This window comes from Canis aureus, chromosome 15 (genome assembly GCF_053574225.1).
Source record: "Canis aureus isolate CA01 chromosome 15, VMU_Caureus_v.1.0, whole genome shotgun sequence".
NCBI lineage: Eukaryota > Metazoa > Chordata > Mammalia > Carnivora > Canidae > Canis > Canis aureus.
Genome location: NC_135625.1, coordinates 18,093,215 through 18,237,393, shown reverse-complemented (window position 1 = coordinate 18,237,393; position 144,179 = coordinate 18,093,215). Strand labels below are relative to the sequence as shown.

At 36.6% G+C, this 144,179-nt stretch overlaps 1 long non-coding RNA gene across 2 annotated transcripts; it reads left to right on the top strand.

Annotated features, from left to right (window-relative positions):
* Nucleotides 1–38,801: 38,801 nt before the first annotated feature.
* LOC144284282 (uncharacterized) lies at nucleotides 38,802–115,173 on the top strand. Of its 2 annotated transcripts, none has more exons than XR_013352640.1 (7): nucleotides 38,802–39,021; nucleotides 43,753–43,930; nucleotides 99,716–99,805; nucleotides 102,847–102,998; nucleotides 105,917–106,157; nucleotides 108,110–108,172; nucleotides 114,788–115,173. It is a non-coding gene; the product is annotated as an uncharacterized LOC144284282 (long non-coding RNA). The 2 variants fall into 2 exon arrangements; XR_013352639.1 differs by having other exon boundaries at nucleotides 43,753–43,935.
* The last annotated feature ends 29,006 nt before the right edge of the window (nucleotides 115,174–144,179 follow it).

The following is a 144,179-nucleotide window of genomic DNA, read 5'->3' as shown; positions in this document are numbered from 1 at the left end:
GAGAACAAGGGTGGAAATGTAATCTCTATCTGGGAAAGCCTCAGACTCTATCAGCTCATTATCAGTGAGCTGATGTTGGGGCCCTAAAGCTCAAAGCATGCCCTATGGACTTCTGTGGAACTTCAAAGTTCAGCCTGATGACAGAAAACTCATCTTTGACTCCTGCAGTTGAATAACATGCACTTTCATAGAGATTAATGGATACTCATTGGTATTTGCTGAGTTGCTAGAAGGTACTACTCATAAACTAATATTAGCATGTCACCAGAATTAATTGAGAACTCTAAATTAGTATTTCACAAAACTTTTCACTGCAACTCAATGCCTGGGAGTCTTGCAATGCTCCTGCTATTTATGCTCATATGAAAAGTCTTAGAATCTTTCCCTGAAATCTGGAAAGGGACATGTGGTTAATACTACTGTTTTGAACTGGTCTTGATTGCAGACAAATATATATGAGTTAACATATTTGTAATATTACTATCTAACCTTATATTTGTTCCTCATTTGCTTTGTTGTGTAATTGCTATGTTGGTAATATGTAACCTGTTAACCTGTTATTTAGTCCCTCCCCACTACTGTTGCTGCCACTGCTGCTGCTGCTGCTAATGATGATGGGGTCTTTTTTCTCTGAAAAGTAGAAATAGATTGGGATATATAAATCCTTAAGTGAACCACAGTCAAAAGGTTTGAGCACCACTGCCATAAAAGGATGGAAGTCCAGACAGAAAAAGTTTCACAAGCAGGGACTTAAAATGTAACAATTCTTGTTTGTGACCAGGTACTTGTAGATGCCTGGATCCAGGAGAAAAACTCAGGGGGACCAAGTACCCGAGGAATGATGTCAAAGGCAGGCAGTCATTTGGTGTCTTGCCCAGAGTCAGCCTTGTTTGTACATCACAGAGATCCAAAATTTGTTTCAATTTTGCCTTCTTCTCTAGGTATCATGAGAACCATTAGCATTTTGCCCATAATTTGTTTTGTCGAATGTTACTAAAAATTCATTTTCTACTCAGAATGTAAATTATGTTTCCTATTTGTCCTCAAACCAATGTAGCATTTCTTTATGCTTTTTATGCATAATATTTACTGTGTCTTTGACATTTTTATTTTGTAGTCAGTATTAATAAATCTTCATGAAAGTAACAGTCATTGTGATTGTGTTAAAATGCATTGCTTACAGTTCTTTGAAGAAGTATGAATGTTCAGCTAAAAAGACAAACAAAAGAAGAAACACTGTCATAGAAGGAATTAAATTCATCTTTAATATTTTTAGATCAACTCTTAATTTTTTCCTGACCCCCATTCTTTTCAGTTTCTAAAAGCTTTAACCAGGGTTAAAGCAGTATCTAAAAAAAGTCATGTAGGCAGCAATGTATCTAAGTCAGCCTACAAATACAGTTATATAGTTTTCTATAAAAATATCAAAAACTTACCAAAATTTTACATAACGCATTTCTAAAATACATTATTCACGTGAACATTTTTCCTGATGCCTGAGCTAAATTTCTTTTTTTTTTTTCGTACCTGTACTTATCCCTACTGATAATTTGGATGGGAACTGAGATAGTCTTCTTATGAAACATACCACTCTACAAACAAATTAAATTCATTTGAGTTCCTTCTTATGTTTATTATATTTTATTCCTTTGGAAACAGAGGTCTATTGCTCCAAACTGGAAATGGTAGTTCATTCATAAAAATAGTCAAGTAACAGTAATAAAAGAAATATAATGCAGTTGTGTATATAATATAATGAAGCAAAAATTTAAAAATATTTAATTTTATTGAAAAAAAAACACATAAAAAGCTATCTGCTCTAGTGCCTGATCCATCATAAGACCCCCTAAAATGTTTCAATTCTGTGCATCATCAGCAAAAATGAAATGACTCACTGGAAATTTAAATGTTTTACTGCACTTCATAAGAAATATGGTAGTCTATAGAAAACTAACATTAGCTTAGATCCTAAGCTGTTTTACATGCAGTTCTTCACAGTCTCATATTTATAGAGGAGTGTGTGTGTGTGTGTGTGTGTGTGTAAGGGAATATGTGTAATTAAGGACATTGCCCTGATCCTATTAACAGTTATTAAATATCTGTTTTCTCTCTAGGAATCTTTTTGAGGGACTTTGCTTTTAAATACCTTATCAAATAATATCACTTTCTATGAAAGAGCCTTAAGCATTAGCATAAAATGTAATAGTTTTCACCCAAAACAAAGATAAATCAATATTGGAGAGGTGAGCATGGATCAGAAGACTGGGTCATGGATTCAATTTCTGGGGACATTTTTCATCGAGGCTCAGAGCAAAGTGTAAATACAACACTGGCCAACTGCACATTAGTCTCCTTACTGTCCATGAAATTCCACTCTATTAATAAGACGTTAACTGAGGAACTCATAGAAAAGATAATTTCATTGCTTTCTTTAACTGACAGGGACAGGTAAATAAAAAGAAAAAGAAGAGAAACGGAAGCAAAAGAAACAGAAGTGATTCATGGTACAAAATACAGTCTTCCATCAAACAAACCATGGTTAAGCTAACCGAATAAAACTGCGATGTTAAGTACTGTCAATAAATGTAGTTATGTAGCTATCTTATAAGGACTTTTCGACAAGTTATAGATTAACAAATTAATAGGAGCTTGGAAGAAAGAAAAAAGAAAGAAATACCTGAATAAATAAGTAGTGACTGAAACACTTAGCAAGTTCCAGCTCTGCTCGGAATAGTGTCCACATAATGAATATTTCAGGTGCATCTGGAGATCCTTATATTTTTCAAAGACAAGGAGACAGGATGCATTTTACATTTGTTAAAGACTTCTGATTGGCATATATGTTGAAAGTCTGCCTCAAGATTGAAAGGCGGAATGTTCCTCAAAAGCCAGAGCTATGAAATATTTATTCCCCCTTCTTTCACAGAAAAGAATGAGTTGACTCTGTGACATAAATCTCTACTAATACCAACAAAATTACACATCTTCTGTTAAATGATTATTCTTGGAAGGTGAACCAGGTCCTGTTTCTTGGAGATGATCATACTAGAATAATTTAAGTATTGTTTACAGTGTTCTTGTGAAAGAAGAGAAAGAGTGCTTGTATTTTCAAGCATTCTAGCACATACGATCTAACAACGTAAGGTCTGCCAAAGATTGCTCAAGAAAGACGATGCTGGACAAATTTTTTTCTGGGATTGTTTAGTTTCTTTTTAATTTTAAAATTACATTTTTGTCAATATCAACCTCTGCTTGTGAGAACCTTTTGTATATAAGAATGCTGTAGCTATCCCTTTGAGTATACTTTTTATTAAGCAAGGCAAAGACTCGTGTGTCTCCAAATATTGCTCAAATCTCCAAAGCCAGCTGAATAAATAAACATTATGTGATCTGTAGCCCCAAAGTCTGCAAATGACTCTATATGATGTTTAAAAAAAAAAAAGAAAAGAAAAGCTACGATTCCTTCTAAGTATTTCTTGGAGCCAATGATCAGCAGTTTTGTTTAAGTTCTGGGACCCCTGAGCCTCCATAAAAATAACTTTGAAATATTATATTATGTGTGAAAATTTTACACACATGCACATTTATAATCAGCAGGCAGGCCCTCTGCCCTCCTTCAACCTGATAATCAACCATAGAACCTACTCAAACATGGAAAAAATAAAAGATTCAAAACTCTAAAGCACATAATCTTAGTGCCATTTAGAGCCATGTGTATTTCTGAAATCCTCTATTACTGCAAATCTCTTGGTTGTATTTCTAAGGAATTGTCTGTTTCTCATTATCAAAGTCTAAAGAAATTTGATACAGTCATGTAACACTTGGCGAAGGAGTGTTAGCAAAATGCATTCCAAAGTGTTCAGCTTTATCTTTTCTTTCCAAAGCAGTAACTACTGTCTGACTTTCCTCCCCTGGAGAAGCCAATTGGGAGGGTGAAGAAAAAAAATCAAACCGAAGTAAATTAAGCAATGGCCCTGTGCCTGAATCAATCACAGACATCAGCTTTTAAACAATGAATTGTAGTTAACAGGAGCGAGTGCAACATTCACAGGGAGAATTCTTATTCTGTAAAGTCACCTTTTGCTTGTAGAATGTGTACCGTGCTGTTCTTTGAAGCAAGTTTGCCAGAATCCGTTGGTATGGGCAAAGTCTAAGGTGGGGAATGCCTGTAACTGTGAGTCGGAAGGCTACTGGCCTCAGTAAATCAGATTATGAACTCCCAGAGATGGTCTATGGTTCATTATAGTCTTCAATATGGCCAGAACTCTGGGACCACATGTTGTCCTTCTGCAAGAGTCAAGATATTGGAGAAAAGAAAGTCTGGGAGGAAATATGTAAATACAAGCTTCAAAGGAAGTATGTCTTATTCCAACAGGTGTTTGTTTGTTTCTGCTCCTATAAGCCAGTTAAGTTATTGAGATATTACACAAACAATGTTCAGGCAACTCTAGATTCTAGATGCATATCTGATCAATTAAGATAGAATTCTGTTTTTGCAATTTAAGAATTTAAAAAGCATTGTAGTTAAGATACATGGCAAAGACATGCTGGGATAATTGGTTGTCAAAGTATATTGGTACCACTGAGTAGTCTTAAAATAGCAGGAAACACAACTGAATACTGGAAAGGAAATCGCTATTTCACTTTCTCAAATAAAACATATTGCACCTCTGAGTTCACAATGGGATATTTGTTGAGAGCCTGTAATTAACTCATAATGATGAGAACCACAGTAATAAACATTTCCTTAGCAAAACATTCACTTGTTTTCATAATTTCCTACCCTTTTACTATTTCCTTGTCAGTTCTTAGTTGGCTTGTCACTATTAATCAAGAAAAGAATGGAGAAAAGGGTGAATAATTTTTCTGGAAAGGGGATATTCATTTTAATTATATAGAAAGAACACTTTTTTGATAAAAAGCAGCACAACAGCAGAGAATTCACACAATCTAAGCACAGATGAGGATTTTTGACACCTTCGTAGAATGATTCTACTCTGAAAACTTAAAACCAACAAAATCAAAACACCGCTCACTCTCCAGATCACCTACAGCAGCTCCCTCCCGATCTGCTCCCCTCCTGGCTTCCTGCAGATGGCTATCCACCTAATTTTTCCAAATGCCTTTTCGGCATGTCACTCCTCTGCTCAAAATCCTTCAATAGCTGTTCAATACCAACAGCACAAAGTCCACATTCCTTGGCCAAGCATTAAGCCCCCTCTACAATCTGGTTCCAATTTTCTTTTCTGGCCTCATTTCCCACTCTTCCCTTATAATGCGGTGGGCCACGTGAATTCTCTGCTCCAGACGACTCAATTGCCTTTGAAAAGACTCTTCGCTTCCTTCTTTTCCTGTTATTTTCTCAAGCTGTACAGGGCCCAAGGTGTTCCTCTTGTCCATTTCTCAGCTCTACCCATGTACGTCCTCTAGCGCTGCTTTGGATGATGGCACACACTGTCTTCTCTGGTCACCCATTCAACTCACGTGTACAGGTTCTCTGGGAGATTGCAGGCTCCATGGGAGCAAGGCACCGATTTTGAACTTCTATGTAGAGCCTATGCATCTGCCACAGTCTAGGCACTGGATGAGTAGCCACGGTTACACAAAGTGCTTTACAGCATCTCATCTGTCTCACCAGTGTCATCTGGTGATGACACCAAAAATATAGGATCCCCACCCCTCAAATTTTTCTTCCACCTCTCCAAAGTAAGAGTAAGGCAGACAAGAAAGCGCGTAAATCTTCCAAAGTATTTGGGCTTTGTGAGGAAGCGAAATCTAATTTATTGTGTATTAAAGTATATGCCCCCATTAAACACTTCTAATGGGTCATAATGATAAAAAAAATACTTCAGGTCTTCCAAGTAGTTGAATACATCTTGCAGTCAGGATTCCTAGTTTCTGTTTGGGCTCTTGGTATGAGAGCCTGCCTTGACGAGAGGACTCTTCTCTTGTTACAACTGCCTAACTGGATCCATTGTTTCTATTAATCCTTCTTACAGCACACAGAGCTATATTTCTTTAATGAAAATCACATCATGTCATGCCTCCTCTTCAAACCCCCATCATGCCTGAATTCAGTCCCTTTCCATGACTTACAAGGTCTGTTGATGAGATCTCACCCTCCACTCTCCCTCCTGTCGTCTACCACCCTCCAGCCACAATGGCCTCTGCTCTTCTCCCCCGTCTTTGCATTTACAGCTCCTCTGAACCACACACTGTGCCCCTTGATCTTTTCCTGGCAGATCCCTTTGGCCATGCTCAAACATTTCTCCTCTATAGGGCCTTTCTTACCACCAAATCTAAGCTTAGTGTTTCCCAATTCCTCACCACATTTTCCATCCCATCATTCTCTCAATTTTTTTTAAATAGTCCCTACTTCTGAAATAATCTTCTTTTGTTGTTTACTTGCCTGTATCTATTGCCTTCCACTTGAAGTGAATACCACCAAGTCAGGAGCCACGCCTGTTTGATCTCCGTTGTATTTCCAGAAAACAACCTGGCACAGAGTGTGTGGTCAGTTATTATTTATCAAGTGAATAAACTTCTCTAAAGTTATACAGCTAGTAAGTTATGAGACTAGATGAGACCCAAGTCTGTCCTACCTCTGACCAATATGGTGCCTCCCGCACTCTGTCTAATGCTGACACATCTGTCTAGTGCACAAATATCTACTTCGCCGTCCTTGTTCCTGAGAGATAACTTGTTCTGGCAAATACAGAACAGAGGCTTTAGATTTAAGATAAATACACCAGAGAAAATCAGTGTGTCTGCCTGTCAGGAAGAGCAGCCTGGCCCGGACATTCCGACAGAACTGTGACCCAGACCTCATCACACACTAGGAAGTCGTCACAGAGGTATCAGCTGGAGGGGCTATCATATGCTATCAATGGAGACACTTTTAAATTTGTTAGAGAAAAGTTAGCGTCTACCCCAATGTGTAAGGCATGGAGAATGGACAGAATGGTAAAAGGGGAAATGTCTATGTAAAGTACACTAACGAAGTTAAGTCAGCAACATATATTATTCATCAGATATCAGATGGAATAGTCAAAAACAACAATAAAGTCACAAAACAGGTTGATTAAGAAGATGATGATGTCATTGATCGAGCTCATAGGACACCTAGAAAGGAGAGGGGGTTCAGATGATGAAGCCAGGGAATATCCTCGCCTTGATTTAGACTTACAGGTTTTGGCAAATTGTTGGTGCTCATAAAAGATTTGTCCAGTGCCCTCATTTCCCCTGGGAAATGCATATTCTTAAGGAGGAAGGAGAAAATTAAGGCCTGAGATCATGTCTGTCTGCTCCTTCCATTTGTTCTTTCTTTCTTTCTTTCTTTCTTTCTTTCTTTCTTTCTTTCTTTCTTTCTTCCTTCCTTCCTTCCTTCCTTCCTTCCTTCCATCTTCCTCCCTTTTTCTTTCTTTTTCCACAGCAATTCTTATGTAACTATTTATATGGGAAACTATTCATAAATGCCAGACACATAAAGATTCCAAAACCAAAATTTAACTAGACTCTGTATCTTTACGACTACCCATATGCCAAGGAGATTTGCAAAGCTGAGGAACGGTGACCTTGAAGTCAAACTGTCCTGCCTCCTACACTTCCTGTAACCTCAGGCATTTGTGATTCACTTTCCTCCTTTGAAAAATGAGGCTAAACCTACCTCTGCAGGGTTTCTTGTGAGAGTTACAGAAAAATAATATACTTGGGACATTTGGCAGGATGCTTGAATCATAACTGATGCTTAATAAGTGATAAATCTTTAATAGTATTCATTTTCAATTCTACCTGTTTTGGCTTTTTGACAATCGCTCTACAGGTTTAGAGAAGTATATATCACTCTTAAACTTGAACTAGTAATCTTAGGTTTCTGGGAAACCATCTCTTACGTGTCTAATTGCATGTTTTGAAAGTAAAACTATAAAGTTGAGGAGTAATATTACTACTATGAAACATTTTCTAAAATGCAAAGAAAGCATGAAGTGCATAGTAACATGACGAATGAAACACGGCATTTTACCCCAGTCTTACTTGCATCGGCCAATTTATACAGATAATACTATTTTTCTCTCTCCAAAATCATTGTTAGCAGTTTTACCTCACAAGGGACAACTGAACTCAGTGCTTCTGGGTTTATTTTCTGTTGTATTTCTCCAGGTCAGCCTGTCTATCCAAAGCAAAGTATATACTCAGTGAATGATTTTGTTTGTCTAGTAAAGAGGCAGAAGTAGAAAAGGCAGGTCTTCAAAACCAAACCAAACCAAGCAAAACAAAACACAGTCTTGTCTATATTCAACCCAAATCTCCATTCCAGCTAAAGTATTAATCTACCATCTATAATGTTAATTCTGAGAAGGTTACCTTCTGGGGACAAAGTTTTCCTTGTATCGGTTCATCACTAGCTAGCATTGACAATGACTACTATTTTGTGATACTTAATAAATGATGTCTAACTTAAAAATCAGGTAAATGTCACATAAAAGTACCACACGGAGGATTGAGTCATTGGGCCCTTCAGACCTAAACTGACTTGAAGTGTTAAGTGTGTTAGAAGAAGAGTAATGAAACACTACTTCTCAAAGACATGCAAATGATGCTTCCTGTTACAGAGATGGTTTTAAAGATGTAAGTATCTATTATGTCATGATTCTGCAACAATTTATTTGCAATTTAACAACATAGTAAAGTCAAACATTACCATTTATTGCCAATTGGAAAGGGGGAAAAATGGGAAACTCTGTGTCTAGGGAGGGATTCTGTAGTTTGGCACATTTGCTGGTTCTTAAATTAACTGCTTTTCTGAACGAGCTTGTCTATGAGTGTGTGGTAGCCCAATGTTCTTCTGACTAATTTGGATTGCTGGAGGCCATGGAATCATTGAGTGGTTCCATTCATGAACAGCAGATGATGCATGACAAAGCTGTAATGCTCTTAGGAGGAAGTCAGCTAGGAAGAGCCGTTCTATACCAGAGGGGGTTTTGATAAAACTTCCATCCAGGCTACAAATTGTAGACATTGATTTGAAATAAATTGTGACTGATGATCAGTCGATGACGATTTCCATAATCATTATGCCGTCAGTAATTTATCAAGGTAATGATATTTGTGTCCCTCATGCCACATTCATCCTGTACTGAGGGCCTGAAGAACATGCTGTGATTTTTAAAAGCCCTTATTAAGAACTGACTGGTTGTGTTATACTTCCAACTGTAAAGTAATCAGTGGGATGGCTAAAAGTGAATAAAACATTTAAAAAATCCTGCTAGGTTTGTAATAAAATTCTTTTGACAAAACCTTCTATAGTAAGAAGACAGAGATCTTATGCTTACAGCATTTTAATTAAATCTCCTTTATCAAGATTGTTCAGTGTAGTTTGCCAATATGCTTTGGAAAGAGATATTACAGCATGCTGGGCAAAGCAATCTGCCAAAGAACCTCCTCTTAACCCTCCTGGACCATTTTTCCCCAGCATACTTCCGTTCCTTTCAGATTACAGCTAATTCTTCCTAACCATGATTTTTAGCCTGTACACAGTCAACATGTACGTCTGTATCCTGCCTTTATTCCTGTGAGATACAAAATTAATGAATAGTGTTCCCATCCTCAGTCAGGAAAACACACACACACACAACAAAAAACAACAAAGCAACCCAACAACTAATGACATTAAACACTAAATGTCCTAAGTATCTCTTCATTAAAAGTTAAACTGAGCTGAGAAAGTCAGCGACAGTGATGTAATTAACAAAATTAACAAACGTGTTTTGAGATTGCCATTATGAAATGAATTATCATTAGATTGCAAATGCTATGGGATCATTTATTTATTTTTATTTTTTTTTTGTAGAACATGGTTTAAATACACATAACCCAACACAGCTTCAAGAATTTTATGAACAGTTCTAGTTTGGCATCTTAAAAGTGTAAGTTAGTATAAAACAAAGTACTTTGATTGGAATCAGAAAATAGAGTATTTTAGATATTTGTTTTAAAAACTCTACTCGGTTCAGGGAGACATGTTCCTGTTCCTCAGAGGAGACCAGGCATATAACACATGGGCAGGAGGTCTGTATTTAAAGATCAGATAAACAATAAAGTTACTTGACGTTGATTACATAAACTTGAGTTTTTCTGAAAGCTAAAAAGTATGTAGATACAACTACAGTTGCTATCTACAAACTTCCATTTGTTTTTGAAATATCCTGTCTTCACTAGTCTAAAATAATTACTTTGGCTCTATGATCTCAACTCTTGATGCATTTGTATACTGCCTGGCTTGGCTTCCTGGCTTCACATGTTCTTCTAACAGCTAACCAGGCCATATGAGATAAAACTGCTTCACTTGCAGTGGCAATGTAACTTGGAAACTAAATAATTTTGGATGTGTAGAATGGAGTGAAGGAGGGGATTGAAAATAAGGCAGTATACTTAAAAGCCATCTCAAAAGAAAGGTAATTTGAGCTGTGTCTTAAAAAAAAAAAAAGACTTTAAAAAAAATCAAGGATGCCCTTTTAGAGTAATAGGGAAATTTTAAGAAAAATATGTTGCCAATTATATTTTGAATCTTTTGACATTAAAACAAAAGACATAGAACATATAGAACATATCACAAAAGTAGTAACTCACTTATGTAAAAAACACTTAAGGAGAATATCTGTATTCATGAAAATCATGGTTGTTATAGTAGCATGGTTTGTAGATTTGTAAGCATTATAACTGAAATTGTTAAAACTCTCAATATAACAAGTATTACTATACTGCAGAAATACGGATTTTTGTTACACTTTGAAAACAAGTTTTGAGAAAGAAAGCTTCCTGTGCAGCTTTTTCAAACAAATGCCATTTAAAAATACTTTAAATGTCATCTGAAAAAAGTAAATACCAAAATTTATTTCTAGACACACTTGATACAAAAATGTATCAAGTTTCTATTAAAAGCATATAAGATGATTTATTCTGTGCTATTAAAATTTTATCTTGTTCATCAAGCCATATTGACTAACAAAGTACAGTTAAAGCTGTTAGAATTATATTTGTAATCCTTACTTAAACAAGGAAAGGGTTACACTGAGAAGCAAAAACAAATGAGAATTAGAGCTAAGTAGTAAGTGAAAACAAAGAAAAAGAGAAATCTTGCTGTTCCCAACACCATGGATGGACTTAGAAGGTATCATGTTATGTGACATAAGTCAGAGAAAGGCAAACTGTATGATTTTACTTTCACGTGGAATCTGAAACACAGAAAAAGAAACAAACCAAACAGAAACTGATTTTGTAAATACAGAGAACAAAGTGGTTGTTGTCAGAGGGGAGAAGAGTGGGGAGATGGACCAACGGGTGAAGGGAAGAAAGAGGTACAGATCTCCAGTTATAAAAGAAATAAGCCATGAGGATGCACAGCACAGAGTAAACAGTCAACAAAAATCCTGTAATAACCATACGGTGACAGATAGTCACTCTGCTTACGTGGGGGTCATTTCATGATGCATACAAATATCAAATAACTAGGATCCACACCTAAAACTAATAGGATAGTGTGTGTCAATCCTACTTCAATAAAAAATTGAAATTAAATAAAGAGACCATTAAGGAAAAAAATATCAAACTGACAAACAGGGTAAGAAAGGGAAGGAGGAAGAAGAGGGGGAGGGTGGGAGATGAGGAAGAGAAGACAAAAAAAAGCTGAGAAAGGGGAATGAAATTTGAGAAGACACACTTCATTAATGAAATGATAAGGGAGGTGGGGGGAGGTACTTTGAATCCCAATATGCAGACAATCCCAAAATAGCAGCTCTGCCTTGCCAACACCCCTTCCTCTGAAGAAGGAACAACATTTATTTCAGCAAATTTCCTGCAAGTCATGGCAAAACTACAGAGATTACCTTTGTGTCTATCAACAGATCATAATGGGTATTTCAGAATGTTCAAAGATAATTCAGGAGAATTCCAACAATGTCTGTGTAATGTCATACAAAAGGACCTGGGAAAACTCAACATACATCAACTTGAAGGATGACACCATATTCCATTAGCTTGCTTTTGCTTTGACTTTTTAAGTGGCTTTTAAAAACATTTTTGAATTTTTAAACACATTAAAGAAACACTATAATGCTTTTTAGTGTGTGCGTATGTAAAGTACATTTTTTTTTTCCTGAAGCATAATTGAAATCTAATTAATCATTTTCTCTGGAGATTTTTTTTTTTTAAAGACAACTATTGTGACAACAATAGAAAAATGACTTTGCTCATCATCACTGAAAATGCTTCAGTTGGGGCAACAGTATAATTTTGTGAAAGCTTGTACACATTTTTATTAGTTATGTTCACACAATTTACATAAGAAATTAACCATCCAACTGAGATGCCTGGGACTCTCTTACATCTTTCTCAGGACAGGCATTATTCCCTTATCTTTTAAAATAAGAATCTGATTTATCAGCTCTTTTAACTATATTGATTTCTTTTCCATTCATGAATTAGGGGAATGATGTTTCCCCCTTAGTTATAGACTCAAATATTAAGTTTTTTTTCTCATGACGATTTCAGTGCGGATTTAATTATGTGGAAGACCCCCCTTACTGTAGCTGAAATGGGAATGTTTGTTCATACTGCTTATGAGTGAACTGTAAACTTTAGTGCCAAATGGTTATTTTCTGCTTATCCATCTGGAGCTCACAAAACAAATGGATGTGTGGGTGTTTTATATGGGCAAGCCAGTTGACTCATAAAGGAATCTGGTCCTCCTCTTGAATTGTGTCATCTACTCAAACAGCCCCTGACAGCAGCTTCTACCCTCTACCAACATTCCTGTATCCGGGACGTTCAGGGCTCCCTAGTTATTCTAGGTCCTTGATATTGTATTTTGCATTTGAAAATTAACCTTGGAGATTCAGGGCTGACACTAATTCATCAGGTCACTGTTTTCCATTGCAAACCTCTTCTTAAGTCCCTCCACTGTTTTCCTCCTTCAACAGATTTATTCTTTTGAACTTGGGCATTTCTGATATTTATTATATTATTATTTTTATTATCACCAAGAATCCTGGTATAAATACCCTGGTGTTCATTTTGCTAGGAATGTTGGGGATGATTTGATGATTGACATATGTCAGGGTAAAGCAGTCAGCCTTTCATTGCTGTGCAGTGTGAGTACCGGCAGGTAGAAAACTGTTTTTGGATTAATAATAACTAAATTTGAAATTAAGTACCCCCTTCCCTCCAGATTGTACTGTGATAAGGTTATTCATAAAAAATATTAGGATGTAAACTTTTCTATAAAATCACATTTATGCTGTGTCTCATTGATAGGGTTTAAAAATTGATTCTACTTCTGGCTTCATTACCAACAATCTGAGATCAAGTTTCCTCATGTCGCTGGTCCTTCATTTGTGAAGTTACAGTCATTAGGTGACCTGTGAATCTTCCAGCTTAAATGTTCAGCCTACATGGGCCCTGTATGCTGGAATGTACATTTAGGGCTTCACAGGACACTACAGACACTTGCAGAGTATACTCTTTGTTAATTCACTTCAATTTTAAGATGAGATTCTATCTTATACTGGGCTCTCGTTTATTTTTTATTCTTCACCTTTAATTTTATTTTTAAATTTTATTTTATTAAGATAAGAATACATAGCATAAGATATATCATTTTTTAAGATTTTATTTATTTATTCATGAGAGACACTGAAATTATTTATTTATTCATGAGAGACAGAGACAGAGAGAGAGAGAGGGAGGCCGAGACACAGGCAGAGGGAGAAGCAGGCTCCCTGCAGGGAGCCCGATGTGGGACTCTATCCCAGGTCTCCAGGATCACTCCCTGGGCCGAAGTTGGTGCCAAACTGCAGAGCTACCTGGGCTGCCCAAGATCTATCATTTTAACAAAATTTTAAGTGTGCAATACAGTATTGTAAATTAAGGTACAATGTTCAGCAGATCTTCATAAATTATTCATCTTCCTAAACTGAAGCTATGCCCTTTGATCAGAAATTTCTCCTTTCCAAAGCAGTCAACCATCCCACTTTTGGTTTCTGCTCAGGTCGTGATCTCAGGGTTGTGAGATCAAGTCCCCAGTAGGGCTCTGTGCTGGGCACAGAGTCTGCTTGAGATTTTTTCCCTCTCCTTCTGCCCCTCCTGCTTGAGTTCTTGCTCTCTCTCTCTCTCTCAAATAAATAAATCTTTAAATAAAGAGAAGTTCTTCCCCCCGCCCCAGACATTCCAATCTTTGATTTCATGATTTTGACCATGTGAAATACCTTATATAGGTAAAATCACGTAGTATTTACCTTTACTTGCCTATATGTAGTATTTGCCTATACGACTGACTTAATTAGCATTACTTTACATAATTCCTCAAGGTTTGTCCATATTGTCACATACTGCAGAATTTCTGGGCTCTAATATTTAAGCCTAGAAAGCTAATAGTCCTCGTTAATATTATATATGTATTTGTATACACACACAAGAATACATACAGTGTATTAATATATCTACCAAAAATGTCTATCTTGTTTATATTCTATACATTCAGTATATCTATAAATATACATATATCTTATTTATATACACATCTTCTATTTCTATCTAATATACAGTATATTAAAATATGTGTCATAAGCAACACAGTTAATTCACCCAGTAAAGGGGGGCGGGGAGAAAAAAGGTAAATGCAAGATTTTGGTTATTAAGTGAATTTAGCTTTTCTGGAAAAAAAAATATGGGTCATATAAAACCCATGAGTAGGGTAGTTTTGGGGACAGACTGGAGAGAGATCAGTGCAAATGATACCTAGTCAAATTAAATTTATCCCTTAAGCTTTCATTTGATTATGGCACAATATCTATTTTTGCCGAGAAGATATTGTACCTCAATAGCAAGACAGGTTTCCTTTTTATTTTTTAATTTAATCAGTTAAAATTACCTTACTGCTAAAGATTTAGGTATGTAAAGCTGTGAAATTACTAATTCGCTGTATTCCCTGTTCTAATGCCTTCCATCTGGATAGGATTTTCATATCTAAAATATATCCATATGGAAATTCTGGAGCTATGAATTTTCTCCTGATGTGGCAACGAGGCTTCCAGCTGCTGGTGTTCTGAAAGCCGCATTGTCTCACCACAGGAGAGCAAGGACACCACAAACCACACTGTTGCTGTACCTTTCCATGTAGGACCTCGAGAAGGGGGAGGAGAGGACCCTTCCTATTTTTGCTGCAGTGAACAAAACTTATCATTTGGTTTTAGCTGTCATTTTGGTCGAAACACTGTGACTGTTCTTAAAAAAAAAATTACATAGCCTGCAATTTACCTATTCGATATTCCAATGCATTTGTGCACTATAATATGGTTTGTTAAGGCAGGGCCCGTGTTCCACAAGCATCAGAATCACTGGTGGTGGCGAGTGGAATACAGATTCCTGGGCTCCAAGCCCAGGATCACAGCAGAGATGATGTGTGGGGCTTCTCCTCATGTGTCCCCAGTGTCTAGCCCTGAGCCTAACACGTAGGAAGTCAATAAATATGGGTTTAGGGAATGAATTAATGAACTTTAAAGAATAAGAACCATTACTCTATTTTCTCTAAAGAGAAAAACCCAAGTGAGCAAATGCAAACCCAAGCAAAATTGTCATCTTACTATTAATAATCTTCTAAAAATTTGGGCCAAAACGATTCAAAGGAAATTCCTACTAAATTTTAAGTTGAGTCAATGGGAAAATTAGACTTATTCTATAATAATCCACCCTGGAGACAATCTTACAAAGTATTCTTTTAAACAATCTAATTCTTTCTAGAAGTTCTCTCTGTACCAGTCCTGCAGTAAAGTTCACATCCTTAGCAATATTCCACACTTTTCCAAAGTTAGAGTTAAAAAATGTAATATAGCATTAAAGAATTTCCTAATATTTGTATATATGTTTTCATAAATTATATACGGACAAGCTTCCAGTGACTCAGGAGTTTTGGACAATAAACAGTTCTAGCATTTTAAAATTATTCACAGAAAATCATATAGTCAGGAAAGCAGTAAGAATAGCGGGAGAAAGAGATTGGAATATAGTTTTTAAAAAGTAGGAAAATAATTTTAAATGCCAAAAACTGAACAATACAGTGGAAAAAGAGAGTATACAAATGAGAAAGAGAGTTTGTAAGTATTTTTCAGAAATGATGAAAAACCTTAGTATAAATAGGAATGATGAGAGTTGTAAAGTCAGGAAGCAAGGAAATGAAGGAAGGTGAAATATGCCAACAGGATAGAAAGAGAAGAGTGAGCCACTGATTTATCTTTCCCTGAGTGAAGCACATGTGCCCTCTTCCTGCTTGACTAGGGATCAGGAACACAGGATGGAATCAGCAATGATCAATGTTTTGCAGTAGACTCAGGGAATGGTTTATCTTCAGTGTGGGACTAGCTAAATTTCTTGCTGCCACAAGTCTTGTTTTTAGGACTAGAGCATTTATAAACATATGAATGAAGGGAAGTCTTACCAATACTAGGTCCTAAGATCAGAGAAGGTGCAAATTCTGTACCTGGATCTATGAACCCACCCATGCACTTGATAGAGAAAAATAGTAAAGTAAGTATGCTAGACAGGGGGGTTTCTCAAACACTTAATTTTACATCATATGTATTTTTGTATATGTATATGGGTATATAAATATATATATATGAGGTATATTTCCTTCTCCATCCACTAACATTTTAGTCTAAAAAAGTATAAAGATATATCTAGCAGATTGTACATTCCAACATTTAAAACAAGTACAATAATAATGAGTAAATATTTTTTTTTAAAAGTGTAAGCATTCTATGAATTTACTGGCAAAACTGGACCGAATTATCTCACTTATCAATAGCATTTCATAATTGGAATGTGAAATATAATTTATTACTATATAGATTCAATACAGCCTTCAAGTACTTGTTAAAATATTTAAAAACACTGCTTACCAAAAAAATAGTCCCAAGTTTTGAAAAGAAAAGGACAGCATATATGTCTAAAAAAATAACTCCCCAAATTCAATGCAGTATATATTTAATTGATTTACTCTTTAAGTGTGCAAATTTCTAAACAAAGAAGACTTATTGATCCCCAATACCTAAATATCACATTGCATGAATAACAAATGATATAAAATATGCAAAATAATAGTACATTAGTCTAAATAACACTAATAAATTGCAAAGCTTAGCATGAAATTGAAAATCACTAATGGAACATTGTGCAGTTTGTTCATGCAACAAGCAAAGACTCATACATAATGTAAGAGTACAACTGTTAGCAGCAGGCTCAGGGAGGGCAATTTAAACGTGTTTTTATGGATAGGCTAGATTGATCTGGAAAGTGGTTCCCGAGGAGATTCCACTTACCCCGAAGAGCATCTTGGGAGGTTGTCATGATTTTCCATCTGTATCTGAAACTCACATTGGTTAGATAACTTGTATTCTTTATAACAAGTTTTATGAGTTGAAAAAAGTAGAACTAATTTGAAAGAGTTATAAAATCACTAGTAATAATAGTCATTTGATCTGGAATTTTCTTCCATGGCACACTTCTTTTTGGTATTTAAGTTCCGTGCACTTTAATTTAAAAAAAAAAAAATCTCCTTCATTTTGTAGATAGCACCTAATGTGATGAAAGCTAAAAACATGCCTAAAAGATAAGACTCAATGTCTTAATGTATTGGGTTCTCCTCCTGACAAGAGTCAATATTATACGGAAGTTAGTATATGACAGGGGCTACCATGGACCCCATCCAAGGGAAGTAAGTTATTGAACAAATCAGAAGGAACTTGTTCGGACTACATTTTAACCATAAGTTGGTCCCTAGGCATGGAGATTGATGATAACATTATTAAGTAAAGCTCTAGTGTTTTCTACATTTCATTTTTTACCTTAATATCACCTCTAAATTTAATTGGTATTTCAAAAGAGAATATAGTTTGAATTTGAACATTTTGTATCTAAAGGTGAGTGTAAGGATGAGAGTTTGAAGGTGATATGAAGTTGTCAAAAGTCATAAAGCTGCTACTAATTTCAAGATAAAAATAAATTGCGTTACTGAAGGAAAAGCTTAGCTAATACAACAGGGAATATAATAACGAGTTCACCTAATATAGTCCCTAAAAGTGAAGAGATTTTAGTCAAAGGAACTTAGAGAAGATAGAATCTGTTTGTAACAGAACACTCTGGGGATGTAGAGTAAGTAAAAATAGAGTTTTGTCCTTCACTCCATTCTATCCTCAATGGTTCATTTATGAGCTTCCTTCTGAATTACGATCCTGTGGGCTCATTTAAGAATTAGGAAAGATGTAAGTAGTATTCCTTGCCCATCTGTCAGACTGCCTATGATACTTTAGTGATCAATAACACCAACACAAACAATTTCAATGTTAACATTTCCTTGAAAAAGAGATTTTGAAGCATACTTCATTCCATACTATGCAACTCACCTTAGAGATATCTGGATTTGGTCTATCATAAAACAATTGTGATTATGCTCCGGTGACCTCTTAACATCTTAAGCTAATTGACCCAGCTATGGAATGCTCAGTCAGAGAACACCTGCTTCATGCATGATTTGCTACTCCCGAACATTAAATAGTAAATGGATTAGCCAAAAGGGAGTGCAGAGAAATATTTATTATGTGGTACAAATATTAAGTTTTAAAAGATTTTTATAAAACTCATATATGGGGAATTGGTTAGTTATGCACTTAAGTCATGCTAATTAAAAAGCCTGTTATAAGAATAAAACAAGAAAATAAATTAAGCAGCCTGATTTAGAATTAGATGCTTAAAATAGAATAGAGGCTTAAAATAAAAGAATATTTAAAAAGTGAAACTATAATATGGCTTAATATGGCCACTTATATTTTATTTTATTTTATTTTATTTTATTTTATTTTATTTTATTTTATTTTATTTATTGGAGAGAGAGAGTGAGCAGAAGGGTGGGGAGAGAGAGAAGCAGACTCCCCACTGAGCAGGTAAACCAACACAGGGCTTGATCCCAAGACCCCAAGATTATGATCTGAGCTGAAGGCAAATATTTAACCAACTGAGTCACCCAGGCATCCTGTGCATAATATGGCCACATGTAAAGAGTAAAAGTAACCTTCTTTTCCCCTTGATTTTCATGGGTAATAAAAAGAAAAATAATATTTCAAGCTTCCAGTCTTTCTATTCCAGAAATCACAGATGATCTTACAAAGCTTCTTAGCTATTATTTGATTATTTTTGTTATTTAAAAATTATTACATTTAACTATAATTTTTATGTATTTAGTGATGAATTTAAAAATATTATCAGCAAAAGATATTCTTATAATGTTGCATATAATCAACATTCCAAATTGGAAAAAAAAACTTCATAAATAGAAACTAGTAAACATATGTAGATATGAAAGATGAAGAAAAAAAATCACATGTATCACTAAATATGTACTTAATACATTGAAAGTGAAGATTGCTTTATCTGTAACAATGCTCTTTGAGTTGATTCTGATCCTCAGGGTTCAACAGCTAATAAACTCAGTCTGCTGCTAACATTCAAGGGGACTTATTTTTATAGATATCAATTTTTGGCTTCTTTCCATGTTGAGTAGCACATAAACTAACTGATACATTGATGGAATTTTTTGGTTTTCTCAAGAAGTCCACAAATCTATGAAGCTCTATACTTCCTTTTCTTTGTATATCAAAAATAAATGGGCAAAGGAAATATCTGGAATATATTATTACTGCTTTAAAAGGCATTTAAACACTCTATTTCAAGTGAAGTGGTATTAAAGGATATTTTTTTAAAAAATCCAAAATCTAAAAGAATTGAAACACTAAAAAACGCTATAAAGAATGGAAAGCATGTTTGTGCTATAAAAATACATTTATAAAACCGAATCTGTATTTCTAAAACAAATGTTAGCATGTGATTCTCAAACTTTATGATGTATGGAAACCAAGTACACTATTATTTAAAAATGGAGACTATAGGGGAGCCTGGGTGGTTAAGTTGGTTAAGTGACAAACTCTTGATTTTGGCTCAGGTCATCATCTCAGTGTCTTGGGATCCAGCTGCCTCAGGCTCCAAGCTCAGCAGGGAGTCTGCTTTGGGATACCTCTCTCCCCCTCTGCCCTTCTCCCCACTCATGCCCTCTCTCACTCTCAAAATAAATAAGTAAATAAGTAAATAAGTAAATAAATAAATAAATATCTTTAAAAGAAATGGGAGATTATAGGCATCACTATCTGGTTCAGCAGGTTTGAGGTGGGACCTAGAAATGTGGATTTTTAAATAACCTCTTCAAGATTTTCAGATGCAGCTGACCTTCGGATATGTTTCTGAAATGCAATTTTAAAATGTGAATATTTATACAGCCAAACAAGAGACTTTACAAATTGCTGTCCCCTAAATTGTAACTTGTTTTTAAGGTATACAGTATTTTTGATCATTAATAAGAAAAAGAAAATTCTATGCATCATTAGACGTAAAGTGTCAAATAGTAGAAGGTAATTATAGAGATAAAAATTCTCAAATGAAAATACATAGATTTCAGCCCTTTGATAAGTATATCTACATACCATAAGAAGAATCTATTCTAATTATAGTCTTGTTGAGAGGCTTTCTAAATTTATAGTAGAAACTGACTGAATTAAAGTGCTCATTAAACTATAAGCCATTGACAGTATCTAAGACAACATAGATTCTCAGGAAAAAAAAAACAATAATAGCAAACAAATAAATCCTTTTCTCATTTATAGTCATTTCAGAAAATATTCAAGCTAGTAATTGAGTGAAGGTGAAAATCAGAAAAGTAAGCAAAACATTAAAGCATTCTTTTGCCTCTGGGAGCTTATGTCAAAATTTTGATCTTGAGATTTGTCATCTAATTTCCAGAAGCAAAGTAGTTCTAAGCCTAAGGCTCACCTAGAGTATAGAATCTAATAGGAAATCTTCCTCCATCCATGAACCTGGACATCTTCAGCAGAAGGGGAAATAATAAAATAACCCCTGGCTCAGAAGATTGCAAGCAAAATTGTGTATATCTTAACTAGGAATTAAGCAGGAATAATATGGGAAACTTACTCTGGCAGTTAATGAATAGAAGACAGACCTCTCCAATGTTTGCAGCCTGAATATTTGAGGTTTACTCAAATACCTCAAAATGGAATTTAGTTTAGAACAGATCCAGACCCGTACCATTCTAATAGCATTTACAATCATTTTGGAGAAATCTAGTGCTTTGCCTTTTTATTTTTTATTTTTTTTGAAATCTATTTTAATATTCAAAAAATAGCTATAATAAAAAATAGTTCATAGCCCAAAAGATAAAAACAAACAGATAAAACATGAAGTACATACAGAAAATAAGACATCATAAGCAGGAGCCAGCAGAAGTAACAGACAGCAGATTCAGACTATAAAATGTTGAGATATTGGGATTATGAGCCTCAGAACACAAAATACATATACCTAAAATGTCTTAAGAAATCAAAAAGAAAACCATTAAGGAAAGAACTCTTAACACTAACTGTGTAATTATCAAAATTAAAAAAAAAAATCAGTTGATTAACAATAGTTTAGACACAGCCAAAGAGAGAATAGGTGACTTAGAAATAGAACTGAAGAATATATACTGTATACATTGTGTATATATATAAATATATTCCATATATAAATACATATATATATATATATATATGGAATTCTTATTGAGACACAAGACAGTGAAAATATGAGAGGTTAAGAGATATTGAGAATACAGTTAGAAGATCTAACATACTTCTTCTTAACATTTCATAAGAAGAGAAAAAGAAAGGTGGTAGACACAGTATCTGAGGAAATCATGACTGACAAGTTTTCAAACCTATTGGAAAACTATCAATTTTCTGATTCCAGAATTCCAGTGAGAAATCAGCAGTGTTAATAAGAAGAAATCTGTATCTAGACACACTATTGTGAAATTTCAAGATACCAGAGACAAAAAGAATATCTTAAATGTAGCCAGAGAGAAAAGACAGACTAACTCCATAGAAGCAAAACAAGAGTTAAAAAAAAAATCTGTGAATTTTCATCAGAAACAACACACTAAAGAAGACAGTGATATAAAATCTTTACTGTGTACAAAAGAAAACAAAATAAAAGCTTTTCAATTCTGAATTCTAGTTTTTTAGGGGCATCTGGGAGGCTCAGTTGGTTAAGTGTCTAACTATTATTTTTGGCTCAGCTCATGATTGCAAGGTTGTCAGACTAATCCCAGTGTTGGACTCTGCACTCAGCAGGGAGTCTGCTTGAGACTCTCCCTCTCCCTCTGCTCCTCCTCCTCTCTCTCTCTTAAATAAATAAATAAAATAAAATAAATAAAATAAAATAAAATAAAATAAAATAAAATAAAATAAATAAAATAAAATAAAATAAAATAAAATAAATAAAATTCTAGTGTTTTAAAAAACTGAGGTGAATGAAAGATTTCCAAGCAAAAAGTGAGTTTATTTACTATCTGCATACCTCAACAAAAGTAATTCTACAAGTGTGTGTGTATACATATACACATTATTTATGTAATATATATATTTATATATATCTGTATGTAAAGGTATATATATGTGTGCATATGTTTATATACATATGCATGGCTATATAGTCTTACAGAAACATGAATATTTGTATATATTCTCATATATCTCGGCATACACACACACACACACAGAAAGAGAAATGCTAACAACTAGTAAATCTGGGAAAGATGCATGAGAAATCTTTGTAGTCTTCAATGTTTATATTAGAAAAGAAGAAAGACTAAGAGCTAATGAATCAAACATACATTTTTAAGAAATTATAAAAAGACCAACGAGATAAGAGAAACATAAAAAACCCAATAAAGAATGAAATTAAGAAAAATCAGAAGAGAGAAACCCCATTTTTTTTCTTTAAAAGACTAATAATAAAAAAAAATAATAAATAAAAAAAAGACTAATAATAAAATGCTGAACTTCAGAGGATTTTTCAGCATAAAAAAATGAAAGAAAATAAACAACAAAATAAAGAAATAAGAAAGATATGAATATTCAATACACATGAGTAAATTGTGCCAATGAATCTGATAATTAATGAAATAAAAATTCCTAAAATATAACTTACCATGATAATCAGAGAATGAAGAGAAAATCTTAGTAATGTCTTTTTTTTTTTTAAAGTAATGTTGTCTTGTAAGATATTTCATCTGCAGTTAAAAATCTTCTCACTGTTAAAACTCTAGGCCTAGTCTTTTATACATATTTGTTCTACCACACATTGAAATAACAGTACTTATTCTCTTCAATTTACTCTACAATGTAGAGGGAAAATTCTCAAACCCATTTTATGAAGTTCACATAACCTTGATTCCAAGACCTGCCCCCAAAGGTATAATATCAGATTAGTTCCAAAAGGCATCCAGTAAAGTACAGAAATGTACCTCTTACAACAAAATAGAGTTGCCATAGAAATGCAAATGTAGCAGAGGCTTCTAAAATTCACCAATACCAAGTTCCCTACTTTTTTTTTGGCATACAGAAGAATTCATTTCCCTACACTCACATAAGTAATTTAGGAAAAGGATTGGAGGGCAGAAGTGACATGAACTGTTTCTGGGCTAGAGCAGTGAATTGCCAAAGAAAGATCTTTTGAGAGCAGCCCAGGTTGCTCAGCAGTTTAGTCCCACCTTCAGCCCAGGTCCTGATCCTGGAGACCCAGGATCGAGTCCCACGTCAGGCTCCCTGCATGGAGCCTGCTTCTCCCTTTGCATGTGTCTCTATCTCTTTCTTTCTGTCTCTCATGAATAAGTTAATAAAATCTTTTAAAAAAACCCCTATAATTCTTAAGAAAAAATATAACAAAATATATGCAAAATTGTTATAGAAAAATGTTATTGAAATATGTGAAAATGTCCTTAAAGAATGTAGAGATAAACTAGGTTCAGAGATTAGTAAAATCAGTGTCTTAAAGATGTCAATTTTCCTTCTAATTAAACTACGGATTTACTTTACAGTCCCCTCTCCCAAAGAATAACATTTTTTAATTTTATAACTTGAAACCAATTCTAAAATGTACATGGAAGTGAAAAGTTCCAGCAATAGCTTAAAAAAAAACCCCACAACAAAACAAAACAAAACAAAACTTTCAAGAAAACAGGGTTGGGGCAGATCATGAAGCTAGAATATTAAGGTATTGTAATATTGGCACCAGCTGAACTGTGGAATACAGTAATATCTAAGAAACTGAGCCACATATAGATAAACAACTGACAAATGTCAAGATGGTATTGGAAATCAATGGGGAAAGGATGGACTTTCAATACATGGTATTACGATAAGTTATTCATATGAAAAAGAAATTGGACCCATCCCTCATACACAGCATGCGTAATTCAATTCCAGATTGATGAGAGATCTAAATGTATTTAAAAAAATTTAAATGCTAGTGGTACATTTTACCTGGCGCTGAAGTGAAGTTGGGAGTCAGGAGTGGTATATACATGTGAAATATAAATGGCTATTATTTCATCTTAAATATAGACAAGTATGTCAACTTATCCAACAAGAAGATAAGTATTGTGACTAGAATTAGTATTACTTAGGGAATTTCTATAGGGAAAGTGAGGTCTATGTGTATGGAAATGGAGTGTAACAAACGTGATTGTTACGGTATTGGAAAAGATTCTGGGAAGAAAATGCATGGGAATCAGATTTGTCCTCAAATTGTTCACAGTCCCTCAGATACTACTCATGAAACTTAATTGGCTATTTTTGTCACCACTGCCATCCTCCGTCCTCCATGCTGTCATAGGCAACGTAGAAAGGAGAGACAGTCCAAAGTAGTTACAAAAGTCAAGAAGTCCAAGGATTTGGAATCACTTAGAATAGATCCCTGAAGATATAACCTCACACAGAACCCTTTTTGAAGAAGAAAAAAATGAATCCATTGTTTTGAATTCTTAATCAGACAATTAACCCAGTGTAATTACTGGCTACTGAATAAGATAACTTGTAGTATTTATATCAATTACACGCACATCCTTTTAATTCTTTTAATTATGTACCTTAATGGTCTTAGTATTGATAACTAGAAAACAACAAGGTTTAGTAAACATGCAAGGCTCTTCATTAAATAAGTCTAGTATTAGATCATTAGATCTGTCAAGTTTTAACTGAAATATACAGTATACTTTCCTGAATCACAGAAAAACCTCTTTGAACACATACTAAACAAACTGAAACTCATTACACTGGTCACCAACAGTGGTTGACTTTGCTCATCACTTACAGGAAGTCATCTTTCTTTGATCACTTGAGCCTCATTATTCATATAATTACTGTAATCATTATGACACTAATGACTGTTGAAGTCTAAATGTGTGAAATTAATTCACTAACAAGTGTAAATATGTGTCCATGAAAGGACAGTATACAAAATGGGAAATGAAACTTTGGTATTCTGTTAAAAATAGGGAATTAGTACCAAGAGGACAATAATCAGTTGGGTATATGCATGACCAGTGAATATAACCATAGTGTGACCATGGTTAAATTTATTTATACAATGAATCCATGTGGGGGTGAATACACGGTACGTGTATAACTCTTCTCTAATGGACTAAATTGGAAAATCCAGCTCAGTTTCTTGAATCCAAAATAAATTAATTCACAAAGGTGACCTAATATGCTGACACATTTTAAAATTTGAGGGTGACCTGGCTGTGACAAGCCACCCTACTGATTCCCAATGTTTTTTCAACCAATCTTACTGGCTTGCTGGGTGTCCCCTTTCCCCTCCACACTTTGTCCTTCTTGAAGCAGAATGCTTGGTCAAAAAAGACACTTAAAAAATATTATAGAACTTTCTGTGTTGATTTCTATGTTGATTTCTGTTTAGGGAAATATCAAAACTCTGGTTTATCAGAATTTATAACTGGCACTTGGAAATGAATAATAGGAACAAGAAATCATTTTCTTTAAAGTTCCTAAAAAAAAACCAAACACATCTCTTTCTGGACCACCCCCCAAATCTGTCCCCATCAGGCTAGCTGAGAGACGGTATGCAGCCCTCATTCTCTGATTTAAAGATAACCACCTGCCTGACTCTTAAATCTATCTCATAAAAAACAGCCTGTGCATGAGCACCTGACAGGATCATATACAGGTTGGCTTAGAGGCCAACTCTTCCCCCCACCCCCGACCTCATGACAAGGCTGAGGGCAGGAACTGGAGTTTGTCCTGGGGAGGTGGGATCCCAGATGCAGGTGTGTGTCAGCTGGACGCTGCTCATGTGCCAGTTGGTGCCCACGCGTCCAGCTACACACTTGCTGTGATTCTGAGCCTTCTTGCATCCCACCTCCCTTATGTGGTAAGCCCCCTGGAATACTGGTGATTAGGCCCAGATTTAAAATGCTTTGTGACTGACAGGACAGGGAAACAATGCATTTAAAATAACAGCACAACTCTTCTTTACAGATTTAGTCGAATAAGTTGAGCATCTCTCTTTAGTCTAAAACAAACAAACATGACATGGGAATATGTTATTGAAAATGCCATATGTCTGAGCTGGAGAATAAAAAGTTTGATTCAGTAGGAAGTTGTAGAGCAACCACCATGAGTGAGGCAGTAGGGGTGAACGCAACAGGCAATACAAATCCCCTTCCATCTTCTCCTCATTTGTTTTGGCATATTTACTTTTTTTTCTTGAAAGTTTAGTCTTCTTTCCACTGCATACATGAATCTAAAATGCACATCAGGGGGCAATACAGTTGGTATTTTACTTAAACCATCTAAAGCAGACTTAAAAAAAATGCCTGTATTTTAACATCCTCCAAGTTAGAGTTGCCATAATGAATTAGACAGATTTTTAAACCAAGGTTTAATAAGTTCTCACTCAGGTGCCTGGTGCTGTGTGAGGAGCCAGGTGGATAAAGAGAGGAGGACACCCCTTGCCCTTGAGAAGCCAAGAGCCTACAGAGGAAAAAGACAGGTAACCGAGGAATTCCAATCTAATTAAATACACGGGTCAGTGCAAGTTGTTAAGAACGTCACCAATTGTGTCAGAGAGAGCTAGAGAAAGTTCCAAAAGGAGTAGACACGCATAGAAGATCAGCGGGGAGAGTGAAATGGAATGCAGGGAGGTGTAAAAACAGAGATTTCCCCCTCCTGTTAGGAGTGTGACTGTGTCATGCTTGAGTGTAAAAGAGAGGAGAGCTAGGAAAGCTGGACACATGCACAAAGGGCTTGGCAAACTTGTGAATGAGTTTGATTTTTATCATGGGAGTGACATGGTCAGGTCTTTATTTCTCTCTCTCTCTCTCTCTCTCTCTCTCTCCCTCTTTCTCTTTTAATGAGATAATTCAGCATTTTTCTGGCTAATGTGAACAGAAAGGAGGTGGAGTCCAGTCAGGAAGCCACTATAACAGCCCAGGTAAACACCAATAAGTAGAAGCTTGAGTAAAGCCAGTGAGCTGAGGGAGAAAGAGAACAAGGGAAAGAAGAGGAAAAGAGATTTATCTTCTGGAACAGACAGATCTGGTCATCATTGCTTTGAGGCCTGAGAAGCAAGGCTGGGCGATGCCAGCCCTAAGAATCCCTGATCGACTCTCTGGGAGTTGTCACCTCTATGGTTGGGAAGTTTCTTTCTATACCAAACTGCATGCTCCTGATGTCACTGAAGTCCTTGTTGAGTTCTCCGGGGAAACAGAAAACAATTACTCAGCATGCTCATCAAGACCGATTGAATAATTGAAGACATTTGTTGCGTCTGTTTTTAACTTTCTCTTATCTAGATCACGCAATCTCATTTCTTTTGAACCTAGGGCAGTGTCCTGAATTTGTTTTGTTCTTTGCCTGGATGTTTTTTGCATATTCACATCCGTTTTTTCAAATGTCCGGGTGACAATTGGAATGATTGTCTCTCACACTAATTTGAAGACATTCTTCATTTCTTGCATCATCGTGCCTTGGGAATATGTTAGAGGGAACCGTATTCATCGCCCACAGAGTGTCTATGCCACTCTTCGGGCACCGGCCCAGCCTCACCACAATCCATGTGCCTCGGATGAGGCTACCTGTTTCTTCCACCTCTCACCTATCCCAGGGGGGCTGTGCCATTAATCTAAAAATAATTCCATCTCAATAGCCAGTGGTTGGTCAGGGTCCAAGAGCATGAAACAAGGTTTTCTAGGCGCAGCTGGGAAGGTTCTTCCTGGCTTCTCTGAGAGAAATAGGAAGTCTCTTAGTGTTCTTACGGATGATACTTCATGGCCATGGATGAAGATATGTCATAGATGTTAAGGCTAGAAATAGCCAGCTCACTCCTGTCCTGAAGAAGAAGCTGGTTTATGTAGGCAGGGAGAGCTAAGAGGATTATAGAAAGCTGCACCCAGACCTATGAGGATAAAAGAACCCAGAAACTCCACCCTTACTTCTGGGCTGCTACTTGGTGAGCAAATCCGTTTTCTTGTGCTGTAAGATAGAGTTAGGTTCTCTAGCAGGAAGCTAAAAGAAACCATACTTTAACATATTATATTCTCATAGACACATGATGATGCCAGATGTCCTTTCCTTTCCTTTCCTTTCCTTTCCTTTCCTTTCCTTTCCTTTCCTTTCCTTTCCTTTCCTTTCCTTTCCTTTCCTTTCCTTTCCTTTCCTTTTTTTCTTTTCTTTTCTTTCTTTTCTTTCTTTTCTTTCTTTTTTTCCTTCTTTCTTTCTTTTTTTTTCTTTTCTTTTCTTAACGAAGATGCCAGTAGAGGCCTCCTATTTCATTGCTTCAGCACGTTTACAGATATATTTTAATCCACCATGTACTCAAACTCTGGCACCCACTATGGGGAACACAAATGAAGGTAAAAAGCCACAAATGGAGGTAAAAAGCCATAATGTAAAGGTAAAGTTCATAATGTAGTTTGGAAGATGAGAAACACAGCCATCATACATCATATACTTTGCAAATAGCATGGGCCGGTTCAAGGCTGCTCAGAGATGGAAGAGATCGTTGTGGAAGGACTGGCCCTAGAATTTGGTTGGGTAGGATACTGGATGGTATTTTGGTGAAGAGAGGAAGAGAAACCAAAGTATGTTATATTTTTAAGGCATTTGGGAGGCAGACTTATCTGGAACAGCATCTACCTCCTGGGGGGCCGCCAGAAATAAGGTTGAAGGTCTTGAAAAGTAGGCAGGGAAGTTGAGGCATCACATAATCAGAAAGCATAAAAAAGTATACCAAGTCTCTCTCCCATTTCATTGCCAATTATTTCCTGTTGTCTCTTTAAATTCCTCTATCCCATGAATGGCCTGAGAGCAGGAGCCAGGTCTTAATCCCCCTTGTATATATGTCTACGTCTGTATACCTAGCCCACGCTCTCTGCAGTGCCAGCACAGAGTATGTTGGCTTAAGTGGGATCCTTTTAGACTCTTGGCTTATCATAAAGCTTATCAAGTTATCGTAAATAACTTGTCTCTGTCTGTAACATCATCTTGGTAGCTTCTATTTTATTTTTGTGTAACTGATTAAATATTGGCTGGTTTCCGGACCAGCAATACTACTTGGTAAGTTCAACCAGCTTAGCTGAATCTGTTCTCTGCAAAGCTTTGTTCTCCTTACCTAATGCCCTGTGATTGATATGCTTGAAAGCAGATTTTTATGATATTTCCCCATATTTTTCAAAATATGGAAATTAAGACCAGTGATCTTTGAAAAATACTGGGATATCTTATTTTAATTTTTTTACAGTAAAAATAACATTCCTTTATGTCTAGCCTTTTATAACTCTCAAAAATCAGTTTTACTGGCACATTAGGCACATGTTAATTAAAATGGTGGGTTAATGCTTCAAAGGTCGAAGAACTGATGGCAACAATAAAATAATAAACCATTTGGATTTTCTAACTTCTACAGCAGAAAACCAAACTGGAGAAATAAAAATTCTATGACTATCAAAGATGGACCCATTAGCATTAACACCTGCACATGACAAAATCGCCTCTAAAATTTTGCAATCTTTAAACTGCAGTTGGGAACAAGTAGAGAATTTAATCATAGATTCTTAAAATGTGTGGTGGGCAAAGGATAAGAATGAAAGAATGATCTCTTAAGTCACAATAGACCTATTTTTAAATAATACACGAGAGTAAAAACTAAGGTTATTTCCTGATTACTTTGTGTCATTTATATTGAATCAGAAAAAGATTTTTATAGATTGTGAAAAAGCATTTTGAGGAAGGGGAAGGTTTTTAAGAATAGTTTTTATTCCCATTAGTCTAATGTCTAATTGAGACTGCATGTGAATGAGAAGTTATAGGAGAAAAAATCCCTCAGAATTTAGGCACAAAGTTAGGTAAATATCCTGAAACTGAAAATAGTAAAAAAATTTTAAAAAATCTAATCAGTGTGGATAAGCTTAACATCTGCAGGAATAGCCTTCCCTGGGAAAACCTGGATGATGAGATCACCCAAGGAGTCTTTTTAGGACTATCAAGAATTGAGGTATTTTAGTCCATTTGGGAAAGGCAATGTTATTAAATTACTGCTACGTGTTTCCTGTGTGGCAGGCACCATGTAAGGCAATTTATATAACATGATCTCATTCAATCCTTATCTCTTTACTCTGAGGCAATATTATTTTTCCTAATTTATAGATGAGAAAACGGAGATTTGTGAGAGTGAAAGAACAAGATATACTCTAGATACCACGGTTCTTGTAGAATAAAACCTAGCACTCAAATGCAGCCCTCTCAGAAAGTTTGTGCAGACTGCTTTCTTTTAGGACCAAGATGTTCATCAACATTTTCCCATAGCACCCTTTGCTCACACTTGTATGAGAATTTGTCCCTGGGGTCTGACTTACCAGCATAACATTCTCTCTTCCACTAGAACACGGAAGGAAGGGGCTGAGTCTTGGTCCTCATGGGCCCTAGAAGCACACCTCAAGGCAATGATTCCATGTAAATCCTTTACTTGGAAGGCGAAAAAGCTACTGGAAGGTAAGGAAGGGAATGTAACCAGTAGCAGGTGCATTATCTAACTAGCTAGCACTGTGGGTGACTGGAGCTTACTCACACTGGGGAACCTCTGGAAGCCAACGTCCAACACGCAAGTCTGTTACCCACCCCACTCCACTCCACCCCCATTTCCACTGGGAACTCATGGAGCATTGTTCTTGTGTGGCAAGGGATATAGCTGCTGGCATTTGGAAGTGGGAGGACAGTAAGACCAGTGTCTGAAGTGGTAGGGGTGAGGGGACAGGGTGGGCCCAGCAGCATCTGGCACAAAATCCTCCACGCTGACACTTAGCATGGGACCACCTGTATGGTAGGTATGCAACGAACATTCACTGAATGATATTATCATTCTGATTTATCAGTTACTATTTTGTGCATGTGGCAGGAGTGAATCAGTCCTCCTAACCTGATCAAGTCTAGGCCAACTGACAACATTTAGTTTCTAGATATTTCAAGTGTAGGACTAAACCCTAAACAATTGTGATTTTGACCCACAAACTATCTGAAACCAGTGGATGAAACCCCCCTTTAATAGATATTTAGCCCCATGAATTATATCTCCTTTGTTGCTATGCAAGTATCAGTATCTATCAAACACAAAAATCTTAGATAAAAACACTGCTTTGCATCCTGCCATACTATAAGAACAGGTTCAGGTCAGAAGCTCTATAAGCTGAGAAAGATCTGTTGTGGCTGTTGTGACGGTGTGAGTTTCAGATGCAAACACAGAAAGAATTCACCCTATGATCATCTAATTATAGAGGACAATCCAAGGTTAATCACGTATTTATGATAGGAATTCAAAACCCTATTTAAGATCAAGTGGTTGCTTTGTGTTTGTGCGTGTACATGCATACATATGTGTGTACATGTGTGTTTGTGCATGTGTGTGTGTGCATGTGTGTTATTTAAGGTGTTATTTCACCTAAAAATTTATGAGATGAATAAGGAAGGAGAAATGGATCTAAGTTTTCTTGGCTGGGGAGAGATACTGTACTCACTGTGTGTGCAGAGACTAGGTAGTATCATCACAGGGTGGCCCCTGGAGGGACGGGGTGGAATTAAAGGAGGCCCATGGGATTTGAAATTTGAAATCCCAAGTTCAAACCTTGTTTTGTCACTTATTAAGTGTGTAATCCTGGACAAGACACATGAACTCTTGAAGCCTTACCTTTTGCATCAAGCAAATAGGATAATAATAGCCACTTCATTGGGATATGTTGAGGACTCATGAAGATAATGGGCTTTGTAAACTCTAAAGCGCAATATAATATCATTAGTATGAGAAGAAAAAGAGAAGAAATGATATTCAGTATGTTCCAAATACCAAAGAAAAACAAAAGAGCTTTCTTGGTATAGGAGCCTTTGGCCTGGACCATCCAGAGGGTCCATTCATCAGAAGAAGTGGACAGGACTGCGTCCTTGGCAGTTACAGAAGCTCATCAATGACCGTATCTTGGCAGAAGTGGCTTTACTCTAGCTGGTTCTCTTGACACCAAACCATTAACCAGGAGACTGCAAATAAGTTTGGTTTAGTCAGAGAAAATGGCTCTGCCCTTTTTCCTCCAAAAAGAGGTTCAGGGCCCAGATCTGAACTCCCAGAAACCAGTTTCCAAGCAAGCAGCATTCTCTTTCCTTCTGGAAGCCTGATTGGGGTATCAACACTAAAGCTGATATTCCTCACAGAAAAGTAAAAGGAAGAGAGCTCTTTGTTCTTTTAATTAACCGGTTATTACGACCGTTCCAAAAGTAAACACTCCTGTCTTGCCTTGTTTTCATGCACAAAAATAAACAATGTGCAGAGTGGTCTGATCTGCAACAGCTCTCACATTTGCTCTCTCCAAAGACTCCATTGCCTTATTAGGCCTTGTCCCGTTCTCTAATTATTTTATTTGGGATGTTTCACTGCCTGGTTAAGATGTTCTCATCCTTGGGGCGAGGCACTCTGCCACGGGGCTTCCTCTATCAGCCACAGAGGCATGGGTCGCTCGACTTGTCCTTGCTGAAGAGCTGACACTGTTTGCAGAGAGTCAGTGTCACAGAGGCAGGAGCTGCGGAAAGAATTGCTCAAACTGGACTATTCTTCCTAGAAGAGGGCACATCAACAAAGGGTTGGTGGTGCTAAGTGAGCGTTTTACGGGGAAAAAGTGCTGTTCTGGGGCAGGTAAAGTTCCTGTGTGAGCTCCTTTGAGACCCCTCTGCTGGTACAGGGGGCAGTGCCTGCTTCTGGTGCTGCACACTGCTCCCAGCTGTTTGCAAGGAGAACGGAGCCAAACTTGAACCCTATACAGTTCATTTCTCCTTTGCAAATATGTGTGCCCTGAATTAATAGGGAGAGGGCAAAACGATATGATAAAATGCTGTATTTGAAGAACCAGCAGTGCTGATTTTAAAAAGTGATCCTGGTCTCACAGGGTCCTATTACACCTGTCAATTAGTGCTGCTGACGATTAAAGTGCTGCTCTGTTTGCAGATAGGGACTTGCTAGTCACTGATTAAGCAGAGTCTGCCTGGGACTCTAATCACACCTTTGCCATTTCTGCAGGCTCTCCCATACATGACCTTGTTTGTCTTGATTCTACCCCAAATCTTGGAAAGTGAGGGAGAGAGGCATGGCTGTGATTCCTGTTTTACAGGACTCGTCTGTCCAGTGTTAACTGGGAAATGACAGAAATGGGATCAGAGCCAGGCCTCCAGCTTCCAACATCATGCTATCCCGGGAAAGAGAAGAGTGTCTACGAGGGGCTCAAAATTTCCTTTTTCAGTGAAGATGAAAAATGGGATCTGTGGATCTTATCTTCCTGTAGAGCAGTGGTTCTCAACCTTGCTTGCACAGAAAATCATCTGGGAGCTTTTAAATAATACCTTTGCTGGGACTCCACCCCAAGCCAATTCAGTTCTCATCCCTCGGGGCAGGCCTAGACATCAGTATTTTTCAAAAGCTCCCCCGGTGTCTCTAATGTGTAGTGTGAGAGCTAAGATTCGCTGCTTGGGAGTCATAATCAAGAAAACACTGATTGCATTTTTTTTCCAATTTCAAGCCACTCTGGGAATGTAGTAATGAAAAATCCTAGTAGCAACTTTACCGGCAGCCTCAGAAGATAGGCCCTGGCCTTGGTTCTTAGTAGGGATTCAAATTTATCCAGAGATTGACTGACAGATAGGATGGCAAAGAAACACTTTTATAACCTGGATCTATAACAGCAGAGCTGTCAATCCAGAAACTTTGTGGGATAAATAAATTACATTCTGATCCCTTCACACCTTTTAATTACATTACCTTAATAGTTTTACGACCGAAGACCAGAAAATTAACATGTATCATTGATAATGATATCAACACGTAACCGTTGTTTCTCTTCATTAAATAACTAGGGGTTGATTTTCCCCTGCCTTTTTTTTTTTTTCAAATAATAATAATCTATTATTTGGATGCTCATGCCATCCAAATAATCTATTTTTCAAATAGATATCTTTATTCATTTCAAGGTTAATTTAGTAATCAGCTTTTGCATACATCTATTCTTTAAGAGTTGAGGCTTCATAAGGATATGTATATGTAACTAGAATGCTTTTATATTTTTATAATTAACCTATTACCACCAAATCTGTGCTGGGGATTTTTTTTTTTTTATGATAGTCACACAGAGAGAGAGAGAGAGAGGCAGAGACACAGGCAGAGGGAGAAGCAGGCTCCATGCACCGGGAGCCCGATGTGGGATTCGATCCCGGGTCTCCAGGATCGCACCCTGGGCCAAAGGCAGGTGCCAAACTGCTGCACCACCCAGGGATCCCCTGTGCTGGGGATTTACATGAAAAATTTTCTTTCATTACTTTATTGTTCCTCTTGTTATGAAATTGTTTAAAATATTCACTAATTGGCAAGTTTGCTTCTGTGTCAACCCCTGTCCTAGGCTTGAGGATCACACATAGGCATATGTCATAGATGTCTCTTTACAACAGGGAAATGCCATGATGCAGATGTCGGAAAGCAGGAGTGAAGAAGGGGTGCCTGGGTGGCTCAGGTGGTTAATCCTCTGCTTCTTGATTTTGGCTCAGGTCATGATCTTAGGATCATGAGATTGATCCCTGAACGGAGCCCTGCACTCAGTGTAGAGTCTGCTTGAGATTCTCTCTCTCTCCCTCTCTTTCTGCCCCTCCCTCCATGCACTCTCTCTCTCTCTCTCTCTCAAATAAATACATAGAGTGAAGAACACAAAAACATTAAAGAGGACTTGATTTTTCATGGAGTCTACGCAAGCCATTTCTTAACAAAAAACATACCTTTGGTCTTGAATCTCCAAATCAAGACATTCACTGAGTTGTTAGATGTATGTTTTCCATATTTTATGTCACAAAAAGGAAGTTTATGAATCTTTTTGTTCTTTTGAAAACACTATGTTAACTGTATGGTACTACTGTCAATAAAATACGACATTATATTTGCTGAATTAGATTTTGTTTCTGAAGCTTACCAAATATCTAAACTTCAGGTTAACAATACCTTTTCCAATCTGCTTCACTTGATACTGCAGCCTGGAATTCCTTTCCAAATCTTGGTATATCAATTTCTATACCAATAAAATGGTGGAGAAATACCTGATATCATTTTCTCATAATTTTTTGAGAAATTGAATCTGAATTTTTTATTTTACTCAATTTTTTAAATTAAAAAAAAATAAAAATAATCTCTACACCCAAAGTAGGGCCTGAATTCATGACCCCGAGATCAAGAGTTTCATGCTCTATCGACTGAGCCAGCCAGGCATCCCTAAATTTTTTAAAATAATAGTTTCAGAGTGTTAGTCAGACACTACAGATTCTTAGGTTAATGACATGTAAGAAAACATACTATTAAGGCCACTGAAATCATTTCTGAGAATTAAATTAAAGATGTGTCAGGTAGCCCATAACTCTACGTAACTGTCAATTAAATGGACTCTATATACCCAGTGACTAAGGCTGTCCTCAAATGTCAGTGAGTGCCCAGTGGTCTTAATACATTGCAATCTACTGGCCTGAAATAATTAATGTCTGTCCCTAAGCAATCTATTTCCTGTCAGAGCACGGCCAGGGCACTGACAATAGAGTCCAGTGAAGTAGAGGATCGTTTTTCATTAATTTTGATTTTTCCCCATTGTTACAGGTGCTTTGAATATTAAGTCTTGGCCTGATCAGCAACTCATGCTATTACGATTTAGCCATTTTTCACATTTCCCCCTCATGACATATAAAAATGGAAAGAAATGGCATTTGAGTGTACGTACTTTTCTGGTTGTAGAATCTAGACAGTTGGGATTATTGTTTCACATTGTGCTATATCATATTCAAAAAAAATGTTTGCTGAGGGACTGCTCTTAGCAATGTGTAGATTGGGCTAATACACTCACAGCACTATTAATGGATTATGTTATTAGGAAAATATGAAAAAGCCATAGACAGAAGATCTTTGTAAAGTGAAGCAGGAAAGTCAGCAGAAATTGTCTTTAAATGTCTTCATATATCTGTATCTTTTCAAAATGCAACAATCTTTAAAATGATGTTGTTTCACCCTATACACAAAAGCTATCGTTTCAAAAACCTTTGATTAATTTGAGTACAATCAAGGGCATATGAGATAGCTGCCATTTAGTGAGCCAAAGCAATCCAATGCCAACTGCAATAAACCCATCAAGCTGTCATCGAGTCAAGCTGTGAGAAAGAGGACGATTACAAGCAATAGTTTCCTTCAGTGGTTTCATAATTTCAATTTTTTTGTTACATTTCCAGATTTCCAATAGTTATAGTAAGAATGCTTTAGTAGAGAAATATTTTCCCCAGGAGTTACTATCAACAACTTCGTGTATTGGTTTTTTTCCCCATCATTGATTCAAGTATAGAAGCTCATCAGGCAAGAAATATTGTGATTACAAGTCGTATATAAATTATTTAAAGGGGTCCAGCCAATCAAAACAGAGATCTAAGTGACTATTTTCCTCTTGATGCCTTGTGACTCCTACTCAAAAAAGCAAATTTCTGATTGATAGAATAGTTTTGAAGTTACTTCAAAAAGGCCATTCTTTTGGAAGGGAGGAGGGTCTTGATAGGAATGGTTCAAATCCTTCAACAATAACTCTTTTATGACAACTTTACAGAGGAGAGAAAGAAAAAGACACCAAAATAACACCAAGGGCGGGGGTAGGGGGGAGGAAGTGGTGGGGCGGGGGTGGGTGGGGTGGGGAAACAGGGATGGAAGGGAAAGCTTGTAATTAAGGTCCATCCCTGAAAAAAGAAGACTCAAGCATTTGGTGCTTCTTCACTTATTCCAGCTCTGGCTAAAGAAAGTAATCACTGTCGACCAACTTGTTACCCAAACACTCTCACTCTATAGCCAGTTCTTGCTCATGCCATCCAAATATTTAGCACCACTTAGCACTACATAGTCACCATCTTGTGTGATTTCATACTTTGTCACCTCGAAGAGGCAAAATGCTCGTTGCTTCTCACCTACCTCCATTCAATCCTTCTACTGCCTCCTGAGATTTTTCTTTTTCTTTTTTACCTTTTCTTAGATGGCATATCTTTTGCCTCAATATTTACATACTTATATGTCAAATCCCTCACTAAAGCTAATACTGATAGAATAATTCAGTTTGTATAGAGTTAGGGGAAATATTTTCTGGAGTCACCTAGGAGATCTGGTGCTCCCTCTTTTATTTCCCAAATTTAAACACAGAAAACCTGGAAATTCTCAAGGACTTAAGTTGTCTTCCAAAACTGCCAGGAGTAGACGCCTTACAAGTAAAAGTGCATTAAAGGAAATCATTACTTTCTCCTCAAAGGACATCCTGCAAGTGTCATACATTTCTCTTATGTTAGGCAGTATAAGCAAGATAGGAAGCTGCACCTCCTAAGTCAGGTGCATCAGTGGAAAAGTGAAAAACCATGTAAAACCAGCATTCTGAACAACACAGAGAATAAATAGACTAGTTTGATACAGCCTTTATTTTTATCTTAATTTTTGTAAGGGCTCAATTCAACAAATACACTGAATTTTGAAATTACAAAAATGTAGGGATAACGAATATTAAGGACACCATGTCTTCCTTTAAATAAATCTCTCCTTTAACAGAGTATAACCCCCCCCATTTTTTTGTGACTCTAACTTCAAATACTTCACCAGACACACCCCAACTAGTTATGCAGTCTCCATTGCAAAGTTTAAGGATTTTAAAGTATCAAAATGAAACAAGAGGTAATAAACTCACTATTAAGGCAGTTAGCTTGGCAAGTGATTTATCTCTTTTCCTTTATCTGCTTAGGGCTTTTATTTCACTGTGTGAGCAAATTTCCACTGACAAGTAATTTTTGGAGAACAGCTGGAAGTGGGTGATGGGAGAAGGGGAAAGGTTTCCTAAGATACCAAAGACCCGAGGAAGAAAAAAAAACCCACACAAATCTGATAGAGTAACATTTATGGTCTCAAAATAATACACCTTCTCTAGTTTCCTATTCATTTACCAAAGAAAAGCTCTCTTGGTTTTCAGCTCTCATTATGTAATAGGATGTGTAGAATAATTCGGACCAAGATAATTTTCTGGAGTAGATGTATAAAAATCATTCTGAGAAAAAAAAAATTCCCTGAAATAGTAGAAACGTGATCTCTCTTCCCCCTGTGCTTTCAAAGATTCTCTTGATGACACTACTTTGTAACTGAGTATGAATTCAACCAACAAAGGCTTGTATGTCATAGTAGCTTACGTGGAAACTGAAGTACTTAAGATATGTGAGATGCTATCATTATCCATTGGTGTTTGGCCAAGTCTTCTGAGTAATTTAGACATAGTAGGCCTTCAAGAGATGAATTTCATTCACTCAGTTTATCACTGCAGTCTCTGTAAGTTATTTTTGTTTCAACACACACATATGCTACTCCATTTAAGCTCTTTGTAAAACAGCTGTCTAAATATCTCACATGGAAACCACTTCTTGGCAAATAGAACAAGGCTGCTACAAACAGGTAAATTGTGCCGCAAATTCATTTATTCATTCAATTTATAAATATTTACCCAGCGTTCAGTAGTACTAAGCACTCTGCTAGGTGCTGTGGCATTTTAAATAATAATTAAGACAGAGTTGTGTCTTCAAGGAATCTAATTACAGACAAACGATTATAATGTGGGATATAAGATGAGAACAGTGACAAGATGCCAAAGGGAATTCAAGGGAGAAGAGACGATTTCCTTCTAGCAGATTCCTGGAGGGCTCTAAGGAGCGAGTGGCATTTCAGCCAGGCATGGAGGGATGAGAAGGGAAAGAGATACTGTCTAGTTAGGATGTAAAGCCACTGAGCGGAGAAAGTATAGAATTTGTTTAAAGAATGAAAGAGTGTCCAGTTTGGCAAGCGTGGGAGGAGAGAAGGGAAGTTATGGGAGGCAAGCCGCAACCAGCACTGTAACCTCTGCCATCTTACCATGGCTGGAGTGGATCAATCTGAATTTCCTCAGGGAATAGTTCATATGACTAATAGGACCGCCCGACCTGGGAACCTGATACAAAGATGACAAATCTATGGCTATTTATATTGAAATTTTTTTTCTTTAACAGGTTAAAATATGCACTTATATCTGACTATTTTTGGATTTTTGGGTTGTATTGAATAGGGCATAACGTTCCACAGGAGTAGAAGAATCAAAAAAAGGCCATGATATAAAATACAGAGCGCAAAAACATGATCCACTTAACCGCATATGCTGACACTGGCATTCGAGAAGATAATAAACCAATAAAAATTAAAAAAAATAAAAAGAAAAGACACAAACACCCTGTTCTCCTGCTCTGGCACATAAGAAAGGGATATTGTTTCATAGAACAACATCTCAAGGTTCCCATTAGAACATGAAAATATTTACAGCACTGGTGTTTTTGCCATGGGATTGCAAGTTTTCCTTGCAGATTGCAGATTTTAAGTTCTTAGACTTTTGTGAGCAATGGCACATGGTGTGAAGAAAATGGTATAATCAAAGCTGGTGCTGAGGAGTAAATGTACCTTGTCCCAAATGCCTGTTTTTAGAACACTTGTAGTTAACTGTGCCTATTACCACTAATCATGGCAAGGAAATATGAAATATTCTTATACTTATTGTAGAACTGTCTGCTGAAATAAAAAATAGCCCAAATAATTGATGTTTTTTTTTACTTCTTAAATTAAGAAGTAAAATCAAACTGTTCTGGGAAATAAATCACTTGACCAGCAGAGGATACTCTTCCCTATATGGAAAGCACAGCCAATGGTAGTGATCTCAGAGTTAGGAGTTTGAAGCTGCTCCAGCCTTCTTCTCTGGATGCCCCATACTCCTGTGGGACAACTTACAAGCTCCACAAATCTGGATAGCCACACACCCACTGGGCACAAACCTAGGTAAAACCCATTTTAATAAATATGTTTTATAGAAAAATTAACTTGCTCAAGAATTACGTTCATCAATGAATATTTTTCAGTTTTGTTATTAGTAGAGACTGGAAAATTTAAAACATACACACATACACACACACACAACATTACTACAAATTCTGATTTTGTTGATAAAAATCCAGAGGTGTACATGATTCTCCAGGGAAAATTACAAATAATCTCAATAGAGTGTCAATGAAATTGTAGCATATCTTTTCTCAATGGCTGGGGAAGTACATTGGCAAAAAACTGCCTCCCCTTTATATGCGTTCCTTTTACTTTTTGACAGCTGAAATATATTGCATAAGAAATGGGAACTTCATTGAGCTTCTTTTTTAAAAATTTTATTTATTTATTCATGGGACAGAAAGAGAGAGAGAAAGAGAGAGGCAGAGACACAGCAGAGGGAGAAGCAGGCTCCATGCAGGGAGCCCAACGTGGGACTCAATCTCGGGTCTCCAGGCTCAGGCCCTGAGCTGAAGGCGGCGCTAAACCGCTGAGCCACCTGGGCTGCCCTTTCATTGAGCTTCTAAACAACTTGTTTAATTTGCACATGTGACATTAGTAGTTGCATATAATTTTGGATGGGAATAGACAGATTTGAAATGGAAATAACTTGATAATGGACAGAGCCACCAGTTAGAGTTGGTTGTTTGGCTAGATTTGGAAGTTGGTTTCAGAAGGCAATACCATTAGGTGTGCAACTGACATCAGAAGGAATCTCACAGCAGGTGACAACAGGTACAGCCATGTAGGCAGGTGGTCCTTCAATGGCTACTGCCTGGGCAAGTGGAATTCCAGAGCCTGATGATTGTCATTAAAGGTAAATTCTAGTAACAAGTAGGGAAGACCTAACCATGGATGTGGAAGTTGAAGAAGACTCACCTATGAGGGCTCAATGAGAGAAATGGAACGAGCAGGAGACATAAATTAAGAGATTTAACACCAGGAGCTGTCTGAATGTGACTGCAGGGGTCGGCTAAGCAATTCCATACTCTGTAGTCCTATCACAGGAGGGGAACAGCCAGGCACAAACTGACACTGCAGTCCCCCAGCAAAACTTCTGAGGAGTCTCAATTCTATCCTTAAGCCTTTCAAATGATTGGATAAGGACCGTTCCGATTATCTACCATAATGTTCCATACTTTTAAAAGTAGATGATTATAGACTTTAATCACATCTACCAAATACCTTCACAGTGATGCCTAGGTTAGTGTATGAAGGAATAACCAGGGAGTATATAATCCAGCCCAAACTGATAGTCCCAATTCATGTCTGCAGAACTGAGAAAGGCAAGGTGGGAGATCCCAATCCTGGAGAAATAGTACACCTAAGATAAAATAATGTATGACTTTTACCAAGTCTGCTGAATTAAGGACAGAGTTCTTGGAGATAGAAAACGAGGGCAGAGGGTCAAAAACCCAAAATCAAGACAAAAGAAACCAGTAACAAACCACAACAAAATCGTGAAACTTCATAAAACCCCAGCCTATGGGGGCAAGGAGATCTTTAGGAGTGGGACAGTAGATCTGGACCAGGGACAATTTTGTGTCACCCCCTCCCCACTGGGGGCATTTGGCAACATCTGGAGATAAAACACTGGTAGTGACAAATCCAGGGAGATGTGTGCTACTGGCATTTAGTAACTAGAAACCAGGGATGCTGATGAAAATTCCTATAATGCATAGTATTCACTCCCACAATAAAGAATCATTCAGCCTCAGATGTCAATAAGCCAAGGTTGCAAACTCAAGAATACAATGAATATAGGCAGAATGTACTTGATATTCAGTCTAAATTAATTCCTGACTCTTATGTGACTATTGACTAGCTACAGGACTCATGCAGAAGAAGGAAGATGAGGAAGCAGGGGGCAGGATCAGCTCTCTGTCTTCTCTGGAGGCATTATGTCATAGTGTGGAAGAAGCAGGAGTTCAGATGAAAGAGTCTTAAATTCAAAGCCAACTCTAACATCTACCTCCCATATAAATCTCCGGCAAGATGCTTCACCTCTTGGAGCCGGAATAAACTCATCTATAAAATGAGGAAAATACCATTCTCAGCTTGTCATTGAAAGAATTCTTGATATTACCAAATAAATATTACTCTTACCCCAAGAAAAACATTTGGGCAGCTCTGGCAATAACACAGCCAAGAGACGATAAGAGCATAAATTAAGTAATGACACTACTATTGTGCGGAAGGGATTTGACTTTAGAAAGATTTCTTGGAACCTACCAGACTTGTTGAATGAAGAGGTGGATGGGAAGAGAGAAGAGGAGCCAAAGATGACTATAGTGGATGGATGCTCTTACCATGAACTGAGATACGAAACCCACAAAGAGCACCCAGTTTGTGGGGGAAGATGATGACATCAGGTTCAGACACATAAGGTCTTGAGTGCCTTCAGGACAGCTGGAGGGAGATCCAGTGGAACACTGATGTTTTTCAAGCCACTTCCACACGTATTGTTCCACCGAAACTTTGATCCTCACCACAATCTGATGAAACAAACTGGCTTTATTTCCCGTATTCCTTCGATGACAAAGTTGAGGCTCAGAGAGGCTAAGTGAATCATTCAAGACCATGCAGACTAGCCATTCTTCTTGGTTCGAACCCTGAATAATAGATTTTAGAAAGGAAAGTGCTGAGTGTGAGAGTGGCAAACAAACGAGGGATAAGCTTTTGCTTTAGTGGGTTTCGTCTTTGAGGGGTTTCACCTGCTTCTCAAAGGTTGTGGAGGGTTAGGAAGAGTGGAACATTCAGGAGGGCTCTGGGGATGCGTCTAGCTGAGATACCTGGAGAAGTCGGTATGGACTGGTGAGGACACTGTAAGTGGAAATGCTTTACAGATCGTTAAGTACATGAACAAAGGGGATGGGAGAAACTTGAATAAAAAATATTAGCATGCATTGCCAATTCAAAAAAAATTTGCAATGAAGATAAGTCATCTGTGAAATGATAATGTAAATCAATGGAAAGATATGAATGAACAAATTTTGATTTACCCGTAACTTTTTAGGAATGCATTTACTGAGACACATTTTAATCTCAGAACATTGATGTTATTTCAATTCCAATAGCAATGTAAACCATGCTGTTCTGAGGAAGAGCTCTGAAAAGGCTGGGTGTTCACAGGTTTGTTTTTCACAGTTGAAATGTTTCTGAAGACTTATTTTTGGACGTGAGACACATATTCAAAAGTGCACTAAAGAGACAGGTTTGATTTTTAATTTAGATTTTTCTGGATCTGAATTTCTGAAATTTTAATTCGGGCACCCCCCACCCTCTGTCTAGTTCCTGGGAGAACGATACATTTTGGTCGCCTGGGCAGGGGTGTGGTCAGAGGACCTCTTGCTCTTGGAGAGGAGAACACCTTCAAGATTCAAGATTCAAGGAGGAGGCGGACTATGTTTCTAATAATCTTCCATATTCTCCTAACATCGCCACTGTTCAAGTTCCCTGCATTTTAGGGGTAAAGTATGTAATTTTTATATTGCTGATATATCATGCATGTCCGCTATGCTTTTTCATGGTACTGCCAGAGTTGAACATGGTATTTCTTTACCATTTTACCCCATCCCTTCTGTATCTCTGGTTATGCTTCTTTCTTAGCCATAATTAGGCATGTTTTCCTCTTTCTCTTAAGTTGTCTAATCAGGTGTCTCTCTTCTTGTATAGGTCTTTAATTATACTTTCTACTTTTGGTAAATTTCATTAGCACCAGTTTTTAACCATCATCAAATTTCTCTTTGGTTCTTTCTCTTTGTCCTTTTGTCCTTCCTAAACTTTTGCCCTTTGCCTCTTTTTAAAATTCTCCTCCCTTCCGTCTTTCCTTCTTTCTTTTCCTCCTCCCTTCCCTACCCTCCTCTTTGCTTTGCTTTTCTCTTATGCTTCTCTGATCACAAATGTTGTTAGATCCCGAATGTTTCATATGACAATAAGACCAAGATATTTTGGGGTGTGTGTGAGGGGGAGATCCTTTGGGGGGAGGTCACTTTTTGTAAATTCTTTTATATTTTATCTGATTATGACCAGAGAAAGTTGCCCCTATAAAATCTCTACTTTAAAAAATGTGTTAAGGCTTTTTTTCTTTTGACCAAATAAGCAATGGATTTTTGTAATTATTTCATATAAACATACATATACATTAAGAACATACATATTTAAAAATCTACCTTTTTATTTGAGGGGTTGTGTATGTATCTATTAAATAAAGCTTATTGGTTGTGTTGTTCAACTTTTCTGTGTCTTGACTTATTTTTTTGTTTACTTGATCTTTCAGTTCAGAAAGATATATATTTGAGAATGTTCACAAAGCTGATGTTTTTATCAAATTTTCCTTGCATTTCTAATGTTCTTCTCTGTCTGTTTAAGGATTTTGGTCCATATTGGTTTATGGACAGAATTTTAAGTTTTGTCTTTATAAATCAAATACTAGATTGTATCTTTTCATAACACCCTCTGTCTTGCAGTTGGCTGTTGCCTGTATATCATGAGTACTGCCACTCTTGCTTTTTCTTTTTTATTTTTTATGTCTAATATATATTGTCTTTTCTTTAATTCTGGATTCTTTTATTACTATTTTAAATGTTTCCTTTTAAGGGGGTGGGAATGGCAGGGGGAGAATCTTAAGCAGCCTCCATGCCCAGTGCATAGCCTGATGCAAGGCTTGATCTCATGACTCTGAGATTCTGACCTGAGCTAAAACCAAGAGTCAGATGCTTAACTGACTGAGCTACCTGGGGGCCCCTAAAAGTGTTTCCTACAAGCATTTTAAAGCTGAATTATCTTTTTTAACCTTCTCTAAAGCCTTTCCCTTTTAATAGCATGTGTTCCTTTATGTGTGTCTAGTGTAGTAATAGAAAAACTCAATTTTGTTCTTTCCATTTCTCTCTGTGCTATTACATATTTTACTTTATATTTCTTCTTCCTTGGTTTTTCGGGTTTCATCGAGTTACCACTTTTTTCTCCAGTTTTTCCCTTACTAATTGGAATTTCTCATTTTCTGTTCCCTTAATGTTTGCTTCCCCTTCCCCAATTCTTATGCAGACCCATATTTATCTACTGTTCCTTGAAAATAAGATACTAACTACCTCTCTTACCTCCCATGACCTGTGAGATGAAGCTTGTAGAATCCCCTCTGTCACCCTTCTTCCCATCCTTACATTCCTCTCCCCCAGTAGAGACACCCCCAAATTGGAGGTTTGTTGGAATTTTTATTTATTTATTTATTTTAATATTTCTTTCTTACATTGATTCCCTTTTCCTTTTCTGGAATACCACTTGTGGAAATTTTGATCTTGCTGGATCTCACTTCCTACTATCTTATCTTTTCCTTCATATTTGCATTTGTGTACATCAGATCTAGGTTTAAGATAAAAAAACCTCACATGTTTCTTTAACTGTGCCAATTTGGATGTCAATGCTATCTTTCATTTCTTCAAAGATCTCTTTATTTTAGAGACAGCATGCAAGCAGGGGGAGGGGCAGAGGGAGAGACAGAGGGAGAGAAGCAGACTCGTTGCTGAGCGTGAAGCCTTGCAAGGGTTTCAGAGGGGCCTTTGACTGGGGGCCCAATCTCAGGACCCCAAGATCATGACCCTGGGATCATGACCTGAGCTGAAACAAAGAATCAGATGCTTAACCAACTGAGCTACCCAGAGCCCCTAAGTTTCTCTTCTTCAACCAATCTATTAGATTTTTAACTCATACTATTCATATATGTTTTAATGTTTGTTTTGTTGTGTTTGGTACTGTGCTTGGTTCTTAATTGCTAATATTATGATACTTATGTACCCACAAGCCCAGCATCTGCTGGACATGGGAAAGGCAGAGAAATTGACATCTAGAGTGAAGAGAGAGTGGCTTGTTAAGGCCTAGGCACTATCTCCCAGAATCTTCTTTACATGATGCTTTTGAAAACATATCCAAAAGTGGTCTTTGAAAAAGATTTTCTGTTTGGGTTGATCTCTCTCTAAATATAAATTACCAACACAACTAATTTTGACCATATAAACTCTGGAGTTAGCATCAGGTAGATATAAATAATGAGTTCAAGTTTTCCTAGACTTAAAAGAGCATTGGAAAAAAAAAACTAAGAAAATAATATTTTATTCATATTAGTTTTTACAACCTTAGAATAGTAACTTGAAATTCCCTATTTATTCTCTAGGATATTGAAAAAAAAATTAGTGTTTCTATAGTTCTCATCAGATCTCAAGGTTTAAAAAATGCCACATGGTTTGTGGAGAAATTTTCAGGACACTTTAATTAGCCCAACTAGTTGGTCTGATTTATGTCATTTTGACCCAGACTTTAATTCCTACTGGCTACAATGAACAGAAAGAAAGGCACAAACAAAAAGAGAATTCACTCCAGTGAGACATGTTATTTTTAAGGGAGTAGAAATCAACCATCTTCAAAGAACAATATTTGTCCTGAGCATTAAACATTCATGTTTAACCACCCTCTACCCAGTTTTCTTCAAGTAATTCACAGTCCACATATTTATGACAATGAAATCCACAGTATTCTGCAGGCCAACTTTTAACTCATAACTCATTTTCTTGACTTTTAAAGTACTTTCAGAACTTTTGCATAAATTTATTCTCAAAGAACTTTTTGGCCAAAATGTTGGAGCTAGTGTATCTAGAAAGACACAGCCTTAATTATCACTTCTGTGGGGCACCATTGAGAGGAATTATATGATGCATTTTTTTTCCAGGCTATCTGAAACAGGTATATATAACAAATATAGCAGTGAATGTGTGTGAAATATTCACAAGATACGTAAATAAGAATAATTAGGGGGGAAAAAAAGGTATTCAACTCTTGAGGTAGAAAAATAGCCTGTCAAGTGATTCTTTCAATTTTGAAGGCTGTTATCTCTAAAATATTCCATGGTGCATATTCATATAGTTATAGGAAGGACATTTGGTTTGGCAGACAAATTACTTGAGTCAAAATAATCCAACTGACTCCAAATTCCTAACTGCTTGCTGCATATCCCCATATGGTGCTTCTGCCAGTCTTCCAAAATCAAGTCATCCAAATTTGGATACATTTTCTTCCTCTCTTTCTTCATAACTCATCCTTCCTCTCTCATTCTCTCTATGTATTGATAATTCCATCTAGTCACCCAAACTGGAAAAATGGGAAACCTACCTCATCTTCCTGCATTCTGTAATTCCAACTTGCCTGTCCCTGAACATCGTAGGCACCTGACTTTGGGTATGCTGTTCTTTAACCGAGACTTTTCCAAACACATTTTACCTGAGGGAAATACTGTTCCTTCCTCAAATCTTACTTACAATGCCACTGACCCTGCATTGGTTATCTTGGAGTTTCTTAATCTAAATTTCACAGTTCTGTCCCCTACACTTTCATGGGTCCTTGTGAATGTATTCTAGCTCTTTCTGTCTACATCTTGTTCATTTTACACATACATGTCTGTCTCTTATGGGATAATAAGCTGCAGTGTCTAAGGCTTGGGTGTCATTGAACTTCTGATTCTCATAGTTTAAATACAGGGCCCTATATAAACCACATAATCATCAATAAAATATATGTTGATTCTAGACCTATCAAAGTGCAAATATACTCTCCCCCCTTCAAAATCCAGAATCTGTGACAAGTCTAATAATTTTGGAGAGAAGGAAAGAATAATTTTGGAGAAACAGAGAGAGAAGGAGATTTGTACGTGTTCATTATTCACTAAGTGTCAGATATACCAGTAACCCAATTTCTTGTTTCTTTTTTTTTATAATAAATTTATTTTTTATTGGTGTTCAATTTACCAACATACAGAATAACACCCAGTGCTCATCCCGTCAAGTGCTCCCCTCAGTGCCCGTCACCCATTCACCCCCACCCCCCGCCCTCCTCCCCTTCCACCACCCCTAGTTCGTTTCCCAGAGTTAGGAGTCTTTATGCTCTGTCTCCCTTTCTGATATTTCCCACACATTTCTTCTCCCTTCCCTTATATTCCCTTTCACTATTATTTATATTCCCCAAATGAATGAGAACATACAATGTTTGTGTCCTTCTCCGATTGACTTACTTCACTCAGCATAATACCCTCCAGTTCCATCCACGTTGAAGCAAATGGTGGGTATTTGTCATTTCTAATGGCTGAGTAATATTCTATTGTTTCTTTTGTGACAATCTTGCATAGCTGTCATTGTTCTTCCCACTTCAGCTTGCAGATACTGAGGTTCAGAGTTTAAGTAACTTGCCAAAGGTCAAGTTGTTAGTAAATAAACCAAGTGATTTTGAACTTACTTCTGTTTGACTTTAAAGGGCACTGCTTTTCTACCATACTCTATAACTATGGATCCTGTGCTTACTTCCTTTTATATAAATTTTCCTATCCACACCCCTCTTCTTCCACTGAGTATGGTAATGGAGACCCAGTAATCTACTTACTTTCTCTTGATCCTTCTTTGTATCAGTTTCCTATTGCTGCTATAACAAATTACAGCTTAAGCAACACAAGTGTGTATTTTATAGTTCTGGAGGTTCAAAATCCACAATGAATTTTAGGGAGCTAAAATGAAGGTGTCAGCAAGGCTGATTCCTTCTGGAAGCTCCAGGGGACTTTGTGTTCCTTGGATCTTCTAGCTTCTATAGGATAATGGCCATATTGCTCTCGTCACTGATTTGTCAACACATGACCTTCTGCTGCCTTTGACCTTCCTGCCTCCCTCTTAATAAGGACTCTTCTGATTACACTGGGGCCACCTGCATAATCCAGGATAATCTCTCCATTTTAAGATTCTTAATTTAATCGTATCTGCAAAGTCTGTTTTGCCACATAAGGTGGCATTTGCAAATTCCTGGGATTAGCATGTGGACACCTTTGGGGGGTTATTCAACCTACCACACCTTTATAATTGAATTATGTGTTAGTAAAAATAATATCTTTCTTCGGTGTAGTAGTACAGGAAACTAAATGATGAATAATAGGGTTGTACCAGGAATTTCCAGCTCAGTAAGTAGCATGGTATAACACACAATTAAAGCACGTGGCCACAAACAGAGACATTTAAACAGACACCTAAACCCTGGACAATTGTGAAATATATTCCTAAGTACTACTGACTCCATAAAATTCAAAATCTACCCAACACTACTTGTGCAGTGGCATATAAACCTCCATAGCCATTATACTTTAGAAAATAAAGTTATGTTATTTAATCCATTTTGCTAGGTAGTGTTGCTTTTTGAATTTAAATAAATGCCCTATGGTCAAAATTCCCCACATAAATGCTCACTTTTCCTGTAAGTACAAGTATTGTGTTTCTAACTTTGTCTCTTACTCATCTGAATGGTAAAATGGCTCTCTTAAGTTCTCTCTTTGTTAGCTTCTTCAAGTGAATTAATCACTGGAGCCACTCATGTGATAGACTGGCAGTTAAAAGACTCAAATGTCAAGATGTTTTTATCAGTCACATCAACAGTAACTTTCAGATTGAATAGTTCTCTGGTTTATGTCAAATCTTTGGTGTGGATTTTTTTTTTCCTTCCTAAAATAGAAATTGCTTAGATGCTAATATAAACTACCTTGTCCAATTCTTCACCCATCTCATCCAGAATACCTTTCCCCTGTTAGTGAAAAAGGATGATGGGACATATTATCCTGTTGCTGATGAACGCCCATTAGCCTTGAGAAGCAAATATACCCCCTTGTGCGCCTCCACTATGTGATTGTAATAGAATTCCATTTCGTGGCTTGCGGAAAAAGAAGTGTTAGAGCCAATCTACGTGTGTTTTCAAATTTCATACCAATATACATTCAGCTTCTGAGCTGCTCACTTGCTTACTGGCATGTATCCCATTTTCACATGCAATTTCTTTATGAATTGAAGGGAGTATGTAGGCAGACATCTAGCTGTTTAGGAAAATAAATTTATATATTTTGAGCATGTGCCTTGCTGTGGATGCAGGACAAATATATAGCTAGACATCTCCAACCACTAGTGAAGTTTTATTTTTAAAGGTTGATTATAGAAAGTAATATTCTTCTCCATGCCTTCCAACCTAAATGCTTCTATTAGTTTTTTCTTTACTATTTAAATATTGCTCTGCTCCATAATCAGGAATATAATGACCTATCTAAAATGCCATATGTCATCAAACTATTTGGCAGCACAAACCTATTTGAGACCCATTATTTAGTGACAGTGGTATATACTTGAATAAATAAACTTCATTATCTATATGCTCAAATCCATGAACATCTGTGAATGAAGAGATATAGCATATTGATTTTGCTATGGTCCTTCACTGCAATGTAGGTGGCATTACATCAGCTTACAATTTCAATGGTCTGCTGCAGTTTAGAAATAAAAAATCGTTATCTGGAAACCTCTCAAATCAACTGAAATGTAATCAATTTTTTATCTGTGGTTAGGCAGTGGAAGTCAGTGGTGGATTTTCTGTCCTCAAGGCTCCGGTCCTCTTGTTAAAATATTTAGGGAGCACCCATGGGAAATACTATACCTAGATTGAACCTGTTTACATTAGGAAGTGAAAAATCTGCTCTTTGTATCCTGTTAGCCACAAACACATTCTCGTCTCAGAGTCACTTTCCCTGGGGGACTCTGGGGTATAGCTCTCCTCTGGTTACTGAGCACCCTTCTACTGCATGACTGAAGCCAGAGGGACTTACTACTTCAACCTTGATTACTATTTGATTTCAGCATACAATTTTACATCAGGTAACCTTACCTCCCATTGGTAGGGACATACTAATTTGACATCAAGCAGCATTCTCAATAACGTGATTTTGATGATTATGTATATTTGATGATTACCAAACTGAAAAATATGAAAGCATTCCCATGATTGGCCACATGTCTTAGGTAAATAACTGTCACATTTAATAAATTATTTGTTTTTAATTTTTGTTTACTCATTTACCCACCCTTATTAAGGATATGTTAATGTTTAAACATAGTCACAGTGTTGGGAGGGTGATGGATTTACATACTTTCTCATCCAGGAATTTACAGTTCGTCTAGTAAAAAGAAAGAGACAACAACTATGTTGTAGAGCAGACAATGGCAAGTGGCTTAATAGAGTTGTAAATAAAGAACTATCAGTTTTCTGGGATAGTTCTCAGAAAAAAGAATGGGGATCAGAGAAGGCTTCAAAAAGGAGGGATATTTGCAATGACATAAGTGAACACTGAACAGTCACTGATGAGTACTCTACTGTGTGTCTGGCAGTGCTGGACATGACGGAGTCCAGCAGGGGAGAAAAATCTTAGGTAAGACATGACACAAAAGTTAATGAATTACAAATACGATAAGTCTATGAGGAATCACAGGGTTTGATGAGCACATAGAACTAGAGGTCCTAATTTAAGGATTCTCTGATTATGGAGTAGTGAAGTTGAGTGTGGAGATAGATAAAAGTAGAAGAGATTGATAGCAAAGTGGAATGAAGGATGAATAGAATTAAGACCCACTTTGTCCCAAGACACATATACAAAATGGCTGCCATGATCACGAGAAACACAACTCTTCGGTGCTTAAGTGAATCATGCAATTCATGACTAGGCATAAGAATTTATGGTTCTGGAAAGCAGGACTGAAAAGGGGGAAAGTGAATTCCTCATTATTGGTCCCCAACTATAGGCCCATCATTATATCAGGTTTTGAACATGCATTACCTCATTTAACCCAAAATGTTCTTACTTTATAGATGAGAAAAATAAGATTTTAAAAGTTGAATGAGTTCCCTAAAATAATACTGCAGGTCTGTAATGGTTGCATTGAGAAAATGAGAGGGTATCTGATATTTAGGCTGGGTCATAAGAGGATATCTTAGAATCTGAGGGAATCACTGGTACTGGAAAAAAAGATGTAAAGAGATGAGACTATGCTTCAAAGATGGAGAGCTGGATAAGCACAGGGTCAGGGCTGGCTAGAAACTATTTGGATAATTTTGCACCAATGTAAATGTATCAGTGAAATTTGGAAAACGGAAACAAGATGTGAGAGAGTATAAAATGCAAAATGTAAAATTTGCAAAAACGCAAACTACTGACTATATTGCTTCAGAATACAGCCCCAATTCCACCACACTCCAGAGCAGAGCTTCCCCAGTGGATTATAAATGGCCAATGAGATATTTATGGTCTCAGCTCTCAGAGTGGAGAGAACTTGCTGGATAAAATATCTATGTATAAGGAACAATTGAACATTGAGAACACAGAACCTCTCAATAGAACCTCAGAACTCAAGCTGCTCTGGGGATTGGGACTATCTTCCTTGAAGAGATAACCTTTCAGTTGGCATTTGGATGAAGGCAGAGGAAGGAAAGTGATGAGGGGTGGGCAGTGCTATAAGGGAGGGCTAGAGGGTACCTACCAGGTTAGGGGACTATAAGTAGGGTAAAAATCTGAGTCAAGAGGCTTCCATTGCAGGGAGGTAAAGATGGCCAATATGGTCTGTACTATACTCTTGTAATAAGAATAGAGGGGGCTGGGTGGGGAATATGAACTTTTGTGAAGGATGAAAGGGTCTGGGTCTTTACCTGAATAGCAATGGAAAGCCATTGAGTCAATGAAGGTTTTAATGGAGGGTGGGGTTAATATGATCAGATTTTTATTTATAGATAACTTTGTGGAGAAAGTATAAACACAGGAAGAATCTTTTAGAGGGCCACTCTAGGTCCAGATTTGGCAGTATAATTAGAGAGAAACATATTTTTGCAGATGCATAGGAGGCTGGATGGAGGTATATGGGACCATAAGGGAGGGACACAAAATAGCTTGGTGGGCTGCGGAATTGAAGAGGGGTGAGAAAAAGCTTTCCAGAGGCTTCCTCAGAGGCTCTCATTTTTTAGTTCTTTTACCCCAAAGTACAGTTAAAATGGTCTTAATTTGTTGAACACTCTCCATGGATCTGCCTTTCCTATATTTCTTTGAGCCTCCCTGGAATAGCTTTTCCTTCTATAGCTGCAGTTCAAAATTGTGTTCATTCTATAAGTCCCAGATCCACTGTCACTTCCTCCATAAAATTTTACCTAATTTGAAGTAATTCCTCCCTTCCTCTGCTTATCATCTCTACATCAGCTTTAATGATCCACATACCTCTACTTGTATATTCTTCACATTTTCCCCTCATATTATCATTTCTGTGTCAATGTCCCTCCTCTAAAGTTCTTGGATGGACCAGATCTTGTATTTTATTCATCTATGCACAGCTTGCAACCAGTTGCGGATGGACTGCAGCAGTATTTGTTTTTGACTTTGCGAAATGTTTGTTCTGTTTGCCAATTCCACATAAAAGCTCAGAAGCAAAGGCTCAGCCATCAGCTGGAGTAGCCGTCTGCCCTGTGATCTCCCACCTCATCATACCTTATTGTCGACTCATTCACATTACTAGCCTGACCTGAACGACTTTGAATTTGGGATATTGGCTATAAAATTCCTACTGAATTTAACCAACAATTGTGTGTTGAGTTACGTAATCCAGGACTGACTGTTTAGGTCATCTGAGGGAAAATTTTTCAAGTTGTCACTTCAGGGTCATTATCTTGGTTTAATGGTGGTGCCTTTAACTAGAGGGAGGGGGATGTGTGGGCAAAATCTGATAGGACCTCTTTGTGCTTAGTCTAAACCTCAATTTCCAGTGTAAAGAAATATAAATGTATGTGAGGAAGGAACAGAAGGCTGGATAAACTCTTGACTGAATTAGCATAGCTTGCTTGCTTTGTAACTTTTTGGATGTATGTGGTAAACATGAGGCAGGGGGCTGGTTTCTGCTTGGTGGAGACCATGTTGTAGATGACTTGCTACAGCAGAGTTAGTATGGCTTTACATACCTGGTATTTGTTTGAGAGTCAGAATATCTTACAAGCACGCATAATAACTGGTTTTAGTGATGGAGACTTGACAGTTTGGAATTCTTCCTAACATATCTGTAACGATGAAATAAGGATATATCATTCTTAATTCCTTGTGCTAAAAAAAAAAAAATTCCTCGTGCTCCAATGTTATAAAAAGAACCTCTCTTCTAATGATATGCTCTTCCAAATGATTCAGATTTAACACCATCCATTGGTGGATGAAGAAAGTAAAAATAAAACCCCCTAAAATGGAGTAATCACAGAAGGAATTAAAATAATTTCCTTGACATTCCTTTGTATGAAGCATGCTTTCCTGTTAAAAGATAAACTGAGGCATATTAAATTTTTAAGTTTTTAAGAATTTGTTTGAGCCAAAATTGATTTAAATAGAGGGCAGCACCAAACCAGAAGTGGTTAGTGGTCCACAGATAGGACCCAGGGAAAAGACCTTCAACACAGGGAGGACAGAGAAGCAAAGCAGGGACATTATTCGATTGGCTATAGCTTAAGTGTTTGCCTTATTTGAAAAGCCTAGTAGGCTGTTTGTTGTTGATTTTCTTAAAGTTTTTACTTCTTAACCTTGAGACACTGCAGGCTGAAGCTTTGGTTTGCCTACTTGGGTGGTGGAGGTATTAGAACCACCTCAGTCTAATGTCCTCCTTATTTAATTAATTTAACACCTCCATGCATAAAATGGAATTTAAAGCTTATAAAACATGTTTTTGAATCTTTGGGAATCCTGGTATTTTTTATAAATAGAATTATTAAGAGTTCAAATGATAAAAATAGATAGCTAGAGCATCTGACTGCTCAGATAGGTATAAACAGATAATTAAATGTGTAAAATTAAAAAAATACATCAACAAAGTTTGAATACCTCACTGACAATGCAGAGACCCAGGGAAAAATGCATCAAGACAGAGACTCAAAAACAGTAACAAAAGGTAAAACAGTTTTGAATTTTTGATCACGGAAAATTTGAAGTTTACTTTCAAACTCAAACCTAGTTATTCAGAATAAATATTTCCAACTTCTGATCCAGAGGTCTATTTTTTTTTTTTTTTTCTCCTCTCAGGCTATTTCTTGGCTCCGAAAACTGTGATTGTGATAAGAAGTATTGTGTTACAAAGAGTCTTCTATGGACACAACAGATTTTATGGGCTAGAGGAGATTCCAGTGAGTGCAAAGTTATGGCAAAATCTTTATATCCTGTGAGGTTACATAATTCTTTCCGTAACGTCCTGGCTGCAGACATTTATATAACTTGTCCAGCTTCAGCAACTGTCTCAGAGTTCATCTGGTAGGAACACAATGGCTATAACAGTACCCATTATAGCCACTATTCTTCTCAATTGTAAGGGCACAGTGAAATCGAGGAGATGAAGCTGTGCCTTGATTGGCTGTTAAATTGCGATCAATGAAAAGTATTTGTGCCATAATTTTGCAACCATGCAAGACCAAGCCATGCTGGTGGTAAGTCACGGTGTACATACCATCAAAGCTAAAGTCACTGGGATAACTAAACTAAATTTTCTTTAAGGCAACTGGGTACAATAGACATTATATTTAAAAAAAAAATCTGGGCATTTTTCTGCCTCCTGGTTAAAAAGAAATAACAGATGAACAAGGACAAACTCCAAATACAAATGGTGACTTGTCTCTATCATATGTTATGAAGAAAACCAATGCTAGTCTTCCCTTTTAATAGTAAATGAAAATGACAAAGGGCCAGATAGTAAATATTTTAGGCTTAATGGGTCATATATGGTCACTGCTACATATTCTTTTTCTTTTTTTCCCCCTACAACCCTTTCAAAAATGTAAAAACCAGGCGTTCAAAAACAGACCATAGGCCAGCCACTTGGCCGTGTGCAGTTTGCAGACCCCTGATGTAGATGAATGCTCACAGTTGTGAATTTTAATAAAAGTCTCTTTTGATCTCCTATACACCACCCGTGCCCATCCACCTGGAGCAATGACCTGGAGGGGATCTCGAGTTTTAGACTGATGCTTGAAAACAGGACCCAGGGATATCTACATGAAGCATGGCTGGAAAATAAATGTAGGCAATAGTACTTGTGCGAATCTGCAGACTTTCTCGGCTTTGCAACACCTGTCACTATTTATCTCTCTCAGTCTTGTAAAGGGTCTTAGAGAAAAAACAAACAGGAAAAAAAAAAAAGATTTCTTCCCAAAAGCCCACAAAAAAGTTGAAGACTCCCTTCCAGACATACACATACACATTACTTGATCACTGCTAATGACTACATGCCAAGCCAGCCTGTCTACTATAATTACCTCGTTGTCCAAAAGAGCATTATTGGAAGCTGTGCTTCATCGTAACCTTGAACTAGTTCTTCTCCCCTCTCAGCTGCTTCTCAACTCACCATAATGCAATTACTTGGATATCTTGCTGTTATTTCCTTTTTGGCAGTGGTTATATTTAAGAAAGAGGCTTTTATTTTATTTTATTTTATTTTATTTTATTTTATTTTATTTTATTTTTTGCTACACTGAGTTGCCACATTCTAGATATGCCAATGATGTAGCATTACTCATAATGATAAAAGGAACAAAAAAAATTGAGAACCTACTATATGCTAGGTATTATTCTAAGTGCTTTGTATAAATAACTCATATAGTCTTCACAACAACCTGAAGAGGTAGGTACTACCATTATTTCCATTTTACAGAAAAGGAAGTGAGGGGCAAGGGTTAACCATAGTCACTTGAATTTTTCCTTATACACCATACTATAGGTAAGTTATTCTAGTTCAAAGAAATTTTTTATTTCCCCAAAGCCCAAAGCATACTCTGGTTGGGCTGATGTTCTTGGAATGATTATTTCCAAGGCGATTTTGGCCATAGGTTGTTCAATTAATGATCACGGTACAGTCTACGTGGAATATACAGATATCCTGGTTCTATCATGATAGACCCTTGAGTTTGCAAACAGGTGGCTTCCATCTGAATCTAGTCCACACAGCTATTATTGTTGTTGTTTTTAATAAATAGATATATTTTCACAGGAAAGATCTCAATTTTGGCTTTTCTTGAAATATCAGAAGATATTGCAATCCCAGGCTTAGGTCCCAGCAGAACAATAATTGGCTCTGTCAGTTGTCTCTGTCCTGGGCAAGTACTTTCCAGTTTGCCCGTCTCCATAGACCACATGGCATTATCTGCCTAGCTCTGAGGCTTTTGAATTTGCAACTCCTAATAGACATACACCTGCTGACTTGTTCACCCAAATAGAGCTCATTCATTGTATTGTGATTCTTCTGGAAAATCTATAGACGCAGTCAAAGCATGCCATGTTAGAGACTTACACCCTAGTAGCATAATTTAATAACCTCTCCATGCTTTCTTTTGTATTCATCTATTATTATCTCAGGCATTTACCAGCTAAGGAAGCATTTGGCAGTGTCTTAACGTGCTAGACTCTTCCCATCCCTTTGCTGTTTTGAATAGCTGTGTCAGCTTTCTTATTGCTTACATGACTTAGGTAATACATGTCTGCGGATATTCTCTAGTATATTTTATGAAAGTTTATATAAGTAATTGTCAGAAATGATCATGCTTTGATTAAATAAATATGCTATTGAGGAGTTAGGTACACAATTTAAACATGGCATGAATAATTTGTTAGCATATCTGTCAACCTATTTCAATAGCTTTAAATTGTAGATACATTTGTGGGAGCAACATCCTATTTTGCAAATTTGACAGCAATAGCGGTTTCCTCAATGTATTTGACATTATTTTCTACATTGTTTTATGCCAATCACATTTACTGCAAACTGCTTATTACTTTATTGCTGAAAACGGCAACGTGTATTTATTTAGCTTTTTATTTTAGAATCAGCAGGCTATTGCTCACTTTATTAATCAGATCCAACCTTGAGGATTATAGCCACCGGTTTCAAGATTATCTAATTGCTGCTGCTCAAAAGCAGAGAAATCAGTAATGCACTTATACTATCTCTCTTGAGGAATTATCGTTCTTAAGGATGTTGGATTTGCTATTGGGAAAAGAGAGACTTCCAATTTTTATATATATTCTTTTCTATTCTACTCTACATAACTTATATATATTCAATTGAAAATAGTGCATAAGTGGCTTTCTAAGTTTTGTTTTAGTAGATTTCCTCCTCCCTCATGAAAAGACTCAGCCTGACCTTTCTTTGTGCATTATAGTTTCTTTCTCTGGTTCTTACTATTTAGAAAGGTTTTCTTTTCTTGTATTTCCAGGGATCACCCTGGCAGGCACTGCTACATTTCTTATAAAATTAAAACTACATTTGTTAACTCACACACCATTGTTTTTATTAGCCCAGCAGAAAAGTCAATATTTCTAATTTGTTGCCTCTGGATTCATGCCAGTCTTGATGTATAATAACAACCCAACAAGGCAACGTAATATGCGCTAACCCAAATCTATAAAGAAGGGAAATGAAAGTCAAAATAATAATAATAAAAACAATTACTTGGGAACCAGAATGTGAAGCAATCTGAAACAACACAGTTACATCAGCCTGAATTCATTTCTACTTGTGGAAAGGAATGCACCTTAAAACATTCAGAACTCAGAAGAGAAGGTAAATGTTTATTTAGGTTTTTTCCCAGTGAACCCATAAGGGTCTTTTCCCAAACACTGTGACTGTACCCCAGCTGTGCTGGGAGAAGCCAATACAGAGTCAGGAGAGTTGGATTCCAACTCAGCCTCCGCTGTGGTGTGACTCAAGCTGCTTCGTTTCCCTGTGCCTTAGTCTCCTTATTTATAGAAGAAAGGACTGGTTAAAGAATTAGTTCTTGTACTATCAGCTGCTAAGTTCTATCATTCTGATACCTAAGAGTAAAAACAAGAAAAGAAAAAAAAAAAAACCCGTATACACACTCCTGTTTTAATATATGAGTTAACATATCCTTTTCAAGAGAGGAAGGAAACTGGGAAAGAAAGAATAAAGTGTGGTAAAAGAAGCAACAATGAGAATGGCTGAGAAATGTAGATTCTCTCACCTACTTCTCCTATTTCCTAGGTGAACCATGAAAGTCTCCAGGAGAACATCCAGAGAGAAAGCTAGTTCCCAGTTTACCCCCGTAGTCACAGGACATCGGTAGGGTTGATGCCTTGTAGTTCTGCTCATTGTGAAAATACCATCAAGGCCACCCTGTGGTGGTGCCAGAGAGAAGCCCCCACGTTACAGTACAGTGTATGGAGAGAGCAGAACTCACTGGCAGTTCCAGCTCTTCCTAGTGCTACTTCATTAAAAATAAATGATCACTGCAAAGCCTATGGCGAGGAGCTGAAAACACATGTTCGGATGCTTCAGCTATAGTGTGTCTTCTTTCTTGTTCCCAGTTACCTCTGCACATTTTATTTGTTTGAGCCTACATAGAAGGTTACAATTTGCCGCCTATGCCGAGATGCCCGGATGCAGGCAGAGAGCGTCAGAGTGAAATGCAGACATTACATACATGTACACACATATACACGTACATGTATACGTTTTGCTGAAGGACTGAATTAGGCGGATAGAGTACTAAATCAAAAATCAAAAGCAACCAGAGGGAAAAGGAGAGGAAGTGGATTGGATCAATCCAAAGTCAGGTTGGATCAAAGGGCAAGGAGTCCAAGACCCCTTCTCTGTTCTCCTGGGGTGCCCCTTTTGCCATTATGTGCTGGGTACTCTTTTCTTTCTCGCAGCTCAACACTTTGAAAGGGATGTTGACCATGGTGAGCAATGGGGTCACATCATCAGTAGCAAGGTAAGCTTCATAGAATTCTTTTAGGATTGGGAGGAAGGGAGCCGCAAAAAAAAAGAGGGAAAAAAGATAAAAACAGACTTACAAAGAAAGGGGGTGGGAACATATTTTGAGACAGTGAAAGCCTGTGGGGCTGTGCACTATGGGGCCCTGGAGGGGGAGGGCCCACACTCTGGCTCTCGCAGCAAGACAGCTGCAGACGTGACAGTGCCCCCGACTCTGCCCAGGATGAAGAAGTGGCCTGTGGAACGCCCCCGTCCAACATCATCTCAAATCAATGAAAACCCCCAAATGAAAGCAGCAGAACTTCTGAAAATTATTTTTCCGGAAACACAAAAGGCAGACTCCCAGAGTCGCCCTTACAGGATGGAAGAGTTCCCTAAGATTTAAGAGTCAGAGGGGGAGCAGGGAGAGGGATGGGCCAAATGGGTGAAGGGGAGTGGGAGGTTCGGGCTTCCAGTTAGAGAATGAATGAGTCACAGAATAAAGGCCCAGCACAGGGAACAGAGTCCACGGTGCTGTGATAGTGTCGTGTGGTGGGAGACACCAGCTCCACCTGCCATGAGCACAACGGTAACGTATAAACCTGTCGAATCACTCTGTTGTATACCCAAGGCTAATATAACACGGGGGGTCGGCCGCACTCCAAAGTCAAAGACTTCGAAGTGGCTTACTATCTTTGAGTAAGATGAACTGGAATGGTTCTGGAACAGTGGCCTTTTGGAATGAAGGGTAAATATCACAGTTGTGGTTGTCAATTTACAGCCAGGGTCATTGGTCTACACAACTTCCAAACTGGTGGTATCCTCGACTTACGAACCCTCTCCTACAGTGCGTCCGGGTTGCATCATGTTTGAACCCCTCCCTTGCCCCTCATTCTCAAGTAATTAGTAATCCTCTTGATCGACTCATGCCATCTCACTTTCTTAGTGCAGGGGTTCGTTTCCTTTCTTCTAACCTGTTACAACACCCTCTGCCCAGAAGCTCTTCAAGGCCGATCTCCACATGCCTAAGTCCTATATAAGCTTCAAGGGTCTTCTCACTGCTATCTCACCCATCATTCCAGTTGAACCCCCAGCCGAACGTCACCCTTCTTCCACTGAACACCGGTTTTCATTTGTGCCTTTTCTGAGGTATTTATCCTTTTCTACTTTGCATGGTGGTATTTACCGAGGTGCTCCCTAGTGAAAGGAGGGTACTTGTTTGATTCATCTGTTGGACCTACTTTGCTTAGGTCCCGGGTATAGTGACTAATGTATTTCTGATATATTCAGAAATGTATGCATTTCTATAAGGACTCCATCAGAGAAATTACTGACCTATGAAGCATACGTCACAATAAGAAAGTGGAACTAGGGAACCCTGGGTGGCGCAGCGGTTTAGCGCCTGCCTTTGGCCCAGGGCGCGATCCTGGAGACCCGGGATCAAATCCCACGTCGGGCTCCCGGTGCATGGAGCCTGCTTCTCCCTCTGCCTGTGTCTCTGCCTCTCTCTCTCTCTCTCTCTCTGTGACTACCATAAATAAATAAAAAATCTTAAAAAAAAAGTTTTTAAAAAAAGAAAGTGGAACTAATGGCTGTTATATCATTAACATATTCCTACTTTTTGATTCTCTCTGTTGCTGGCATTTGGATCTCTTTGTCACCCCTTAGGACACAAAACCATTTCTGACTCTTCCACTTCTTTCACTGCCTAAATCCAGTCAATTACCAAATAGTCCCGACTGTACTCCATCCCCTTTCCGTCTCATATTCAGGCTTCTGCTGTCTCTTGTGTGTGTATTATGAAGACCTCCTCCTGGGTCTTCCTTCTTCTGTGCTTTGCTCATTGAATTCCCTCTCTGCAGAGGTACCAAACTGACCCATCTAAAATGCAAACCTGACCCATGTCAGATTGAGGTCACATTTTTCAATAGTTTCTGATCATTTAAAGTTATTTTTACATGGTATATAGCACCCTTTTCAACTGGCACCTTGTCTACCTCTCCAGGTTCATTTCCAAATTCGATTCTTTACCCGTGTGCCATGATATTTATTACCTTGACAGTCTTCTCACATTTTGCTCTGTTTTGAGTGCCTGACAACAAATGGCCTGCATGTGGCTAACTTCTATTTGCTAAGAATCTTACTTTTTACAAAGCTGCTCTCCTGCATATCTTCTCTCCTTCATTCCTCAAGACTTCAGACTCCCATGAGGTCCTCTCAATGACTCCCCTGGACACATATCCACCACTGCACCATTTGTTATAATTATCTGCCTAGAAGTCTGTTGCTGGGCTCTTTAATGATATGCCTATGTTTTTGAATACCTAAGACTCAGTGCAGTGCCTATACATATTACCTTACATGACAGGTGCTTTTGGTGAATGAGTGGATGTTATTATAACATTGCATGAATACAAGCTATCTAACTGCAAGCAAACATAACTGTTATTATTGGAGACAAGCAAAAAATGATAAAACCTAAAATGATTAGAAAGCAGAGGAAAGTAGTATGGGTTAAAGCAGCCTCACTGGGGTTTTGGGGTTTAAGGTGTGTGTGGTAGTGGGAGGTGGGTAGGGAGAGGTGAGATTGGAAAGGTAGACAGGGGCCAGGAGGGGTCACTAAAGGATTTCAAACGGAAATAGCATGGTAGGTTTGCATTTTATTCCCATTGGTCTGGTAACTGTTTGGGAGATGAGCCTAACAGGGACAATGAAAAGTGAACAGATCCATTGGGAGATGCCACCAGCATTAAGGCCAGAAATGAAGAATGCCTGTATTACAGTAGTGATGGTGGAGAAGAGAAAGGGAATAGTTTTGAGAAATATTTAGGGTTAAAATGGATAGGATCTATTGATTTGGAAAGTGAAATGTATGTGTACATGTGTATTTATCTATTATTTTTCTTTTGAGCTATTAGTTAAGGAAACATTTGTTTTAACCATTGATATGACCCTGTTGTACCAAGCACTTGGTGATGGCTCAGTAGCTCAACAAATGGCATCAATCATCTCCTAAGAGACTTGATTGGATGCAACACATTTCACAACTGTTTGTTTAGGCCAAAGTGAGCATTCAAAGATAAATAGGGGCACTGAGTTGGCTCAGTAGGTTAAGCATTCAACTAGTGATTTCGCCCCAGTTCATGATTTCACAGGTTGTAGGATGGAGCCCTGTATAGGCCCCGTGCTCAGTAGGGAGTCAGCTTGGGATTTTCTACCTCTGCCCCTCCCCCCACCCAAGCAGACAAGCACACACATGCTCTCTCCCTCTCTCTTTCTCAAATAATCTTTTTTTTTTTTTTTTTTTAAAGAGAGACAAAGAAACAATAGCAAGTATGCAAGGGTAGTAATGACTCTTACCCAAACTAAACACCAGAATACCCAACAACATAAGGAATTACAAGCCATTGTCGCTATTATTAATTTAGATGCCAACTATAAGATGGTTTGCCAACCAAAATTATCTTGCAAACTGGTGAGTTGCTTCTCTGAATCCTTGGACTAATAAACTTGGGATTTGGGCTGGGAATTAGAATGACAGCCTATGAGAGTTTGTTCTGAAATATCCCGAATCACCACTTAACAAATCATCGGGGATGATTTTAGGTTTCATTCCCTAAATGTGATTTTCTTATATGAACTCAATTTCTCTTATCTAACACAACCTAAACAGAACTAGAACATTCTTCAAAGTACCACATAAATAAAGAAACTCTCATTTTGGCATTTATTTTGAAACTAACTAAAAGTATTGACTCAAGATATACAATATATATGGGCAAGGGGTCTGTGTGGTGCTGAGGATGTTGCCAAGTTTATTTTTTTGATGCTGCTTTTTGTCCTTATATTACAATAAATCAAAAAATGTTTTTGGATGTGGCCAGGTATTATTAGTGTGGAAATACTAAAACAATAGGAGGTACATAAAGTAATAAAAAAGGACTATGGGACCAGCCCTAATCATAATCTAAATAATGGGAAATACAATAAAACAAATGAACTGAAAATACTCCACAGCATTGCAATTGAAAGAGGAAAGTATTACATTTTCTAAAATGATGTGAGCTTTTTCCTGATTCAGATACTAATGCAAGCACAGCATATTCTTCTTTGTATGTATGGGAAAGCCAGCCCTTTCGAGAGTTAGAATAGCTTTCAAGACTCCTGATTTAAATTTCAAACTCTTGATCATAGCTGGGGAGCAAAGGTTTTTATCTTGGAATTGGAAATTGAGTTCTTTAGCTCTATACCAAGTGATAATATTAAGCATTTTGTTGTATCCACCATGCAAGCCAAGCTCCCCACTGCGTCTTCAAAGCCACGGTGAATGAACCATATTTGGATTTGCTTATCTGGAAGAGACATTTAGAAAGACAATGCACTTGTCCTGCAAGACGGAGACTCCTGATGCTTTTAGATAGGCCTGGGGAGAGCTGCAAAATGGGCCCTAAAATCAGGCTGACATGGTCTCTTAACAAGCTTCAGTATGCTCTTTGGGCTCAGCGAGTCTGTGGTGTCCCCCACAGGGCTGCTGATGGCAGCCATCATAATTAGAACACATGAATCAAAAACACCAGGTGAAGATTTTGCCTTAGAAGAAAGAAAAGGCAGATGGAGGGAATTACCATGCCCTTTGACTATTAAGCTCTTTCATGCAGCTGGATCTCTGGCCAGCCCCGGCTGCTTGAATGAGTCTGTGGGGCAGTTTACCGAGTCTCACCCTTCCTACAACCAAGCTTCAAAGTGGCAAAGGGAGCAGAAAATCTCTTCCTTGTCAATTCATTGACAGAAGTAAAACCTTTGCTTTTCTCTCAACATTTGGTAAAACAGGTAACACTGTTTGTCTCCTTTTTTTTTTTTTCTTTTAATGTAGAAAATGACTTGGCAATCTTTTTACAGGAACAAAACCTTTATAACTTTAAGGGATATGACCTTGAAAGAGATTTGCTGAACTTTAATATGACTGGATTTTGTCCAACCTTTATGGGCTCTTGATTTTTAAAATCTGCCTAACAAAAGCTCTGCCAGGAAAGCTGTTATTATAAAGATGCTTCTCAATAGGGAGAAGTGGGTTAATTGCATGCTCTCCACTAAAATAAAGGAGGGTTTTGAAAACAAGTGCAAAATTGACAAAATGTACCACGTTGCTCTTATGAAAAAAAAAAAAAACAGGAGGGAGAAACATTTGAAATGGCAAAATGTCTAACATGAATAGATGCTATAAAACTTGTTGGAACAGGCTATAAGGGATTTCAGGTTTCTCATAAACAATTGCCCATCTGACCTTGATAGGAATATAGAAATCCATTAGCAATCAAATTTTCAAACATAATTGTATACTAAAAATATTTATTTTTTCCTTTATCAATTTATGTTGACAGGATCTAGTTTAATACCACAACCTAGACTTATTTATGTCTTTATCTTCTTTTCCACTGTAATGCTCTTGAGATTTAGCAAACATAACTCACAATGAAAAGCTTAACAGTAAATTGTGAATTTGTTGGGAGGATTTCCTTTTGGCATTCTGTGACTATTGTGGCAATTTAAGTTCCTTTTTTTTTTTTTTTTTTTTGGCCAAAATAAAAGCTCCAAAATACATTAGGATTTCTTTGTTTCCCTAATTACAAGCAGTTGAAATGTTTTTCTTCTAATAAAATTAATCTTTAGGGTATTCCCTTGATTTTAACAACTTTAAAAGAAAAATCACATGAGACTGTATCTATAGGCTAATGATAGCATCACTTAAAATAACAAAGAGAATGATTTTCAGATTATTTTGATAGTAAAGTTTTATATTTGAATGTATTTAATAGATATGAGCCAAAATTCAGTAGGCAACACTGCCCAGAAACACTGTTATCACATAGACTAATAGAGATCTTTACTGAATTCATCAAAGAAATTACAGAGAAAATTGCATTTCTGTCCATGTGTCCCAAGAGTGGCTGTCCCTAGAGGACACATGCCTTGATTTTTACCTATTAAGTAAATGAATATTCTCAAGAATCCACAGAGTCAAGCAAAAACACAACAGTGCCCGCACTACTTTTATTTTAGTATTAGTCAGACTAGACATTTCTCTGTCTGATTTGAGTTTCATTTGGAAGCAATTAACTATTTTATATTAGATATAATAAGGGTCTCTAGTGCACAGACCACATTTGCCGACATCAGTTGTTTAAGGCTTAATTGAGTAAAATTGCATTCTCACTCAACATAGCTCCCAATGATAACCAGGTCTTTAGTGCTCAACACTGTTTCTACTTCCTTTCCTACAAGGTATCAGGCAGGTGAAGAATTAGAGGTAAAAGGTAGGCCCAGACTACTAACTGCTTTTATTTTTATTTTCCATTTCTGAGATTTGTATTTGAGCATCAAAATAGCCAGAACTCACATTAAGTAAAAATAGTTCACATGATATTTACAGATACCACACTGGAGGCCCGACTTTATCTTCATGTTTCACTTTTAAAAATCATGATACGTATTTATGGTTTATAATTCAATTTCTGCTATTAGGAGGAAATTAAAGAAGGGTAAAAACTTCAAAAATTATCTTAGATTTCCATGATTTCATTAAGTGGAAAAATTCTCACACATTTAAAAGACTGTGTAGAAGGTATCTTGTAAATGTGGCAATATAAATGATAAAGACCCAGGCATAAAGAGAGCAGAAGCTTGAGGAGCTGAGAGAGGCCCACATATCTTAGGAACAACTATGCTGAAGACATGCTTCCTTTATTCAAGGTGATTTGCGTACTCTGCAGTTTACCTGTCTAATCGAGCTCCTAAAGCTTTAATAACTCTGCCCAAGGAAACTGGTTCACTCCCTTCTCAGACTTTTCAGTGTACTCTGTACATGCTGCCATGAACATGTTTATCATGTGGCCACACACTCATCTTTTACATTGTTGTGTCCACAAATAGCCTCTTAGTTGCTAGAGGACAACAGCTAGGTTTTATTCCTATTTGAGCCCTAGGAACGAGTAAAGGATCTGACACAGAGTGAGAAAGAAAGGAAATGCCCACTGAGGAATATTCTCAATGCCTGTCAAAGATGGCTTCTATTTTCCCACTCCATGAGCACAGATTAAGAAAAATACACTTCACTCCAGGACCACTTCTTGATACTGGAAGCCTCTGAATGTTTTATTGTCTTTGCCTAAAAAATGTTCACTTAACTCAGAAAGCCTTGTTCTCCTGAGCCTAGATTGAAATGTCTGTAATGGGACATTTCCACCAATTTCCTTCCAATATATTCACCTCTCTATTTTTTTTTTAATAGATATTTCTCAGCTTTAATTTTTTTTATTATTATTTTTTTAATTTTTATTTATTTATGATAGTCACAGAGAGAGAGAGAGAGAGAGGCAGAGACACAGGCAGAGGGAGAAGCAGGCTCCATGCACCAGGAGCCTGATGTGGGATTCGATCCCGGGTCTCCAGGATCGCGTCCTGGGCCAAAGGCAGGCGCCAAACCGCTGCGCCACCCAGGGATCCCATATTCACCTCTCTATTAAGAAATTTCTTGTTTCTTTCTACTCAAAAGCAATAATTTTCTATTTCTATTTCCTTTCCTACACTTAAAGATGGGAGTCATACTTTGTAACTTCCATAGTCTTGGCTTTAACCATAGGGAAAGGTTAACGAGTAAAGTGAACTGATAGTATGTACAGTGCTAGGGTTCTATAAGGCACCACCCTGCAGACACTACCTTGAAAATGTTCTTAGTAGCAATTTTCCATTTAATTCTTAGTACATCAAACTGTTTTCCCTACCTGCAATAACGTGAGCTACTTCATATGCCGCCCAACCAGCATTCTATCCGTGTTCACACCTTGTCTTTACACCTACACACCAAAATTAGTAACAGTTGGACTTTGCCAGAGGTGGAGCTAGTACCTTCATTCTGCTATGTGCTAAGCAGATATTATATGATCAAAATTAAAAGATCAGAGACCGTTACTGCATGGTACCAAGAGAGTGTGATGAGGCAGTGCTACTGATTGAGCCAGACGACATCAGTTTTGATCTTGGCTCCTCCTCTTACTAACTGGCTTTCCTTAGGCAAATTTTCCATTCATAAAGTTGGGGTATTAATAGTATCCGATCTCATCAGGTTGTTGTGATGGTTAAGTAAGGAGACACGTGTAAAGTGCTTGGATCAGTGCATGGCATCCGGCAAATGCTTTTTAAGTGGTTCCCTTCATAATGAGGGAAAAAATAAAAGATTTACCATTCATTAAGCTCTTATTCTCCAACATCGTGCTAAGTACTTAACATACATTATTAATAATAATCACCCAAGATAGGAAGAGAATAAGGGGACAATCAGAATTGAGATTCAGATCTACATTACTCCCTCATTAGGTCTTTCTTTAATTTAAAGGGGAGAGAGAGCTTCCTGTGTGGCAAAGGTAACTTTTTTTTTTAATGATTTTATTTATTTATTCATGAGAGACACAGAGAGGCAGAGACGTAGGCAGAGGGAGAAGCAGACTCCCTGCGAGGAGCCCAAAGTGGGATTCGATCCCGGGATCATCCCCTGAGCTGAAGGCAGAGGTTCAACCATTGAGCCACCGAGGCATCCTGAAGGTGACTTATTTTTTAGAACATTCCTCAATCCATAGAAAGCCCTTTTTGATCAATGGAAATCTGAAAGCAGATTCATCTCTGTGCGGTTTTGTGATAATTCATGATTGTAGGAATGCACCAGCTACTGGTGCCACGTAACTTTGCAAACCAGGCCACATTTGTGTAGGTGATTGTTTAAAGGTTTTGAAGTACCAAAGTTAATTATTATCAGATTTTTTTTTTTTTTTTTTTTTTTGAGACAGGATTTCTCTGAGAATTCAACTGTTGTACCACTGTCCCCCTCATGCTTCTCATGGTTTGGCATAAGTATGGAATCACAAAAATTATGTGGGGATATCAGATATAGTTTTTCATTTTTCTTTCCTTTCTTAATAATTACCATTCCTTATGGTTTGACCTAACTAGGGGGGGCACAAAGTGGGGTAATGATATCAGATATAGTTTTTTTCCTTATACGGAGGAGAGCTTCACACCCTTCACGGCATTAGTTTATATTCAGACATTGTTTCATTTATATACGATAACACTTAAGCCATACTTGTTAAGGTCAATCTCCGCCGCCCCACCCCCCCCTTCTACAATAGGACACTGCAAGACTATTCCACTTGACTCAGAGACAGAACATGTGTGTGGTATGTGTGTATATTTATACATATTCCTTATGTTAATATATGTCAATTCAAGATCACATTTAAACTAAGTTTTGTAGGTATGCCACAGTCGGCTTGCCTCTTGCTAAACCTGAACAAAGCCCGGTTGAATGTTAGGAGACAGAAAGTACCAGTCACCTGCTGGTGCAGGCAAGGTTCGGCCTTGACTGCTGGACCTACCTCAGCATGCTTTCTGAGGTTAATTTATTGAGCTTTCTAAAATGCCTCCTTTAGCTTCAGATAAATGAATGTAGATTATTATCTGCCCACATATTTGCTTATTATTGTTTTCCTGCCTCTTTCACATACTATTCATAATATTCTCTCAGAGCTCCCACTTCATGTATATCCCCTAATTCAATATTCAGCTCAGAACTCACCTCTCCTCTTAAGTGTTTTCTGACTAATTCCTCTTAACTTTTGTTCCTCACCACTTGGGCACATCCTCTCTACATTTCCATACTCATTTTATGCTTTATCATGAAATATTATGAATACATTTATTTGTACTTTCATTAAATTATTTCAGGAGTGCATGTCATTTCTCCAAACACATTTTAAGTTTCTAAAGGCCAGATGATGTCTTTCAAGTCTATCTTAAAACAATTTATTTCCCATACCTTAAATCCCATTATGATACTCCTTACATACGCAGCAATAAGTGTTAGTTGAATAAACTTAAAAATGGCTATGGGGCAATGGAGTAGAGTATATGTTCTTTCTAATCATGCATTACTACAATGGGGTGATAGTCTCTTGGCCTTAAATAAAATAGCCCTCATGAGAAACTAGCAGGAAATGATTACCTAAAATAGGGACAGGGAAAAACCCTCCTCATTAGGAGAAAAAAAAAAAAAAAAAGAAGAAGAAGAATGAAGGAAACCCCCCTTTTTATTTTTTGAGAGATTGAAAATTCAAAAAACAATGAATTTGATGCCCGGGAATCCACAGGATGAAATCATGGGAAGAGATAAAAAATAAACAATTGGACAGCTTTCTAATTCATTTGACAAGTCTAGAATAACTACAAAACAAAGACATAACAGAGAGAAAAACAAATCTGAAATCTATTTGCCAATGTCACTTGTGACTGTAAGGTGGAGAAACTCTGAATAAAATATTAAATCTAACACTATACTGAAGAAAATGTGATTAAATAGATTTTATTGAGGGAATGAAGTAAATATGCATATTAAGATATTTTATTAATATAATTTACTGAGTACAGAGAGATCACATGATTATTTTTATAGATTCTGAAAAAAACCTTTGATTAAAACCCCTCACTCATTTCTGATTAAAATAAAAACTCTGTAAACATAAAGAAGAAGCATTCCTTAAGTAATTAAGGGCATGTTTCAGGAAACAACAGTTCACTTAGTGGTAAAATAATAGAATCATTACCATTTGAGTAAGGAATAGGACAAGAATGGCCATTCTTGCAGCCATGGTTATTTATTGTCCTTGGTTTCCTGACCAGAGCAATAGAATAAGAAAAAGAACTTTGAAGTATTATAACATAGTACATTAAATTACATTCTTGAAAATGCTGTGATTTTATACTTAAGGAAACATCTGAAAAATCATTAGAAAAATAAGGGTTCAATGAGTTAGGCAAATTCAATTTTAATATACAAAAAATAATTATTGGTTAGAAATAAATTGGAAACAGGAGACTCATCATAGTAGCAACAATAAATGCCACCTCCACAAATCTAGTAATCTAGGAATAACCCTAAAGATTGTGCCAGGTAGATCTGTGCACATTGTTTGATTCCAAATATTCTATATTTTCAAGAGATAATTTTCCTGAAATAATCTAAAAGAATGTAATTCTGATAAAAGAATACTTGTGAGGCATGAATAAAGATAAAATGATTCTGAAATTCATATGGAAGGGGAGCCAGATGATAACAGCCACAAAAAGAAAGAAAAATTGAAATGTTGAGGGAAGAAATGCCCTCAGTAGATTGTAAAATGTGTTACAGAGATGCGGTAAATAGAACAATGTGGTATTGTCGCAGGAATTGATAACTAACGTACAAAAGAAAACAGAGTAGTCAAAAGAGACAGATTCAAATGGCATTTGGCATATAGTTCAGAGCATATTTTAAATTAGGTAAAACACTTCCCTTCATGATTTAGAAAATTTGTAAGTGTTGAGGATGTAAATGCATAACATAATAAAGTCAAAATTATAATATAAAATTAATTAAAAATACATGCCAAGGACTCAGAATTGGTAGAAAAGAGAGAGGGTGGAACTCCGTGTTCCAAAGATGCTGCCCAGGATGGTGGCTTTGTACTGTGTCGACTTGGCTAGACTGGAATTAACTCTTCTCAGAATCTACTTCCTTTTCTGGTTTAGAATTGGCAATAAAGGAAAACTAACCATGATTTGGATGGTGAAAGTGAAAAGGCATGTTTTCCTCTGGAAGTTGCATCCCAGAGAGGAAGTGAGAACAGATGCAAATGTGCTGGTGGATTCCAGCTTGTTCCTCTTCTTCTTCTTCTTCTTCCTTTTTTTTTTTTTTTTTTTCCAGCTTGTTCTTGTACGCAGCTCCCCTCTGGTTCTTCTCTCCGCCGCTGGCCCTGCTGGCCAACAGCAATGCCAGGTCAACCACCAGGTACACACAGAAAGCCTCCACAGATCTGTCCATTACTTTCCCCTGGGAGTGGACCCACTCCAGCAACTAGATACACCTGCTACGGGGCTGCCTAGTTCTCCAACTGCCCCTGCTTCTCCTCTTATGAAAGGCTTTATTTCTAGAATAATCCCTTACTCCATAATACTTCCAGTAGTTCTGCTTCCCTGATTGAACCCTGGACTCAGACAGTCAGGCAAGACATCCTAAGGGCAGATTTCCGTGACAAGTTCTTGGATAAGAAAGAAAAGGTTGAGGAGCAGAAGTAATTTTATTCAGAGAAATGGATGTTGCTTACGTGCACTGGATTTCTTTTTACAGCAAGAATATGTGAGCTAAACTTTATGATCCAGCTCAAAGCAAAGATTCTGATGATGTTTTTCTTGCCTTGCTAAGGATGTCTGAGCAGAGGAAGGGAAGATTTATTTCAGGATCAAATTGTGACTTCCAAGTCAAAGCAGCCTAGTGGAGTGGAAGCAATAGAACTCTAGGAGAAAGTGGCTATCCCATTATGAAAACAGGGAGTCAAGCCAAGGAAATGGGACAAGATCAGATAAATGGACAAAATGGCATGGGTACTTCTTATTTTGGCTCAAAGGTTGATAAGTTTTCCTATTCTGAATCCCTGAAAGGGCTGTCAGACCAAAGGAAGGAATCCTGTCAAGAATAGAACTGTTATAATAAAATTACCAATGCTATACATTTCTTTTAAGATTTTATTTATTTTTGGAGAGAGAATGAGGAGGAGGAGAGAGAAAGAGAGAGAAGGGCAAAAGGAGATGCAGTCTCCCCACTGAGCAAGGATCCCTACATGAGGCTCCCTCCCAGGACTCCAGGATCATGACCAAGATGAAGGCAGACGCTTAACCAACTGAGCCACCCAGGTGGCCCAACACTATATGTTTCTTACAACAAAATCACTAATGATAGTACAAGTGCCTATACATTAGTAAAAGTTGATTTAAACTAAAGATAAGAAATACTCATTAGAGAGGTGGGTGTGAGCTGTTGAAGGATGCTTAGATTGGAAATTACCCTTTTCCTGCCTTGAGGCACTGTGGTTTTTAGCAATTCCCTAAATTTCTTGGAGACTCCTATTCTGCATCTGTAAGTAAGAAGAACAAGGTCTCTGTAGCAGAAATTTCATCAGCACTGAGTTAGGTAGTTTATGTTAAAATACTTCAACACCCTACGATAAGCTTTATAAACAAGTGCTATTAAAGACAACATTATGCTAAATAGAGCATGCAAGTTGTAAGAAGGTAGATTTTTTTCACAGGTTTATTATCCATTTCAATGAAAAAAAAATGAAATGTACTTCTCAGAATAGTACCTGATATAAAATAAAAGTTTAATATATGTTGTTGAGGAAGTGCTTTTTTTTTTTTTTTTTTTTTTTTTTCCCCTTTCTCTCCCCAGTTTATCTCTTTTGGTTTGGCTCTGGTGCAGGGAAAGATTGCTCTAGAGCTTAGTTCCAGCACAAGTGAAGAGAAAGTAAAAGGAAGTTTAACTGTATGATCTTCTAAGCCAGTTCTCCTGTCCCAGAGGACCTGTGTTTTAGGAACTGGAGATCATTTGCCTGGGAGATTATGCACGAGCTACTGGTAGTCTCTGAGGGACCAAGAGGAACCAGGTACATGATAGATGGGGTAGATTGGAAGCACTGCCATCATTTTCCAAGTGGGAAGAAGAAGGATTTCACAAATTACAGACATTAGTTTGACATAAATCATCCAACGATATCTATATGGTATTATTAAAGTATATCCAGTGATTTCTAAGAAATTAGTAATAGGAATTAGCACATTTATCCAGAGTAATTATGGAGTTATTAAGGCTAGAAACTAGTCAATTTCAAAAGATGTATTTATTTTATTTTAGAGAGAGAGAGGGGTGGGAGAAAGAGAGAGAGAGAGCGCACACACAAGGGGAAGAGGGGCAGAGGCAGAGGGAGAGAATCCCAAGCAGACTCCCCTCTGAGCCTGATGTAGAGCTTGATCCCAGAACCCTGAGATCATGAGCTGAGCCCAAATCAAGAGTCAGACATTTAACCAACTGAGCCACCCAAGCACCCCCAAACTAGGCAGTTTTGAGAATCAAAATACCTGGGAAAGCCTTGCAAAACAATCCTGGTTACAACATGGAGGAAGTGTAGGCTGGGTAACAAAATGGTGAAGGTGAGCTTGAAATTGTGCAAATGACCAAACTCCAAAAAAGGGCTGAATGCTTTCTGTATCTATTTTTAGAGAGGAATCCACAGCAGATTCGTGGCCTTTGTCTTTGGCACTTCCTGTCTGATGGTTAACCAATAATTTAGTAGAAAACATAGTTGGTATGCTTATTCAATTCCCCCATATTGTTAAGTCAAAATAACACATGACCAATTCACAAATTATAGGTAAATATATCAACCACTTGAGATTTGGGGGCTATACCCAATGAGATAAAACCTAATTGGAAGACATATAAAATCCTCTGCTTAAAGACAAGAAACTCACTCCAGCACTCAAGTGAGACCCATCATCTATAAAGCAACAACAAATCAACCACAGAAGCAACCGTATAGAGTAAGACAGGGGGCATTGTTCCTAAAAGTAATTGTAATAGAGTTTTGGTGGAGAAATATTCAAAATTAAGAGTTTTAATCTCAATGTCTTAAAACTTTGCGATCTAGAACAGAAAGTAATTTAAATTTGTTAAGCCTCTTGTATAGCATGGATTATGAGAAACTTGAACAAGATGGCCTTTAAGGTATACTTAAAGTCTCAGTTCTATAAATTTATAAATAGGTTTGTCCTAAATGATAGCTAAAGTCCTCAATATCCACTCTAGCAAATACTAATACTAAATTCTACATCCCAGGATTCTGGGATGTAGAAATAGGAGCCTATTTTACAAAGCAACAGCTATCACTGTACTGTTATTGATTGTATCCTCGAGAGTTCCATGACTCCACTACATAAAGTGAAATGGATAATTTTGAGTCTATCTGATGTTGAAGCATAAAAGGAAATACTCCTTAGGGTAAGGAGTTTTTGAGGGAAGGCTAAGGAGCTGAGGTTTAACCTGAAAAAGCAAAGTCTGGATCCTACTTCACAACGATTTTCAGGTACTCACAGGAAATCATGTGGGGGCTGGTGAGCAGATGCTTTTTGCGTTAGATGAGAGCAGAACAAGAGAAATGGATTTAGATTAATGTGGGACTGATTTTTTTTTTTTTTTTTGGCTGCCCTGTGTCCCTAAGTGTCTTTGAGATAATGAAATATGTTACCAGGGAATGTTGACTAATCTACTTATCTGAAGGTTTTAAGAAAAACTGCAGGGCATTCTCTGCCAGATGTAAGTGCAGTCCTTGATGACCTAGTGAGATTTTCTACTGTATTCACATATAATAAGGTGAAAATTTAGATAACGTGTAGAATCCAAAGTAAGTCCATCTTGAAAAGTAACCAAGATTTGTGGTAGACTGGCGGATGATGCTGTGATTTCATTTGGTTTCTCAAAATTTTTCAGGACACTGATTGTTTAATTCCAGTATCTGACAAATGGTTTGCTCCCCTAAAGGTCAGAATTAAGTATATTTTTACATAACTTGAAAAACCAGGGATTATGAGGGTAAAATATTCATCAGTGAACGACACATGGAGTTGCTTCTGCATTTTCATTCATATAACACATTAAGAATATTTTAAAAATCCAAGTATTGTATCAGTCACTTTCACCCTCCTCACATATTTGAGGAAGAAGCTAGAGTGACATCACTGAATTTTCTTCCTATTAGTTCACACAGTTTGAAATGTTTTCTATTTTTACAATTATTATTTAGTACAGCTATCTCATAGATTACTTTCTTAGTGTAATACCTGGTACACAGTACATGCTATGCCATTTACGTAATTAATGTGATCTTAAAAGAAAATCTCAGTGCCTATGTAAAAAATGTCCATTACATTTGAATGCTTGGCTATGCTCTCCTGCCTTAAAGAACATAGAGAAGTTATTTCAGAACATTATTCTAGATGTCTTGGATAAGAACAGGTTCTGACCAAAACAACGGAAACATCTTTTCAATTTGAGAGAACAGTTTGGTTAGTGACCCTTCTCTATGTGAAAGACTTGGTTTGCAATGGATTGGGATTGGCAGCAGGAGTGCCACCGGGAGCTTGTTGGTAATGCCAGATCTCAGACCTACTAAAAAGAATCTGCATTTAAAAAGGACACCTAGTTGATTGGGATGCACATTTAAGTTTTAGAAGCCTCATGATAGAAAAACTCTTAGGAGTAGAGGAGAGCTGGTTCTCAGTCAAGGAAGGGCTGAGATGGAGAATGTGCCTGCTGGGCATCTCTGAGAAGGCAGGGCTATTGTTTTCCATGGAAAGGATCTATAATACTTGCCTCTCATTGATGCTGGCCCCCTATGATAGTGAATCACACGTGGAAGCTTCTGTACTTAGGATCCACTTTTACCAAGCTTGCAAGTCTTCACCGCTTGGGAATCAATCAACATATATATATGTTATATATATTATAAAATCTAGCATGTAATAGTTACAATTCCAGTTGCACCACATATTACATTTTCTTTTTTTTTCTTTTTTTAAAGATTTATTTATTTATTTTTATTCATGATAGACACAGGAGAGAGAGAGAGAGAGAGAGAGAGAGAGGCAGAGACACAGGCAGAGGGAGAAGCAGACTCCATGCCGGGAAGCCTGATGTGGGACTCGATCCCAGGACTCCAGGATCATGTCCTGGGCCAAAGGCAGGTGCCAAACCGCTGAGCCACCCAGGGATCTCCACATATTACATTTTCACTAAGGGATTCTCCTGCTTTCCATATACTCTCCATTCCCACAAGGTCACTCAAAATACTTTGCATTTTGCCTCTCTGTGCCTTGTTCTTGTCTAGTCTCATTTTGGAATTCCTTTCTTCCTCTCCATTTCTGTGGAAATTCTTCAGAATTTTAAAGTCATGCATTAACATAAACAGTCACCATAAAACCTTTCCGAAGTAGAATTAGTCACATCCCACCCAGCATTCCCACAACGTGTTATTCTCTACATTTGCATTGTTTAAGGGCTTTGGTGTTCCAGGCACAGATTCTTAAATTTTAAACATAGATGGCATGTTTCCCCTTAAGTTTATACTCTGTAAACTTAATAGATGTTTTTTTTTAACTCTATAATTATGATTTTTTCTTCTAGAATGGGGTATAGTAGATGATTAGACAAGTAATAGTAACACCCAATTCCTCCCAAAAATTATGTCTGTGAATAATAGTGCGTTTTGATTATATCTCACTGCCAAACGATTGATGATGGGGAAAAAATCCAATGTATTAGATATTAGAGGTTATACAGGAATGATTTGAGCCAATTCAACAATTTATATCTGGATACAAATATACCTAGTAGGTTTATGTAGATATTTCACATTTTAATCCATTGGTGAATTATCAGATTTTAGAGTCAAAATGTTTTAATAATAATCACAAATAATTTTTATTAAATGCTAATTATAGCCTAAATGCTTAACAAGCTTACATGATTTAAACTCCATGAGGGAGAAACTATTATTACTGTCATTGTGCAGACAATGGCATAAGTTTTAGAGAAGTGACATGCCCAAGTGACACACTAAAGCAAGTGGTTTAGCCAGGATAAAACCTAGAAAACCATTCTAATGTCCAAATTTTAAACACCACAATCTCTTCATTGTAGGTGTAAACTAAAACCCGGAGAGTTATCTAAGGTTATACAATTTGTTAGCGATGGACTAAGGCTTAATTTATGTTACATGACTACAAGCCCTGTGCTTTCTCCAGGAGATTCTTCACAAGGGTTGAGTTAGATTGTTTGCGTTAATATCTTTTAAAGATAATGAGTAAAACCGACTTAAATGAGCTCCTTAAAATGGTGGCTACTCTATAAAATCCAATCAAACTATTATTAATTTCATAATGCAATTCACATATCAAAAAGCTCAGATAAGCGCCTCTTGCTAAAAGAGGAGAAAGCACTTGAAAACATGAACTAAGTTATAATGAAGGTCATTTTTTTGAAAGCTTTCAAACTTTCACAACAAAACAACATTTCTAAGTCCTGATTCAAAAAAAAGAGGAAAGACATGGAGATTAAGTAAATGAGAAGGATGGCAAGAAGGGCCTCGTCTTCTCTAGACATTTTATGTTTTCATGTTGTTCTTATGTTTTAATTGCCCATAAGATTGTGAAAACATCTATGCCCATAAATATTTTATGTCTCCTGCTATCACATCATCATAAATCATTTGATATTTGTGTCTTTGATAGGAATGTTACCAATGTAATAAAAGCATACTTATGAATAACTTTTGGTTTGACAGAAAAAAGGTGTAGTATTTTCTACTATAAATTACTAGTGATAGTGCAACCTAATACAAGACAAATGAAGTAAAAAAAAAAAAAGCAATACTAAAAATTCTATGGTAAATATGGCATTTAATTTACCTAGTGTTTGGTACATCCAGGAAGTCTTTCTTATTGCTAAATTATTGTATTTTTTGCCTTTAAAGAATCAGAAATGTTTTTGTGCAAAAACTAATGAGTAAAGAGTCTGAATATTTTAGACAGAATGGTTTTAACCCATAAAAATTAAAACTGTAAAGCAGAGTTTCTCAACTTTAGCACCACTGACATTTTGTATGGATAATTTAATGTAAGGGGCTGTTTGTGAATTGTAGGATACTTAGCATCATCTCCGGTCTAGATTCAGTAGCACACAGAAAACTCCTCCCCCAATTGTGACAACAAAAAATGTCTCCAGACATTGAGACTATCTCCTGGGGGCAACAAAATTGCCCCATGTGGAGAACTGCTTTAAAGTGGTAGCCTACAAGAGCAAATAATTGCACTGTATGTTCTCTGTCCGAAATTCTGTTAAATAAATCTTCAAAGTGACTAGTTTTTGATATTCAAGTCTGCAGGTCAAGGAACTAAAATTTAAATGACCTTTTCCAGAGTTTCCAACTGAATCGGCATTTGTTGTCTATATGTAGGATGACTTTGTTGTCAATATGCATTAATTTAAATTTATCCATTACATATATAGATTTTTCTTAAATCTGAGGATGCCTAATCATCTTCATGAATTATTTCTCTTAATCTTTCTTATTAAGTCAATATGACTTTTTCTGAGATAAGCAGATTTGAATTAGCCAAAAAAAAAATCATAATTTCTTTGAAAAACAAACATCTATCTTTGGTGTTTCTCAACAGTATAATTTGTGGACCACATGTGCCAGGATTTCCAGAAGGGGCCTGTTACTATTATGGATTATTGGTCCCCTCCTCAGATCTACTGAGTGACACTCTCTGGAACAGGGGATCCAGTATTCCATAGCTTACTATAGAGACCCACACATTCAGTAGTCATGGACACAGGCCATAGACACAAGAAAAGTAATGTATTACTGAAATTATTCATTCAATGTTAATTATAATGTATCTTTTTTTTTTTTTTGGACCTGTCTGATTCTAACATATTTTAGCTACTTTATGCTGATTAATAATAAGCACTTGAGATCTTTCACTAGAATTCCCCAAATTTAAGATAGAGGTCCCTTAGGAAGTGAAGCCAGTGTCCACCTTCTCAGTTCACATAGGAGAATGAACAGTAGAGATCATATCAACCCCACACATGGCTTGACCAGTCAAGGAGGCCCAGGGTCAAGGGATAGGAATGTTTGCTTATCATTAAAAGGAATATGCAGGACAAGTAGTTAATCAGCACTACCCTAGAAATATATCACCTAGGTACCTAATAAAATATCCAACAGGAGCACCTGGGTGGCTCAGTCAGTAAGGTATTATCTGACTCTTGGTCTCAACTCAGGTCTTGATCTCAGGGTCGTGAGTTTGAGCCCCTTAAAAAACAACAAAAACAATAATAAAAACTCCAACATAAAGAATAAAAATATTTTTTAGGTTCCAAGTCTTTTAAGTTGGAAAAGACTTCCAAGGAACCAGACAACACTGCACTACAACATCCGCTAGTATGACCTCATGGGCTTCTAATCAATGGTGTCCACATTCTCAGAAGACCCCTGCTCAAATTTTGCCCTTGTCACTTGCAAGCCATCAGGGAGTTCAGGATTTTCCAGCATTAGCTCTCTGTTCTCTCACACCACACCAGTAAGTAGCCTATCTTTGTTCACTGCAAAAGCTTGGTGTTAGTTTTTACTGGGTTGCTAGGCACAGGGTCGATGAGCTCTCATTTGGTTCACTTACATAAGGCTGTTCCTTTGCCAGGTAACATCTGAACTAAACGTCTGTATTGATCTGCTTAAGCTCATCAGTGGACAATAATGTAATTGCTTGTCTATGAACATTTATGCAATTGACTTACATTAAACCGATAATTACCTTTTATTTAAAAACACTCATTTGAAAATTTGACGAAACTAAGAATGCCAAGTTCCAATATCTGGAGTCTCTCTTTCCATGTCACATTTCCAATTTTAAGTTATTTCAGATAGTCATGCACCAAACTTGATTTTGCTAACTATAACTTTTAATGCTTATGTACAATTTTTAAAAGTCATATTTTAATGTGTTGGTGGTTCCATTTATCTCTCCTAAGTAAAAGAGCAAGATGACAATTACCGCCCCACACCCAAACCCAATAATTTCTAGGAGGTTCTGAAGAGGAGTAAGAAAGGGAGATTTTCCACTTTTTCCTCTTTAATCCAACTTTAGAAAAATGTACCATAATAATTTCTAGAAGTCCAGATAGTTTCCATAGTCTTTTTGCCTAAGATTGGTGAAAATAATAAAGGTAGAGAATAAATTTTAATCCAATAAGGGCAGGCACAAAACTAAAGTCAAGAATACATATGGACCATATAATATGTCAGAATGTACAGTGTTTCATACTAGTTTCAACCTGAGTCCTCATACTAATTTTAGCCTTTGTTTCACAATTAAATATATTAAATGTCCATAATCAGTTTTTTTTAATTCATGTTTCCTCAGTTCTCAGTTGTAGGAAACCTATCTTCAGACCTATCTTCAAGTACTTTGTAAGGAAGGGTTAATGAATATAGTATTTTCGGAGTTCTTACACATTTAAAAGTGCTTTTCTATAGTCTAGAACAACTATGGAAATAAATATTCTTGATAGTTTGCCTTGAAATAAAACCCTTTTTCATACTTTTTTGTGAGTTACTTGAGAATGTTGCTCTTGAGAAATGTGGTACTATCTGAATATTTGTATTCCAATATATATTTATTTTCCTGGATGGTCTGGAGATTTTTTTTTTATCTTTAAAATCTAAAATGCTAGAATAGTTTTGGAGTTAATTAATTCATTCTAATTTTCTCAGGTATATAGGGTGAAGTCTTCCAATCTAGTAGGTTTTAGGTTTCTTTAATTTCTAGAGATATTTCCTTAGATTACAGTTTTAAATATCCTCTCTGTTTAACTGTTTTATTTTTTATTCAGGTCCTTCAATTATATGTATATTGGACTTCTTTTCCTACCTTCCACTTCAGTTACTTTCTCTTTTTTTTTTTAATTTATTCCAACTTTGTTCAATTGGTTACTTTCCTGCCTACCTCTGACGTCCTTTATTAGATTTTCCTTTGAATACATCCTCCCCAAGGCACCTAATAAATTATTCCTTATTTCTAAGATTTTTTCCCAATATATTTCCTAAATTTAGTCATCCTTCATTGCATTTTTTTTTTCATTTTTGGTTTTAATTTCTGAATTTCTGATTCCACTTTTAAAATTATCTACAAATTCTAGTCTGTGGATCTTAAATTCAAGTTGCAGTATTGGGTTAACAACTCTTTTTTGCTTTGTGGTTGCTTTTCATTAGCTGTAATATTTTGATTCACGTCATCTATTTTCTCTGTACGCATCTTGCATGGTGTTTAACTTTTTTTTTTTCTTTGAATACCTGTGTAAGTATTCATGAACTAGGAACCATGGCAGGGTTCCTAGTTCAAGGGCACCCTCTTCCGTCAGTTTAGTGTTTGTTTGGCTTTTCTTTTCATTTATGCTTCTGAAGAATGATTTGTGCCCCTCTGAATTCTGTCATTCCCATTTTTCTGAAGGGCACTGCTCCTAGTCCTCTTCATCTCCTGTTTTCTCAGAAGAAATACACTTTCAAGGTTGCCAGTCCTGCTCTGCTGACTCTTGAGTCTCTTCCCTGTAACTACTGCTGCTATGAACTTCCCTGCTCCAGACCTTTGTTTACTATTTTGATAATAGTATTCGACTTTCTGGAGAGAAATGTTATCCATGCTGCCTCTCTTTCTAGCTGAGTCACTTAAACGCTCCCCCAATCTCAGAATCCACCTGCTTGTAGCAATGGCAAGAGCTCTGTTGGAATCTGGCACTTACTTCTGTCTGGCTCCCACTAATGCAAAAAGCATTTTTTCTTTTGCATTCTTTTATTTCCTCTCTCTCTTTTTTTTTTTTTTTTTGCTCCCTTTCTCTCCTCTCTCTCTCTCTCTCTCCTTCTGTTTTAAAAGAGGATTTATGAAGATCTAGGCAGCTGCTCATATCCTCCAGGGACAGCTTTTCATAAGGAAACAGTACAGGGCACCTGGGTGGCTCAGTGGTTGAGTGTCTGCCTTTGGATCCAGTGGTGATCCCCGGGGTCCCGGGACTGAGTCCCACACTGGGCTCCCCACAGGGAGTCTGCTTCTCCCTCTGCCTGTGTTTCTGCCTCTCCCTCTGTGTCTCTCATGAATAAATAAATAAAATCTTTAAAAAACAAAAAAGGAACCAGTACAATCCCTGAAGTCCAGGCATGGTGGCACATCTGATAGTAAGAATGAGAGGGCCCTAATAAGGGGAGAAACTTAAAAGCACCAATTTAATTATGCACATTGGCCCTTGCCACCAGGATTCTCTTTCCCATGCCTCTTTCTGGTATTGACTAGGTGGATCAGTCTTATTTCAGAAGGAAAACCATCCTTTTAACAATGTCTTCCTGTCCTCTTCTTCCTACAGATCCACTTTTTTCTTTTCCCAGTTGTCCACTTAATTTAACATTTCATAAATCTCAAACCCACACATATACACTAAACTACATTAGTCTCTCTTCTATGCTATACCATGTCTTTAAGTCATGGCAAATAATAACAGAAATGACAGTACATATTTTCCTTTCTAAGCCTTTTCCCTTCAAGATTACAGCTGTACTTCTTTTTGGCAGTGATGTTTAGGGGTTTAATCTGAACATTAGTTCACATCCTTTGCATTATAAGTGTGTATCCATTGTGTCTCATTATTTATGTGTTTCTCAATTCTTATTGATGAGGGAAGGAAAGCTTCACAGTATATTATGATGACTTGACTGGAGAGGAGATAGCTATTTTTTTCCCCCAAAGTCATTGAAAGCAGTTTGCTTCTTCTTGAATCAACACTTGTGAAGTCATCTTAAATAATGTTATACTATGTGTAGCAACCTATTGAGATTTCTTTTTTTTTATCCGTCATTCAAGGAGTCAGAGATTTAACAATTCATGAAAGAGTGTTCTCGGAATCATTGATATCAATGGAGTAATTTTATGAATGCTTATTTTTTTTTGAATGAACAAAAAAGAAATGATTTTATAAAGTAAGAAATAATCCCATATATATATTTAAGATTTTATTTATTTATTCATGAGAGACACAGGCAGAGGGAGAAGCAGGCTCCATTCCATGCAGGGAGCCCGACATGGGACTCGATCCCAGGTCCCCAGGATCAGGCCCTGGGCTGAAGGCGGCGCTAAACCACTGAGCCACCCGGGCTGCCCAATAATCCTATATTTAACATTATCATACTTAAAGGACTTTACATCATAGATCCTGCTTTTTATGTGTATACACGTCAACTCTACACATAAATAAATACTAAACATTTCCCAAGAGATCAGTCCTCATAAACAAATAAAAAAGCAAAAGTAAAGAAAAAGTGAAGAATAATATTACACAACAAAATAAAAGTTTGTGGGGCGGGGGGATATAAAACTCAGACACATCTTTCTGAATCAAAGGCGACAGGATACATTTAAAAATTGCTTATTCTGTTTTTTTTCATAAAAAAGAATGACCTAAGCAAATTTAACTTGGCAAATCATTCTTAAGAAGTGTGATGATTATAAGTCATGTCCCAAGTACATATTTACATTTATTCTCTAATAATTCATAAAATTTTTAGATAAATATGAAATGATCATTTTCCCATTTTAGTTAGTTTAGGATATAAATAAGCAGAGCATATAAATTAAGTAGAGAATATAAATAAATTATAATGATTTACCAGCTACATGCCCATGAATGACCAGATAAAGTATCAACTCTAAAATAACTACTCAAAGCTTAGACATTCAGAAATTAATGGTCTTCTTTGGTTGTTATTATTAAATGAAACCACTGAGAATTGCTGTTGATTACAATTCCATGATAGGATATTCTGTGTCCTTAAGTCATACTTTTTGAAAGGCAGTAACATGCAATTAAGTATAAGCAGGTAAATCAAAGGAACGAATGAAAAGGCTTCAGAGATTACTCATTTTACCATGTTTGCCATCCATTAAGACACAGAGTTCTCTCATGTTTCTTAGTCCATGTTTTATAATTATTAAAACATTTTAATTTGTTAATACATTATGAATTTTTTTCTTTTGTAAAAAAAAAAAGCTATGACAAATGAAACCTTAATTTGAATTTTCCACTTGAAAAATCTTTCTTTTAGAGGAGCAGAATGTTATAATATAGCCCTGAGTCAAATTAAAATTGTTCCACTACATGTACACTGTTCTATAAGCAAGGAAAAAGAATAATAACAATTATTCATTTATATTTTTCAGTTGGACAAATCAGCTCTAGGCAACAAATGCTACCTTATAGAAAGTCATAATCAAAATGATCTATAACAGTTCTGCCAATGTGTATGTCAACATACTCTCTGTGTTCATGAAAGTTTCCACAATTTAATAAGAACCCAAATTAAAGTTCCCAAATAAAACATTCCCAGGATAAACAGCAACCTGATTTTACCAAACAATTTTGACTCTGGCTTTGAATTACCTTGAGTTAAGGCTAAAAGGGATATGGATCATCTAGGACAGAGGTTGTCAATCTTTTTCTGTAAAGGGCCAGACTGCAAATATTTTAGGCTTCACAGGGCACATTGTATCTGTTTTAAGTACTCAACTCTGAAGGTGTAGCAGACAGAGAAGTGATATAAGTGATAGGTATGGCTGCATTCTAGCAAACTTTGTTTAGGGACAATGACATTTGAATTTCATGTAATTTTCACAAGTCACAAGGTATCGTTCTTCCTTTAATTTTTTTAAATCATATAAAAAAATGTAAAAACAACTCTTAAATCGTTGGCTACTGAAAAAGAGGTGATGGACCAGATTTGGCCCAAGGACTGGAGTTTGTTGAACCCTATCTAGGAAAGTATACTAATTATTTTATAAGCATATGATAAATATTCTGTGGATGATTATGATGAAGAAAATGATTAATGATGGTGACAACTAAGAAAGCTACTGTTGTGAACACTAGACATGATCCAATGCATTCATTTAAAATATGAAGGACAAATTTCTTGAATTCATACTATGATTCTTTTGATAGCATTTTCTTATTTGTTTATTATTGTATTTTAATTCTCCACTGTAGTCCACCATCCTATTTTCATATCAAATATAAATGGATGTCATCATTCATAATTCTTATCATCCATTTTTCAAGATTTTGCAACAGAAAGTATATTATAGTTGTCATATTTGTTCTGCAGGTTTTCAGTTATATTGTTTCAGTTATATTGTTTCTATTGTTATTCTTTTCCACTGAAAGTTGAATACAATTTGCTAATAAACATAATTTTCTAAACTACCATTGTCTCTAATATACATATTGTAAGGCAGAACTATTAGTATCTACCTATGATTGTACCTGAAATTCCTCCAAGTAATAATACCTATCCCACCTTAATTCAAATGCAATTGAACTAAGAACTAAGCAAGAATTCGGTACCACATGCCTAGCTATACCATTCCCCAGCTGCTGTACTCTATCCGTAGTTGATTTGAGCTGCAAAAGTCACTGATTAGGAAGAGGTCTTGATGGGGTGAATATTTAGATCATTTTGTAGTAGTGTCCTGACCAGTTGGATGCTGTGAAGAAAGACACAGGATTTTTGTCCCTCTCTATTCCTTACCTTCAAACTAGGGAAGTTGGACTTCAGCTAAAGTGAAACTCTTAGCAATGTCTTTAGTTGGCATAAAATAGAACTGACCTGGATGCCTAAGACAAAATAGTCCTCCCAAATCAGCTGCCACTATGTTGGAGTCTCAAACCATCCAGTTTGGCATCATGCTGACCTTTTCTAGTAGAGAGAAAAGCATTAATGGAAATGCATTAAATACCCATACCTCAAAAAACAGTCTGGGGTGTGGAGACGAGAAGTGGGAGGAAGTCTCAGATGATACTTTAATGATTGTATGTATACTCTAGACTCTTTGCATCGTTCATGTATTCGTTCATGTATTTATCCTGTGCTATTCCTGCTTGGCAGTGAGGAAGAAATGGTCTAAGGCCACGAAGTCTACTGCTACTAACCAGCTCAACTGCATCCGTAGGGAATTCCACCCATTAGACCAGGAGATTTTCACTTTTCACATCACTACAAAATGACCTGTGGGGGCATATTCAAACTGTGTTTTCACAAGATTGTGAGATAAAATGCATAGTGAGCTCTGATACTAACTGGAGGGGCCTATGTTCCTCAGGTGTGCTGGTAAACAAGAATTTCTCATGAGAATTTGTCATCCAAAAATTCTGAGTAGACTAACCAAGTGGTCACTGAAGCTTGTCTATTATCAATGAAAAGGAAGATACTATAGAGAAGAATCATGATATCCTAGAAACATTTTCTTGAATTGATATTTAAGGTGATGAGTGACATGTTCCAAACGTCACAAATATATTGGACGATTACATTCAGGCCTTAAATTTAAACCCTATGTGCCAGAGAATCTACTAGGCATTTTAAAATAGGTTATTTCAAATCTTTCCCTGATATAGAAATGTAGTATATATATCCAATGCTTAGGAATACTTGACAGGAAGCAGCATGTAACTGAAAACATTTTAGTAAATCATATATAGACTGTGAGGATTTTTTCAAATATAATTGTTAGTGAGGGGTATAATAAAATCATTATAATATGGTTTTGGTATTTAAAAACAGTTTTTAGATGTCATGTTAGAATTACATATACATTTTTAGATATAAAAATTTAGTGGAATATATTTGTGTAAAGAAGACTAAAATCAAGCTTCAATAGGACTGTTTTTTTCTCTTAATCTATTATTGATGATAAAGACTTTAGAAACTATGACCTATTTCTCCATTTTGTTTCAATAGTGGGCTGTACACAAACTACCAGTGCTTATCCCACAGTTCACAATTGAAGTGACCAAAACAACGGATGCAATGCTGCACATTCGTTTATGCTGGACCTCATTCCTAAATGTCACAACTCTAACTTGCTATTTACCTTATATGGCAGTTACAAGAGATGATTCATCTCCCCTGTGTGAACACATTTCTTATTTTAGCCATCAATAACCATGACAATAATAATACACTGTAAGACTGATAATGATGAGGTTTCTTTCCAACCAGCTTAGTGTAATTGATAGTGAAAAAAAAAATCAATAAAACTGTGAACTCTTGCCTTGACTAAGCAATTGATGATATGAAATGTTTAGAGTAATTTGGTTAAAATATAGACAACTGAATTAATTATGAATGATTCTTCATAGACCAGACTTACCAAAAAAGTTATTTATTGTGTGTGCACATAGACACACATGTATATATAAACATAATAAAAAACATAATGGAAGGAAAAAAAAAGGAAAGAAAGTATAAAGACCCACATGGGTCAAAACCTTGGGTAATGAAGGTAGTAAAATGTGAGAAGAGATAATCATCGACCATACAATGTACAATCATGGGCTGGCAAATCATAGGAAATAAAAGGTAGTTGGTCAAATAAGCATGTCTTACTTATCATTGAACTTCTTGATAGTGACTAGGAAGCTCCATCTCCTTCCTTGAAGCTATAAATGACTTCTGGAATTGGACTGATTAAAATTTTTAGGTCACATATCCCACTATCATAACCATAATGGATCTAACTTAGGAGAAATTAAATTACAAATAATATATACTTACAAAGGTATAAAATTAATTCTGTGTTAACAGTGGGAAATTATCCAATCATGGTCTATTAAATTCAACACAGATATACCCTAAGTGACTAGATTAGTACAAATAAAGGGAATTAGGGACAATATTTAGAAATTTTATTAGCAATTTAAAAACAATAGAATGGTGAGTGAAAAGTGTCATGTATTAAAAGAATAATTATGGCATATTTAGTTGCTAAATTAGTTTAATCTTAGTTTTGGGATACTTTTTTGATCCCGGAATTAATTACAAAAGATTTTTGAATCTATAGATGGAGAAATTTTGCTGTTGTTGGAGGAAGGGAAGATCTTCTGTTGGTGACTTTCAGTTTTATTGGGTTATGGTCAGAAAATATTATCTGTAAATCTCTATGTTTTGATATTTGTTAAAGTGTGTTTTGATCAGTTCGTGAATGGTTTCACATTTTTTCATGGACCAAGAAAAACAAAAACAGCACATATACTTTCTATAGGCAGTAAGAGGTGTTAAGAGTCTTAGACCAGACCATCTGGGTTAAATCCTGTATTACTTCTATCTGCAAGGGAGCCCTGAGCGAGCTACCTGTCCAGGTGATACCTCGGTTCCCTTATCTGTAAAAGGTTGCTATGAGAATTACATGAATTAATACATCCAAATTTGCAACTATACTCGGCACGTAGTGAACCTGATGTCTTTGTTTATTAAATATCTAGCATTTTACCCATCTCCTGTCTATTCATATGCATACACACATAAAAATATCTCCTGATTGTATTATTAGATCCTTTAAAAAAATTTTTTTTGCATTGTACTTAATTACAATTCTTTCAGAATTTTGCAAACCAATTCTCCATTATCATTTGGTTTTATCCAAATGTATTTTTGAGAGTTTTTGTATTATGTATTCCACAGCTCATTGCAGGGTACAAAGAAAATTTATAATTCTTCATTTTCCTATGAATACAAAGTTTCCTACTTCCTTCTACAATACTTCTTTTGTTCTGTTTAATGGTTATAGCCTGAAATTGCACCTTAAATGATATTGATAAGGTGACCCCAATTTTGTTTTTATTCTGCATTTACCAGGCACATCTTATTTATGATTCTATTTCTAAACTCTAAAATATACATATATGTTTTATATTTTAGATATGCTCTTTATAAATAGTTGGAGTTTGTCTTTTATCCCAGTCTGAAAGTGTTTGGCTCTCCACTGGAACATTAACACTCCCATTTACTGTTGCACGGCTGATTTAATTCCATTCCTTCCCTGAACAAACTATTAACTAATATTATACATTGCTGAGTTTTTTTTTTTTTTTCCCCCTCATTCTCATGTCTGCCTGCTTCATCAACTTGCTTCTAAGTCATTTCGTATTCTCCAGTCACTTCCCCCAGAAAGAAGAATTTCACCAGGCAACTCTAGGCGGTGGACTTTAAGTGGTTACACTGTATTTCAGATATTTAAGGACTGCTGCTAGAAGATTTTATATCAAAGAATGAAAACAAGATAAACCATTTAAACAATCTGAGCAAGTTATGAGCTGCTTTTTAACAATGGAGAAAATTGTTATTGATTTTTTAAAAATGTTTTTTCTAAAGTAGAAATTTGCAAATAAAATAAAATAAAATAAAATAGAAATTTGGTTGAAAACATGGTTGGTTTAGGAAAAAAAATATTACTTCTTTAGGAGTGGAATTCCAGAGAATAGTGAATATATATATATATATATATATATATATATATATATATATATATATATAATTTTTTTTTTTTAACAACCACTAAAAGCAAGAGGAAACAGAACCTCCTGTCCCTAAATGCAGTCTCTCTGAGACCCTAGCGAGGTGCTGGCTTTTAGTCTTGTTCTCTGCCTAATGACATCAGACGGAAGCAGGCTGGCTGTCTAATGTTTACAAGCCTGCACTTTGCTCAAAGTTGGGCATACAAAAATTGTAGTGGCTCTTTTACTTATTAATCTATTCTGTTATGTGAAGCACCATTATCCAGTAAACATACCATTTTAATGCCGCTTCAAAAGCTAATTAGTGCAGGCCCTTCGGAAAACCTCCAACATTTTGGTTCCTCCAATCATTCTTGTGTCTGCGTCTGCTAAAAGTTCCCAGGCTGAGGAAATGGAAAGCGTTCCAAAAATTCACAAACGACTCTGATCTGCATTCCCTCTCCACATTATCTGTAGACTGTGTGATTTTAAAATTAAATACATTTAAAAAGTTAAGTACATTAGTGGTTAGAGATCCTTGTTAAGCTAGGAAGTCTCTTTCCTCCCTCCCTCGAAAGATGTACAAAATCTTTAAAATGTCCTCATACTGCTGGGCCTTCTGTTCTTTATCCGCTGTGTGTCCCCACAGGAGCTCATTGGGAGGTAAATGAATGCAAAAGATTCTCACTAGGCATTTTTATTCAAGTCCATCTATTGCCACATTCTGGTGAACACTTGAGAAGTAAGCTGGTGAGCGGTAGTAAAAACAGTAGCAAGCTGTCAGTGGTATAGTTTGTCATTGTTCCACAGACAAAAGGCAGACTGTCACAATAAACAGCATTTATTCCTTTCATATTTGTGGCTGAGGGCTGGAGAAGGGGAGGTGTCGCTGGTCGTAATTGTAGAACACATAAATAATAATAGTAGCTTGCAAATCATAGATCAAAGGAAACAGAGGGAGTTGGCAGTGATGAAGGCAGGAAAATAGATGCTTCCAGCACCAGCTAATTTACTACCCTTAAAAAAAAAAATATGTTCTCCTTCCTAACAGTAAAAGTGGAATGATTTTTGTTTGCCTCTTCAGCTGCAGGTGAGGAAGATGAAACTTCTAAATCATAGGACTTATGAATTATTTCAGGTACCTACGTACGGGTAGGTGATTTTTCAGCTGAGAGGTGTTTCATAAAGAGACAGTCATTACTTGTACTAACGAGAGGTAAGTGGTGGCCTTTGTGCGTGCTCTAACCGCGTGCACTAACTTGGCAGAGCCAACAGCGGGGGGGCCCTGGCCAGGTCCTTCAGATTGCATTTCTCAGAGAGAAAGAGGACTCTTCGCACCTGGGAATTCCTCGGTGGTGTTACACCTGGACCGCCTGACCCCATCAGAGGTAAGACCCCCGGCACTCTGCAGACTGCACACCTGAGTTGCACCTTCTCTCCTGGACTCCCCCCAACATGAAAAACACGACAGTGTACCCTGCTAGAATTGAACCCGCGTGGGACAGCGAGACTGTGGGCAGCCTTCTTGGCCCCTTCAACCTTTGCAAACCCAATGGGAGAAGCCCTGGAGGATCACAGAGGCTCAGAGACTCTCCCCGGGTGATTACAACGTTGAAAGGTTTCTCATTTACTGCTGCTGAGAAGGGTCTAGTGTGGCTTCTAATAAAAACCTGTGAAACCACATGGGTGTAAAGCAGGGTTTTTGGTTGTTGGTTTTTTTCTTTTCTTTCTTCTTTTTTTTTTTTTTTTTTCGACTTTTCATGCAACTGGTGACAATGCTAAGTTCACTGTTTTAGCTTTGGGTGTGAAGTATTTCACCCTATTTGTGATGGCAGGTTTACAGCTGTGCTGTAACCTTGTCTTACAACCACATAATTGGAGCTGGATTCCCCACGTGGATGGCCTTTCTCTCGGGGGACTGTGCACAGTTGCCCCAACACGAGAGGCGAGGCTTACGGATCAGTCCAGGGGGGCCAGGCCCGGCGTGGGCCATGGGGTGACCCGCTAGCACTTTTCTAACAGCAAGCGAGCCCGCTTTAACACACGGCCTTGCCAGGACCCGGGGCACGGCCAGGGCTGGCCATCGCGATGAGAACTGCGGGGCGCAGGACAGGAACCCAGAGTTTACTGCGAGGACATCTGGGCCACCGGCCTCTGAGCAGTCAGGCTGCCAACACTGCCGGTCGTTATCCCCAACATTTGCTTTTGTACAGCAGCTTTGACAGTTGCATCGCTCACAGCAAACTGCCACTGTAGTTTGTTCTGCTTCAGTGCCACTTGACTGTCACAGCCTGTCACGAGGCAAGAAGGCTCTAAACCTAACCCCGTGCGACAGGGTTTAATCATTCCTATTATTCCCGTTGCCTGCACAGGCCACCTTGAAGCACACAGCATGCACTTGTACCTGCTAACGGCGCTTGCTTCGTCGGTGTCCACTGGCTTTGCAACAATGGAGTGATAAACTGCATTAGTTTGATTACTATTATTATTATTATTATTATTTGCTAAAGAAACAATGCTGAAATGTATCCACTGTGAACCAAACCAGCATGGAAATGAGGATGCTTTTTCCTCCCTCTTCAAACTGTGGCTGCTTTTCTCCTTGCTTCTGCTGCCGAGAAGAAGCACAGTCACACTTCTATTCCTCTAGGACAGCTCATCAGAAGAGATTTGGTTATTGCTTGATTAGAGGAAGCATTTGGGAAAAGACATTAGCAGTCCTGCCCCGACTCGCCCTTTGTTTGGGATGGTGTTGCACCCACGTACTTGCTTTTCTGATCTGTGAAATACGGAGAGTCCCACACCTCGGTCAGGGACCAGCTCCTCTGGCACAGAGGTGCTCACAGAGGAACCGCTAGATATTGGGTATGTCATCACATATTTCCCAGGAAGGGTCTCTCCACGGTGGCTGATGAGGTGACAGGCACCAGGGATTACAACCAGTCTGCTCTCCGCTCACTGAGAGCCTGCAATCGGGGGCACTATTCTTCCTCTACAAGGAAGGGAAATCTAAATGGTTTTGTCTATGCCACTAGTATTGAACTCAAGATCCAACAAACTTTGCTTGATGTTTACCCCCACCATGATCCACAAAGAATGAGCAAGGCAGAGAGAAACATCAGCGAGGGGGTAAACTCATAACATTTTACACATTGATGTCACGTCTCCATGCGTTCATGGATCTCTTTCAGATCACTTGTTTGCGTTAAAATTTGCTCAGTGTTAGCCAAACAAGCTGATTGAAGATAAAAATCATAAATAATTGGTCTGATTTCTGAATGGCCACTTCAACTTCTTGCATTCAGATTAAAACTGTCTAACACTGTGTATACTCCATTCTTTTAGGAGGCTGACTCAAACTGTGTAGCATTCAAGGAAATGATTGATTTATGACTAGAACAATCTGAGTTCTTTCCCTACAATCATGTTATCCTGGAAAATATTTTTTTTCATTTATATTTTATTGAGAAAAAACCCAATGAGACTATAGAAAAGGAAATGATTTTTCATGAAACTAAAACTTTCAAAAGTTTAAAAAGAATACAGTTTTAAAAACTAATGAATTCAATACTCTGCAAATAACTGAACTGTGAAAACTAGCTATACAATTAGGAGAAATTTTTTTTCTCTTTTAATTAGCATCAGTATAAAAAGCATTAAAAAAAAAAAAGGTATCTGAGATGTGTGGAAGACCAAGGACATCGTTGCCCTAATTTACTGGCATCTTAGTGAGAGAGTTGTCCAAACAACTGTCACTGAGCTGAACCTGAAATCTGAAACAGGAGAAACTGGGAAGCGCTCACTGGCATCCAAGAGATACCCTGGTTTGTACTTGAGATCTGACTGTCTAAAATCTGACAAAACCATGACCTTGATAATGCCTTTGGAAAGGCAACAAATATCAAGGGTAGAGAATAGCCTGTGGGTCCATACAACTCACATTTTAGTTTTCTGGGGGTTGCAGGTTAGATTAATTAAGGATCTTGACTAATAGTGGAATAGAAATGTCAGACATGGATTGCTATGGGACAATCAGAAACTCCTTGGGGCACCTGGGTGGCTCTAGTTGGTTGGGTGTCCAATCCTTGACCTCAGCTCAGGCCTGACTTCAGGGTCGTGAGTTTAAGCCCAGTGTGGAGCTTACCTAAAACAAAACAAAACAAAACAAAACAAAACAAAACAAAACCAAAACACAACTCCTTAAAATTGTCCAGTTCTTAAATAAAAATAATGACTATAGTCTGGTTTCCCTGCTATTTATGGCCCTCCAGGGTTCGATGCTGACTACCTTTCCAGCTTTGCTCTCACCACCTCCCAACCACAATCTTCATGTTCCACCAGATGGGCTTAGTCATTATTCGTGAAATAAGTTTGGTAAATGCACATGGTTATTCTTTTGTTAATGCCACTTCGCCTTGGAATGCCCTTCCTTTCTTTACTATTTGAAACGCTATCCATCTTCTGAAGGCAGAATTCACAATCTTTTTTATCTGTGAAACATTTTCTCATTGCTCCACCCAAATATTTTTCTCCCTATCAATCTTCTTAATAAAGATTTTACTTAGTTATTTGAGAGAGAGAGAGAGAACATGAGAAGAGGGAGGACAGAGGGAGAGGGAGAAGCAGACTCCTTGTTGAGCAGGGAGCCCAACTGGGTGGAGGGGCTCCATCCCGGGATGCTGAGATCATGACCTGAGCCTCAGAAGCTTAACCAACTGAGCCACCCAGGCACCCCCCCCCGCCCACATTGAACTTCCGAATGTGTTATCTGCACTTTGACAAAAACAGGTTACTTTGCGTCGGTCTTTACCTACTGTATTATAAGCAACTTGAGAAAGCAAGATTGTGTGATTTTATAGATATGTACTCGTGTGTAATAATATACATGTGATATATAATATATATGATAATTATACACACACACACACACACATATACAAATCACTAGGAATATAGAACACAATCCAGTAAGGAACAGGCATTCAATAAATGATGAATTGTTGTCACCTCTTTCTTCTCGTTAAAACTAGCACGAGTAACTTAAGTGTTGCTCCTTTCAAATATGCTCTTGTGAGTGTTGGTCTCGTTACTAGACTGAAGATTTGTGATTAATAAATCACATAAACTGGTTTATGGCTTGGAAGATAGCTTAATATCCACCAGTGTAGCTACATCTGTAAAAAGTGTTTTACAAGGAACACACTCGGTCAATTGTACATAGCTGCTTCCTTTCCCCACACTGTTTCACTACATAAATGAATCAAGCCTCATTAAGCCCCCAAATTCCATTAACTGGAGAACTTTCCCCAACATTGTCTGCTTGGCTGAGGAATCCCAGGCATCATTTTGATGAACACATACTTAACATAGTGTCTCCTTTGTACCTAGTACCGTGTGTTGGGATGACTTGCCAAGAAGTCTCAAAGCCTCTCTGCCATCTGCTTGTTCAAAGTCAAAAACAAACAAAACTATGCGCAAATAAAAATCAGTGCCTCAAACATTTCTTTTGGGACCGAAAATTTTGTAATATGCCACCAATACGGTCCACAGTATCATTTCAACAGAGTCCCTGCTGTCGATGGTAAAGGAAGTCAGCCTGAGTAATCAGCAAGCCGTCTAAATGTGAAGAACATGGCACAAGCCCAAGCACCAACCTGTACAAATATTTTTATATACTGAACTCAGGATAAATCCATCTCTCTTTTTTTTTTCATTTTTGTAAAACAACTGTGGGTATTATCCAAAAATAGCTGACTGTTAACTAGACAACTAGCCAGATCTATAATGCTCCATGCGGACTCTGGCTGTTGCGTCTCCATCTGTACAGCCTGCTGCCTGCCTGTTTTGAATTATGGAGAGTTGGGAGGGGAATCCAAGAGATAAGGATTCAGTGGCATAGGTTGTCTCTGTGCTCGCTTTCATGGGGGAGATATTTTTCTCTTTTATGCTTTGACAGTGGCTGATTATATAGGATTCCAAACAACCTCTCCTCTTTCAATGTATTTCTGTGTGAAGAACACCTGACCTGTAGTTCGCTGAGTACCAGGTGCAGATCTGATTACCTTCAGGTGTCCTAATGCTATTTGTACACAAGTATTTTCCTTCCTTCCTGTCCTTTGTGTCTTATTTTTTTTTATACTTGAAAACTTGGGGATTTTTATTTCTTTTAAACAAACAGTATACACTTATTAAGCAGAGAAATGCATCCGCAGATGAATCATGATCACATATTTCCACATCAGATGTTAGCTTTCAGCCATGAACTCTAAATCTCTATCGTCGAGTGGCAGCAGGTAAAGGTTTTAAACTCTTCTCAGCAGATGGGATAAGTCTTGTCAGTTATTAAACTGCCACTAGCTATTTTTAGTTTCTTATTTTTTTCAGTACTTTTTTTTTCTTGGTTATATTATATGCCATGATTTACAAGATTTTTTTTTTTCTGTTTTAGAAGCAGCAATAGAAATTTCTAGCAACTGTTGACTTGATTTTTTCATCATTTTGCTTTCTGTTCTGTGCTGTCTATGCAGCAGGGCTTTGAGAAAACAAAGCTGGGAAAAAAAAAAGAAAACAAAGCTGGGGTACGTTGTTAATAATTCTTACTCCAAAGTGTGAGTATGAGTGCCTTTCCTAACTTTGGTCTTGACTGATGCATACCTTCCACTTTAAATCCAAATGTAGTGACAAGGAACCTCAACAACTTGTACAATGAGTGACCTTGTCAGAAATGAGAACTCATGTCTTTTCCACTGACCTGCTCTGGTGGAGTGATTCAAAGATGGGTACAGCCTGGGGCGCCTGGGTGCCTCACTGCTTGAGCACCTGCCTTTGGCTCAGGTCATGATTCTGGGGTCCCAGGATCGAGTCCTGCATCGGGCTCCCCATGGGGAGCCTACTTCTCCCTCTGCCTATGTCTCTGTCTCTCTCTCTGGGTCTATCATGAATAAATAAATAAAACCTTTAAAAAAAATGATGGGTACAGCCTGAGGTTGTCAATATCAGAAGTAACTGCCTCTCCAGGAGAGAGATTAGGAATGAGTCGAGGCTGCCGCTTTTAAGTCAAAGACCTTAGAAACAGCAACTCTGGTGAAGAAAATTGAAATAGAAACCAGGGAAGTCATGTTAGGAAATACAATAGGAGTCAGGTTGGTGAATTTACAAAAAGCACGTAAGCATACCTGATGGAAAAGCATGGGCTCAGGCACAGGCACAAACGCTTGGATACTGCCTCTATGTCTTCTTTTTTATCTGCCCTTAATTTAGAGGGAAGTATTTGTTTTTCTCCCCAAAGATCATGACAGAAATAACCAAAACTCCCAACCCCACTTTAATGCACAAAGTGTGACACCAGTTTATCGAAATGGACTGCAAGCAAACCATGGGTGAAGATGAGGAAGACGCCTGCTCAGTTCTTTTTGTTGAACTGACCCTTGGCCCTGCACGTGGTGAAGTCAGTGCTCATGCCTGTTAATTCACAACTTACTTCTGCTCTTGTACTTTTAAAATGTGTAAGGGTTCTGGAGCAGAAAGGAAGTAGATAGCAGCAACACGTGAGGAGAAAGTTCCTAGAATGGTCACGAGAAGGAATTGAATAGTCTGGATTGTTGCCTGGGCAATTGAGTTTCTTTTTCTTTTCTTTTTTTTTAGAGAAGGACTTAGTTATGGCTAAATTTAATTAAAAAAATTCTGACTCTAACTTCAGCAGGAGACAGTATGGTTCACTGGAAATAATTCTGGCTTTCAAATCATAGTCTTGGGTTAAGAGACTGGATCCATTGCTTACTTAATGAGGAACCCTATGAACTTGTGTCTCAATCTCTAAATTAATGCTAATCCTGCAATGCTATTGTAAACATTAATGAGATAATGATGCAGAGTTCCTAACGCTGAACCTCTTACAAAGTAAGTACTACTAATTTATCCTAATAAACATAAACTTATAGGAAGCAATTTTGGTCATCCTGCTGAGTGGTATGACTGGTTGAAACATATATTTGGTGCCTGTTTGAATGAGCCTGTAGACTCAAATGACAACCAACTGGTGAGATGATTATATTAACAAATTATCACATCCTAAAATATCTTAAAATAATTAAGTCTGTGTAGAAGTAGATACACCCTAAGTCAAGGACGTGACAGTATAAAAACTAAAGCACAATAATTGATTATATTTTTGTTAAAATATATAGGTGTTCTTCATTTACCTATGTTGTGAGCTAATGGCATAATTTACGATATTGTCCTCTAAAGATAACCCTCTGGATGGCCATTATGCTTTTTAAAAGCCACCTATTACATGAGTTGCCCAAAGCTGACCCAATTGACCTGGGAGAAGGACTGAGAGAAACTTGTGGTCAAGAATTATGAAGTAAAATCTTATTGAGATGTATTTCCAGGAAAGGATCAATTGAAGCCACTGAGTAGAAAAGTCAGCCTTGCCTAATTCAGTTAAAACAGAAACAAACAAATGTGCAAAAAATAAAAAGGGTGGGGGGTTTATTCAACCACTGTGATAGACCTATGGACCTAATATAATTTATAAAGTGGGTGAGACTGTTAAGTACTTAAGATATTTTTTTGGCTTTTCCCACCTCTTTCATCATTTAAGACACACACTAGGCACCAAATATGACATGGTCCATCCTTGCCTGAATAATTCATAATTCTGTTCCTTTCCTTAGGGTTCTTCTACACACAACCATGTAAAAAGTGTGCTCTCAAGCCACCTTCCAGTACCTTCCACCAATACCTTGCCCACATTCCATCCTGGACATTTTCTTATATCAATTAAAACATTCCTTTTTGTGTGTCTCATTTGCTTTCTGCTTTCTGTCATGGACTCAAGCAAATATAGATAAACAACCTACTAGTTTATCAAATGGATAAATTAAGGGATTGAAAGCTGATAACCAGATTCTCTATCATTGACTTGGAAGGGATTTTATTTTGATAAAAAAGTGACACACACACACACACACACACACACACTAATCCAAAGGAGTAAATATTAATGGTGCTGTGATAGGATATTAAGGAATATATTTTGAGCAAGTGGGTGTTTCTAGAACCCTTCAAAAATACTTTTATATTTTATCTCTATATTAAGCTATCTCTGGTTATCACGTGTACAGAAAGAGATCAAATTTGATGATAAAAGGTACCAATTTAAAGGAAAACCTGAGACAAAAATAATGGCCTCAGGTTGTAATATATAACATCCGTCTTGCGATATTCACAAAAGAAGTCGAACTTGTTAACCCCTCAAACATTATAAAAGTACACAATATTAGCAATAGGAGCACAAAATATAATAACTTTAAAAGGAAGTAGTCTTTTGAAACACTGCTCTGCAGATGAAAAGCAAGTAGACTTTCTCTTTATTACAATCACATACTCACCCTCAAACATTTTTCTTTTGAATGGGCAGAAATGAGTTTTCTTTTTTTAAAGAGCAGTATTTCAAACAATGTGTTTTCTTGTGATAAGAGATCTGTTTTAATGTCTTTACAAAAGAGGACCTTCAAAATGGTGTGTTAAAGGGGGAAAACGTTAGGATTACAAAGTTTAAAAGGACCCAAAAGTCTGTAAAACTGCTCCACCCCTTGCCAAGTTCTTTCAGGGAGATGTACTTTTCTCTGGAAGATTTATGTTAGAGACATTCATTAGTTAGCACTGCTTTGCAAAGGGAAAAGAAAAAAAAAAAAGCCAAAACGGACCCCTCTTAAAATTTCCAAAAACCTCAAGCTTCTGCCATTTGTGTTCTAATCATAGGGGGAAATGTCAAATTAATGTATCATCTTCCTAGGAATCATCTCTGTAAAAATATTGCATGAAGAGTAACAGATTATGAAGCCAACTTTACCATACTGTCTTGCTATATTCCTCCTTCTTTAGAGTAAGTGCTTTCTTTTACTTCTTAATTTTACCACATTACCATAGTTTCTGACACAGAATTTAATAAACTCAATATATTTCTTATTTTGCAAAATTGTCTGAAAAATAATTTGGGGTTCCTCTACGACATTCTAGATTTAAATTACAGTGTAATAATTTATGCATGGTGTATGCAGTGACACCTGGCCCTTGGCCTCTTGTCTAACAAAACACTAGACAAGAATTATTACTCTATAATTCACACCCTGTCATGTCTTATTGCTTAATTAAAGCACAACCTTCCTCTACATGACAAGCAATTGGACTGTTAACATTATAGATGATTATCCACTCTAGCATATTTTATTTTTACAACTTACTCTTTTTATGTACATGATGCTCATTTCGGGTACACCTACCTCTGAAAATATGGAAAATCTGTTTCTTTACTTGCTTTCTGGCTACTGTACAAATTGCCACTTGCAAAAACATGAGCAAAATACTGCATGTTAGAAATTAGTAATTTAGGTGGTGAAATAACAGCCCAATATCTATAAAGCAAATTAATGTGTGAATTTGAGGGCCTCTGAGTATAATAGTTTCTTTTCTCTGTTCTATTACTGATCCAGTAAACTAGGGATGATGCTTATGTACTCGTACTTGTAAAACAAACTAAAATAAATGGTAGGATCTATGGAAGGAAACCTTAAAATTCTTCTGAAGAGGGCAGCCCCAGTGGCCCAGTGGTTTAGCACCGCCTTCAGCCTGGAGGAGTGTGATCCTGGAGACCCGGGATCGGGTCTTCTCCCTATGCCTGTGTCTCTGCCTCTCTCTCTCTCTCTCTCTCTCTCTCTCTGTCTGTCATGAATAAATAAATAAAATCTTAAAAACAAAAAAACCCACAAAAACTCTTCTGAAGAACTCAGAGAGAATAAGCTAATGATTATACCTAGCATGCAAATGAATAAGAAAAGTGCAAGACGCAAAGGTATTGATTTTTCTCCAATTTATCTATTAATTTAACTATAATTCAATAAAATTTTAAAAATCAACAATATTTTAATATGACAAAGGGATACAAAAATTTTTAGGCTAAAAACCTGTGTCTAGCTACCATCTAATTTTTTTTGTTTGTTCCTATTTATAGCAAAATTCCCAGAGTGCTTGTAGGGATTACTTTCAGTTTCTCTCCTCCCATTCTCTCAGGCCAACTTCAGTTAGATTTTCTCTCCCACCACACCACCAATGACCCGCCATTGCTAATCCAGTGTGATCTTCATGCTCCTTGATGTGTGGACAGCATCTTACAAATGGCTTCCAGGAAACCATCCTTTTCCGGTTCCCTCCTCCTTCACTGACTACACCTCAGAACTGTGACTTCTAAACATTGGGGTCCCCATGTCTAAGCCTTTGATGCTCCTTTCTGCTTCTACTCACAACTGCTCTCTTGGTGACTTCCTCCAGTCTGGTGACTTAAATACTTTTTTTTTTTACACTGGGAATTTCTAAAGTCCTATTTCTAACCAAGACCGAAAGGACAGATTCTTGTACTCATGCTGTTTTCCTGGCATTTCCAAACTGGACACTTAGTAGACATCTCAAAGTAAACGGATACAAAACAGAACCCCACCAACTTTTTCCTGCTACTCTTCCCCATTTATTCTTCCAGTCACTCAGACCAAACACTCTGGAGGCATCTTGGGCTCTTCCCCACCTCTCATCTCACAGGAACCCATCAGAAAATCCTGTCGGTGTTACCTCCAGAATATATTTGGAATGTAAAACCACATACTGCCACTGCCTCCTCTCTCATCCTGGTTGGAGCCACCACCATCTCTGCCTGGATCCTTGCAATAGTCTCCTAACTAGTGCACCTGCTTCTGTCTTTTCTCCTCTTGCATCTCTTCCCAGCATGGTATCCAAGGCTGTCCTTTTACAACTTACATCTGGCCGTGCCATCTTCCTCCCCAAAAATCCTCTAATATTATTCCACATCCAGAAAACAAATAAGCAACAACAGCACCACACACACACACACACACACACACACACAGAGAACAAAGCAATCCTTTATAACCTTTGCATCTTACATACACTAAGAGCCAAAATCAATTGGTAGCCTCTCGCCCTCTGTGTCTATGATTCTCCAACGTCTTCCTCCCTTGTCTACACTCCTGCTTCCCTGCTATTAGCCCCTTGGTGCCACTTGCCTCCACCAGGTGTGCCTTTTTTTATTAAATATTTTATTTATTTATTCAGAGAGACACAGAGAGAGGCAGAGACACAGGCCGAGGGAGAAGAAGGCTCCCTCCGGGGAGCCTGATGCAGGACTCAATCCCAGGACCCTGGGATCATGAGCTGAACCAAAGGCAGATGCTCAACCTCTGAGCCACCCAGGTGCCCCCACCAGGTGTGTCCTTTCTCAAAGCTTTGCACATGCTCTTCTTTCTGCCTAGAACCCTTTCCAGTTGCTACAAAGGCCTTTCCCTCATCTTCAAATCTTTGCTCAAATAGCACTTCCTCAAAAAAACCCTTCCTTATTTACAAAGGCATTTCCAAGCATGCTTCTACTTTATTTTTTTCAATAGTATTTATCACTATTTCTCTGTATCTGTTTTTCTTTCACACACACACTTATTTATTGTGTTTATAGTCTGTTTTTCCATACAAGAATGCATGACCTACAAGGGCCAGGATTTTTTCTTTTTTCTAATCTGTTTTGCTTACCGTCAGACTAAAACTAAAACTAGTGCTTGGTACATAAAAATCCATGAATAAAAAAGCTAGTTGAGTGGATGCATAAGTGATATGTAGATAATTAAAGATGCATTTCTATGGAATAAATATTAAGAAATTAGTAAATATTTTAGAGGGCAGAGACTTTTATAAATGTCTGCATTTTTCTCTATCATTTCTGTTATTTAAAATTATAACAAAAACTATATCGGCACTGATATTCCAGGATATTATAGCAGATTTGTTGACTTTTTTATTATTCTTTTTTAAAAAGTAACACATTTTATTTTAAATAAATTCACAACATCTTCAAAACGGTTATTATAGTTACGAGCAAGCAGTTCACCCAGAGACCAAACAGTGGTAGTATAATGAGCTGTCCAGCTAACTGAATAGTCCCACATCTAAAGAATTACATGAATTCTAAAGGAGGAAAGAGTCTACGAAGCCTATCAACTGACCAAAGCAATAAGCACAGGGTAAGTGTTCTGTTTGGAAGACAAAAGAAGAGTTTACTGAGGTTTTATTTTACTGTATATAGTACAGTAGTAGAGGGTAATCAGCACGTCTCTTGGTATGTCTGTTGATGTGTCCCATAATAATAGTATGATTCTGATGCAATATAGCAACTGGAAACTTGGACCTGATAGTCCGTGTTCGGAAACAGAATAGAGTAAGAGCTGATTTTATTAGCTTGAGTGATAGGCTATTATATTAATGGTTCCATTCGAGGCAGGGTGGCCCTGGCTCATCGCAGTGCTGACTGTGCTCATTTCGTAATGACTTATGGTTTTCTGTCGGGCATCAGCAGTCTGATCACCCAACATACATGAAGAAAGACGTTGTTACTAATTCAGGCACATTCTACCAATTGAAATCCAAAGGTATTGCTCATATAGTATTATTCAAGTATGTTGAGGTTTTTGTTAACTCATTTAACTCACATTAAAAATATGTGAATTCAAGTTTTTGAACTATCTGCCAACAGATGAACATATGGTTACTTTTTCTACTAATAAATATTTCTACAGATATGAGACTAATGAAGTGCACAGTGATACTGCCTTTTCATGATTATTGAATACATAATTTTCAAGAGATATGAATAGATTTAGGTCATTTCAAGCCCAGCTTCATAGAAAACCACCTCACGGACCGCACCTTGCTTAGCACATAGCATATAATGAAAGAACGTGACATAAACACATAATTACAGAAAATCGAATTAAATGTGTAGATTTTTGGAGGGAGATACTTCACGCTCATTACACCTAAATAATTTTTTAAGGAGAAAATGTCATGTTACTTGTATTTCAATGGTCTTGATGTCTCATATTTGGGTCCTGCTAGCCACCAAATAATAAAAGGATCTTATGGTCAAGAAGCTGTTCCATTTTTATTTCATTTCAGTCCTAGCGAGATAGTCTTGATGTTAAAAGCATTTTATATATATATTTTTTATGAGATTATAAGCTCAGGATTTTCTGATCTCTCTCTATTTTTCTCCACTTCAGGTTTTCTCCCAGGTAATAATATAGCTATTTGATAGAAATGTAGCCATCTTATGATTTTCTTTTTAAGTGGGGCTCCACATTTTTCACAATTTGAAACAGTAGGCACAGCAAAGTGCACTGGAGTGGAAAGAGAGAAAGTATGGGAGCAACATGTTCTCCTGAATGTCTCAGGAACCCAAAGTCTTAAAAGAATTCTTTTTGATTTTTGGTACCGGACATGATAGTCTCCCTAAATATTTTTTGAAACCAGTCTTGTTTCCTTTTATTACTTATTTTCTCTACTTTCTGCCATTACCGATTTTGGGGGTATGTTTAGGTTTGGTACTTTATTTATTATTTCTAAAACTGACTTCGGTGTTTCTATTGTTTGGATTTTCTCTCCCCTTTGTTCTTACTGTTTGCTTTTCCACTTCTACTCATTTTGAAGTATCTACTTCATGCTTAATAATTTCTTAATCTAGTTTTTTGTGGTCTTCATGTTTTCACTTTCGCCATTTAAAACTTTACACAGTAGAACTCAGGCCCTCCCTATTTATATTTTGTCTGAACAATACATATATTTTACTTACAAATTTTAAGTAATTCAGTATCCTAAATTTCCTATATTATCCATATTGCTCTTGAAAATTATTTCAATGGTGGGCTTTTCATAATTGTTGAGACAGTCTTAAAAATTTGTGAATAAAAATTTAAGATATAAATGGAGACAATTAATATGGCATAATTGTCTTCATTTTTATCAGAGAGTTCTGTCTCTGAATTTTATTTTAGACTAATAAGCCATCTAGGTTATACCAAGTGGTTTATTAGATTTTATGAAAGTCAGAGCCTCAGAATACCTATAATAGCATAAATGAAATGGATGAACTGAAAACATCAGGATAAAATAAACATAAAAGAAACATTTCAATATGGTCTTTGGTGAGGCTGGGGATTAGGTGTGCTTACAATTAGGTACATTTCTGAAAACCAAACTCAAGGACTAAGATTGGGTTTGATTTCAAACAATCCCTCCATAGCATATGCATTGGTTGCTATGCAACACAATTTAATATCAACAAATGATGCCAAGTGATTTTTGCATACTGTAATTGGCTTGCAAGTTTTGCTGCTTGAAAATTGCAAAGAGAACATGGTTATTTAAATTTAAATGGCTATGTTAAAAATGCTAATTTTCATAATTAAAAAAAATCCACTACAACACAAAACCTACATCTTAAAACTGAAGAAAAGAACTGCCTTCTGTGATAATAAATGTGCAACAGTCTGGAAAGTTTCTCTTCAACCCTTTGGGAAAGCATAGAACATATTGAAATAACTTTTTATGCTGGTCTACTCACCTAGCTTCTCTGATGAGTTGGCTGTGGAAAGCCTGTATAGAGGCAGAGCTCAATTAGTGTAATTTATGTATCCTTGGACGTCAATCATTCCTGTTGAGAGGTGGGACTCGTAAGCTCTCAGTGCATTAATTAAGAGCTCATCTCAACAGAGCCATCTTTCTACCTAAGGACCAAAAAGAAAGTTTTAATTAGATTTTTAAAAGCAAGTATGTCATATATGAAAGCAAGTATAGTACTTTAGTTGGTATGCGAAGCAACAACTGGAAGGGGATATTCCAAACAATACAAAGGGCACAGGTGTTCAATCATCTGCCATCTTACCAGTAAAAGGGGGGAGGGGGAAGCAACCATGTCAAACCTTGGTTTCAGCCCTTGGAAATCACTTCACAGAAATAACTAAAGTTTTGACTGTGTGGTTTCATTGCCAACATAATTATTGGACCCCTGTCTAATTATTGATGCAGAGCTGATGCTGATCAAGTGGAATTACAACGTTGAGGACAGACAGTGTTTTTTTCTCTGATGGCTGGCTTTTTGTTCCAGGCGAGCTTCGGACTGAATATGCAGTGGGCAATACAATGCAAGTTCAGCAAAACGGAGTGAGGAAACTTGCACAACACATCAATTTCATTGGTTCGGTGATGGAGTGAGCGTGCCGTTGTTTGCTAACCTAAAAATGTAGGGACTCCAGAGAGGTAGAAAACTAGCAGGGCTCACTGGTGTCAGCTGCTTGAGAGAGGCCGTTCTCCTGGAATGGCTTGTGTGAGGCCATCAAGCATACTTGGTAGGGCTCACTTGGGAAATAATAGATACATTATTGATTAAAATATTTATAAATTAAGGGAGGGAAACAAATTTTAAAAGCTAGTTCGGATTCTAGAAGGGAATTATATATCTACTAATAGCTATTAACCCCTCCCTCTTCATAATTAAGGTGGGGAGGTCAGGATGCATGCTTGGGAGAATAAAACCAACTGAGTTTGCCAATGTCAAGAAAAAAATCAAATAGAACAAAAGGGAAAAAAATATGGGTCAATAGACACACTGTCATAAGTCACAGATATAATGAATAAATTACCCAAAGCAGAACATTCCAAAAAATCAGTCCCAGAAAAAGTAGGGATGCAAATTTTGTGCTTTCAGCAAGGTTATAGATGATGGAGAAACAGAAGTCCAAGCACAAGGAGAATAAAATAAATGATGTAATAATTATAAGGGGGTTTCTAACAGGGACGATTAGTGCAAGGGGAAGGTGGCTCAGAACACAAGGGACGCTCTGCTCCCTGCCTCAACAGAACAGAACGTGTGTTCCAGTGTTCACATTGCTATTATATTTCACTTTGGTTTTCCGAGGGAGGGTGTTTAGAAAATCCAGTTAACGTATATGCTATAAATTTACCACCTAACTAGCATACTTGACACAAACTGAATAACTGCAACAAACCTGACAAAGGAAACTATAGATTTTTATAGGCAGATGGTTTGTGCAGTATGTTTCTAAATGATAGTATATAAGGAAAACATTACTATATAGACCATTTGTCAAAAGAATAAAGCTGGAAAATTGTAACTCATCATTTATGTTAATGTTCATAAAGATATTTTATAATCCTTTCTCTACTCTTTCCCCTCACATATTTTCCCAGCTATTTTGCCTCATTTATTGTGCTGTATAATGTTTATTGCACAATACATAGAGTAGTACTCCCCAGATACAAGTTGGCAACTCCGCTGGTTACACCAATCTTGTGTGCCTGAAAAATTTATGTAATACAACATCCCGCGTTTGAGTACCATTTCTGTGTCCTTCATTGCATCTTTTTATTTGCATTTAAGCCAGGGTATATTACTAAGCTAAATCACCTCTTTATTCCACTAAAGGATGTCTAAATGGTAATATTAAATTAAAACACAGTTTTGTGTTTTATGACTGTGTGCAATTTGGGTACCTCAAGATTCTGTTTCCCAGACAATGTTTAAGTTGTCTTTATGATGGACGAAGGACAGGACAATGTTAAAATTAATGAATGCTTAGTACAACTTTTTTCAAAGAAGAAATACATCATGACGCACTTTTCCATCAGGTGTTAGCTTTTTATGCTACCCTCCCCCTCCAATTAGTTACAATTAGTTTTCTAATCTGGAAGGACCTTTTAGCAAACCTGACCATAGCGCCTTTGTTATACATTCCCTGTCAGTTACTATGGACTGTGTTTCTTAGGAGCATGGCAGACGGAATGGATGTCAGTGTAGGTAGTAAATTTGCATGCTTTTAGCCAAAGATATGACTTTTCTTACTACTTAATTTGCAGCTTCAAAATAACCCAACTGTATGTTGCTAGAGGTAGAAGCAAGCCTTTTCCTAAATGAAATTTCCTTGTTTTTCTCTAAAACCCTTTCTCTACTTAATGGCACCGTTTAAATTGGCTAAAGGCGAAGGCCAACTCACATTATAACTGGAACAATGGATCCATACTAGGCTTTGTGATTTGCTCTGAAATTGCTTGTTAGGATGCCATGCTATTCCAAGGAAGGAACTTTTGGTTCATGCTTGGAGAATGGTCTTCCTGATGGAAGACCTGGGTTTATCTTCTGCTCTACCCTATCTAAGAAATGACATCATATTTCAGAGATTCTAAATTTGTGACCCCATCAGGTCATTGCCCAAGACTCTTATCTCCTCAGAAAATGATTCTGCGTTACTAGCTACACACTTATAATCTTTTCCTTTTTTAGTGGCCACCATGACAGCTGCAGGACAAGAAAATAGATGGCCTTGTCTTTTCTCCAAGGGTTCTGGTGAGCCTCCTCTATTTCCTGGCATTCTGACAGGGGTCATTGATATGTATAATTTGATGAACTGGATGTTGATTAAAAAAAAAAAAAAAAAAGTAGGCCCTGGCAGTGACATCACGAAGACTCAATTTATTTCAATTTAAATTTTAATTCATTTGCTATTTAAGAATAGCATAGTTGGAGTTGGTATTATTGTGTTGTTAACTGTATTTGAGTGAATACAGCCACATGAAGCTATGTGGTTCAGAAAACAAAGACTTAGAGTACATTTTACTTATAGAATAATTTTTACCAGGTGGGCCAGTAATTTCTTTTGAACATTTGGCTAATTCATTCAGTGAAATCAGTCAAGCTAGTATATATTAATTTGCCACATTTTGTATCCTCGTGGGACTTGTATCCAAAGGCAAACTATAATGAAGCTGTTGATAAAAATAACCCAGTTCTATGTTGTCTTATCACTGGTGATTAAGTGTGAAAGAACAGGTTGATTGTCTGACCTCCTCTACTCATTTTGAGAAGTTATATTGGAATAGAAATTCATTTTTAGGACATATCTTGCGAAAAAAATATGGACATTAAAATAGAACACTGGATTCAAGAACACGTGTATCATTAAATATAAACTGGGACTTCCAGCAGCCTTTAAAGGACAAAACCACCAACTCTGAGTTTATTTTATAATTCAGATTGGCAATTATGAAATGCATTGTCAGAGATTTTTATATTTAACGAGATTCCATAGGAAAAACTTTGCAGATACTGATTCAACCTAGGAATGCGAAGGAAAGACAAAGCAAGTCTAAGTGTCTTAGAATGTGTAGGTTTGGAGAATGAGACTGGGCTAGTGCTCTGCAAAATCTACTTGTTTAGATAGATTTTTCCCTAAGCCATAGAGAGATGTTTGAGTGGGTTATCAGTCTTTTATCTTTGACATTTTATTATTTAGTTTTAATGCTAAAATATTTTATTGTACATGAGCCTAGAGGTTTTCTACTTTGATATGTTTATAAGACAGAATAATAAATAAATGATGATTTAGTCCAGTATTGATGTCAGGATTGTAGTAAGCTACATATTTTTTGAATCTTTTCCCAATTGTGACTTAGGAAAATTAGTTTCTAGTTACTTTTTTGACATCTAAATTATTAGGGAGAGAAGAGTCCCCTCCAACAGTTTTATGGGCTTTAGGTTATGTAAGTAACTCCTACTAAAATGTATTTGTACTGAATGTCTCAAGTACCAAATTATGTTCTTGTAACTCTTCTACAAGTTTAATAATAAAAGGGGGCAGTGATTAATGAAGTTTATTAAGAATATATTTGAATATGATCTTGGAATTAAAGATCAGTCTCTCATAATGAAAAGTTTGGCAGTTAGTGAAACTATTCACTCTACAGGTGAAACCACAGTGGTGAAAACCAGTAAGGTAAGTCCATATTCATTTATATTCTTAAGCAATATATTTTTTTCATATACTCTCCTTTTTCTGTATTCATGTAGATTGTATAAGTGGGCATATTAGCATATGCTACCCATACCTGTTAATTGCATTTTTATTAATGTAAGTGATTTTATTATAAAGAAGACTGAGAGTGGGGAACTTTTTAATATTCAACAAATATCGCCTGTTTCCAAATAAGTTTGTAAATGTCATGACATTTGAAAAACTTCACTCTTTCATCGTGGTATAATTGACAAATAACATTGTATTAGAATCAGGTGAGAACATAATGATTCGGTATTTGTATACAGAAAGCTTCACTTTTATTAGGCCATTTCCTTAAAATCCCTGTAGAAACTATGCACAGGATATTTTTCAAAGAGCTTTGGGTTATTCTATCATCCATTTCGACTATGAATGTGAAGAATTATTTCTCCTGTTTTTTGGAGAAAACCAATAGAGACTTTGTTTTCAGTGATCTAGAAAATCTTGAGATACTTTAGGGTCATATTTAAGTAGTTATGGCTTCGTATAAAAGATGAATCACTTTAAAAACTGGTCTCCTCCAGTCAATATCATCCAAACAGGAAGTCTTCAATATATCTGTTTGCATGCATATGTTTAATGTCAGGTAAAAACCTTCAACATCTCCCTTTGTCCAATAAGTGTGCAAGTGGTGATGATGTGGGGTGTAAATGATACTTTCACTGGTTCATTCACAACGTATATTTCTAGAATGAATTTTTATTTATCCCCCAAGTAAGTGCCCAGCACTCTTCTATGTTCTGAGAAGTAATGAGTAAAACAGATGAAGACCCTGCCCTCACTGAGCTTCTATTCCGGTAGATGTACAGATGTTCCCTGAGACCTAGATATATTTACCCAGTCTCCTCTTCTATCTATTTTATGTGCTATGGCATCCTGATGCTCTTATCAATTCAATGATTTTCACTTTCCAAAAACATTTGAAAACATACTTTGTGTTGAATTCTGATTTGCCACCTAAGATGATTGAAAAAGCAATTCTAAATTACTCCTAGGCATTCAGTATAAAAGGAAATTTTCAAAGATACGTTTATGGCTTAATAATTAAATCTGGGTGAATATGCCTGCTGGGAACTTCTGCAATAATAAAATAGAATGGCAGGTTCCAAGCTGCAAACAAAGAACTTTTTCTTTCAAAGATCTGAGTCACAGCATATTAGTATTTAATAGATTTTACATTTTTAAAAATGCATAATGCCAGATTTTCATGGTAAGGAGTCTTGAATTATTATTCAAGTACAATCCAAAAGAGTCTAAAAAAACAAAGAGTGGGAAGAAAATACTCAACAACGTAATTATTTCCAGAGACTCTCAGTGGCTGAAACAGTCTGATATGATTGCTCTGATCTCAATTCTAGCGCCTCCCCCTTCCTTACTCCTCTGCCCCATAAGATACTCAGAGTATCAGTCTTTTTTTCTGCCATTTACAAACTAGTGCAGATCTGGTTAAAATGTCTAAATAACTACACGTGATGCCCACAAAAGGAAATGGCCATCTGGCAACAGCATTGATTTTGACCCAAGGACCTCAGAGTGCTCAAGTTTTATGAAAAGCTAAAAAGGAAACCATAAAAGGATGCATGAATTAGCAACTTCTCTTGAGGCTTAGTGAATTCAGTCACCCTTTTCTGATAAAAACAGAAAAATGACACTCGTCAATAGTGATAAGCAACAGCTGGGGTTATAAAGATATGTAACCTTTCCAAGGGTTTCAAAGATATGCCTAAATTACTATAAAGAAGATTCCATAAAATACCTGCATTTTAAGGTCATGTTTTAACATGAACAGATTAGGGAATTAGACTTAATTATACATTTATATCATTTATATCTATCAATACTTATCTCTTTAACCATCTTCAGAAGTCAAAGAAAAATAAAGTTCAACCTTCCCTCCATAGTAATAAGTGTAACTGGAAGAAATTTGCTTCTATAATGATTTTAATTCCAGAGGTCCAAGGACAGAAATGCAGCTCCCAATCATCCTCGGTATTTTCAGGCCATATAAAATCACAACACTTTAGGGTACTCTCAGAACAGTTAGGCGATTCTAATTTGTGTCCACTCTCCTCCTTCATTTCCGTCTCCATAAATAATGGATAAAGCAACAACGGGTCTTGGCTGACTTTTTAATTCTAATATACAAAAATTATCTCCTGGAAATAAATTAACGTCTATACAATAGTCTGCAAATGGTTTGAAAGTAATTTGGTGGTTGGTGGTTCTTAAGATGCTCTATGTGTTCTATTTTATTTTTGAGTCAATTTATCACTACACTTATCTATTCACTTCATCCCCAAGCTCCCATCCTACTCCCATCTCAAAATCCAAGTTCTTGTCACACTGAGGCAGAGACTCATTCATTATTTTTGGCCCTTTTCTTGGTTTGCTATCCAATTTTCTATTAATTGGTATTAACTGACATATCAACATTACAAATGCAAACGCTATGCAAATATCAAATGGAAAGCTTTTTTTTTTTTTTTTACAAGAAACACAATTGATAGCTGTGTAAATATAATAACTGTACTAGAGTTTACCTGATTCATAAAAACGGTGTGGGGGGTTAGTGGATTTTCAAGGCAATGGCTGCTTCACCCATTATGAATCGTTTTATGTTTTTATTTTATCTTTTTTTGTTTGGACTCTTAGAAAAAAATGAAGACATCACACATTCCTGCACTTAAGAGACTGTCAAAGGAAATAAAACCATAAAACCAAAATAACCTGAATTAAGTGAATAGAAAGATGCCCCTAGCTGTGTTGAAGTGGGTGAGACTGTCCTTCCACTATGAGGTTCATAATCCTATTCTGGTGTGCTCTTCCTCTGAGAGTAATTTTTAAGTTCAACATCTTTTTTTGCCAAGGTCAGTTGGTGTGCTTCTTGCCCACCATTTATCTCTTCTATTCTCCTAGTCCCGTCTCCTACCACCTATCCGTCCAATCAATTCTCAGCCCATTGCTATTGCTATTGGGTTTCCTGCCTCAGGCTATAATTAAAGCAAATTGGAAGAGGAAGTAGGGGAAATCTGACAACTAATTTTGTGTCTGATAAGTAAAATATATGCAGAAAATTTTTTTCTTGGACTCATATTCTTTTTCCTTTCCCATTTAATTTTAGATTCCTTCTGCCTTTGAGGCTTTTATGTAAGTTAGGGAGATTGATATATAAATAAAATACAGTCTGGCCATATCCCATTCATCCTACATACTCCCTTAAGTTATAGAACTGACTCTGGTGCCCAGGGAGGTCAGACCATTGGAACAATAATTTTCAGTGTAAAGTTTATTTATAATAACGTTCATTTGTCCCTTAACTGCTTTGTTGATATATAGTACAGTAGACTGTAATCATTTTACTTTATTTTATATATGTCTTCTCAGTAAACAGAACTGAGCATTCACTTCCTTTTAATCAGCCACCCTTGGAAAAATCAAGCCCATGTGACAAGAGCCATCATAATTCAGCATATTAAGTTAGAAACCCACACTATCTTACCCAGGATAGACATTCAATAAATATTTGTTAAACTGAACTGAACTTTAGAGATTATACCCTTATTAAATAACATTTGAATAATGTTTTAAATAATCACTTGTTAAAATGTTTACTCACACATTAAAGAGAATCTTCATTAACATTAATATTTAGTGGAGATTCCTGTACATAGCATATTTGTCGATTTCATAAAATAATATAGAACTTTAAAAGTATGAATCAGTCCTGATTTTATTTTTTTTAAAGATTTTATTTATTTATTCATGAGAGATACAGAGAGAGGCAGAGACATAGGCAGAGGGAGAAGCAGGCTCCATGCAAGGAGCCCGATATGGGACTTGATCCCAGGACTCTGGTATCATGCCCTGAACCAAAGGCAGATGCTTAACCGCTGAGCCACCCAGGCATCCCATTTTTCAAAAAAACTTATTTATTTATTTATTTATTTATTTATTTATTTATTTATTTATTTTATTTTTATTCATGAGAGAACACACACACACAGAGAGAGAGAGAGAGAGAGAGAGAGAGGCAGAGACACAGGCAGAGGGAGAAGCAGGCTCCATGTAGGGAGCCTGACGTGGGACTCGATCCTGGGACCCCAGGTTCATGCCCTGGGCCGAAAGCAGGCGCTAAACCGCTGAGCCACCCAGGCGTCCCAGTCCTGATTTTATATGGCTTTTTGCCCCATCCCCCAAATTGGATACAATCTGAATTAAAGAATCAACAAGACTCTCAGTTGTGATTCTGTCATTGGTCATTTGTACAAAAGTGATTTAAATGATCATAATGAATATCCAGTTCATCTGGGTGGTCTGCAAATCATAATCTAGAATAGGGTTTTTATGATCTTTTAAAAAGATTTTATTTACTTATTTGAGAGAGAGAGAGAGAGAGCATGAGTGGGGGGAGCAGCAGAGGGAGAGGGAGAAGCAGACTTCCTGCTGAGCTGGGAGCCCGATGGGGGGCTTGATACCAGGACCCTGAGATTATGAGCTGAGTCCAAGACAGATGTTTAATTTACTGAGCCACCTAGGTGCCCTGACGTTTTTTATAATCTTTATATTGTCTCCAGAAATGCCCATTTTGCACACTGAACACTGTTGTTAAGGAACAGTCAAGTAAGTATGAGAATCACAGGTCTTACCTTTTAAAATACATAAATGGCTTGAGTCACATTTTTACTTTGCTGTCTGAATAGCTTCAATCTCACAGCTTAATTTTGGGAGTTGCCTTAGTCACATGTACAAGTTATTCTAGAAGTCTCTTAAAAATTAACTGTGTTAATTCTAGAATGCAGCCTTCCATATTGTTCATAAGATTTAGATTATATTAAACTATAAAAGTGTAAAAACTATCTAAATAGTAAATTTTCTACAAATCCTGAGGAATTATAAAAAAAAAACCACACACACAACAAAATGAAGCAACCAAAATCTATGGCAGATGGCTAGTTTCTCCCCTTCCTCCAAATGCATTTCTCCCTTCTCCCTGGGGACATAACTATCTAACCAGAAAATAAGGTTCCAGCTTCTTTAGGGGGTAGTGTGACCATGTATTTAAATTCAGGTTAATGGAATGTGAGTAGTCATCTTTCTCCAGACATTGGCTTTTCCACTTTTGTCATCAGCTGGAAGATGCACAGAGCAACAAGATGGAGGTGCTTGCTTCCCCAAATGACCCCGTGGAGAAGAGGTGCCCCACCAGCCTAGACCAGCTGACTGCCACGTGAAAGAGGAATGCATTCTGTATTATTTAAGATCTGGTGTCTTGGAGGTCCCTTCATAATTTAACTTAATCTTCACCCTACTATGTCTGTGAATGATATGGTCATAGAAGTTTCTTTTGTAATATAAAGCAATGGGAACAGTCTGGTGGCACTTTCACAGTCCTCTGAAGAGTATATTATGAACTTTCATTTTTTAGGGTGTCTTTATGTTAATAGAAGTTTCCCTTCCACTGCATTCTTTTATTGGTTCTTCACAGGAAGAAGGAGAGAAGCACAGAGTTTCTAGAGTCATTATGGGAAACACAGACTATGTCACCCTCATTAGTTATTCAGATGATGTCAATGCTCCTGACTATCTTTTGAGGTCTGATCAAATACCACTTGCTCAGAGATAATATTTTTACTTTTCCAACTAGTTTAATGATTTTTCCTTTTTATGAATGCCCATACAATTGTATCTGTACTTGGGACTTTCTGGCACTTACTGGGATTACATGTAAACTTTGTCCTCTATGAAGAGCCAAGGTTCCTCAATGAAGAATTTATATCTGACTTATATCACTGTTGAATTCACAGTATTTTGCATGTACTTAAAGCAGCATAAATATACACTGACAATAACAGTGAATAATAAATTCTCATTTATTAAATTATAAAACATCCCTTATTATGCTTAAGGAAATAATATCATGATGTAAATTGGATATAAAAAAAAAACATTCCACTCTAACCCAGAAGCCATATACATGGACAAAAATAAAAATAATTAATGATGGTAATGTTTGCTTTCTTACCATTCGAGTTAGACACAACCAAAAGACTTAAATATCAGATGGGAGTTGTGATTCTCTTTTAAACTGAACAACATCATTTCTTTTCAACTGTTCCTAGATAAAATTTTTAAAAGGCATGAACATGACTCTACTACCAACTCTCGCTACATTATATAGTTAATCACATAAAGATCAGACTGATCTGATTTTGGTGGAAAATCTATAAGCCATTTTAAAAATCATGTCTGATATTTACTCACTGGCTATCTTATTTACTAGGCTTTATAAGATCAAATCATGTGTCACCTACCAAATTAAGGCACAGTAGATTCTTGATTGATTCTGAAGTTAACATTAGGGCAAGCCATCAAAACTGTGGGTTTTCAGTTGGTTCTTATTAGCTGACTCACAGTCTAATTAGAACATGGAAATATAGAAAACATTTTCGACTTGTCCCTAATACTTAAAAGTCTAGGAACCAGAAAGAAAAGTTTCAAATAGGCTTAGTAATGCACTTACAGATTTTATGTACTCAATTCTCAAATGCTCTTATTTGAACATAATCTATTAAATAGGACTTAATAAAGCATGGTAAATATTTTCTCTTTCTAATATTCTAAATGCTACCTTTCACTGAGACTAAAGAAAACCATGTTCTTAAATAGTGTATGTGAATTAGGTAGTATTACATTAATAAATCATCAAATTCTTTTTCTAAAATATTTTTCCTATACTTGGGAGACTAGAAGAACATGAATTTGACATTCAGTAGTAATATTCCACAGTTGTGTGAATTTCTACAAGTTACTTAACTTTTCTGAGCCACAGTTCCTATATATTTAAAGACTGGGATGATAATACTTACATACGATATTAATATAATAAGTGGATTGTAAAATTGCATGTAAAATACTGATTATAGGACCAGTAGACAATACTGAATATAAGACATTAGTTACATATAAAGCCCTCTGATACTTACACATAGTGGGAAAGAAAATTGGTGTTCTTCTACTCACTTCACCATCCCAGAGAGTTTATTGAGCATATAGTGGACGGTTAAAAATTATGTATTTTTTAAAAGATTTTTATTTATTTATTCATGAGAGACACACAGATAGAGGCAGAGACACAGGCAGAGGGAAAAGCAGGCTCCACGCAGGGAGCCTGATATGGGATCACGACCTGTGCCAAAGGCAGATCAACTAACCACTGAGCCACCTAAGTGTCCCTGTATTTTTTTATTTTTCAATGAATCAATATATCCTATAATTTTTATAAAAATTTTGTAATTTTGTAAAGATATATTTTTATTTCTACACTACATAATTTGAATGAACAGTTTTATATTTGAATGAATAGATTTTTAAAAGTTTAAACACTCTCTCTTATCATTATCAGTTTTCTTTCTTTGTCCTTTCCAATGTTTAAAAAGTTAACTATTTATGTTTTTTTGAAAAACAAATTAAAACAATAGCAACCTTTTCCTTGAGACTTGTCATTCAACATATTAAGCTTTTCTGCTGAAAGTATCCTTGATAAAATCCAATGATACGTACGAGAATTGAATGAATTCATGAATGAAACACAATAGGTAGTCTTGAACCAGATCTCAGTTTTTAATAATCCCAAGCCATCACCAGCAAAGGACAAAGAATCACTTAAAATGGTCTGGAAAAATCTAGCTATATTTGAGGGGAAAAAAACCCCACACAAACTAATGCTGGGTCTCTATTTTGTAATTTCAAATGTATTAAAAAGGTAAATGCAAAAAATCCAAATTAAGAAGTAAACCTGGTTTCAGGAAAAGATAAGGATTTGCATGCATCCATTTAATACTTTTCCTTCCTGAGACCCCGTATAACAACATAAAAAAATATATTTACTCATAAACCCACAAGAGCAGGAAGAGTGAGAGAGAAAGGAATAGTAACACAATTTTAAAGGCTGAAAGCAAAGGGTGAGTGGTAATGAATTTAGTGGATTTAGGATGCTAAAACCCAAGTTGACAGCTGATAAAGCTGTAAAACACTCCTATTTTGTGCTACACTCTGCACTAGGGCAAGTATGGAGATTTACTCTCTTGAGAGCAAAACACAGGATTTCTAGACTCAGTGACACAGTTGGTGGAGTTACTATTCACCAAATGAGAATTTTAAAAATACGTATTTACTGAATGCTGAGATGCTCTCTCCCCTCCCATCTCTTTCTCTATTCTCTAAAAACTGGCAATCTTGACTTTACTCTCAAGACAGAACAATGATTGAGGATTTTCTGGGGATCCAACAGGCCTAAGAAGCACCTGACATCATGTAGCAATAAAAGGCAGACAACATCTTCCTAAAGTCAAGTTCAAGGTCAAATCATGTTACCTAAGTGAGTAGAATCTTCATTTAATATTTAGTCTCCAACTTTTAAATCTGAACTAGTCACAGATGACTAGAATTATAAGAAGCTTTTAATATAAAAGATGTAGATCAAAACAAATAATTAAAAAAATAAACAGTGCACAGAAGGAAGAAAGCTTTGAAAGACACCGATTTTCTCAAAGAGATAAGAAAAGGTACTGCATCCAAGAAAAAAAAATAGTATATTATTACAAATAAAGCACATTTAGAAAATGATAAGCTTTTGGAAATTAAAAACATGGCAGCAGAAAAGAGGGCAGCCCAGGTGGCTCAGCAGTTTAGTGCCACCTTCAGTCCAGGGCCAGATCCTGGAGTCCTGGGATTGAGTCCCATGTTGGCTTCCCTGCATGGAGCCTGCTTCTCCATCTGCCTGTGTCTCTGCCTCTCTCTCTGTCTGTGTCTCTCATGAATAAATAAATAAAATCTTTAAAAACAAACAAACAAAAAAAAAACATGGCAGCAGAAATGAAAAACTTGACAGAACATTGTAAAATAAACTTGAGATGATCTGAGATGGAAAATAGGCAATGAAACATTAGAGAAGAGCCAGTCCAGGAGGTATAATCAATAGAAAGAAAAAATAAAGAAAATGGCCAATAAGTAACCATTATTAAGTCAGAAACAGTGAATGGGTTAGAGATTTTTCTCTACTTGGAAGTTCACAAGTTTGTCTGCCACAGATTTATAAACATATGCTTATAGAAGACACAATAGCCTTGCATCAGAGATACAAATAGTTTGTTATTCAAAGCAAAAACAGCAGCAGGAATAGCATTTTGTGTCAGTTCTTCATACCCCAATCCCCACAGTGTGACATGATGAAGGCTGGATTTTACTTGAGTGTAAAATCCCACCATGTGGTGCACCATTGGAGAGGCATCCCCAATTTTAGAAACCTTAGCTTTTATAAGCTACTGACATATCTTGTCATTCTCCTCCCAGAAAGAAATAGATTATTTATTATCTTGGGATTTAAGCAAATACTTTCAGGAAGAAGCATAAAGTTTTAATCTTTTCTAATCTAGAACATCTCTGAGGAAGTATGCTTCTAAATCTTTCTAGGGAGATACACTTCTAGTTTATAAGACTGCTTATTAATCAAAAATGTCCTTTGCTTAGAATTCTCAGATGTACAAGCCTAAAGTCTGAGAAATCATGGAGAATTATTTTTCAGTAATCATCAATAAAAGAATTTAGTAAAGTTTCCAGAGCCCACTTAGTCTTCAGTCTACTTGATGAATAGAGACCCTCACCAGAGCACATCATTGTAAAACTTCAAAATGTGGATATGCCAGATTTTTAAAAAGTTTTCAGAGAGATAAAAACAGGTCATATACAATGTCATAACAACTTCTGACTTCTTAACTGTAACATTGGAAACTCAAAGACAATGGAATAATACGTTCAAAATTCTGAAGGAACACTATTTCCAAGTTAGATTTCTAACCACAGCTAAGTAAACAATCAACTGAGAGTGTAATCAGGATATTTTCAGATATCTAAAGCAAATAAGAATTTTACTTTTATATTCATTCCTTTCTGCTTTAGCTACTGGAGACTGTACTCTACCAAAATAAGAGAAAAAAATCTAGAAAATGAAGAAATAATTCCAAGATACAGAGAAAATCCAACCTAGAAGAAATGCATCAAGAGTTCAAAGAGGGATAACATATGAAGCTTCTAGGAAAATAGCTCCAAGTTAGACCTAGTACGCAGTCTGGATTGTAGAGATTTAAAAGACAGTATTGAGGGCTGACTTTATCAACATGCTCACTATCACTGTACAACTTTTAAAATTAAGGATATCATGCCTGGCTGAGTCTTTTTTAGGTTATATCTGTACTTTGGCTTGACCATCTGATGATGGTATTTCTTGTCTCCTCTCCATGTCCCTGTTTTGTGTTAGTTAAATATGTACATTTTGCAGAGGTAGTTTTCTGTTATGATCACATCTGGAGATAGACGTGGGCTATAGTGAGTTCACAAACAAAAAATACAGAAAAACATTCTCACCTGATAGCAAGCCCACTGACCAGCTAGTCAGGCCCATGGTGGCCCTGCTAGACGGCTTTCACATGATGAATCCCATGTTTCTTATAATTTACCTTGGGCTTTGCCCAATGACTTTGCCAGTGTGTTCTTGAGTATTATGCAGTATTAAATATCATATTTTTGAGGAATATTTAAGAATAGAGAAAAATCAATAAAATGAAATATAAATAGTAAAAAAGAGTAGATGAAAAATTGTGTACATATTATCACAACTTTGTTTTAAAATGTACTGTATGTATAAAATTTGTATACAAGAAGATATATAACTATGAGTGTAATTTTATTCACTGTGTCTTTTTTTATTTTCCTATGTACTATTATAAACAAGTGTAGTTTTAAAATCAGAAAATTGTATTAAATACATATATTCAAGAAACAAATCTCTGATCCTAATACTTCTAATGACAACTTTCCTTTTCTTTTCCTTTATATTTATATTTACTGAAAGAGTGGTCTCCAATTCCAACCCTCCCATCACTCTTAAATGTCATAGCACTATGGCTTCTGCCCAAACACTCCACAGAATATACTCTGAAAATGTCAGCAGTGGATATTATTCAGTCTTCTTATTTTATCTAGGAGCTCCAACCAGCCAATATGTATTGAGTGCTTACTATGAGGCTTTTGACACCAAGGACTACTTCCTCCTTTGTAAAACACTCATTTCCCTTGGCTTCCATGACTCCTGGTATCTAGTTCTCCTTTCATTATTTTCTTTTTTTTTTCCCTTTTGTTCTATCTGTATGTCCTCTGAAACTCTCCACAATAGCCTGAAAAATCTGTGGCTTCCCAGAGGCTTTTCATCATTTCTTTCTCCATCTTATTTTACAAATTCCTGAAGTTATGGATTGTGTTCACTATGCAGCTTTGTTCACTAACCATTGTTGACTCCAAATTTAAATACCCTGTCAGATTGCTCCCTGATCTCCAGACCAAATACTGATAAGCCTTAGTGACAATACCACATGTACAGCCCATAGGTACCACTGATACAACACATCCCTAACTTAATTCATTATTGGTCTCATTTTTTTCCTACCCTGTATTTTCTAACTCAGTGACAGATCCACCATCTAATCTATATTCCAAACTAAGAGGGTAAAGGCTACTTTGCACTTTTTACTTTTACTTAACCTTATCACTCACATTTATCCATCAGATCTATTGATTTTGCCTTCTTGATACCTTTGAAATTGCTCCTTTTTTTCTATATCCCTACCTAGGTCAGGTGCTTACTTAAATGAATTATGACATTTTTAACCTCCAAAATAAGGTCTAAACTTCCTACTGGGGCATGTACAATTCATTTTCACCTTGATTCTGCCTCTTTCCTCAATATTATCTCCTACTAACTTCATATTCTAGCCTTAAAGAACTGGATTTTACATATTCTTTTGCTTTTCTGCCTTTGTACATAATGTTCCATACTTCTAGAATGATTTTTTTCATGCTTCTCTATGTATCTGTTATTTATCTTCATGAATTCGAGAGTTACTTCATCAGAGAAGTCTTTCCTGACTCCCCTTTATCCTAGGGTAGATTAAGTGTCATCCCTATGTGCCTGCATCAAGCTTTGTTTTAATATCTCTCTCTTAGAGCTTTATCAAACTCACTGCAAGGTGATCCCACCGGAAATCTCACCCCGTTTCAATGACGTATCCCTCATTAGAACTCCTCTGGAGAGATTTCTTTCAGAATTAGTTTGAGTCACATAAGAAAACTTATCTTTATGGTTCAACTTTGTTTTTGCTCAGAAGTAGTATTGCCCAGTGTGATCACCAAAATTATTGAACAGATTTGACATTGAATAACTTTTGGCTATTTCAAAAAATTCAGATATGCTTTCAAAGGACAAATACTTCTTCCCACTGAGAATATTCAAAAGACTGTTATCAGATGTGAGAATTCTTGAATGTTTGCTAAAAAAAAAAATAGCCAAAGTACTGTAGAACTATAGTTTTAAGTACACATGCTTTCCAAAACATATTTCAATAAAAATCACCAAGTAAATAAAAATACAGTTGCATTTTTTTTAAAGATTTTATCCATTCATTCATGAGAGACACACAGAGAGAGGCAGAGACATAGGCAGAAGGAGAAGCAGGCTCCCTGCAGGGAGCCTGATATGGGACTCAATCCCAGGACCCTGGGATCACGATCTGAGACAAAGGTAGGCACTCAACTGCTCAGCCGCCCAGGGGTTCCCTAAAAAACAGTTTTTAAATGAAAACAAAGTAATTCTTAATTTTAGAACACCTATATATAAATGCTACAGATCAGTGGATAAGAAAAAATGATTAAAAAATGCATCATGCAAAGCCATAAACAGAATATAGGACTATAACATATCGAATAACCACATTAAGAAATGCAAGGAATAAGGGTACCTGGGTGGCTCAGTCAGTTAACTGTCTGCTTTCAGCTCAAGTCATTATTCCAGGATTGAACCCTGCATTGGCTCCCTGTTTAGTGGGGAGTCTGCTTCTCCCTCTCCCCCCTGCTTGTGCTCTCTTACTATCTCTTTAAAATAAATAAAATCTTAATAAAAAAAGAAATGCAGTGTATAAAAAATGATATCAGATAGGAAAATCTTGGGAGAACATTCTGATACAGGAATAGATTCTTAATGGGAAGTATATAGCAATACTAGTGTGAAAGTCTAATTCATGTTTTATATGTTGATTCTTATACTAATGTCAGAAATATCTTTCCATGGAACTATTAGTTGTCATTAGTATTTTCTCTCAATGAATAACATTATGCTTGAAAAGAAGGAAAAAGAAATTACTTAAAAATATTGATTTAGAGGTATTGTTGCTCAGTACTTGAGTATTTTAAATTAAAACTTATGGCAAAAATTAAAATAGATACACCATCTAGCTTGATAAAGAGCTATCCTTAAAAAATATTCATCCAGCACATTAAAGCATCAAAGTCTTTTGAGAATGTCACACAGTAAAATCATGGCATGAATTTAAATCAAATTATACAATGCATGCAGTAGGAACTTAATGAATCTTTGTGAAATTGAACACCAAATATAAATCAAGGGAGGTAGCAGTAAATTGGTAAAGTGACCCAAAGTTACTTTTACAGTCATGATTTCCATTATTTCAGACTTCATTTTAATGAGCATTAAGAAATCACTGCAATTCTAATTTGAATTTATTATGTAGACTATTGCTTAAAATAGTGGGCTATCTTTTAACACTTGGAAATACTCGGTGTCCAAGTCTTTTCAGTGTGACTTTGGGCTTTGTATTTGTTTTTAGTACATGTGTGTTGTTTTTGCAAGGAGAACTCTCATACATGATATACACAGATATATACCAATTTTATGATAAAAGAAGAAAAAACTGTGGTCATGTCATAAGAAGTTTATATTTCACCAAATCTTTATTGAACACTTAGGGAAAGGCTACAGTTTCTTGCTGTTGAGTATACAAAGATGAAAAGCAAGACCCAAACCTTGCCTTCAGGCATGTCCAGTGAGGCAGCTAGGAACCTCCTATTGTAATGCAATAAAACAAGGCTAACCAATGTGCCATCAGATCCATCAGATGAGCGGTTGGCCCAGTGAAGCCTGGAAATTCTGACGTAACTGACTACCATCACACATTTGTGGCAATTTCCAGTGAGGACAAACCCTAGATAAGCTTTGCACTCATTCTGAATTCAAATTCTGGCTTTATCTCTTGCTAGCTGTGTGACTTGAGCATAGAGTACATGTTTACCAAGTTGGTCTATCAAACACTGTCAGAAATAAAGGAGGCATAATTGAGAGCTATGGGAGTTTAGAAAGACTTGGTGGGTCCGGCAGGTCTCAAACTGAACCTGGAGTGGAGTGCCCTGTAGGAATGAGATAGACAATATTTGGATGGGAGGAGGCCACTTGGCTTTGAGGAATGAAGGACGTTTCAGAGAAGAGAATATACATGGCATGTGATCTAAAGGCAGGCAGGCATAGAGGTTACCTGCCAGCATGGGAAATATATCAAATTCCAAGATCACAGAAAGTCTTTGAAAGCTCTTTCACAAAAGATTGAGGCTGTCTTTCCAAGTCTCCATTCTTCCATGCTCTTACACTCTCACTAATTTCTTTCAACTACACATTTAGAAATACTTAATTGAATGTCAGATTTTGCCACTATTGATGGGAATTACTTCCTGTTAGTTTTTTTTTTCTATAAAGGAACAACACAATTTTATGTAGAATGCATGGCCCCGATTTTCTCAGGTTGTAGTAAGTCATCTGACATATCTTGCCATAAACCAGCATCTGTAAGTGTTATTCTCTGGATACGACAAGAGAACACTACTTGGATTTTTAAACATCCAACCTCATGCTACTTATATCTCATATGGTGAAAGTATAGCAAGTAGTTAATTCATCTTATTCAAATATGTTATCTCCCCTCCCTTGCTGCACAGTGTTTCTTTTCTTTTCTTCTTTTCTTCTTCTTCTTCTTCTTTTTTTCTTTTTTTTTGTAAACAATTGAATTGGCTTTTGTGCTACATAGTTCAGTGAGAAGGAAGAGATGCACACAGCCACATTCTAGACAGAGACATACCAGATGCAAACAATACCACTCCTCAAAGTTCACAAGAGATTTATCACAATAAAAGGGGCCACAAGAATCTGGACATTTCTGGGTTACTGTGCTATTCCCCACCGCTATGCTCTAAACATCTCAGACAGGCTGACAGAAACTATTGTTATAACTTCTGCTGGTGTTGTATTTATATACCATATTGGTTGGGCTGCAAGACCTCAGTACAGGCAGGCCCTCTGATGTGCTCTTTCAATTTGCACACAGAAACTTTAAGAGTCTATTATCTGGTTTACTTACAGTGTCTATCGCCATTACTAAAAAAATATATTGAGAATGGCACCATCAGGTTGAAAACAGAAGAATGCCTGTTGTGTAGAGAATAAAAGGAAAAAAAAATTTAAATCTCTGCTGGAACATTTCACAGCCCACAGCCATCTCCTGCAATTTTTACTTTGACATGAAAAAGTTCGTCATGGGCAAAAAACATAAGAACAGAACTCCTATTACATGGTGACATGTCAATAATTGTGCATCCACATTCAAACACTAGATCATTCATATGCTTCCAATGTATGATTCAGCAAGGCGGCCAACAATGAGATAATTATGTGAATCATCTTGCCTGCATAAACCCCTGTTTACTTAGAAGTCAGCAGGCAACCTCCAGATTCAAATCTACACATCCCTTAACACATGATATATGGTGAGGGATCAAAATCAAATCAAAGCTCTAAGACTCAGTATCAGAAGTGGCTAAAAGACTAGTACATTCTGTGCTTTTGTTTATCCACCAAATTTGGCAAAAATACGTGCTAATAATGCCAAATTGAAAAAAATGGTATGAGAAACAGTTTCTGTTTGTGAGGGGTGTGTGTGTGTGCATGTGTGTGTGTGTGTGTGTATGCTGAGCAGAGGGTGGCAACGAGGAGAAAGATTCCACATGTGTCATAATATCTACTGATGAAGTTTTTTTTTGTTTCCATCCCAGCTTTTGACATTTTTCTATTATATTAAAAAAAACTAAATCTATAGAATATTGTTAACCCTTCCTGAGAACATACTTTGTGTCAATTCTAAGTACTTTACATCAACTAACTCATTACATTTCCACAAATCCTTTTGACATAGACTTAATTTCTATAACCTGGATATTATACATGATGAAATGGGAGCACAGAGAGGTTGGAGAAATAGCCTAAGATCATGTAGTTAGCAAGTGAGAGATCTGGGATTCAACCCCAGGAAGCATGGTGTAGGTGTGACTAGGGTTGTACCGGCTGGTGTGGTAGCCACAGCTATGGAGGGCTACTGATCCATTACTGATTCATTACAATGCAGCTGCTCTGGCCCGAGATGCCCTGCGGGCATGATATGGACATAGGAATGGACATAGGACCTCACTTAGTAAGGAAAAGGAATATAATAATATCTTTTCTTGCCTCTGTAACATCTCATCGAAAACTCTGTATTGATTACAGGCTGAAATGATAATATTTTGGATATACTGGGTTATATAAAACATACTATTAAAATTAATTTCACATGTTTCATTTTACTTTCTTAAGGTGAACACTAGAATACCTAAAATTATATATATGATTAACATTGTATTTTGAATGTCGGCTCTAGTCTGGACTCTTGTTTTTTTAGAGATTGTGAGTGGGGACAGAGGGAGAGGGAGAGAGAATCATAAGCAGACTCCACCTGGAGCCTAACTCAGGGCTTCATCTTTCAACCCTGAGATCATGACCGGAGCTGAAATCAAGAGTTAGACACTAAACCGATTGAGTCACTCATGTGCTTCTCTAGTCTGAGCTGTTACCTATTCTGCAATATTGGTTTTATTTTTAATTAATTAATTAAATTCTAAAGTAGGCTCCATGCCCACTGTGGAGCCCAGTGTGGAACCTGAACTCACCACCCTGAGATCAAGATCTGAGCTAAGATCAAGAGTTAGATGCTTAACCAACTGAGCCACTCAGGCACCCCTGCAATACTGGTTTTAAAGTCAGAGTGAATATTATCCCCAACATAGATGCTTCCTTCATTTTATTACATATTTTATTAATTTACTACATATGCATTGTAATATAATCTCTTCAAGCTTAGAAACATAAACTGAACCTCTTTTATAAAACCACCCAATGAACCAAGTACAGGGACATTAGTTATTTTTATGGGTTGTTGATGAATCTGTGACTGATAAACAGTGAAGCTGAACAAGTCATCAGCACAAGGAATGATCCAATATAATCTGCAGGACCTTTAATAAAAATAATAATCATAATATGGCTAACCTCTACTAAGAACCTACAGTGTCCCAGGTCTTGGGCAAAGCTAGTGTCATCCATAGGGTTGGTATTGTCCACTAGGAGGCATTTTGGAAATTTGTTGGCCCATTTTCAGTTTTCCCAAAGGACACTGGTGATACGAAAACTCTTGGGTCAATCCTGCCCAATGATGGATGCCACTGGATATTCTCAGAGAGGTGACATCATTACATAATTATCTCAGCCTAACTGGCTCAACCTAAAACCTTACATAAAAACACAAAATATTTATTGCACGGTTTTAATATGCACCAAGTTTTCCAGGAATTCAGCTGCCATGAAAATCAAGGAAAGACTATACTTTGATCAGAACTTCACAAAAGTCATTTATTATTTTAGAAAATTATATCCCTGGTGTCAATACTGCTCTTGGTATTAAAGTTCCAGATTCAGCACACCTGTATTTATACTACTGTATCTGCCCTAGTACAGGTGGTAAACTGCCAGTATAGGATTATTTCGTATGTCATTTATATTTGTCATGCATAATCATGTACATATTGAATATTCCTTAATTATAAATTGTTTCCTTTTGTTTTCTTCTTTAAATTAGAGTCAAGGAATTAATTCATTTTAAAAATTATGTATATAATAGGTTATATATGCATAAATTATTTTTTAGATTGATTTCTTTTTTTTTTTTATTTATGATAGTCACACACAGAGAGAGAGAGGCAGAGACATAGGCAGAGGGAGAAGCAGGCTCCATGCAGAGAGCCTGACATGGGATTCGATCCTGGGTCTCCAGGATCGCACCCTGAGCCAAAGGCAGGCGCTAAACCTCTGCGCCACCCAGGGATCCCTATTTTTTAGAGAGTAAATGGGGCATTATAAAATATTAATTTAAGAAAGGGCATATCACTCTAGTAAGAATGAGAACTGCTGGGCTAAATTCTTTATATGTATTAACTAATTTTATCTTCCAAAATTACAAGCTTTAGAAAGTAGGTACATTTTTTTAAATCTCTATTTCACAGATAAAGAAAGTGAGGCTTAGGGCAGCCCGAATGGCTCAGTGGTTTAGTGCTGCCTTCAGCCCAGGGCCTGATCCTTGAGACCCGGGGTGGAGTCCCACGTCAGGCTCCCTGCATGGAGCCTGCCTCTCCCTCTGCCTGTGTCTCTGCCTCTATCTCTGTGTGTCTCTCATGAATAAATAAATCAAATATTGGAAAAAAAGAAACTGAGGCTTAAATAACAAGTATTTTAATTGTTTGAGGTCAATATCTGAGATTCAAAAATTTAAAAATCTATTAACGAGTATATTGTCTTATTTTTCTTATAAATTATATGTAACTATTTCATATTACAAAATACACTACATATTATAATTTATATAAGTTATTATATCAATACATTTTAAAATACACAATTTAAAGATACTTTTAAATGTTACCTATTAATAACTTGTTTTTAAAGAGTTTATATTACAAATTACTATCTTCAGTATTCTCCCCTGAAAGCATAGGAAAGCACTTACTTTGTCATTCAGAGTAGGATCTCATTATCTCAAAATTTTGAATGCTCCTCCTTAAGGTAAATTAAATGGAGGAATAACAGATTTTGTTTTCAAAAGTGTATAAGAGATGGAATATTATAAATATCCAACTAATAGGAATTTAAAACATTTACACATGCAATGACCCTGTGTCCCAGAATTCCCATTTCTAGGACACTATCCTAATGACAGATTGGAAAAAATGGAAAAATTATTAAAGGAAGTATCCACAAAGCTATTCATTGCAGCACTATTTGTAGTATCACACACTGGAAACAACTCAAATGTGCGCACTGGGGAACTAGTAGAACAAACTGTGATAATTCCTCCCAATGGAGTACTATGCAGCTACTGAAAATAAGTAAAGTTCTCTTTCTGTTGCTGGAGTGATCTCCAGATTAGAACTTGAAGTGTAAAAATGTGGTACAGAGTATTACATACAGAATGGTTCTCAGAGTGTGGCCACTACCAGCATCACTATCACCTGGGAACTTGTTAGAAATGCAAATAATTGGGTTCTGTCCTAAACCTACTGAAATAGAAACTCTTGGGATAGGACTCTGAAACCTATTTTACCAAGTACCTCCTCCCCCCACAGTGATTTATATACAGCTGAGTTTGAAGCTTTTACTACACATGGTCCCACTGGTTTTCACAGAAGGGTAGAGAATATAATACAAATACATGCATATATAATTATGCTGTACATATGTATTTGCTTATGTGCTTTTTAAAGATAGAAAATTAAGCCACTAAATAAATAAGAGGTAAGAAAGCTGCAAAAAATGGTTATCTGTGAAAGAATCATGAGGAAGGAGACATGCACAGAAGCCAGACCTCTCTGGCTTGAATTTGGCACCATATTACATACATATAATTTTTTAAATACAGAGTAAAACAAATGAACCTGTACTTAGTTGTAATAAAATACTTAGTGTAATAAAATACAATTATTCCTAGTAATTTTAAAGTAATTTTAAAATTTTAAATTTTATGTGTACTCTATTAGGGTATGCCTAATAGAGCAAAAAGAACTACAAAGACATGTTACGTTCTTTGCAGTAATAATTTTGTTACCACTAATGTTGATGTTGGTATTCTCAGAGTATGTAATGTTAATATTTCTATAGGATCAAGGAAATCAGGAACTATGCTAATGTCATCAGCAGTTTAGAATTTCATTGAAAGAGAAAAGAGATACAAACACAAAATCAAGCACTCAGATTATAAGAGTCTAATTATAAATGAAACCTGGTATTATTGCTCTGAACTACGATAAACGTCCTCTAGAAAAAAAAAAAAATCTCTTAGTCCCATCCACAAAAAAGGCCTAGAAACAAATGGCCAGCCACATGCATCCATGGAACAGAGCTGTGATCTCCAAATTCCGTTTCCCACTGGAAGAAGCTTGAATTCCCCGAGAAGCAACTGAATTCAGATGTGAGACTGGACATGCACTCGATAAGCCCAACCTTCTTGTCGTACTAGAGGGCAAGGAAGCTATCAAAGATGACTATGATAATTTCCAAACGACTCAGCAACCCCCAACAGGTTTCTACTGACCGAAGATGAGACAGTCTGAACATCAGTAAGTATAATAATGACGATGAATCAAAAGTATATTAAATATGTTAAAAATCCAGTGTCAGTTCCCTATGATACCAAACTAACACATATAAGACTTCACTGTTCCTCTCTGAAGTTGCTCAAAATTCATCTAAAACATTTTGCGAACTATAAAGGGAAAGAGCCAAACACGCAATCTGTCCTGCTCTGATTGTTATTTCAGGGTAACCAAATAGTTAATGAGAGAAAGCTTCTCTTTACATAGTATTTCAGTAAATAAAGAAGGAATTACAGAACTAGAATATCACTATTTGGCAAAATCTTCAAGAAATAATGAATTTAGGTGATGATCATCATGGTTGCTACCTTAAGGAAAAGAGATACAACCTGATAGAATTATACATTCCCTATATATTTTCCTTAAATAAAAAGAAATAAAACAACAGAATTCAAAGCAAATTAAACTATAAGCCTACAAAATTTAGTGGAGCATAAACAACTACACAGAATCCCTTTCACTATTTTCTCTACCTTTGTATAGATACACAATTATTTAAAATATAAGGCAAAAATAGGCAAAAACGTATCTATAAGAACTCTGAAAAAATGATATGTATATAAGTTATAGTGCATTAATTTGAGCAGGTAAAAATTCATATGACCAAAGATCATAAGGCTTGCTATCCTATTCACCTTGATAACCTCTCTATGTCCTAACACTCTGCTTAAGCACATAGTAGGCACTTAATAAATAATTATACAATAATTACTCTGATTTTTCCCCATGTCTACTGGTGTTCCAAATAATTAAATAGAATACAGAGTAAGCATAACAAAAATTGTTGACAATTAGCTTAACTAAGGTAACTATCACTAGCACATTTAATTTTTTTTTTGTTTTTTTTCACATTTAATTTTTAAACAATGAATATAACAATACTGTTCTGAAAAGACAAAAAATTGATAATTCTGATTTAGACTAAGAATTATAATTTTAAAAAATGTAATAAAGACTATAAAAATACTTATGGCATCATATTATGTCATTTTAAAACTAAATAGTAAAATCTCTGTGGGAAAGAAACCATCTTCTGAAGCATTTTATTAAAGATGATTTTTAGTTTTCTTTGGCCAAACTGTTTTCTTCTTATTATAAATAATAACCACATTAATTTTTAACAAGAATAATGCTGGTAATGCCCATTATAAAACCTATTTCTATGTCTTATTTTACAGAAATCAATGTTAACCAAATTTCATTCTGTATCATATATAATGGAATGCTCTTTAAAAAAGCATTTCATGGTCAAATGCATTTGGGAGATACCATATACTACATTTTCTGTGCAAATTCAAAATATGAAGTTATAGAGTAAAGGGCTCTGAGAAGCCTACTAGCAAAATATTCCCCCTGAACTTTATAACAGCACATTTCCAAAATTTATGTGATGATGGAAGTCTCTTGTAGAATATGTTTCAATGTTCTACAGAACAAATTTTGGAATGCTGGCCTAAGTTTGTCATTTTCTAAACACAGATTACAGCACACAGATCATTTAGATAACTTTCCTTACTGTCATTTTATAAGCATGAAAATGCTTCAAAAACACAAGAAATCAATGAACTATTAAAAATCAGAAGCAAGTTATCATTGGGTTTCAGGAAAAGAAAGAATATCCTTTAATTCAAAGACTGGTATGTGTACTTTTCCAGTTTAAAAACTAAAATAAAAATAAATAAATAAATAAAAACTAAAATATATTTTACTATTTCAAAATATAATTAACTGACTATAAAAGTTAGCATAGTTACTTTTCACTCTGATAGGAATTGTGTACTGTATGCCTTGGAATAATTATTCCTACTATAGTATATTTGTTTTCCTAAAAAGTGGAATACAAATTCAGTAATAGTCTCATTTTTTTTCATGTTCCACTGTTTAGCTCATAAAAAGAATCAACAATAAAATAATTTTCTACTAAAACATCAAATGGAACCAAAACAATCTCACACTAAAAATCAGACACACCAGGAAGTTCTAGGTCTTGTGGTTTGATAAGGCTATTTATGTGGAAATTGGGGTTCTCTGTTCTCACTAGCTATTAATATGCCAAGGTTCTTAGATCCCAAGAAGGTATACACCTCCTTCTCATGTTTGGTTTTTGAACCTTAGTTTGCAAGGTAAACAATAGCACCCCACCTAGTCAACGTTGAGGTTAAAATAGAACAATATGATACTGGAGACATGCACAGTTAACCAGGTCATCCAGACCTGGAAGTGTGTACAGAGACTAGAACAGAATGTAATAAGCAAGCCCCCAAAGTTATATTACATAAAAACTTAGAAAAAAATTTAATTTCAGACTACAGCATCTTTATAGGTAATAATTAAGTCTTTTTCAAAAGCTCTGAAGATCCTCTAGAACCAAGAGGGGATAAAGGGAAAAGGATAAAGAAAAAAGAATAAGCTAGAGAGAACAGTAATTTATTTTTCCCCCTTAACCCCATTTTCTCTGCCATGTCCACATTATGCTTTTCAGAAAATAATCCAATACTATAAAATTGCTATGAAAGGCTATGTAGAAAGACACTGGTAGCTTGTTACAAGAGAATTAGCACAGGGTCTGAATTTAAAGATACGGGTTCTAGACTCTACTTCACCTTGTATGATCAAAGAAACTAGGCAAATCTAAGTCTTGGTTCTTTTTTAAGAAATATTTTATTTATTTACTCATAAGAGACACAGAGAGAAGCAGAGACATAGGCAGAGGGAGAAGCAGGCTGCCTGAAGGGAGCCTGATGCGGGACTAGATCACATTACCCTGGGAACATGACCTTAGCCAGAGGCAGATGCTCAACCACTGAGCCCCTCAGGTGTCCCTAAGTCTTGGTTCTTTTCTACCTAGAATATGCTAGTAATCCTCTAAGGAATTACCTGTGAATTTATATTTTAAAGTATTGTAGAATTGTTGATTGCTCTTGAGTTCATCACCTTTAACAACTACAAGAGAAATAAATATTTATCTTTTTATGAAATTTTTTAACACTTTGTAAAGTTTCTTTTTATTTATTTTTATTTTTATTTATTTATGATATTCATACAGAGAGAGAGAGAGAGAGAGAGAGAGGCAGAGACACAGGCAGAGGGAGAAGCAGGCTCCATGCACTGGGAGCCCGATGTGGGATTCGATCCTGGGTCTCCAGGATCGCGCCCTGGGCCAAAGGCAGGTGCCAAACCGCTGCGCCACCCAGGGATCCCCACTTTGTAAAGTTTCTTAAACTAGAAGTCTCCTTGGAGCTAATAAGTATATTTTATTTTCTTTGTTCTATATTTTTAAACACAAATAGTTCTCAATAAATATTCATTAAAAATCAAAGATAAATAAGAACAATGTGGTGGACAGGAGGTGAATCATCAGGATAGTGACATAGGTTGTTCCCAAATTCAGGCCCCCCTCAGTTTAGACCAACTAGTAATAATGATCCATAGATAAGACAGCACTGTGAAAATCCCAGAGCCTGGGACTGAGGCTGAAGCACTTGCTTGGACCATAGAGACAGATAAGGACTGCATTAGGGAAGAGGACCAGCTACATTCTGACTGCATTGCCTGTTTCCTAGGTCAGCACATTTCTGCACCATGAGGGACCCCTGGGCTTATTGTTTCTCTTGTGGGAAAAGAAAGCCCACAATCAACATCCAGCTTCCTCACTATTGCAGGGTATTTATGGGAAAGTCCACTTTGGTCTGGCCTCATGGGAAACACTGGGAGGACCTGAGGGACTCAACTACTGGGATTCAGATAGAGATGAACAAAAGAGCAAGGCTCATAGCAACCAGTGACCAGTGCTTAAATCCTGGCAGACCACGTTCCTGTTTACAGTGGTGCCTAAGCAGAGATCTGAGCCAGAGGCCCTGCCTATCTGCAGAGGTGAGAAGTTGGCCTTGTCTGTCCAGAAAGCTCATTTGGCAGTTCTGCTTGATTTGGGTCCTCAGTCAATGGGCCACACAGGCCATGGAGTCTGTTCTAGCACCCTGCTTAGATGGGGAAGCAAATTTTCAGCCTCTCCCAATTTTGATTATAGCCTCCCATCTTATGATTTCAGGAAGCCTGGCCAGAGAACTGAAGTAGCCAGAGAACCCATTTTATAGCCCTGCTCAAACAAGGAGCCAAGCCAGTGGCCTTACCCAATAGTTGAGCATAGCTCTGGCCCTGCATAGCCAGAAAGCCAGAATAGTGAACCTAGGCAGCCTAGGAGCCAGCCTATAGTACCACCCAGCAGCAGAGCCTAGTCTATGGCCCTGTCCGATTACTGAATACAGCCTATGGCCTCAACCTAGCAGGAAACCAAACCAGTGACCCTGTCCAACTGTGGTGCAGAGCCTGCAGCTCCACTCAGCAAGGAAGCCTGGGCATCAAGCACATCTGAACACAAAACATAGTCTCTGGTCCCACCAAATTGCACCAGACAAAGAATCTACAAAGTAGTCCGAAAACAATGAACAAAATGGCAATAATAAATCCTTATATATCAATAATTACTTTAAATGTAAGTGGATTAATTTTCCAATCAAAAGACATAGAATGGCTGCATAGATAAAGGGAGAAACACTCCCCCCACCCCAAATTTAATGATATGCTGCTTACAACAAACTCACTTTAGTTATAAGAACACACATGGACTAAGCATAAAGGGGTGGAAAAAGATATTTCAAGCAAAGGGTAACCAAAAGAAATCACAGGTAGCTATACATACATCAGATAAAATAGACCTTAAAATAAAAATGGCCAGAAGACAAAAAAGAAGATCATTACATAATGATAAAGGATCGTTTCGTAAATAAAATATAACAAGTGTAAATATTTATGCACCCAACACCAGAGCACCTAAATGGATAAAGTAAATGTGACTAGAACTAAAAGAAGAAATAAAGAGCAATAGAATAATAGTTGGAGGCTTTAATACCCCACTCTGAACAATGGATAGATCATGCAGAGAATCAATGAAGAAATAGATTTTAACAATACTACACACAAAATGGATCTAAGAAACATACAGAACATTCCATCCACCTATAGCAGAATATACATTCTTCTTAAGTACACACAGAATATTTTCTAGGACAATATGTTAGCCTACAAGATAAAAGTTAACAAATTCAAGAAGATAGAAATAACATCAAGTATCTTTTCTGGCCACAATGGTATAAAGCTAGAAATCAAGAGTGAGAAGAAAGCTGGTAAAATCACAAATATATGAAAATTAAACAACACATCCTTGAACAACAGATGGATCAAAGAAGACATCAAAAGAGAAATAAAAAAAAATCTTTAGTCCGTAAAAATGAAAACACAACATATGTAAATGTATAAGATATAGCAAAAGCAGTTGTGAGAGAAAAGTTTATAGTGATAAAAGCCTACATCAAGAAAAAAGAAAAATCTCAAATAAATAACTTTATACCTCAAGGTACTAGAAGAACAAACAAAACCTAAAAATAGCAGGAGGAAGGAAATAATAAAGATTAAAGAAGTAAATGAAATAGAAAATAGGGAAAAAAAGAAATTCTTTTTTTTTTAATTTAAATTCAAGTTAGTTAACATATGGTGTATTATTAAGTGCAGGGTAGAGTTTAGTGGTTTACCAGTTGCATATTACACCCAGTACTCATCAAATAGCCTTCGGAATGCCCATCACCCAATGACCCCATCCCCCCACTGCCCTCCCCTTCAACAACCCTCAATTTGTTCCCTAGACTTAAGAGTCTTTTATGGTTTGCCTCTTTCTCTGTTTTTATCTTATTTTATTTTTCTTTTCTTTCCCCTATGTTCATCTGTTTTGTTTCTTAAATTACACATCTGAGGGAAATCATATGATAGAATGAGTCTGGAAGTTTTCCTTCTATGTCTATTTTTTGGAACAGTTTTAGAAGAATAGGTATTACTTCTCCTTTAAATGTTTGGTAGAATTTCCCTGGGAAGCCATCTGGCCTTGGACTCTTGTTTGTTGGGAGATTTTTTATTACTGATCCAATTCCCTTTCTTGTTATGAGTCTGTTCAGAATTTCTATTTCTTCATGTTTCAGTTTTAGTAGTTTATATGTTTCTAGGAATTCATCCATTTCTTCCAGGTTGCCTAATTCATTGCCATATAATTGCTCATAATATTCTCTTATAATTGTTTGCATTTCTGTGGTGTTGGTTGTGATCTCTCCTCTTTTATTCATAATTTTATTTATATGGGTCCTTTCTCTTTGCTTTTTGATAAGTCTGGCCAAGGGCTGTTAACTCTTTCAAAGAACCACAAGCTCCTAGTTTATTTGATCTGTTCTACTGTTGTTTTTTTTTTTTTTTAATTTTTATATTGTGATTTCTGCTCTAATGTTTATTATTTCCCCTTTCCTACTGTATTTAGGTTTAATTTACTGTTCTTTTTCCCAGCTCCTTTAAGTGTAAGATTTAAGTGTAAGGTCATATATTTGAGATTTTCTTGCTTCTTGAGAAAAGCCTGTATTACTATATAATTCCCTCTTAGGACTGTCTTTGCTGCATCCCAAAGGTTTTGAACTGTTGTGTTTTCATTTTCATTTGCTTCCATGTATTTTTTAAATTCTTCTTTAATTTCTTGGTTGGCCTGTTCATTCTTTAGTAGGATGTTCTTTAACCTCCAAGTATTTGTGGTCCTTCCAAATTTTTATAGCTTTGTGGTATGAAAATATGCTTGGTATAATCTCAGTCTTTTTGTACTGGTTGAGTCCTGATTTGTGATCCAGTAATTAATCTATTCTGGATATGTTCCATGTGCACTCAAAAATAAATGTGCATTCTTCTGCGTTAGGATGAAATCCTGTGAATATATGTTAAGTCCTTCTGGTCCAGTGTGTCATTTAAAGCCCTTGTTTCCTTATTGATCTTCTGCTTAGATGATGTGTCCATTGCTGTAGTGGGGTATTAAAGTCCCCTACGATTACTGTATTTTTATCAATGAATTTCTTTATGTTGTTTTTAATTGATTTGTATTCTTATATGTTTGGGTGCTCCCAAGTTAGGGGCATACATTTTTACAATTGTTAGATCTTCTTGTTGGATAGACCCCTTTATTATGATATAATATATCCTTCTTTATCTCTTATTATTTGATTTAAAGTCTAGTTTGTCTGATATAAGTGTGACTACTCCAGCTTTCTTTTGAGGTCTATTAGCATGATATGTACTTCTCTACCCCCCTCACTTTCTTTTTTTTTTAAAGACTTTATTTATTCATGATAGAGAGAGGGAGAGAGAGAGAGAGAGAGAGAGAGGCAGAGACACAGGCAGAGGGAGAAGCAGGCTCCATCCAGGGAGCCCAACATGGGACTCGAACCCAGGTCTCCAGGATCATGTCCTGGGCCAAAGGTAGTGCTAAACCGCTGAGCCACCCAGGCTGCCCCCTGCCCCTCGCTTCCAATTTGGAGGTGTCTTTGGGTCTAAAATGAGTCTCTTGTAAGCAGCATATCAGTGGGTCTTGTTTTTTATCCATTCTGATACCCTATGTCTTTTGATTGGAGCATTTAGTCCATTTACATTCAGAGTCATTATCAAAAGATATGAATTTAGTGCCATCGTGTTACCTGTAGAGTTGGTGTTCCTGTAAATTATCTCTGTTCCTTTCTAGTCTTTGTTACTTTTGGTCTCCCTTCCCACTCAAAGGGTCCCTTTTAATATTTCTTGCAAGGCTGTTTAGTGTTCACAAATTCCTTTAGTTTTGTCTTGGAAACTCTTTCTCTCTTCTATTCTGAATGACAGCCTTGCTGGAGAAAGTATTCCTGGCTGCATACTTTTCCCATTTAGCACATTGAATATAACATGCCAGTCCTTCCTAGCCTGCCAGGTCTCTGTGGACAGGTCTGCTGCCAGCCTTATGTGCCTACCCTTGTAGGTTAAGGACTTCTATTCCTAAGATGCTTTCTGAATTCTCTATCTTTGTATTTTGCAAGGTTCACTATGACACATTTTGGCATTGACCTATTTTTGTTGATTTTGAGGGGTGTTCTCAGCTTATTGGACATTATGCCTTTTTCTTTCTCCACCTCAGGGATGTTCTCAGGTATAATTTGTTCAAATAAATATTATGCCCCTTTTTCCTGCTTTTCTTCTTCTGGGACTCCCATGATACAGATATTATTTTGCCTAGTGGAATCACTGGGTTCCCTAAGTCTACCTTTATGATCTAATAATTTCTTCTTTCTCTTCTTTTCAGCATCATTCTTTTCCATAATTTTATCTTCTATATCACTGATTCACTCTTCTGCTTTGTCCATCCTCGTTTTTATGGCTTCCACTTGGGACTGCATCTCAGTTATAGCATTTTTAATTTTAGCCTGGTTAGATTTTAGTTCTTTTATTTCTACAGTAAGGAATTCTCTAGTGTCTTCTATGCCTTTTTCCCAGTCCTGCTAGTATTCTTATAATTGTTGTTTTAAATTCTAGTTCAAACATCTTACTTATATTTGTATTGATTAAATCTCTGGCTGTGAGTACTACTTCCTGTTATTTCTTTTGGGGTAAAATTTCTCTATCTTGTCATTTTGTCCAGAAAAGGAAAGAAAGAAAGAAAGAAAGAAAGAAAGAAAGAAAGAAAGAAAGAAATTATATTAATTTATATATATGTGTATATATATATATATAATATAATGAAAGGAAACAAAGATATACTTTATATATATATATATAACTAAAATTTATTTAAGTAAAAATATAAAAAGAATAGGAAAGAATTGGAAAACATAAGAAAATTAAAATAAATCCAAAAAAAATAATAAAAAATACAGAATATATGTACAAAGGAGGCTAGACACTATTTTCCCCTAGAGCTGGAGCTTTGCAGCTTTCTATGATTAGTTAACTTGGTGCTAGCAAATTGTCTATGCTGGTCTTCTGGGGGAAGAACCTGTTGCATGGATTTTTTTCTCCCTGAAGGCTTTCTACACTAATGGGTGGGATGAACATGGTGGTGCCTTGCTCTCCAGCACCAAGCTGAAATCTCACGCCCCCCACTCTTCTGAAGAGCAATTGATCACTCTTGTCTCCTTGGTTTTCATCAGAACCTGTGTTCTCTCTGCCTGTGTCCAAGCCCCTCTATCTCAGGCATGCAACAGAGTTTCAAAACTCCAACTTTTGGTGACTCCCATGGCACAGATTGCTCTGTTCCTCATGCGGAGGGTCTTGCCATGCTCCTGCTTTTTGCCTACCCCTCCCCTCCCAAGAAAGTGGTTCCACGACTGTACAATGGTTTGCAGTTTATGACAATACAGAGCAGAAAGCTGGCACCTAGGCTCGCTGTTATCAGCTGGCTTCCCTGCTATACCTGGGAACAATGCAGCACCTAGGTGCCACCCACTCTTCTTGTGACCCTGGGATCCTGAGACCAGGGTGTCACACCTGGGATTCTGCTCCACCTTGCCACCTGAACACCTTTAAACCAGGGACATCCCCCACTGCAGCAGACCTCTAAAAATTCTGATTTTGTGTTCTACTGCTTATCATACTTTGTGGTATCCTCCTTAAGCAGGCTCCCTTCCTGCCTCCATATCCATGACTATGCCACCCCTGATTCAAACCGCTGCACCTCCTACTTTCCAAAAGGTGGTCACTTGCCTACTCATAGACTTGCAATATTTGTTCTCTCAGGTCTCTGATTGATATCTTGGATGTTCAGAATTATTTGATAGCCATCTAGCTGTATTCCATGGATGAGACAACCTAGGGTCTCCCTACTCCTCTGCCATCTTAATGCCTACCCTAGAGTTGTTTCTTTAAAAAAGAAAAACAAAATTGATAAACTTACATACTAACTTAGAAAAAAGAGAAAACTCAAACAAAATTATAAATAAATGATGAAAATACAACTAATATCATAGAGATATATAGAATCATGAGACTAATATGAAAAATTACACATTAACAAATTAGACAACCTAAAATTGGGGTGCCTGGGTGGCTCAGTTGTTTAAGTGTCTGACTCTTGATTTTTGGCTCAGGTCATTATTTCAAGGTTGTGACATTGAGGCCCTGTTGGCCTCTGCACTCAGCAGAGAGTCTGCTTAAGATTCTCTCTCTCACTCTCCTCTGCTCCCCCTACCCCTCTCTCTCTCTTTCCCTTTCCTTCTCTAAAAAAATTAATCAATTAAATTAAACTAAATTAAATTGAATTAATGGATACATTGTTAGAAACATATAACTTATCAAGACTGAATCATGAAGAAATAGAAAATCTGAACAGACCAGCAACAAGTAAGGAGATGGAATCAAATCCTACCAACAAAGAGAAGTCCAGAACTAGATGACTTTATTGGTGAATTCTACCAAACATTTAAATGAGAATTAATGCTAAACATCTCAAACATTTCAAAAAACTCAAGAGGAGGGCATACTCCCAAACTCACGAGACCGGCATTTTCCTGATATCAAAGCCAAAAAGAGATTACAAGAAAATTACAGGCCAATAACCTTGGTAAAATATGCAAATGTTCTTAAGAAAATGCTAGTAAGCTGAGTTCTATAGCACATTGAAAGGATCAGATACGATCAAGTGAGATTTATCCTTGGGGTGCCAGGATGGTTCAAACATATGTAAATCAAAATATGTGATATACCACATTAACCGAATGAAGTACAAAAATCGTATCATCTCAATAGATGATGTCTGCTCAAAAGCAGACAAAATTGAACATCCATTCATGATAAAAACTCTAAATGAAGTGGGCATAGAAAAAATTGTTCCTCAACATAATGCAGACAGTATATAAGAAGCCCAGAGCTAGCATACACAATGATGAAAGTTGAAGGTTTTCCCCTAAGTTAAACAAAAAAATCAAACAAAAAGAAACAAACAAAAAATCAAATTAGTATGACTATTCTCACTTCTCCTATTTAACGTATTACAAGAAATTTTAGCCAGTGCCAAAAAAATACATCCAAACCTTAAAGAAAGAAATAAAATTACCCCGTTTGTGGATAACATGATCTCATATATAGAAAATCCCAAAAACTGTGTGTGCGCACACACACACACACACACACAAACTGTTAGAACTATTTAATAAATTCAGTAAAGTTACAGAATACAAACTCAACAGACAAAAATAAGTTGCATTGTTATACACTAATAACAAAGTATCTGAAAAACAAAGAAAACAATCCTATATACAACTGCATCAAAAGCAAAAAAAAAAAAAAAAATCCTTTTCACAAAGGATGTGAAAAATCCATACCCTGAAAACTAAAAAATTGATGAAACAATTGAATAATACATAAATAAATGGAAAAGTATTCAGTGCTTGTGGATTAGAAGAATTAATATTGATAAATGTCCATAATACACAAAGACATCTATAGATTCAATGTAATAACTCTCAGGATTCCAATGACATTTTTACAAAAATTTTTGCAAGAGCCCTAAACGTCTATGGTACCTCAAAAGACCCCAAATTGCCAAAGCAATCCTGAGAAAGGAACAAAGCTGAAGCGTCACACTTCCTGATTTCAAACTATATCACAAAGCTAAAATAATCAAAACAATATGTTACTGACATAAAAACAGGCAAATAGGACAATGGAACAGAACCAAGAACCCAGAAATGAATTCACACATACAGCCAACTAATATTTGAAAAGGGAGCCAAAGCTACTTAATGGGGAAAACCCAGTCTTTTCAATAAATGGTGTTGGGAATATGGATTTTCACATACAAAAGAATGAAACTGGCTCTCTATCTTACAGCACATACAAAAATTAACTTTAAATGGATTAAGGACGTGAGCATAAGACCAAACACCATTAACCCCTAGAAGAAAACCTAGGGAAAATGTGCCTTAACATTGGCCTTGACAGTAATTCTATGGATATGACATGAAAACATAAGCAAAAGAAGCTAAAATAAATAAGTGGGACTTCATCAAGATAAAAAGCTTCTGCACAGAAAAAGAAATCATCAACAAAATCAAAAGGCAACCTATAGAATGAGAGAAAATATTTGTAAACCACCTGATAAGGAGTTGATATCCAAAATATATAACAAATTCCTACAACTCAATAGCAAAAGAAAAACAAAAGCAAATAATTCGATTAAAAAAATGGGCAAAGACCTGAGTAGACATTTTCTAAAGAAGACCTACAAATGGCCAACAGGTACATGGAAAGGTGCTTAATTAACCTCATTAGCCATCAGGAAATGCAAATCAAACCCACAAAGAGCTATTACCTCCTACCTTTCAGAATGGCTGCATCACAAAAGGTAAGAAATAAGTTGGGAAGGATGTGGAGAAAAAGGAATCCTTGTGCACAGCTGATGGGAATGTTTTTTTTTTTTTTTTTTTTTTTGATGGGAATGTTAATCGGTGCAGACACTGTGGAAAGTAGTATGGAGGTTCCTCAAAAGAAGTTAAAATAGAGATACATCATACAAAATGATAATAATTCATTTTCCCACCTCTGAATGTTCATAGTGATGATGAGATACTGGGAGCCAAATAGAAAGAACTTGCCTCCCGTATGATGTTCTTAGTAAATTAATCATCTCTAAATTTCCCCTACATCACGCTTCTTGTGACTTGCGAAAAATAAATCCTCCTTTTTAATTTTTATGCCAATTTTAGTTGAGGCTTCTGTTACTTGCCAAAATCATTCTTACTGATGATGGCATAATGCTTTAAGAGAGATTTTTATAATTTCTAATTGTTTATTTCTCTTTTTCTTTACTTTTTGCATTAGTTATAATTATGAGAAAGATAAGCTCAGATCGTTGTATAATATACTTTGCTATAACAAACTACAGTCCTACTATACTTATTTGCTTTCCAAGAAAGAGAAACAATTGAATACGGGATTAGAAAGTAGTAGGTGGGGGATCCCTGGGTGGCTCAGCAGTTTGGCACCTGCCTTCAGCCCAGGGCGTGATCCTGGGGTCCCAGGATCGAGTCCCACATCAGGCTCCCTGCATGGTGTCTGCTTCTCCCTCTGCCTGTGTCTCTGCCTCTCTCTCTCTCTCTCTCTCTCTGTGTGTGTGTGTGTGTCTTTCATGAATAGATAGATGAAGTCTTTAAAAAAAAGAAAAAAAAAAGAAAGTAGTAGGTGCCTTAAAATCTACAAAAGAAAAATAGAAGTAAGGGGCTCAGACAATGCTTCTCCCTTTGATTGTCTTTTAATTCTGAATTGATGGGAAATTTGGGAGTGAGTGGTAGCAATGAAATAATCTCTCTCTTGACTTAATACAAAATAGAGATATGTAACTTAGCTGGTGATCATTTGTTTAGTGATTATGCCATCATCACTACACCAAAACAAAAATAATGGTGATTTCTATAAATACCTACATAGGGCTTCCCATGTGCAAGGCTCTAACTAAGCACTGCATGTTGCTCACTCATATCATCCTCATACAACCCTGTGAAATAGTTACCACTTCCACCCATCCCATATAGCTGATCAACTAAGGCAGAGGGGAAAGATTCCCTGAGGTCACCCAGCCAACATGCAGCCAAGGTGGGATTTGAACCTGGGAAGACGGCTCCAATTTGTGCATGCAACCATGACACTGCACATGGCCTTCTAATGAAATACTGAATTTAATGAGAACAAGAATGCACAGAGGGTGTTTGCCAAGTTCCTTTAACTTTGATAGCTTGTACTTCACCAGGTAAAAGTTTTATTTTACTTACCTTTACGGGTGGTATTGTCGAACTTTTATTTTAGGACCACAACCTCTCATTTTATATAAATTTTTAGAAAAAAATTCAAATAGGATTGCATTGCTTCTACTTAATTCAGATGCAGAGGATCTAAGAACTGAGGGAAGATCTCATTCCTCCTCAAATAGTTGAGTCTAGGAATAATATTCTTGGTTCGTGTGAGTTCTGACTCAAACACACTATAATTTTAGAGAGTCTTCCTATGTCCTTATACACTGTGGTTCTAATGGAGGCATTTAGTGCATTTAATATATGATTTATTGATCAAATGATGCTATTTTAGTATTTCCCCCTTTTCTAAGAGATTCCAAATATTTGTAGTTCTTTCAGTAACATTTATATTAGTTCCTGTGCACATATAACTTGTTGGACAGACTAGCTCACTGCA